The sequence below is a fragment of the Haliotis rufescens genome, unplaced genomic scaffold (genome assembly GCF_023055435.1).
Source record: "Haliotis rufescens isolate VD_foot unplaced genomic scaffold, xgHalRufe1.0.p SCAF_10, whole genome shotgun sequence".
NCBI classification, from domain to species: domain Eukaryota; kingdom Metazoa; phylum Mollusca; class Gastropoda; order Lepetellida; family Haliotidae; genus Haliotis; species Haliotis rufescens.
In genome coordinates this window covers 32,917,862-33,062,040 of record NW_025963780.1, presented here as the reverse complement: position 1 = coordinate 33,062,040, position 144,179 = coordinate 32,917,862, and the positions used below count along the sequence as shown (strand labels likewise).

Genomic DNA, 144,179 nt, shown 5'->3' with positions numbered 1-144,179 from the left:
TACTATTGACTGTATCGTGACGTTAGTCGTGTATAACAGTCGATGTTTATAATCTTCTTTTATTCATAGGAGATTATGTGAGGTTTCCTGTTTAACTTGGAATGTTAACCTGTTCTCGATAAAGGTCACCAGGGACAACATTGATTAATTTCTTTATATATAGTTTTTATACAGTTTAACGAACGAAGAGATCAACATGATTAATTTTCAAACTCAATGTATTCCAGCATTCGCTGTTTGTTATTTTTGAAGTAATCTATTGTAGTGGCGTCGGGTTTCAGAATTGATTACCACGTGACGTGAAGGTTTTTTTAGATACTGGAATATGATTATCCTTTACTTTTAGAAAGGTAATACGGTACGAGTTGAAGAGTAGAATCGCAATATATGAGTCAGCTATTAGAGAGAGGGTTTAATCAGCTAACATCAAAGTGAGGTCAGTTTTGTGTTCTTCTAGATGTCCGTTAATTACATCTTGATTACCAAATTATCATCGTCGGTATGTTTCTGTATTACAGTTTACGTTGATGCCACACCCTGTTGCTGTGTGAAGCTTACTTTGATGCCACACCCTGTTGCTGTGTGAAGCTTACTTTGATGCCACACCCTGTTGCTGTGTGAAGCTTACTTTGATGCCACACCCTGTTTCTGTATTACAGTTTACGTTGATGCCACACCCTGTTGCTGTGTGAAGCTTACTTTGATGCCACACTCTGTTGCTATGTGACAGTTTACTTTGATGCCACACCCTGTTGCTGTGTGAAGCTTACTTTGATGCCACACTCCGTTGCTGTGTGAAGCTTACTTTGATGCCACACTCTGTTGCTGTGTGACAGTTTACTTTGATGCCACACTCTGTTGCTGTGTGAAGCAGCTAACGTTGATGAATGAACATGTTGCATGTTCATGTTGATGTCATATCCTACCGCAGTTTACATGGATGTCCCACAATGTTGCTTTCTTTGAAAGTTTACTTTGATGTCATACCTTGTTACTGTGTGGTAGTTCATGTTGATGTCATACCTTGTTACTGTGTGGTAGTTCACGTTGATGTCACACCTTGTTGCTGTGTGATAGTTCACGTTGATGTCACACCTTGTTGCTGAGTGAGAGTTCACGTTGATGTCATACCTTGTTGCTGTGTGGTAGTTCATGTTGATGTCATACCTTGTTGCTGTGTGATAGTTCTTGTTGATGTCATACCTTGTTGCTGTGTGATAGTTCACGTTGATGTCATACCTTGTTGCTGTGTGGTAGTTCACGTTGATGTCATACCTTGTTGCTGTGTGAGAGTTCACGTTGATGTCATACCTTGTTGCTGTGTGATAGTTCACGTTGATGTCATACCTTGTTGCTGTGGGAGTGTTCACGTTGATGTCACACCTTATTACTGTGTGATAGTTCACGTTGATGTCATACATTGTTGCTGTGTGATAGTTCGCGTTGATGTCACACCTTGTTGCTGTGTGATAGTTCACGTTGATGTCACACCTTGTTACCGTGTGAGTGTTCACGTTGATGTCATACCTTGTTGCTGTGTGATATTTCACGTTGATGTCACACCATGTTGCTGTGTGATAGTTCACGTTGATGTCACACCTTGTTGCTGTGTGATAGTTCACGTTGATGTCATACCTTGTTGCTGTGTGATAGTTCACGTTGATGTCATACCTTGTTGCTGTGTGATAGTTCACGTTGATGTCACACCTTGTTGCTGTGTAATAGTTCACGTTGAAGTCATTCCTTGTTGCTGTGTGGTAGTTCACGTTGATGTCATACCTTGTTGCTGTGTGATAGTTCACGTTGATGTCATACCTTGTTACTGTGTGATAGTTCACGTTGATGTAACACCTTGTTGCTTTGTCATAGTTCACGTTGATGTCACACCTTGTTGCCGTGTGATAGTTCACGTTGATGTCAAACCTCGTTGCTGTCTGATATATCACGTTGATGTCATACCTTGTTGCTGTGTGATAGTTACCTTGTTGCTGTGTAATAGTTCACGTTGATGTCGAAACCTTGTTGCTGTGTGAAAATTTACGTTGATGTCATACCATGTTGCTGTGTGATAGTTTACGTTGATGTCACACCTTGTTGCTGTGTAATAGTTCACGTTTATGTCACACCTTGTTGCTGTGTGAGAGTTCACGTTGACGTCATACCTTGTTGCTGTGTGATAGTTCACGTTGATGCCATACCTTGTTACTGTGTGATAGTTCACGTTGATGTCATACCTTGTTGCTGTTTGATAGTTCTCGTTGATGTCATACCTCGTAGCTGTGTGATAGTTCACGTTGATGTCATACCCTGTTGCTGTGTGATAGTTCATGTTGATGTCATACCTTGTTGTTGTGTGATAGTTCACGTTGATGTCATACCCTGTTGCTGTGTGATAGTTCAAGTTGATGTTATACCTTGTTGCTGTTTGATAGTTCACGTTGATTGCATACCTTGTTGCTGCGTGATAGTTCACGTTGATGTCATACCTTGTTGCTGTGTGATAGTTCACGTTGATGTCACACATTGTTGCCGTGTGACAGTTCACGTTGATGTCATACCTTGTTCCTGTGTGATATTTCACGTTGATGTCACACATTGTTGCTGTGTGATAGTTCACGTTGATGTCACACATTGTTGCCGTGTGACAGTTCACGTTGATGTCATACCTTGTTCCTGTGTGATATTTCACGTTGATGTCACACATTGTTGCTGTGTAATAGTTCACGTTGATGTCATACCTTGTTGCTGTGTGATAGTTCACGTTGATGTCATACCTTGTTGCTGTGTGATAGTTCACGTTGATGTCACACCTTGTTGCTGTGTGATAGTTCACGTTGATGTCACACCTTGTTGCTGTGTGATATTTCACGTTGATGTCACACCTCTTTGCTGTGTGATATTTCACGTTGATGTCACACATTGTTGCTGTGTAATAGTTCACGTTGATGTCATACTTTGTTGCTGTGTGATAGTTCACGTTGATGTCACACCTTGTTGCTGTGTGATAGTTCATGTTGATGTCATACATTGTTGCTGTGTGATAGTTCACGTTGATGTCACACCTTGTTGCTGTGTTGTAGTTCACGTTACTGTCACACCTTGTTGCTGTGTGAAGCTTACTTTGATGCCACACCCTGTTGCTGTGTGAAGCTTACTTTGATGCCACACCCTGTTGCTGTGTGAAGCTTACTTTGATGCCACACCCTGTTTCTGTATTACAGTTTACGTTGATGTCACACCTTGTTGCTGTGTGATAGTTCACGTTGACGTCATACCTTGTTGCTATGTGATAATTCACGTTGATATCATACCTTGTTGGTGTTTGATAATTAACGTTGATGTCACACCTTGTTGCTGTGTGGTAGTTCACGTTGATGTCACACCTTGTTGCTGTGTGGTAGTTCACGTTGATGTCCCACCATGTTGTTGTAATGTCACACCGTGTTGCTGCGGAGACAGTTTATGTTGATGTCACACCTTGTTGCTGTGTGGTAGTTCACGTTGATGTCACACCTTGTTGCTGTGTGGTGGTTCACGTTGATGTCCCACCTTGTTGTTGTAATGTCACACCGTGTTGCTGCGGAGACAGTTTATGTTGATGTCACACCTTGTTGCTGTGTGGTAGTTCACGTTGATGTCACACCTTGTTGCTGTGTGGTAGTTCACGTTGATGTCACACCTTGTTGCTGTGTGGTAGTTCACGTTGATGTCACACCTTGTTGCTGCGGAGACAGTTTATGTTGATGTCATATCATGTTGCTACGCATGACAGTGTACATTAATGTCACACCATGTTGCTGTATGAAAGTTTAAGGTGATGTCACACAGTGTTGCTGTGTATAACTGCTTAAGTTGGTGTCATATCATGTCGCTACGCGTGGCAGTTTATGTTGATGTCCCACCCTATTGCACAGTATAACAGTGTACGTTGATGTTAACTCATGTTGCTGTGTAACAGTGTACGTTGATGTTAACTCATGTTGCTGTGTAACAGTTTACGTTGATGTTAACTCATGTTGCTGTGTAACAGTGTACTTTGATGTTAACTCATGTTGCTGTGTAACAGTGTACGGTGATGTTAACTCATGTTGCTGTGTAACAGTGTACGTTGATGTTAACTCATGTTGATGTGTGATAGTAAACGTTGATGTTAACTCATGTTGCTGCTGTGTGACAGTGTACTTTGATGTTAACTCACGTTGCTATGTGATAGATAACGTTGATGTTAACTTACGTAAGTGTGTAACAGTGCACGTTTATGTTAACTCACATTGCTGTGTGATAGAAAACGTTGATGTTAACTCACGTTGCTGTGTAACAGTGTACGTTGATGTTAACTCACGTTTCAGTGTGATAGTTAACGTTGATGTTAACTCATGTTGCTGTGTAACAGTGTACTTTCATGTTAACTCATGTTGTTGTGTAAAAATTTACGTTGATGACCCGCCCTCTTGCACTGTATAACAGTTTACTTTGATGTTAACTCATGTTGCTGTGTAACAGTGTACTTTGATGGTATCTAATGTTGTTGGGTGACAGTGTACTTTGATGTTAACTCATGTTGCTGTGTGACAGTGTACTTTGATGTTAACTCATGTTGCTGTGTGATAGTTAACGTTGATGTTTACTCACGTTGCTATGTGAAAGTTAACGTTGATGTTAACTCACGTTGCAGTGTAACAGTGTACTTTGATGTTAACTCATGTTGCTGTGTAACAATTTACGTTGATGACCCGCCCTCTTGCACTGTATAACAGTATAACACAGTATACTTTGATGTTAACTCATGTTGCTGCTGTGTAACAGTGTACTTTGATGTTAACTCACGTTGCTATGTGATAGTTAACGTTGATGTTAACTCACGTTGCTGTGTAACAGTGTACGTTGATCTTAACTCAAGTTTCTGTGTGATAGTTAACGTTGATGTTAACTCACGTTGCTGTGTAACAGTGTACATTGATGTTAACTCATGTTGCTGTGTAACAGTTTACGTTGATGTTAACTCACGTTGCTGTGTAACAGTTTACGTTGATGACCCGCCCTCTTGCACTTTATAGCAGTGTACGTTGATGTTAACTCATGTTGCTGTGTAACAGTTAACGTTGATGTCCCACTCTAATGCACTGTATAGCAGTGTACGTTGATGTTAACTCATGTTGCTGTGTAACAGTTAACGTTGATGTCCCACTCTAATGCACTGTATAGCAGTGTACGTTGATGCTAACTCATGTTGCTGTGTAACAGTTAACGTTGATGTCCCACTCTAATGCACTGTATAGCAGTGTACGTTGATGTTAACTCATGTTACTGCGTAACAGATTATGTTGATGTTAACTCATGTTGCTGTGTAACAGTGTACGTTGATGTTAACTCATGTTGCTGTGTAACAGTTTACGTTGATGTTTACTCATGTTGCTGTGTAACAGTTAACGTTGATGTCACACCCTAATGCACTGTATAGCAGTGTACGTTGATGTTAACTCATGTCGCTGTGTAACAGTTAACGTTGATATCCCACCCTAATGCACTGTATAGCAGTGTAAGTTGATGTTAACTCATGTTGCTGCTGTGTAACAGTTAACGTTGATGTCCCACCCTTATGCATTGTATAGCAGTGTACGTTGATGTTAACTCATGTTGCTGTGTAACAGATTACGTTGATGTTAATTCATGTTGCTGTGTAACAGTGTACTTTGATGTTAATTCATGTTGCTGTGTAACAGTGTACGTTGATGTTAACTCATGTTGCTGTGTAACAGTTAACGTTGATGCCCCACCCTAATGCACTGTATAGCAGTGTACGTTGATGTTAACTCATGTTGCTGTGTAACAGTGTACGTTGAAGTTAACTCATGTTACTGCGTAACATATTATGTTCATGTTAACTCACGTTGCTGTGTAACAGTGTACGTTGATGTTAACTCATGTTGCTGTGTAACAGATTATGTTGATGTTAACTCATGTTGCTGTGTAACAGATTATGTTGATGTTAACTCATGTTGCTGTGTAACAGGGTACGTTGATGTTAACTCATGTTGCTGTGTGATAGTTTACCTTGATGTTCAACACTGTTGCACTGTATAACAGTTTACGTTGATGTCACACCATGTTATATCATGATGTGTTGATTTCATGTTACTGTATTCATTACTTCTTTATTCCACAGGAAGTTCACTTTAAAGATTCTTCCCCACATTCGTATTCAGAGTCTGGCGGTCTGGATGTAATGAAAGCATACAGAGTGACGCCATGTTTTCACAACTGTTCCAGCCAGACAGGGAGGCAAATCTACATAAATGTACCGATACTTTTTGTCCAATGTAATTAAATTGTATTGTTTTCGTTGAGATAGTTATTGCATGCCATACATGTAAAAGAACATCAGATTCCTTCACATTACTTGACTGATTAACTATAGTAATATGAAGAATCAGCTGTTCATAACTTCTTTCGAGTAGTATATTTGAGAAAAACAAAACACATTAGCACTTTAGGTTTGGAAATCTCATATTTGACAAAAAAATGTCACTATGTGACAAAGTGTATGGCAGTACAATGGACGTTTCAGGAATGTCGTTGGTATAGTTACATAATTTTGCATGTACGTCTTGTGAATAGTAGCAAATACAGAGGTAGGTCCTGTTCATCAGAGAGACATAACGTGATCGACCCATGGAGCAGGATGCAGAAACGTGTCGATCTGGAACACCTTCCCTTGGCACTGAACACCTTCCAACACTGACAGCAGTGGTGTGTTGACCTGTCTTTCAACTGCATTGACAACAAACTAACGGTAAACTGTTCCTAACGGTAAACTCCCGGTTCGGAGATCGCCCCATGCTGAATTCTAAGCAAATTGTCCTTTCTATGCCCCTGTGACTAGTAGCTGCTGCAACACAAATAACCGTTCCTCAGAGAAACCTCGCGGGTGTCGTTGACACGTCTTTGAACTGCCGATGGTGCTATTTGTTTAGGCTAGGTTATGGCGCTTTTCTCCTTGTAAATGTATTATTGCATGTGATGTACATGTTTCTTGTAGAGTGGGGTTAAGTAGAAATGATCCCCAGTGATCATGCCGCGACATCCGCCATCAAAGAAACAGTGGTTTCTGTTTACAGGCAGGTGGTGCTGGTTAATGTTCAGACGAATCTCGAGCCTTGGCGGAAATTGCCGACCTCAAAATACCACGTGACATTTCCCTTATTTTTAAGCGTCACCTTTCGAGGTTTTGAGACTACATAAAATACATTTCATTTGGTATTTGGAAGTCGATAATTTCCGGTAAAGTTTGAAAATAAACTATGAACCCAAAACCATCTGCTTCAAATCGGAGGAAAGTAGTGAGCGATTTTGGGTTTGTAGTCGCTTTAGTGGGTATTTCAGGCGGGCAGGGGGCTCTTTGTGGGAGCAAAGGCTAAGCCGACGCAAGTTTTAAACAGGTATCATTTGGTGAAATCTCAAACATGGATGTCTGGTGCGCACTTGCCAAGGGTCTGGGAAACGAAGAACGCAGATCCTTATAACGAATTAGTCGTAGAAAATACGAGACCGTGTTTCGTGTCCCATACTGGTGTATCGATAACCCAGCAGTTGAATGGTTTGAATACGTTCACTTGTCAGGAAATGTCTGACACTTGACTGATACGGTTTGTTTATTTGTTTGTTTGTTTGTTTGGTGTTTAACGTAGATGTCAGTAAATAATCGAGTCTGGTCTCGACAATGCAGTGATTGATCTCATGAGCATCGATCAACCCATATATGTTGCTAGGGCTCTGCCCTCTTACCCCGCCTCGACGGAGGATTGAATAGTGCATTCAAGTGACACCTCGTTAGATGCGATTCTGACATCACCAAATTATCAGGGTCACAGCAAGGCTCTAACGTTAGACGTGGAATTGATCTTATATGGCTGTTTTTGTATTTTTTTAAATTTCACATATGTGAAATAAAAGGAAATTATCCTTGTGTGTATTATTCAAGGATGTCATTAACATATTAATTTATAACAATAAACAATATCCACCCGGAATGCCTACGAGACAACATGTATGTATAGCAGTAAAATGAATATAGATCAACTTATAACAACCATACCAAAATAGACGGTGTGTACATTGTAATTAGAAGCAAGATTTACTTTTAAACAATTGGAATACCAATCTGACTGTGGGTTTAACAAGCCTATCGTTCCGCATTAGGAACACGGTCTGGTCGACAGGAAACAACATCCCCTAAGCTCGTCTTCGATCACTAGCCCACGTCCCGTTTATGCTGGCCGAGTAAAGTTGGCCGTCATGTTTCTCAGTCAACCTAAGTAAAGCAACTGCAGGATCAGTGAGTCGTGAGCTCAGACTACCCAAGGCAGCAGCCTGAGGCATTTGTCATCATTTGAACAATGTCGTCTCCTTAGTTTATTGTTCTTGTTTTTGTTTGCCACATAACCAAACAAATCATAAGTAATTGCGTATATTGTCCTTGATACTTCAACACGACCGATGTACAACAATCTCTGTAAGACCACGGCATGACAAGTAGACGTCCTTTCATAAGGCCACTGGTGTCGCATCTATTTGCTTATAGTCTCGAATATTCAAAACGGTGGGGATGTGAAAGATTGTATATGTTGTAGATGTTTAGCATAGCCATCACGTATGCCCGTGAAGATAAAGATTCAGTGGCAAGAAGCTCCACAAGACAGTATTGCCAAGAGGGATGACTTCAACTTTCCAATACTCAACCATCCCTTTACGTCGAGTAATATCCCAACCTTTGGTGTTTACATTTCACAAATTCACAAGGTACAATTGAGTATGCTCTTTCTGCCAATATTTCAAAGAACGCCATACTACTCTTGCTAAGAAGTTGTTTGATCTAGGTTACAACATCAAAGCTTTCAAAGGTTGTATAGTGCACGTCCACATTTGACGCATCAGTGACCAAAATGATGTCCGATGCAATTCCCTATTTTGACTTATTTTTTATGTGCACAATTGACTTGCATTTGCATGTGTTTATCAACGTTTCGCGAAACATTGTATTATCGCAATCTGATAGTGATTCATAAACACATGCTCGTGATAAACACGGAGTCGTACAATGGACTTTCTTATAAAACTATAGAATTTTGTTGTTCCTTTTATTTGGAAACTTTTATAGATTCGGGTTGGTATATTTGATATCCAAAGACGTTTGGATGCGATTCTCTATATATTCAAATCAGCACGTACTATGTGACCAATTCTACCTTCTTTTAAAACTTCACACCGAAGACCCGGGTTCGGTTCCCGACAAGGGTACAATGTGTGAAGCCCATTTCTGGTGTCCCCCGCCGTGATATTGGTGGAATATTGAAAAAGAGGCGTAAAAAAATACTCACTCAGTCACTCTTTTAATACTTCTCAAGAGTCAACCTCTTGCATACAGACACAATCGACTGCCTTGCCAACGCATCGTATGTGTTGGAAAAATATTACGTCAAGATATTTCAAGCCGATCGATCAGAGACACATGAACGTAACTTTATATGTATCTCTCGTCAAAAGGATTACACAATGTAATTTTATATTTAATTCTTCACATTATTAGCCATGCAATTGCAGTAGATGGTGCTTTAACATTTATGTTTCGATTATATTGTAAGTCATCCAATTTTAGAGAGTACGATGATGTGTCACTGGATTTTCTTGCCCGTCAGCTGATTGTCTGATTTGTTGAAAGGTCACCGTCGGATGTTGTACGGAGTCAGGCAACAGACATAAACTACTTTTCTGCAAACTATGTGGGTGGCGTTGCTACCGGTGGGGCAGGATACGTTTACGCTTTTCGCGACCACCTGCTGTCATTATTGACTTTTTTCAGTGATCAAATCAAATACTTTTCACCATTGGTTTGTATTTACGCTCAATGAAATCTGTTTCGGCAGATAATCGATTAACAATTTTCTTCGTTGTGTTGATTTTTTTAGATCGATAAAAAGATGTACCTGAAAAAAAAAACGATCAACATAATATAAATTATTTAAAAGCAAAGTCCTTTGTACGATTCAAACTGCATCACGAGCATCTTCGATAATGTCCACATGGACTTGACGGATCATATCATTAACATACTTTGCAATGTTAATATCAAGGTAATACAGTGAGTGAGTATGGTTTTACGCCGCATTTAGCAATATTCCAGCAATATCACGGCAGGGAACACCAGAAATGAGCTTCACACATTTTACCCATGTCGGGAATCGGAACCGGGTCTTCGGCGTGACGAGCGAACGCTTTAACCACTAGGCTACCCGACCGCCCCTCAAACTAATACAGCCAGGGTGCCGGTGTACAAAGCGATCTTAGCGCTAAGGTGATCGTAACTCCCATACCTTAACATAGACAGTCGTATCCCTCAAGTACAACGCCACCCTGAACTACTCGTGCATTTCATTAAACAGATACCTGGTTGGAAATCCCAGTGCGAATAGGTCCCTAGGACCCCATGTACTTCAGGTGACTCAAATGAAGCTTGTCCCACGATAAATAAAGGGATTGTTTTGCCCCAAGTGAAGAAATAACGGACTGCAGTTCCATTATGGTGAAATGAAGCACAAAGTAATTATATTCATTTATTTTGTTTCCATAAATATTTTACATAGTGAAGGCATTATGCACGCTCACCTCCATGAAGCCAGCGATACATTATACCGCTCTGAGATATCTATTGACATATTAGATGAATGGTAACGCTTTTGATCTCGCATGAAACCCTGATAGGTTTCGAGACACACGTGTTGAGGATGCGATACTGGATTATTGTCTAAACTCAGAAACCGATCCATATTCAGCTTCTTTGATAGCTGCTTGGCATTCCTATTCGATCTGAACCATTCGTATCTTTGTTAGGACATTAAATTTTAAGATCACCAGCGGACTTGTGTAATACAAGTTCGGAAACAATATTCTGTTGCAAAAAAGCAGAAACGCTATTGTGAACGCATTCCCAAAGGCTTTTGTTTTGTACTTCTCGAAAAACCATAAAATATGCATAGCTTGGAGGATATTTACATCTGAGGACAGTCGCTTCGTCTAATCAACAGTGCATATGACCATGGAGCTTTATACAATTTTTGACATCTAAAACGATATGTGATCGCAGTTACTTTTTGCCGTCAATGATAAAACAAACAGTTGGTTAAATGGGTAAGATACAGACCAGTATTACTGTTAATTGTCCTGGCGCCAACAAGATATATCACGTGGTGCTTTTTGTTTGTTTGTTTTTGTTGTTTAACGCCGCACACAGCAATATTCCAGCTGTATGACGGCGGTTTGTAAATAAATGATGAGCAATCTGGACTCGGACAATCCAGTGGTTGACTTCATTAACATCGATCCAGGCAACTGGGATACGATGACATGCATCAACCAAGTCAGCGAGCCTGACCACCCCATCCCGATAGTCGCCGCTTACGACAAGCAGGGTCGCCTTTTTGGGCTCAGTCACACAATCAGGATTTTAACTGATCGTTGATAGGACCCTTCCCGATTAAAATTTGTCAAAAATCTGAATCCTGTGATTCGTGGCGGGAAATTCACAAACAATCAGATTTTGTTCAGGAAGTGTCCCGATTTCGCCGTTTCCAGCCGAATTCGTCCCGATTCTCCCGTTCTCAATCCGAATCCGATTTGTATCCTCCGTATGGTAAAAAACGACCGAACGACCGAATCTGCCCCGACAGCGTCCCGTTTCTCCCGGATGCGATCCGATCAGACAGTGACCGGACAATGAACCGACAAAGACGGTTCGCATTCGGCAAGATCTGGATGCAATCTTGACTCAATCGACAAGAAACGGCAAAGAACAATTTATGCCCGTTCATCACGACAGCGTCCCGATCCACAGGACACCGTCCAGACAACACAGGACCCTGTTACGATTTTGATCCGATACAGCAGAATCTGTCACGACATAGTCACGATTGTAATCAGACTAGACAAAATCGGCCGAGTTTCCCGAATGTTACGGGACGCACCATACTGCCCGGAGTGCTTGGCCGACCTCTCTGGACCTTTCCCGATCCATAGGACTTTGTTACGAACGTATACGACTGCGTTCAGACAATGATAGGACATTTCAGATCATTGAGGATAGTAATCCGACTGTTTCACTTTTCGTGCTGTAGCGCTGTCTTATTTCAAATGGGAGCCATAATCGGCCCTGTGTGAACCTGGCCTTACAGCAAGCATTGGTTGTTGAAGACCTATTCTGACCCGGATCTTCACATGTGTGGGACCCAACCCTTTCGCAAACACCTTGTATCATCACTATTTGATGTGATTTGTGTTCATAATATAGTCGGAATTTTGAATACGGAAAGGTTTTTGCGCTTGTATTTTCCTAATCAACCACTGACCATTTTACATAGGCCTAAGTTGTTCATATGTAATACAATACAAGCGATTCTGGTTGAGAATATCGTTTTCCTAAAACTAGCCATAGCTTATATTCTAACAATGCGACGAAATAAGTGTCAAAATACCTAAATATTTGGTTAGCTCGAACGTCACTGATTACACGGCCAAAATTTAGCATGAGAGATTAGTGAGTGAGTGGGTTGGGTTTAACGCCGCTTTTAACAGTATTCCAGCCATATCACGGCGTTGCATGAGAGAATAACTGTACCCAATGACACTACAGTAGAAAAATAATATAAGCAGTTTCGTCTCTCCTTTTTCAAAGTATACATGTATGTAACTGTTTTTCATGCAGTGCTATTTGATCGAAATGTAAGTTCGTGGATATAGTGATCGGGCTTTATACTTCAACGCGTCAGTGATCAATACGTGATGCAGTTGCAGTGCTCGCGGCATGTATTGTGTGTTCTTCTGGAACAAGTCATGTTTGATATATAGTCACATCTGTCATGTACATGTAGGTGGGGAACTACTAGCTCGAATGACTAATGTCACTAGCAGCACGGATGAATGCACATTGTTTGTTTGTCACGACAATAGCTCTTGTATAATGCTTGTCAAACATTCATCTATTATAATATATTATTATATTTTTATAACATTTGAACGTTTATTATCTTTTTCTGCCAAAGTGATACATTAAATCTAAGAATTAATTTTTTTCTGAAAATATATCATCTTCCTTTACAGTGTTTATTACTTAGTTCTCAATGCAGTTTCAACGGACACGGGGGCACGGGTGGCCCAGTCGTCTAAGGCGCCGCGGTTTGTTGTGCAGAATTGCGTCCCTTGGGCACGCCAGAAACCTATGATTGTGGGTTCGAATCCCTGTTCGCCCGAATTGTGTTTCTAGGTTTGTCAGCATCATACCCGTGCTCATGGGTTTCACCGAAGTGGTAAACATCTGAGACCTGCATCACTTCGGGCTTTCTTTCCACATTAAGCTGACACGCCGCGATATAACTGGAATACTGTTAAAAAGCGTCGTTAAACCCAACTCACTCACTCACTTCAACGGACACCCTGTCATTACCACTGTGGGAGAGTTTGTACAAGACTTGACGAATATATTTAGCTGAGCGATAGATCTTGTTTGTGTTTTATCAGCATGATGGATCAAAGCACGCTGATTGGAAATGGTTGCATCAGTTAAACGTAGTGGATGAGATGTGACAATGCATCCACAGGCAGTTTTTGTCCTCATCAGATGTGCATATGGAGAGAGGTGAACTGTGAAACAAATAAAGCTTTAATACACAACCATCAGTTTTACGAATAATACGCTTGTATTAAGGTAGTGCACTTGTCTGCAGGCAACGCCTTCTCACCATAAACAAGTGTGGACTAAACTACGTATTTGCACGGTACACTCATGGGTGGATCCCGGATATAAACTCGAGTTCATTAGATCATGGACCACTGATTAAGTATTAAACCTAATGGTCTCATAACAGCTCTATGCATGAGCGATAGGAGACCACATCTGTCAGTGTCTGGGGCAGGTTACTTCTTGTCATTAACATGGTAATCATCCTGCATGTAATCTTGACATACACACTGGTAAGCCAGCTACCCTCGTCATATTTCAAATAGGGTATTAATAATTTCAGGATAATATATATATTATTTGCGAACGTACAGCACAGAATCCTGGAGCGGCTAGTTCCGTGACATTCATGTGGAAATTTACCTCCAAGGAAATGAAACCCGCAACACAACATAAGTATACCCTCGACAGTTCACTCGTTTGGGTATCGATGCCATGGCGCTCAGAAACGACCTCATGTATAAATATGCACAACAATAAGCAGTTTTTTATTTTTTTACTTTGGAAAACTGCCCGAATCTATTCATTTTCGATATACAAAAGTCAGATATGATTGTCTCGGCCCTGATTGATCGTTAGAGAGTAGACGTGACGCGACTTCCTATGGTGCCTGTTGTGCTCAGATCGTCACGCTATTGAGCTATCGTATGCGAGTAACATATTTGATTATAATGCGATTGCATCCATTCCATCGGCGAATGAAACCGCCTGAGAACAACCAACTGTGGTACGAGAACTTAAACTTACAGAGAGTTGTTTCCCCTGACAGACCCTTAAGTTGCAAAGGTCATGTAGGTCTTCACAAGGTTAATGCAACCTTGCCCTTTAATCCTATGGTACGTACTGCTGGATAGTCAAACTCAATAATAAAGGAAAAACGTCTAACGCTTAAGCTATGATAATTACAAGCACTCATTGTATAGTAACATGCAACGAGGCAACGTGGAAATGGTGCTTTTTCAATGACAATTACAAATATCACGTTTTCACGAACGAATTTAAGTGGAACGTGTTAACCCAGGGGACGCTGTCCATCCGCTTGTCACATAGGCACACACAAAGGAAACGTTGCATTTATTCGCGCGTTAGAACTTAAAGTAAATGTAGCGCATAAAATATGATCCCTCAAACAAACAGAAAAGAAGTCCGATTCGAAGGAATTTCGCAAACGGGTCGTTTTTGTTTAATTACAAAGTAAATCAATCTCAACTAACATGAACTTTGGGCGGATGAATTAAACCCATTCAAATATTTAAAATCCATTGGGGTTAATTACGCCTTAAGTGGCGAAAGTTTCACAAATCATGTGATTTCCTGTACGAAAACCTTCATATTTAGAATTCATCAAGAGGAAAAAAACTGTGACGTAAGCTGAAGGTGAAGCCTGTCCCCGTTATACAGCACCCCAGAATTCAATTTGTAAGGCCCTTGAGGAATTATCCCGCTTCGTTAGTAGACCCCTCGGGATGGAAAGGGAAGCTGATGCCTAAATCGAATTACCAGCGTGGCATGTGATAACAATAACATTGTTATTGAAGACGAGGGTGAATAATTTCTTGTAATAGAGAGGGCGCCCCTGAGGTCGAATAGACAAAAGCCCCCCAATCAATGGTTACAGGTTACAGTTTGCTTTCTGCGACGTCTTCGCGATGTCCAGACTCATTGGTATGAACGTGGACATGGATATATACACATGTATGCGACATGTCGGGTCGAAATGTTGGCGAGTGTCATCATAGTATGTGCTGTCAGTCGTGTAATGTAGAGGAATGTATTCTGTTGTTTTTTTACGAGCGGCCGAAGAGAAGGATTGTTACATGTTTATGCAATAGATCAGTGGTCTAGACGTCCACTCTACCCGAACTCGTATCTGGCGCCATATCACATTGCATCTTACTGAATTAGCATACTGGCGTTTCTCGCGTCTCTGTTGGCATCAGATGTAAATAATGTATGGACACTGTCGTAAAGAATTTGACGTAGTCAGTGAGTCTGCTTTAACGAGTATTTTATCATATTCCAGTGATATCAAGGCGGGGGACACCAAAAATAGGCTTCACATATTGTACCCATGTAGAACATTGAACCCAGACCTTCGGCGTGACGTGCGAACACTTAACCACGAGGCTACTCCTCGCCAAGAGAAAACGTAAAATGCTGTATGCAAGAAGTGTTTAGAAAGTGTTTAGTCAGCAAGATCACAGCTATAGTCATGACATACTAGTCAGCAAGATCACAGCTATAGTCATGACATACTAATCAGCAAGTTCATAGCTATAGTCATGACATACTAGTCAGCAAGATCACAGCTAAAGTCATGACATGTTATTCAGAAGGATCACTACTGAAGCCAGGACATAGTATTCAGCAAGATCACAGCTGTAGTCTGGGCATTGTAGTTAGCAAGACCACTTCTGTAGTCATGGCATGGTAGTCAGCAAAATCACTACTGTAGCCATAACAAGGTAGCCAGCAAGATCACTACTTTAGCCATGACATAGTAGTCAGCAAGATCACTACTGTAGCCATGACGTGGTAACCGGCAAGATCACTGCTGTAGCCGAAACAAAGTAGCCAGCAAGGTCACTACTGTAGCCACGACATGCTAGTCAGCAACATCACTACTGTAGTCATTGCATTCTAGACATCAAGATCCCTACTGTAGTCATGGCAGTGTAGTCAGTAGGACCACTAGTGTAGCCATGACAAAGTAGCCAGCAAGATCACAACTGTAGCCACGATATGCTAGTCAACAAGATCCCTACTGTAGTCATGGCAGTGTAGTCAGTAGGATCACTACTGTAGCCATAACAAAGTAGCCAGCAAGATCACCACTGTAGCCACGACATGCTAGTAAGCAAGATAACTACTGTAGCCACGACATGCTAGTAAGCAAGATAACTACTGTAGCCACGACATGCTAGTCAGCAAGATCACTACCATAGCCACGGCATGCTAGTCAGCACGATCACTACTGTAGTCACGACATGATAGTCAGCAAGATCAGTACTGTAGTCATGGCAGGGTTGTCAGCAGGATCACTACTTTTGTCACAGCATGCTAGTCAGCAAGATCACTAATGTAGCCACGACAGGCTAGTCAGCACGATCACTACTGATGTCACGACATGATAGTTAGCAACATCACTACTGTAGCCATAACAAACTAGTCAGCAGGGTCACTGCTGTAGCCATGACGTGGTAGTCAGCAAGATCACTACTGTAGCCATGACGTGGTAGTCAGCAAGATCACTAATCTAGTCATGATATGGTTGTCAGCAAGATCACTTCTGTAATCACGAAAAAGAAGACAGCACCAACACAGCTGTAACCGCCATATATCAGTCAGCAAGATCATATATGATATGTATCTTCAATATCTGGAGGAAATAAAGAATATCTATCTATCTAATCGAAACTTTTCATTCAGAAAAAAACATCAGCTGTAACCATGACGTGTAGGCCAGCAATAATCATGACATAATCGTCAGCAATAGCAATAGCAATAATCACTAAATAGCATAATAAGTAGATCATGAAATATCATCGGGGTTGCCAATATCACAGATGCACATTGACACTATATTGTCAGCATGACAGTCTCTGAAGTAACGACACTTTATTCAGCAACAGACATCCACATTATTAGGGATTGTGTGTGATATGTGGTTGTGTTGGGGTATGAAATAATATAACACGTGTAGTTCTAGAGTGTGCGATAATGGACGTTGTATCGAGGCGGGAGATAATAGGCGTTGTACTGAGGTGTTCGATAATTGGGTTCGTATGTTGGTGTTTGATAATAGAGTTGTATGCATGATAGTGTTAATGAGTGTTGTATGTAGGTGTGTGGTAATGGAGATGTGCAGGTGTCTTATGTGTATATGTGAATTGCACGGCGTTCTATTTTGAGGTTATACGTAAGTATTGTACAATAGGGGTTGTATTGAGATATGCTAATGGACAAAAGTTTGTGACGATGGACGTATTTCACTACCGTGGTTGTATGAAAGTATGTTAGCAGTGATGTATTATGGAGGTAAGTGATAATTGTGAGTGAGTGAGTGAGTAAGTTGGGTTCAACTCCGCTTTTAACAGTATTCCACTTATATCACGGCAACTATGTCAACTTAATGTGGGAGGAAAGCCCGAAATGATGCAGGGGTACGGTCCTGACAAACCTAGAAACATGACCCGGGCAAACCGAGATTCGAACCCGCAATCATAGGTTTCTGGCGCGTCCAAAGGACGCAACTCTGCACAGCGAAACGCGGCGCCTGAGACGACTAACCCCCTTGTGGTTGTATGAGATGTGTAACAAGTGCCTTAGTGCGGAGGTGCGTGCTGATGGTGGTTGTATTGAAGGGAGTGCGTGTTGTGGAGGTGCGTGCTGATGGTGGTTGTATGGATGGGTGTGCGTGTTGTGGAGGTGTGAGCTGATGGTTGTATGGATGGATGTGCGTGTTGTGGAGGTGCGTGCTGATGGTGGTTGTATGGAAGGGAGTGCGTGTTGTGGAGGTGCGTGCTGATGGTGGTTGTATGGATGGGTGTGCATGTTGTGGAGGTGCGTGCTGATGGTGGTTGTATGGTTTGGCTTGCGTGTTGTGGAGGTGCGTCCTGATGGTGGTTGTATGGATGGGAGTGCGTGTTGTGGGGGTGCGTGCTGATGGTGGTTGTATGGACGGATGTGCGCGTTGTGGTGGTGCATGCTGATGGTTGTATGGATGGATGTGCGTGTTGTGGAGGTGAGTGCTGATGGTGGTTGTATGGATGGGAGTGCGTGTTGTGGGGGTGCGTGCTGATGGTGGTTGTATGGACGGATGTGCGCGTTGTGGTGGTGCATGCTGATGGTGGTATGGATGGATGTGCGTGTTGTGGAGGTGCGTCCTGATGGTGGTTGTATGGATGGGAGTGCGTGTTGTGGGGGTGCGTGCTGATGGTGGTTGTATGGACGGATGTGCGTGTTGTGGAGGTGCGTGCTGATGGTGGTATGGTTGGATGTGCGTGTTGTGGAGGTGAGTGCTGATGGTGGTTGTATGGAAGGGAGTGCGTTTTGTGGAGGTGCGTGCTGATGATGGTTGTATGGATGGGTGTGCGTGTTGTGGAGGTGAGTGCTGATGATGGTTGTATGGATGGGTGTGCGTGTTGTGGAGGTGCGTGCTGATGGTGGTTGTATGGATGGGTGTGCGTGTTGTGGATGTGCGTGTTGATGGTGGTTGTATGGATCGATGGGAGTGCGTGATGGAGGTGAGTGCTGGTGGTGGTTGTATGGAAGGGAGTGCGTGTTGTGGAGGTGCGTGCTGATGGTGGTTGTATGGATGGGTGTGCGTGTTGTGGAGCTGCGTGCTGATGGTGGTTGTATGGATGGGTGTGCGTGTTGTGGGGGTGCGTGCTGATGATGGTTGTATGGATGGGTGTGCGTGTTGTGGAGGTGCGTGCTGATGGTGGTTGTATGGATGGATGTGCGTGTTGTGGAGGTGCGTGCTGACGGTTGTATGGATGGGTGTGCGTGTTGTGGAGGTGCGCGCTGATGGTGGTATGGTTGGATGTGCGTGTTGTGGAGGTGAGTGCTGATGGTGGTTGTATGGAAGGGAGTGCGTTTTGTGGAGGTGCGTGCTGATGATGGTTGTATGGATGGGTGTGCGTGTTGTGGAGGTGCGTGCTGATGATGGTTGTATGGATGGGTGTGCGTGTTGTGGATGTGCGTGCTGATGGTGGTTGTATGGATGGGTGTGCGTGTTGTGGATGTGCGTGTTGATGGTGGTTGTATGGATGGGTGTGCGTGTTGTGGATGTGCGTGCTGATGGTGGTTGTATGGATCGATGGGAGTGCGTGTTGTGGAGGTGAGTGCTGGTGGTGGTTGTATGGAAGGGAGTGCGTGTTGTGGAGGTGCGTGCTGATGGTGGTTGTATGGATGGGTGTGCGTGTTGTGGAGGTGCGTGCTGATGGTGGTTGTATGGATGGATGTGCGTGTTGTTGAGGTGAGTGCTGATTGTGGTTGTATGGACGGGTGTGCGTGTTGTTGAGGTGAGTGCTGATGGTGGTTGTATGGAAGGGAGTGCGTGTTGTGGAGGTGTGTGCTGATGGTGGCTGTATGGATGGATGTGCGTGTTGTGGAGGTGAGTGCTGATGGTGGTTGTATGGATGGGAGTGCCTGTTGTGGATGTGCGTGATGATGATGGTTGTATGGATGGGTGTGCGTGTTGTGGAGGTGCGTGCTGATGGTGGTTGTATGGATGGGTGTGCGTGTTGTGGAGGTGAGTGCTGATGGTGGTTGTATGGATGGGTGTGCGTGTTGTGGAGGTGCGTGCTGATGACGGTTGTATGGATGGGTGTGCGTGTTGTGGAGGTGAGTGCTGATGGTGGTTGTATGGAAGGGAGTGCGTGTTGTGGAGGTGCTTGCTGATGGTGGTTGTATGGATGGGTGTGCGTGTTGTGGGGGTGCGTGCTGATGGTGGTTGTATGGATGGGTGTGCGTGTTGTGGAGGTGCGTGCTGATGGTGGTTATATGGATGGATGTGCGTGTTGTGGAGGTGAGTGCTGATGGTGGTTGTATGGATGGGTGTGCGTGTTGTTGAGGTGCGTGATGATGATGGTTGTATGGATGGGTGTGCGTGTTGTGGAGGTGCGTGCTGATGGTGGTTGTATGGATGGGTGTGCGTGTTGTGGAGGTGCGTGCTGATGGTGGTTGTATGGTTGGGTGTCTGTGTTGTGGAGGTGCGTGCTGATGGTGGTTGTATGGATGGGTGTGCGTGTTGTGGAGGTGAGTGCTGATGGTGGTTGTATGGAAGGGAGTGCGTGTTGTGGAGGTGAGTGCTGATGGTGGTTGTATGGATGGGTGTGCGTGTTGTGGGGGTGCGTGCTGATGATGGTTGTATGGATGGGAGTGCGTGTTGTGGAGGTGCGTGCTGATGGTGGTTGTATGGATGGATGTGCCTGTCGTGGAGGTGCGTGCTGATGGTTGTATGGATGGGTGTGCGTGTTGTGGAGGTGCGTGCTGATGGTGGTTGTATGGATGGGAGTGCGTGTTGTGGGGGTGCGTGCTGATGGTGGTTGTATGGACGGATGTGCGTGTTGTGGAGGTGCGTGCTGATGGTGGTATGGTTGTATGTGCGTGTTGTGGAGGTGCGTGCTGATGGTGGTTGTATGGATGGGTGTGCGTGTTGTGGAGGTGAGTGCTGATGGTAGTTGTATGGAAGGGAGTGCGTTTTGTGGAGGTGCGTGCTGATGATGGTTGTATGGATGGGTGTGCGTGTTGTGGAGGTGCGTGCTGATGATGGTTGTATGGATGGGTGTGCGTGTTGTGGAGGTGCGTGCTGATGGTGGTTGTATGGATGGGTGTGCGCGTTGTGGATGTGCGTGTTGATGGTGGTTGTATGGACGGGTGTGCGTGTTGTGGAGGTGCGTGCTGATGGTGGTTGTATGGATGGATGTGCGTGTTGTGGAGGTGAGTGCTGATGGTGGTTGTATGGATGGGAGTGCCTGTTGTGGATGTGCATGATGATGATGGTTGTATGGATGGGTGTGCGTGTTGTGGAGGTGCGTGCTGATGCTGGTTGTATGGATGGGTGTGCGTGTTGTGGAGGTGAGTGCTGATGGTGGTTGTATGGATGGATGTGCGTGTTGTGGAGGTGCGTGCTGATGATGGTTGTATGGATGGGTGTGCGTGTTGTGGAGGTGAGTGCTGATGGTGGTTGTATGGAAGGGAGTGCGTGTTGTGGAGGTGAGTGCTGATGGTGGTTGTATGGATGGGTGTGCGTGTTGTGGGGGTGCGTGCTGATGATGGTTGTATGGATGGGTGTGCGTGTTGTGGAGGTGCGTGCTGATGGTGGTTGTATGGATGGATGTGCGTGTTGTGGAGGTGCGTGCTGATGGTGGTTGTATGGAAGGATGTGCGTGTTGTGGAGGTGCGTGCTGATGGTTGTATGGTTGGGTGTGCGTGTTGTGGAGGTGCGTGCTGATGGTGGTTGTATGGATGGGTGTGCGTGTTGTGGAGGTGCGTGCTGATGGTGGTTGTATGGATGGGTGTGCGTGTTGTGGAGGTGCGTGCTGATGGTGGTTGTATGGATGGGTGTCTGTGTTGTGGAGGTGCGTGCTGATGGTGGTTGTATGGATGGGTGTGCGTGTTGTGGAGGTGAGTGCTGATGGTGGTTGTATGGAAGGGAGTGCGTGTTGTGGAGGTGAGTGCTGATGGTGGTTGTATGGATGGGTGTGCGTGTTGTGGGGTGCGTGCTGATGATGGTTGTGTGGATGGGAGTGCGTGTTGTGGAGGTGCGTGCTGATGGTGGTTGTATGGATGGGTGTGCGTGTTGTGGAGGTGCGTGCTGATGGTTGTATGGATGGGTGTGCGTGTTGTGGAGGTGCGTGCTGATGGTGGTTGTATGGATAGGTGTGCGTGTTGTGGAGGTGCGTGCTGATGGTGGTTGTATGGATGGGTGTGCGTGTTGTGGAGGTGCGTGCTGATGGTGGTTGTATGGATGGGTGTCTGTGTTGTGGAGGTGCGTGCTGATGGTGGTTGTATGGATGGGTGTGCGTGTTGTGGAGGTGAGTGCTGATGGTGGTTGTATGGAAGGGAGTGCGTGTTGTGGAGGTGAGTGCTGATGGTGGTTGTATGGATGGGTGTGCGTGTTGTGGGGGTGCGTGCTGATGATGGTTGTATGGATGGGAGTGCGTGTTGTGGAGGTGCTTGCTGATGGTGGTTGTATGGATGGATGTACGTGTCGTGGAGGTGCGTGCTGATGGTTGTATGGATGGGTGTGCGTGTTGTGGAGGTGTGTGCTGATGGTGGTTGTATGGTTGGGTGTGCGTGTTGTGGAGGTGCGTGCTGATGGTGGTTGTATGGATGGGTGTGCGTGTTGTGGAGGTGCGTGCTGATGGTGGTTGTATGGATGGCAGTGCGTGTTGTGGAGGTGCGTGCTGATGGTGGTTGTATGGATGGCAGTGCGTGTTGTGGAGGTGCGTGCTGATGGTGGTTGTATTGATGGGTGTGCGTGTTGTTGAGGTGAGTGCTGATGGTGGTTGTATGGAAGGGAGTGCGTGTTGTGGAGGTGAGTGCTGATGGTGGTTGTATGGATGGGTGTGCGTGTTGTGGGGGTGCGTGCTGATGATGGTTGTATGGATGGGAGTGCGTGTTGTGGAGGTGCTTGCTGATGGTGGTTGTATGGATGGATGTACGTGTCGTGGAGGTGCGTGCTGATGGTTGTATGGATGGGTGTGCGTGTTGTGGAGGTGCGTGCTGATGGTGGTTGTATGGTTGGGTGTGCGTGTTGTGGAGGTGCGTGCTGATGATGGTTGTATGGATGGGAGTGCGTGTTGTGGAGGTGCGTGCTGATGGTGGTTGTATGGATGGATGTGCGTGTTGTGGAGGTGCGTGCTGATGGTGGTTGTATGGATAGGTGTGCGTGTTGTGGAGGTGCGTGCTGATGGTGGTTGTATGGATGGGTGTGCGTGTTGTGGAGGTGCGTGCTGATGGTGGTTGTATGGATGGGTGTCTGTGTTGTGGAGGTGCGTGCTGATGGTGGTTGTATGGATGGGTGTGCGTGTTGTGGAGGTGAGTGCTGATGGTGGTTGTATGGAAGGGAGTGCGTGTTGTGGAGGTGAGTGCTGATGGTGGTTGTATGGATGGGTGTGCGTGTTGTGGGGGTGCGTGCTGATGATGGTTGTATGGATGGGAGTGCGTGTTGTGGAGGTGCTTGCTGATGGTGGTTGTATGGATGGATGTACGTGTCGTGGAGGTGCGTGCTGATGGTTGTATGGATGGGTGTGCGTGTTGTGGAGGTGCGTGCTGATGGTGGTTGTATGGTTGGGTGTGCGTGTTGTGGAGGTGCGTGCTGATGGTGGTTGTATGGATGGGTGTGCGTGTTGTGGAGGTGCGTGCTGATGGTGGTTGTATGGATGGCAGTGCGTGTTGTGGAGGTGCGTGCTGATGGTGGTTGTATGGATGGCAGTGCGTGTTGTGGAGGTGCGTGCTGATTGTGGTTGTATTGATGGGTGTGCGTGTTGTTGAGGTGAGTGCTGATGGTGGTTGTATGGAAGGGAGTGCGTGTTGTGGAGGTGAGTGCTGATGGTGGTTGTATGGATGGGTGTGCGTGTTGTGGGGGTGCGTGCTGATGATGGTTGTATGGATGGGAGTGCGTGTTGTGGAGGTGCTTGCTGATGGTGGTTGTATGGATGGATGTACGTGTCGTGGAGGTGCGTGCTGATGGTTGTATGGATGGGTGTGCGTGTTGTGGAGGTGCGTGCTGATGGTGGTTGTATGGTTGGGTGTGCGTGTTGTGGAGGTGCGTGCTGATGGTGGTTGTATGGATGGGTGTGCGTGTTGTGGAGGTGCGTGCTGATGGTGGTTGTATGGATGGCAGTGCGTGTTGTGGAGGTGCGTGCTGATGGTGGTTGTATGGATGGCAGTGCGTGTTGTGGAGGTGCGTGCTGATGGTGGTTGTATTGATGGGTGTGCGTGTTGTGGAGGTGCGTGCTGATGGTGGTTGTATGGAAGGGAGTGCGTGTTCTGGAGGTGCGTGCTGATGGTGGTTGTATAGATGGATGTGCGTGTTGTGGAGGTGCGTGCTGATGGTGGTTGTATGGATGGATGTGCGTGTCGTGGAGGTGCGTGCTGATAATGGTTGTATGGATGGGTGTGCGTGTTCTGGAGGTGCGTGCTGATGGTACTATGGAGGGATGTGCGTGTTGTGGAGGTTCACCCCTAAACCACCAAATGGTAACTGAGTGAGTGAGTTGGCGTTTCAACGCCGCTTTGAACATTATTTCAGTAATATCACGTCGTGTCAGCTTAATGCGGAAACCAAGGCCGACGTGATGCAGGTCTCTGACGTTTACCCCATTGGCGAAGCCCACGAGCACGGGTATGATGCTGATAAACAAGAACGAAATCGGTGTGAACCTACGATCACAGGTTCCTGGCGTGCCAAGGGATGTAACTCTGCATAGCGAATAACACCTGCAAATGGAGGATGGGCTCCTATGTTTTGGCAAGTGTAATGTTGGCAAATAGTGTGAGAAATTACCATACCCAGAACTGACGACACAAGACAAATGTTGAAACAATGATCAACAGTACTGTTGAACTTGATAATTCAGAATATAATCATGTTTCAGTACGGCAACCTTTTAACATTCATGGCTAACGCTGCCTTTCCGAAATGGAGTCTAAGCCCATTTCTACATCTGACAACCTGTTTGTTAACTATCTTAACACGAATATGATCTATTATGCCTGATTAGCCGCACGGTTTCTATGCTCGCAATCAGCCCTGATTGGCGGTGTCCAGCTCGCTACATCAGACCTAGTGTCAGGAACTTGGACGAGAGCACATTTCAGTATCAGCTACTTTGGCGAATCTCTTCCTATGAGTAATATGGATTAGTCTGAATGTATCGGATACTGAATGGCCTCTGGGGCACTTACTGGACGCTGCGGCGGTTTGGGGGGAGGTGGGGGCCTGGGAATCGGACAGAATGGTGATGTGTGTGAGGGGAACCTGTAGGGGTCAGCAAAAGGGGTTAACGTTATTCACTGACCGCCCCATCAGTGCCGGACAATCAATAGGCGAAACACACACAGTATTACTGATATTGACGTTTGTCCACGGATCAGTCAAATATTGACAGCAGGAGTTAGTCTGTACGCTTTGAGAATAATTCTACATGGATTTATACCATATGATGGATGCACCATCCAAGGTTTTGATGAAGTTTTAAAAAGCGCTATTGTCGGTTCGGCATATGAAAGCATACGAACTACATCTTTATCAGATTGTATTGCAACAACAATGAGATGATGTCCTCCTTGAATTCCTGGCGTGTAACGTTTTTGAATAATCGCTTTTCTGCGGTTAATCTAAGAAAGTGTCTATATTAAGACAGTCACTGAGTGAATATTGTTGTGCTCTGTATGGATCAGACAGCGTCACTTTTACTAACCCACAAGGTTTTATAATGTCTGTAAAGAGGTTACAATGATTAATTCTTTAATATTCCAAAATAGGGAACTGCATCGGACATCCTTTTTGTCACCGATGCGTCAAAAATGGAAATGTCCTCCACATGTCTACAATAAAAAATGAAGCTTTCACTGAGGCCCTGAATGTTGTTGCCTTGATCACACAGCTGTTGAGCAAGAGTCGTATGACGTTCTTTAAAAATGTGAGCGTATCCTGCCACGCCGATGGAACCCGTCACAAACACATGCAAAGGCAAGACAGTTGTTCACCTGAACAAAAATAGGAACATATGGTCAAAGTAGGGAATTGCATCGGACGTGTCAAATTGGAACATGACCTCCACATATTTTCCATTTAAACCTTTTGAAAGCTTCACTGAGGCTATGAATGTAAAATACTGTTTGTTTGTTTGTTGTTTAACATCGCACTCAGCAGTATTTCCAGCTATATGACGGCGGTCTGTTAATAATCGAGTCTGGACCAGACAATCCAGTGATTGGCATCATGAGCATCGATCAATGACATGCATCAACAAGTCAGCGAGCCTGACCACCCGATTCCGTTAGTTGCCTCTTACGACAAGCAGAGTCGCTTTTCACAGCAAGCGATGGTTGCTGAAGACCTATTCTACCCCGGGTCTCCAAGGGTCTGTTGTAAAATAACGTTTGAAAAAAAGTGGCTCTTTGAACTTTTCGCGGAAAGAGCATACTCGATTGTACCTCAGAATTTTTGAAATGTAGACACCAATGGCTGGAGCTGCTGGAATACTGCTAGATATAAAGGGAACATTGCCAACTGGAGAGTTGAAGTCATCGTTGAAGTCTTGTTACAAAATATATATTGTTGAGGCGGCGTAAAACCATACTCATTTAAGAGAAAGGCAGTCTTAGTTGCGAGGGAACCACTGAATCAACCTCGAGGAAACAACGTATTCAGTATATGCTTGTATAGAGTGAGTGAGTGAGTTTGGTTTTACGCCGCTTTTAGCAATATTCCAGCAATATCACGGCGGGAGACACCAGAAATGGGCTTCACACATTGTACCCATGTCGGGAATCGAACCCGGGTCTTCGGCGTGACGAGCGAACGCTTTAACCTCTAGGCTACCCAACCGCCCCTTCAACCTCGATTACAATGGGTGGAAAGTGTGATACAAAATCTTGTGACAAACGTTGCTTGATGGGATTCCGAGCTCGGAAATCGCCCATTCCGTTTACTGCATATGAATAGTTTGTCGTAAACACATAATCATTCTTTTGCAAGTCCCAAAATCGAAATGCGCATGGCGACATAATGCTACATTTTTATTTTGAATTTGAACACAATTTACCAGAAGGACTTCTATTTAAAGATGTTATTGGTAAGTGGCGAGTCGATGACGCCGCAATTCGCTGTGCTAAGTTGAGTGCCTTAGGCGGGAAGAATTCTATGATCCTCGGTTCGAACCCACGCTCTGCCGTGGTTATGATACACCATTACGGTGCACGTGAGTTTCATCAAAGAGTAACACATCTAACCTGCATCACTGTGGGCTTTCTGGTATTTCGTGATATAATAGAAATCTTGTTACAAATCCACCTCACTCATTTACATTTTAAATTTAGCAGCATCGAGTAGGCAGAAGCACCCGCAAATTTGAAAATATAGATTTTTCGCCTAATTAACGATTCATGTGAAATAGGTCCATTGGCTTCAGCTGGTATCTCGTTGTCCTTCTGGTGGACGCCGTCGGCGGATAAATATTCACCGTCTCAGACTGTTGCCAAAATGTCTTCCTGTAATGGCACGTTAGCAATAAGATGTCACATTTCAACCATCGTGTTAATCAGAAGCACAACGTATTCTCATATTTAAGTACACTTATTTATACGGCTCGTTGTTGCCCTTACGCCAAAATGGACGTTCCAAATTTGATTTGTTCAACTTTCCGACCTCCAGACATATTTCAGAACAAAGCAACCACAAACTGCCTCGCTTGGGGGTAGAGATGGTCTTAGAAACCCGTCTGGAAATGCTGCACGAAGACGTCGCTGAGGGGAGATGAGGCAGTGCGGTAATACACAGACAGCAACAGCATCCCTCTTTTAATTTGCACAAATAACGTAACGCTAGCCCCGGGGCTGACACACTTTGTCCTCTGATCATCTGCCTACAACAAACCGAGCTCCGTCTACATCCCCAGGACATCCACTGGCTTTAGAGCTTGGCGTGTTAATGATGTCAAGAGTCTTAGCCGCCATTCATGGGACTCTGCAGAATGGTCACTGTCTTTCAACAAGTAGTACCCATATATGGTGTTATTGAAACAGCAGATTCGCCTTCCCTACTCTTCCCCGTCGTACCTAAGACAAAACTAAAACCAAAAGAAAACATGTTGTTACTTGATTAATCAAAACTCCTTTTCAAACTCATAAAGGGTTTGAGACCTTGTTTGACATTAAAAGCCAACGAGAGACCTCATACGGAATGCGTCAAGCAGATTTGGCCACAAACATCTCCACCACAGTTACCGCTTCGGCCATACATAAGACTACAAGAGAGTCGATTAAGAAGAAAAGCTCTTTAACTTGATTTCCTTTAAACCCATGACGATCGCCCCACAACGTTTCTATTAGGAACAAGTGTCCAAGGGCTACTCGATGGAGCGGTGTTGTCCACGTCCCCATTGTCTCTGGTAGAAGCTATCTTCAAATGACGGCGCCCAGAAGAAGCTTAAAGAGTTGAAATAGGACCGATAGGACTTTCAGTTTATTCCACATTCACCTTGAATTATTGTCCAACTGAGGGCTATTGTGCTGGGGTCATTGTTACACCTGAAGGAATACGTCTGTCTTTGTTACAGTGTGTGGAGTGACATTGGCCGGTTATATATTTAATGTCATTTCCTGAATTTCGAGGATATCGGGCATTCGAATAATTAGACAATTTTTTTAACAAAGTTGTTATCCCTAAACTGTGTCTACTTTTGTTATCCGTCAAAATTTTAGTATGTCTATCAAACAATTGGAAATGTATTCGTCTAATTGTATGGGGGATTTGGTTGAAGTTACGCAGACGCTGACAGGGTGGTTAAGGACCAATCCGAGCAAAGCCCGAATTAGCATGTCATGTGTCGGATGGAATCCATTATTCTGGACCTACTGGAAGAAATTATTGTTTGGGATCTACAACTCATCGTGACGTTTCGGCAGCGGAAACCAATGTCCAAAGTACCAGTGATGGCTGAAGCTATAGCATTGCATGTTCCAGTTGGAAAGGTTGTGAACCATAGATCTGAAACTACTACTACTACTACTACTACTACTACTACTACTACTACTTGTGCTGCTGCTTCTGCAACACCATTTATAATACATGTACACCATTCTATTCATGTTAATTGCGCGACAGTATTATTAGTCGGCTGATAGACCAGAGTGCACTCGAACTTCACCTTCAGCTCCCTGGGGAGTAAACACTATCTCTACACTGTCTCTAATACCAGATCGTTTCTCCATCATAGAAAATATTGCCTTGAGATTACACTACCTTTGGTATGAAACAGCTACCAAAATACTATCCTTGGAAGACAGTTAATGCTTAGCTTGACAACATCGATTATAGATCCACGACGTTTGTGAGTCTGTAAGAGTCATACTATGGGTGTTACGACGCAGGGTTTTGGCAAATGGACCCCGTAACTATGCAATCCAGGTTAGAAATACTTGTTCCAGAACCCCCTCCCCTGATAGAATCCGACCCGTAAAGATCCGGGGTAGAATAGGTCTTCAGCAACCCATGCTTGCCGCAAAAGGCGACTATGCTTGTCGTAAGAGGCGGCTAACGGAATCGGATGGTCAGGCTCGCTGACTTGGTTGATGCATGTTATCGATCCCAATTGCGTGGATCGATGCTCATGACATAATCACTGGATTGTGTGGTGGAGACTCGATTATTTACAGACCGCCGTCATACAGCTGGAATAGTGCGGCGTTACACAACAAACCAACCAACTGATAGAATCCACTTCCATGGAGTGTTTATAAAACATCAACACAAGAGAGTAATCAGTCTCGATTATCTGCCAATATCAAATATCTTCGATACCGATTCCATTGGGCGTAAAGATTGAAAGAGCGGTGAATATTGTAGGAATGGATCAGTGAAAATCAGTTGTGACTCCAGTTTTCGAGAATGTCATCACTAGGAATACTTAGTGAGTAAACCTTATATTTACGACAATGCATTTTGACAAGTTCACTTGAAAGAAATACCTGTCCATTGATTATGTGAGTGTGTAAACCATTCGTGACCAACTCGTGTTATTCCGGGACAAGCCGAATAGCGACTCGCGCCTCTCTCGTGGCCATTTTTGCGACCGGGTTCCGTCTTAGCGCAAACGGGCATACCTAAAACAATTGTCAACCTGTTACATAATGGGTCACAAATATTTCTCCATACATTATATATATTTCAGATGCAATTTAAAGCACATCGGAACAGGTGGAACTATACAGTATGATAGAGCACATTTAACTGTGTCTTGGGTATATTTTTAGATGCAAGACATATGTAAAATCAAAAATTATTTCTGAGGGATTCTTTGACGAAGAACTTGAAATCATACGCGCATTTTGATTGGTTTGTCGTATTTTGGCACATAACATTCATCGAGTCTTTTTGCAGGTTACGGAAAGGGGCGAGTGGTGACGGATGGAGTCTTCTTGCAGGTTATATATACGGAAAGGGGCGAGTGGTGATGAATGTGTGTAAACCCGCCCTGGTAATCTAAGGGATGTAACTCTGTCAAAGGAGAAACTTAAAATCAAACTCACACTTGAATTACATGAAAATATATTGATCACAAATCTTCGTTTTCACTGCCTTAATATGTGACAAATCAAGTTACCTAAACGTGTATGTAGTATGTGACAGAATAGATGGGCGATGCTTTTTTTAACCACTTTCAGTGGTGGGCAATCGTTGAAGAAGCGGCCCAAAAATATAACATATATATATATATATATATATATATATATATATATATATATGTGTGTGTGTGTGTGTGTGTGTGTGTGTGTGTGTGTGTGTGTGTGTTTGTGTGTGTGTGTGTGTGTATATATATATATATATATATATATATATATATATATATATATATCACAAAGTGCCTGTGAAGAAATCTTTTTAAAAAAAATATTTTTATCATGCCTGTTGGAAATGTACTTTTCGAAATGAAGCCGTGGGTCAGATGGAAGCGATGCTTTATAGAACACTCTGATAAAGAATAGTCTAAATCTGTCCGCCCAGACCACACAGATCACACAGAGCAGAAATTGTCCAGCACTTTAATTCTATATGATTAATGTGGCAGCAAAACTTGGGAAAAAATCGGTAATAGGTCCTTTTGTTACAATTGGTTGAAAAAGCAACAACTACAATTTCCAAGTTCATGTCATTTTCATCCACTGCGGTGAACCCCTCATTCATCTTCTGGCATCGATTATTTAGACAGAAATCCCATCTCGTTTTTATAGCTGTTCAAATAATTCCTGAATTTAATAAAACCCAAATCACTCCTCGCGAAATGGAGAAAGGGGTATTCTATTTTTAGCTTCTTCAAAATAGTGGGAATAGAAAATCGAATACTTTATTTAAAGAATTACCCCGAATCAATATCGTAATTCAGTTAAAGTGAGATGGGATTAAGTCGAAGAGAATTGAATCGAAGAAAAGAGCGTGAAATGTTTTTTGAAGAACAAAAATCTGGCTTATTGAGAGGAGATTTAAATTAAATGTAAAATCATAAGGATATGGGTATATTGAGTTTTCCAAATTCGCGAGTATTGAATATCTTACATGCTTGGTTATATCCAGGTCCTTCGCGTTTTTATTATCGAAATATTCATACATCCTATCAACATATAGTATCAAACGAATAGAAGCAGTTTGTGAGAACAGCAAGAGGGTCTCGTATGTTGTAGATTACATCAAGTAGTTTTTAGCCATGTTTTCCTACAGCTTTTAAGTCGTGTGCCAAATCACCGCATCAACACACCATACAGTACTTTTTCGCGAACACCTGGTACCATCACTATTTAATTGTGTTTCATAAACACATGCTGATGATGAGGTCGGACTCGTACAATGGACTCTCTAGGAGTTTTCTTGTGATTATGGAAAGGGTTTTGTCGCTTTTATTTACGAGCGCTTCTTTTGTGTATACGTGAACATATCCTGTGTGATTTCCAGGAATGTGATTGGCTGACGCTTTATGTTCATTAAATGGTGAAATGACAAAAAGTATAGTTCACACCCACACCCGGAAAACGTTAGTCCCTAAGCTTTCACTTGCAATTTCTCTTCCATACGAATGCTATCAGCTTAGACCAGTAGACAGAAACGTTACATTTGTGGCGCTGTGCTATGGTACGGTTGCTTTGTTTGTTTTTGATTAACGGCTTACTCAACACTACTAAATCTATTGGTCTGTCAATAATCTAGTCTGGACCATACAATCCACTTCTAAGCTGCTTAGTTGGAACAGCTATATGACGGCGGGCTTATAATGATTGGACCCGTGAAGATCCGGGGTAGAATAGGTCTTCAGCAACCCATGCTTGCTGTAAAAGTCGACCTTGCTTGTCGTAAGAGGTGACTAACGGGATCGGGTGGTCAGGCACGCTGACTTGATTGATGCATGCCATCGATCCCAATTGCGTGGATCATGATGCTCATGATGTCAATCACTGGATTGTCTGGTCCAGACTCGATTATACACAGACCACTGTCATATAGCTGGAATATTGCTGAGTGCGGCGTTACACAAACAAACAAAAGAAAGAATCACACAGATTATGATCTGCTTCATTTTATAAGAAACTCGGGATATCCATGCAAGTCGTATTAAATGACGCCTTTCCTCACAACCGCATACCGGGCTGAAAAAACGATATAACAGAAGTCATTGTAGAACTCGAGTTTTAGTTGAACAGAGTTTTGGAATTTTAAAACGAAGATATTCTTGCTTACACAGCAGATTAAGAACAACACCTCAAAATGCTTGTAAAATAATAACGGCCTGTGTCATTCTACACAATATTGGTATTGATAGAAAAGATATAGAAAATGCTGATCAGGATGCTATTGAGACAAATGATAATGTCAGTGTCCATGTTGCTGAGGTAACAATGTTCGTAAACACTTGTGCCAGCAGTTTTTCAGCTAAATGCTTGGAAGTATTTGAACAAGACTGATAAGAACAATGTGTATTTGACCAAGTTTGTTTGTTTGTTGTTTAACGCCGCACTCAGCAATATTCAAGCTATATGACGGCGGTCTGTAAAATATTCGTGTCTGGACCAGACAATCCAGTGATTAATATCATGAGCATCATGATCCACGCAATTGGAATATTGCTGAGTGCGGTGTTAAACAACAAACAAACAAACAAACAAACAAATCATAGACTAGCGAGAGAGTAGCTTCCCTTTGAAGGGCAGTTACTCTTGTGGACAGACCGATTGATTGCCATGAAAGGCAAGTAGAAACAATTGTTGTTTTGCTTTGCCATTGTAAACGAAACAGATTTTAGTTGGAACTATATTGGCTACTGTCACTGTCCGACTGACACATCACTTACCCTTTGACGTAATAAATATTGATGCGCGCATTCCAGAAAAATTCGCAATGTTTCGGTAATGTTTGTGAGAGAGGGTGTAGTGATTTGTGGCAAACCTGCCAGATTTTATGAGTGCTTCATAATCTGTAGGCTAGGTAGAGCTATCTCCCTGCACGAAATGCCATGTGGTCCAAGATGGAGGATTAAACTATATTGCTCCCAGTCAGTGAGTCTATCTTTAAAGTTACAAGAGTTACCTGTTCATTGAGTGAGTGAGTGAGTTTGGTTTTACGCCGGTTTTAGCAATATTCCAGCAATATCACGGCGGGGGACACCAGCAATGGGCTTCACACATTGTACCCATGTTGGGATTCGAACCCGGGTCTTCGGCGTGACAAGCGAACGCTTTAACCACTAGGCTACCCGACCGCCCCCCTGTTCATTGAAGATAACCCACATAACATGGTGTCAGATTAGGGGATAATCACAGCGTCAACAATGAATGGTGGATTAGCGCATCCTCAATTTAACTGGGAAGCTCAGAATTTAGCATAAGAGTTTCGTCGTTTCGAACAGCATGCCGAACTAATATTTGCAGATCCTCTCGCCGGTAAGAATGGGGAGGTACGAGTAAGCTACCTACTTCTATGGTCTGGAGATCGCGGGAGAGATATTGCAAATACATTTACCTTTGAAGAAGAAGATAGAAAAACAGTTGAAACAGTATCATGATTGTTTTGAACAGTCAGAACGAAATCTAACCCTGTCGTAGCACGTCATCTGAAAGTGTGGAAACATTTGTGACTGATCTGAAATTGCTAGTTCGTGATTGTGAATTTGTAAATTCTGATGAAATGGTCCGAGATGCAATTGTGTTTGGGACAAATTCACGTGAAGTTCGAGAAAAACTGCTGCAGGAAGGTAAAGATTTAGATTTGACAAAGACTATAGACATTTCCCGTTCATATGAACTTTCGAAAGTATGTCAGGAGGAACAGAAAAAGTGGATCACAGTTCTTGTTCACGAAGTAAGAAGAAGGTCAGTTCTTCTAGTTTCCATGGTAACAGTCACAAGGGGAGACAACACTATGACAAGCATGATAAAGGTGACAAACAGCATGGCAGGGAAACAGAACAGTGTGAAAATTGCGGATTCAGACATTTCAGTGGTCGAGGTAAACGTTGCGATACTTGTGATAAATGGAATCATTTCGCAAGTATGTTTAAATCCAGCCAGAGTAAAGGACACTCAAAGAAACGCATTGATTGTGTTGATGAAACACCTAATTCTGACTCAGAATTATTAATTGATACAGTGTCTGATGGAAATGAAGATATGGACCAAGCCTACACTGAACTTTTAATCGGACATCAGAAGATTCCGGTTCGTTTCAAGTTAGATACAGGTTCAAAGGTCAACATCATACCAGCCAGCATATTTAAAACTTAAAGTTTGAAGTACCCCCTGAAGCCAGCTAATGTCAAACTACAAGGTTATGGGGGTGAATACATAAAGGTCAAAGGTCAATGTAACATGAAGGTCTACAACAGAAATTCAAGTATGTCGCTTGTTTTCTTCATTGTCGGTATTAAGGCTCCACCTGTTCTTAGTTTACGAGCTTGTTTGGATCTGAAACGTGTCAAATTAATCCTAGCAGTGTCGACTCTCAGCCTTTGTCGTCAGGTATGACTGAGGAATCTGTATTGAACGAGTTCGCAGAAGTTTTCAAAGGAATAGACAAACTCGAAGGTAAATGTAAATTTCATCTCAAGCCTGATGTAACTCCAGTTATACATGCGCCTCGACGTGTTGCATTTGCCATAAAAGACAAGCTGAAGGTAGAGCTAGATCGCATGGAGGATCTCGGTGTCATTGCCAAGGTCACGAAGAGTACAGACTGGGTCAACTCACTTATTGTAGAGAAACCCAAAACTGGTCAACTACGGATATGCCTCGATCCCAAGGATCTCAATCAAGCCGTCATGAGACCCCACTACAGATGCCGACGTGTGAAGATGTATCTTCACAACTTGCAGGAGCCAAAAATTTCAGAGTTTTGGACGCCAGGTCTGGATAGTGGTCCATACAACTAGATGAAGATTCGTCGCTATTGACAACCTTCAACAGTCCGTTTGGGCGATATCATTTTCTACTCTTACCTTTTGGAATCAACTCATGACAAGATGAATTCCAGCGCAGAATGGACGAGATCTATGAGAATCTAGATGGAGTCAATGTGATCGTCGATGACATTCTCGTACATGGACAGTCAAAGGAGGAAAATGATCGTCATCTGAGAGCGATGTTACAGCGTACCAGTGAGAAATGCATTCGTCTGAACCCAGAGAAAACAGTGATTGGAGTACATGAAGTGAGTTACTTTGGTCACATTCTCTCTGCTGATGGGATCAGAAAGTGGGTCAGAGTTAGAGACTGTACTCGGAAGTAAGTTCGCACTTTGTCTCTCAGAGATAACTTCCCCTCTGCGAGATATATTGAAACACAATAATATGTTTCAATGGGACAGCAATGCGGAGACTGCCTTCAAGAAGATGAAGAATGCTGTAACCAGTACAGATGTCTTGGCCTAGTATGATCCGAAGAAGGAGCTCACTCTTCAAGTGGATGCATCACAAAATGGTTTGGGAGCTGCTGTTCTCCAGGAAGGAAGACCAGTTGCATATGCTTCCAAGTCACTCACCCAGACTGAGCGTAACTATGCTCAAATCGAAAAGGAGATGTTCGCCATCTTGTTTGCCTGTAAGAGATTTTATCAATATCTCTATAGGAGAAAGGCCACAGTTGAGAGCGATCACAAGCCGATTATAATCAGCATGAAGAAGTCACTAGCTGTTGCTCCAAGAGGCTACAAAGGATATTATTGCAGTTACAAAAGTATGATATCACATTGGTTCGTCGTCCAGGAAAGAGTATTCCTCTAGCGGAAACACTGTCTAGAAAGTTTGTGACAAACAGTGATGATGACAATCTCAGTGATGGAGCTGAAATCCAAGTACATATGGTACTCACAACTGTGCCAGTGAGTGATGAAAGGATGTCCGAGGTGAGGATTTCAACACAGCAGGACCCTGTGTTGACAAAGCTGAAGTCAATTGTGAAACAAGGATGGCCAGACAAACGAAGAAACTGCCCTTCATCTATCCAACAGTTCTGGAAGTATCGGGACCAACCAGAAAGAACCACTTAGCCCACGACCGATTCCATCATATCCATGGCAAATTGTGGTGACTGACTTGTTCCAGTTTCAAGGTAAAAACTACTTAGTGGTTTTGGTTTGGTTTGTTGTTTAACGCCGCACTCAGCAATATTCCAGCTTTATGACGGCGGTCTGTAAATAATCCATTCTGGACCAGACAATCCAGTGATTAATATGAGCATCGATCCATGCAAATGGGATCGGTGACATGAATCAACCAAGTCAGCGAGCCTGACCACCCGATCCCGTTAGTCGCCTTTTACGACAAGCATAGTCGCCTTTTACAGCAAGCATGGGTTGCTGTAGACCTATTCTACCCCGGTATCTTCACGGATCACTACTTAGTGGTTGTCGACTTCTACAGTAGATGGTTAGAAGTGGAGAAGCTTTCCAGTACAAAGAGCGTGACAGTGATCGACAAGCTCAAATCCATATTCACTAGACATGGAGTGCCTCAGGAAGTGATATCAGATAATGGCACTCAATATACAGCAGAGGAATTAGTTAACTTCACAAAGTGTTGGGGTTTCAAACATTCAAGGTCTAGTCCTCACTACCCGCAGAGTAACGGTTTGGCTGAGAAAGGTGTGCAGATAGCCAAACGTCTGTTCGACAAAGCACTAGCTGATAACAGAGATCCAAGACTCAGCTTGTTGGAGTACAACAACACTCCAATCGGACATGTTTCGCCTTCCCAGATGTTAATGGGACACTTCCAGTGAAGTATGAACAAATGAAACCTAAAACTGTTGATCCTGAAATCGTACAGAAGCAGATTGCTCAGTCAAAACTTCAACAGAAACCGAACTATGACAAGTCCGCGAAACAACTCTCAAAACTCAATATCAACGAGCCAGTGCGAGTTCAACTTCCAACAGAAACCCTGTGGAAACCAGCCACAGTGATCAGCAAAAGCCAACATGACCAGGATAGGTCATACATCGTTCAGACCAACGATGGTGCTCAATACCGTCGTAATCGTCGACACTTGTTATCAACCAGTGACAAACTCAAACCTGCTGTCAATCTAACTTGTGGAACCAAGCCTGAGACAAGTGAGCATAAAGTAACCAGCACAGCAATCAAGAGAGCAAGTCCATGTGTGAGTTCAAGTCCATCACAGAACTCAACATACATTACCAGGAGTGGTCGATCTTTGAAGCCTAAGGTCATGCTAGACCTATAAACATTTGACATTTATTCAGTTAAATTGATTTGGTCAACATATCTGAGTTCATGTGAGTGAATGGTTAAATTTCCATTGATTTTATTGTCAAGCCAGAAAGTGGATTTCAAGCAAATGTGCTGACTGTTTTATTTCATTGCAGTTTGTATTAATGCTTACGAACATTTAATTTAGCTTTTCTATGTGTAGAACTGTAACGTCTAACTTTAATTTTTGAGAAGGGAGATGTAGTGATTTGTGGCAAACCTGCCAGATTTTATGAGTGCTTCATAAGCTGTATGCTTGGTAGAGTTATCTCCCTGCACGAAATGCCATGTGGTCCAAGATGGAGGATTAAACTAGATTGCTCCCAGTCAGTGAGTCTATCTTTAAAAGTTACAAGACTTACCTGTGATTGAAGATAACCAACATAACTTTACAGAGGGAAATCGATTTTCAAGCACAGAATTAAAGAATGACATTATATGGTAAAGAGGTTATCATGCTTGTGTGTTTGGGGATGATAAATGCAATGTTAATTCCTAATGCAGCATATTTACGATTTCCAAACACACTCGCGTGATAACGTTTATGTCTGTGTGTATCTGAATAATTTTGCCCGAATTACATGTATTTAAAAAAAATGTAAACCTAAAGTGTATTGATATACACTTATGCATGACTAAATATTTGTTTAACGAATGTTTAACGCATGTTATTAATGCACCATGGAACAGAAACATACAAAAGTGAATAATCATGGCATTAAAAGCCGTGTAGATCGACATTTACTTAATTAATCGAATATTCTTTTGATAATAATGTATGTTCTGTCTATCCAACCATGGGGTACCTGTAGGTGTACGTGTGGAGTCAGTTGAGTACGGTATGCCTCAGGTGCTTAGTCATGTGATCGAGTCACGTGTTCAGTATAATTATATGACACATGGATACACCACGGAGAAGATGTAGTCAGAGAAGCCACAAATCCCCAGCCGACAGCCGACATTAAAGGTAGGCCAATCACGCAGCGAAAGCAATATGTATTTTGTCTTGGACTTGTTAATTTGCTTATTGTTGATATGCATGTGTTCAGATTAATGAAAACATATACTATATCAACTATAATATGCTTCCGTGTGTGAATGCGTGTAATACTTGCATATTGGCGCCCCAGTTCTCACAATACTTTATATGAAAGCAAAATTTTGTGTTTAATTAACCTAATCTCTCATGTCAGAGACTGATTTCAAACCGCATGTCTTGGTGATACACAGCCAGTTTCCCAACTCTCATGTATCTACTTTAAAGTTTCGCCCTCGCGATCTAACGTTCTAACATTTCAGGGCATTGACATCATCTTATACACAACATATGCGTTTCTGGACATATTATCTTTCGGTTCCATAGCCTGTACTGTCTTAAAATTGACTTTATTAGCCTTCGAATGTTACGTCTAGTACACACAAACAGGACCGTTTAGCCTATATAAGGAATGTAGCAGTCAGTGGATCTTTCAGTTTGCTGACTTACTGTTGGGAATATCCGTTTTCTTTTAGCAAATAAGGGGATAGTTAGTAACACAAAAATACGATATACAACGCATCAAACACTGACACCGCATCAAACCCCGATGTAGACTGGACACAGTTATGTGCGCACTGATTATATAATCCCTACCGACAGGATTGGGTTGTAGTTCGGCCTGTTGTCTAATAAATGCTGGGCGGCGCCTTTGATCTCGCCTCCAACCATGCATGTAGTGGAAGTAAAAGATGATCAGGATGGCCTGGAAATAAACAAGATTTTTTCTTGTTGCATATCAAGGCACCAATTCATCTATCATTGGGGTTTTGTTATGTATGTGTAGCCCAGTGTATCCACCATTAACTAGAATGTTTCTTATCTAGAAGCCAGGTATTGCCCATACCAAATATTTTTTTGCTTAATTGCGTCAGTGTGGTTTTTCAACACTTGTATAACGCTTGCGTCAGTGTGGTTTATCAACGCTTTTATAACGCTTATTCACGCTTGGTGTGGCAGACTGAAATTGAACATTATGATAACGTCAGCAGGGATAACAGAGGTCATACGACACAACTTTATTTGCTTTTCAGGCCACAGACAGTGGCATATGAAGATCATAATATATATGTTTAAGTTACTTCTTTGATAGGCATGTAGAAGTTGCATTACTAAGTAAGGATAAGATTAATGGATGAACAAATTCTTTAAAACAATTAAGAGCGACGTTTCGGTGTTGGTAAACTTGCTTGATAAAGATGTTAGAACCTACACCGAAACGTCGCGCTTAATTGTAATAAAGAAGTTGTTCATCCATAAATATTATCCTTACTTATGTTTAAGTTACATGGGCAGCAAGCTAGATTATTTACATCAAGACAGTGCAAATATTGTGTTCAATAAAAGAAAACACCCCTTGTTGTACTATTAAACAAACTGTGGAAATATTCGCTATATTGTAATAACATCTAGGTAACAAATAATATCTATTTCTGAAATCAACAGATTCCCGTGGATTCTCTATTACAGAAATCGTTCCGCTTCATTAGTCTTTTGAAAGTACTGTCCCTCCGATACAGTTTCTTGTTAGTGAGGTGGTTGGGCGTTGATTTTCTCAGATGTGGAAGTTGAGGTGAATCAAAGCACGATGTAGATACACAAACGAACATCAGTAACATACTTGATGCCCCGCACGTATGGTAGACATTCTAGTCCCGCGAAAGTCTAGGGCCATCGATGTGCCTTGCGTGCTACACATGCTTGCCCTGTTTTTGAAATCGTATTGTGATATGTTCTGTACAAGAAAACATTGACAGTCCATACTATCTGCACAAGAACACATTGACAGTCCATAGTATCTGTACTGGAAACATTGACGGTCAATATTATCTGTACTGGAAAACATTGACTGTCTATTTTATCTGTACCAGAAAACATTGACAGTCCATACTATCTATACAAGAACACATTGACGGTCCATAGTATCTGTCGAAGAAAACATTGATGGTCTATATCATCTGTACTTGAAAACATTGACGGTTCATATTATCTGTACAAGAAAACATTGACGGTTCATAGTATCTGTCGAAGAAAACATTGACGGTCTATTTTATCTGTGCTGGAAAACATTGACGGTTCATAGTACCTGTAAGAGAAAACATTGACGGTCCATAGTATCTGTACTGAAAAACATTGACGGTCTTTATTATCTGTACTGGAAAACATTGATGGTCCATAGTATCTGTAATAGAAAACATTGACGGTCCATAGTATCTGTACTGAAAAACATTGACGGTTCATATTATCTGTACTGGAAAACATTGACGGACCATAGTATCTGTAATAGAAAACATTGACGGTCCATAGTATCTGTACTGAAAAACATTGACGGTTCATATTATCTGTACAAGAAAACATTGACGGTTCATAGTATCTGTCGAAGAAAACATTGACGGTCTATTTTATCTGTGGTGGAAAACATTGACGGTTCATAATATCTGTAATAGAAAACATTGACGGTCCATAGTATCTGTACTGAAAAACATTGACGGTCTTTATTATCTGTACTGGAAAACATTGACGGTCCATAGTATCTGTACAAGAAAACATTGACGGTTCATAGTATCTGTACAAGAAAACATTGATGGTTCATATTATCTGTACTGAAAAACATTGACGGTTCATAGTATCTGTACAAGAAAACATTGACGGTTCATAGTATCTGTACTGAAAAACATTGACGGTTCATAGTATCTGTACAAGAACACATTGACGGTTCATAGTATCTGTACAAGAAAACATTGACGGTTCATAGTATCTGTCGAAGAAAACATTGACGGTCTATTTTATCTGTGGTGGAAAACATTGACGGTTCATAATATCTGTAATAGAAAACATTGACGGTCCATAGTATCTGTACTGAAAAACATTGACGGTTTATATTATCTGTACTGGAAAACATTGACGGTCCATAGTATCTGTACTGGAAAACATTGACGGTCTTTATTATCTGTGCTGGAAAACATTGACGGTTCATAATATCTGTAATAGAAAACATTGACGGTCCATAGTATCTGTACTGAAAAACATTGACGGTTCATAGTATCTGTACAAGAACACATTGACGGTTCATAGTATCTGTACAAGAAAACATTGACGGTTCATAGTATCTGTCGAAGAAAACATTGACGGTCTTTATTATCTGTGCTGGAAAACATTGACGGTTCATAATATCTGTAATAGAAAACATTGACGGTCCATAGTATCTGTACTGAAAAACATTGACGGTCTTTATTATCTGTACTGGAAAACATTGACGGTCCATAGTATCTGTAATAGAAAACATTGACGGTCCATAGTATCTGTACTGAAAAACATTGTCGGTTCATATTATCTGTACTGGAAAACATTGACGGTCCATAGTATCTGTAATAGAAAACATTGACGGTCCATAGTATCTGTACTGAAAAACATTGACGGTTCATATTATCTGTACTGGAAAACATTGACGGTCCATAGTATCTGTAATAGAAAACATTGACGGTCCATAGTATCTGTACTGAAAAACATTGACAGTTCATATTATCTGTACAAGAAAACATTGACGGTTCATAGTATCTGTCAAAGAAAACATTGACGGTCTAGTTTATCTGTGGTGGAAAACATTGACGGTTCATAATATCTGTAATAGAAAACATCGACGGTCCATAGTATCTGTACTGAAAAACATTGACGGTCTTTATTATCTGTACTGGAAAACATTGACGGTTCATAGTATCTGTACTGGAAAACATTGACGGTCCATAGTATCTGTACTGGAAAACATTGACGGTTCATATTATCTGTACTGGAAAACATTGACGGTTCATATTATCTGTACTGGAAAACATTGACGGTCCATAGTATCTGTACTGGAAAACATTGACGGTTCATATTATCTGTACTAGAAAACATTGACGGTCCATAGTATCTGTAATAGAACACATTGACGGTCCATAGTATCTGTACTGGAAAATATTTACGGTCAATATTATCTGTCCTGGAAAACATTGACCGTCCATAGTATCTGTAATGGAAAACACTGACGGTCTATATTATCTGTACTGGAAAACATTGACGGTCTATATTATCTGTACTGGAAAACATTGACGGTCCATGTTATCTGTACTAGAACACATTGACCGTCCATAGTATCTGTCGAAGAAAACATTGACGGTCTATATTATCTGTACTGGAAAACATTGACGGTTCATATTATCTGTCGAAGAAAACATTGATGGTTCATAGTATCTGTCGAAGAAATAATTGGCGGTCCATAGTATCTGTACAAGAACACATTGACGGTCCATAGAATCTGTCGAAGAAAACATTGTAGGTCTATATTATCTGTACTGGAAAACATTGACGGTTCATAGTATCTGTCGAAGAAAACATTGGCGTCCATAGTATCTGTACAAGAACACATTGACGGTCCATAGTATCTGTACTAGAAAACATTGACGGTCCATATTATCTGTACGAGAAAACATTGACGGTTCATAGTATCTGTCGAAGAAAACATTGGCGGTCCATAGTATCTGTACAAGAACACATTGACGGTCCATAGTATCTGTCGAAGAAAACATTCATGGTCTATATTATCTGTACTGGAAAACATTGACGGTTCATATTATCTGTCGAAAAAAACATTGACGGTTCATAGTATGTGTCGAAGAAAACATTGGCGTCCATAGTATCTGTACAAGAACACATTGACGGTCCATAGTATCTGTACTAGAAAACATTGGCGGTCCATAGTATCTGTACAAGAACACATTGACGGTCCATAGTATCTGTCGAAGAAAACATTCATGGTCTATATTATCTGTACTGGAAAACATTGACGGTCCATAGTATCTGTACAAGAACACATTGACGGTCCATAGTATCTGTACTAGAAAACATTGACGGTCCATATTATCTGTACGAGAAAACATTGACGGTCCATATTATCTTTACTGGAAAACTTTGACTGTCCATATTAACAAAATCCCACAGATTCAGACAATGTAATTTTTACTATCACACACTTTGTTTTTTTATGCTTTTATAAACAACTACTATGATAGTGCTCTCGTCAAAAAACACTGGACGTTGTGATTTACTGTGGATTTCGAGATGATTGTGACATGAAAGTTTGTAATGTACCGAGGTGATGCTTTACGACGGATAAAAATTACACAGACCCGTTACCCCAGTATTAGCACGTTTTAGAGGCACGTCACGTTTACCAACTGATTGAGTCCGGCTTTCGACGTATACCATATGCACTGAGTGGGCTTACCAGAGCTGCTTCTACCGAGTCCCTTCAATGCTTGATTGTAACACAAAAGGTAAGCACCAGTTTCTTTTTGTTGGATATTACAGATTTGTAAATGGTAATAAAAGCCAACAGAATTCGTTCTAGCACACGCAAACGCCTGGGGATAAGCGACAACTATTAGGAAGATACGAGTTGATCCTCGTCTCTGCCTCGTTCAGTCATGGGCGCCATGGGGACTTGAACGTCATCCAAACGCATTGTCATCAAATCTAAACTTAACGAACCATAGAATTAGACCTCGACTCATTGAAAGCAGTTCACTGATGTAAGCTCACACTTTAAGACACGGTACAGGTGTAGCAGGGCGTGGTGTTACACCAAACAGTTGACATCTTCACCGCCTGCTGACGAGGTCTTAACTTTATTGGTCTTGTTAACTTTTTCAATTACATAGATCGATAATTTATTCGACAACTCGGTGTTCCCCTAGCAATAAATTCGCATCTAAATTCACTACTGTTCTACTGTCGGCTAGTCCCAACGGCTAGACTGGACCCTCGTGGAATGGACCATGCCATAAAAGTCCAGCAACCGAACACTAATTAAGACGGTCCGACCTTGTGTTTATGGTCTGGTGAACACAGGTCAATGGCTCCTCATTAACTCAAGATTCACATCTCACTGTTTTGTTTTGTCTCACTATTCATTTGATACATTTGTCAAATTCAACTGAAACCTGGTCCCGTGTTACATGCATGGCACACGCATGTGCAACGAGTGACCCACGCGTGCTCAACGGGTTGCACACGCGTGTTCAACGGGTGTCAACCCGTGCGCAACCCGTTGAGCACCCGTGTCACATGCGTGTTACACGCTTTCTCAACGCGTATTAGGGGAATGAACCTCTAGGCAGTACTGTACATTAATGGTTTACTAGTCATATCTTTTAGAGTATTTGTCAATTGTGTTGAGCTTACAAGCAATAATTGTAATTTGTGGTGACATGTCAAATTAAAACATGAAGTCTCATTTAAAACATGAAGTAAGTACGATAGTAAATAATGATATTCAAATCGCATTAAAATACAATCATACATATGTAACCTTTAGGCCTGTGTTCCACATTTAGAGCCAGGAGGAAAAATGATTAAACAAAGGGAAGAAACTTGCCCTTACTTATATGTAGAGACATCATCTGAATGTGACTATATATGTAAATGTTACGATACTGTACTTATCTTCACGAATTATTAAAAAATGGGCATAAGGTTCACGGAGACGAAGGCTATAGATACAACACCATATTAGATTTTTTAGGTGACAAAAATTATTTGATAATAAATTCAGTTATTGATATCTAAAAACCGATTTGCTACATTTGTAATATAAATTCATTCTTTGGTATCCATAAATGAATTATTGATATCCCATAATGAATAAATAGAAATTATTTGATAATAAATTCAGTTATTGATATCTAAAATCCGATTTGCTACATTTGTAATATAAATTCATTCTTTGGTATCCATAAATGAATTATTGATATCCCATAATGAATAAATAGAAATTATTTGATAATAAATTAAGTTATTGATATCTAAAAACCGATTTGCTATATTAATAAACATTTCATTATAAAAATCAAAGCAAATTTGTGATATAGATTCATTCTTTGGTATCCATAAATGCATTATTGATGTCACATAATGAATAAATAGTACAAAGGCAAATAGAGATAAACTAGTGTCCAAAAGAAACGATACCACCTGTTTGCAACGACATAAAACTAAACAATGCAGAAGTTTAGGATTGGTGTTATGCTTTTGAGAAATCCTTTCACAACATCTGTACAAAAATTTCATTTCAATAAAATCTGTACAACCAATATGACAAGCCTTTAATGATCGGTGGGGTCGAAACATGAACATTTCGTTAGAGCACTGATCACAGAAACAACGGGAAATGTCACACCACACGTCTCAAAGTCAAGTCAGTAGCGGGTATGTCCACCGTGAGCATCAATACATGCCAGAATACGCCTAAGGACTGATGACGTCAAACGTCTGATGACGTTGGGAGTGATGCGTTGCCATTCCTCGAGGAGACATCGTTCCAAGTCCTGGACGTTGACTGGAGGCAGACGGCGACGTCGGATTTGCCGATCGAGGTGGTCCCATAAGTGCTCGATGGGATTCATGTCCGGTGAACATGCGGGCCATGGCAAAACCTGTACGTTGGCGTTGGCAAGGAAGTTCTGTGTCAATCTTGCTGTGTGTGGCCTTGCATTGTCATGTTGGAAAAGGAGTCCACGAGGCTGTTGCTGAATAAAGGGCACCACAACAGGCCGTAGGATGTCATCAAGATAACGCTGTGCATTCAGGTTTCCACGAATTACGACAAGCATCGTTTTGACGTCACCACATATGCCACCCCAAACCATTAACCCTCCACCTCCAAACGGCCGGACCTGTTGGATACAGTTAGGCGCCAAACGTTCACCAAATCGTCGGTATACAAGCTGCCGTCCATCGTTTCTGAAGATGAGGAATCTGCTCTCATCAGAGAACATAACACGTGCCCAGTCCCGCCGTTGCCAACGTCGAACTCGCCTGGCCCAGATCAGTCTGTTGTTCCGGTGTCGAGGCGTCAGGAGCGGTCCGCGGTAGGGATGACGTGGCCGGATACCATACTGCCGTAGTCTCCTGTAGACGGTCTGTCGACTGATCCTGTGTCCCAGTGCTGTAGCCGCCGTGGACGTCGCTGTTACGGTGCGGTTGCTCAGGTGTAATACCCGGATGTAACGATCTTCACGGGGCGTGGTTACTCGTGGTCATCCACTCCTGGGCCTGTCTGACGTCTGACCTGGCTGACGTAACCGCTGCATCAACCTGGTGATAGTGATGCGTGCGCAGCCCAACCTTCTGGCGACGTCGACGTGTGACGCTCCTTGTTGGACCATTCCAACGGCTCTCTCTCTCTCGATGGCTGTCAAACGTGGCATATCTTGTGTTCTTTTTGTTGCTGTGATATCAACGTGTCTGATCAGCCGTTTTATACAGTTTTTCTGCACGAGCAGAACATGCTAGAGAGGGAAATGTCACTTTCACGAAATTTACGTTTTTTCCCGGAAGTGATCACGTGTTTCCAGTATTTTTTATCGACTATGCTGTGTTTGGGATGTGCAATACGAATTGGCATGTTTTCATACTTGACAATTCACTTAGTAAAAAACAATTTTGAAAATAAGTTGGTATCGGTTTTTTTGGACACTAGTTTAGTTAGTAACAAAAATATACGAAATACAACGAATATTTGCACAACTATCACAAAACCATTCGACACTGACACCGCATCAACCCCGCGGTAGACTGGACACAGTTATGTGCGCACTGATTACATAACCCCTACCGACAGGGTGGGGATGGTGGTTCAAAGCGAAACTTACAACCATGTTTGCTGTCTAATAAATGCATGGCGGCGCCTTTTATCTTGCCTCTAGCCATGCATGAAGTAGAAGTAAACGATGATCAGGATGACCTGGAAATAAACAAGATTCTTTCTTGTTGCATATCAAGGCACCAATTCATCGGTCACGGGGTTTTGTTATGTATGACTGTGTGCCCAGTGTATCCACAATTAACTAGAAAGGTTCATATCTACAAAAATGTAGGTGTGTCAGTGTGGTTTATCAACACATGCATAACGTTTATTCAGGCTTGGTGTGGCAGACTGAAATGGAACATTATGACAGACAGACAGACAGACAGACAGACAGACAGTCTATTATAGTCTCACCTCATTACAATGATTTATACATACTTTTAAAATACATTTTTTTTATCTCAAATACATATCATATGTAAAAGTATACAAGTATAAAATGTAACGAGCCACCCTATACAGGGTTACGAGAGACTTTTCATAAAAAGAGCATATTAAAATATAAATAAAAGGTACATAAACTACAACGCATATTAAAGTAAAACCATGAATTAAGAATAAAGGCAATAGTATCTTTTAGATAAAATGTTAAAGCAGGTTTTGGCACTTAAATATATCACATCTTGGGAAGACAGGATAAAACTGGCTTTTCTCGGATCATCGAAATTCTTAAAATCGTCTTCAACTTCGCAACATTTTCTTAAAAGTTCTTCTCTTTCGGTTTCATAGTTAGGACATCTTAGTAATACGTGCTCTTCGTCTTCTATACCATCAGCACAAAATGGACATATTCTTTCATCTAGGGGCGTGTTTGTGTAGCGTCCAGTCTCTACTTTGAGGGGCGCCACCCCACTCCTGAACTTGGCTAAAGCCGACCTGTATCTCCTCGGCATAGGGGTTCGAACATAATACTCCGTTTCGTAACCTTCCTTGAAACTGTTGTATGTTCTTAGCTTATTTCCGCCGATTCCTCTCTTTCCTTCCTGTTGTGAAACCTCATTCCTCCAATTTTCTTTAAATTGCTGCATAGTCTTATCTTGGATGGTATTCACAATGTAATGACTTCCATATACTTTGTCCAGTGGTATAATGTGAGTTAGGCTTGATTCCTGTAACTTCTTGTGTATTCGGAAGGTCCAGTTGGATTTTCGTCTAATTGCCCATTGATGACTACACTTGAATATTTTGTAGTTGAGACGCTGATGGTCCATTCTCCTATGGCGCATGTATAGTCGGGTGACTGACCCCCACTGTCGCACTGTGGTCGGGACCCAGCCAATGTCTCCGGAAACAGCGTTGTTTGGCGCAAAGTTTCTCAACCCTAGGAAGTATCTCATGGGTCGGTTCTGGACAGCTTCTATGCATGACATGTTGTATGTACCCCAAATGTTAGCTCCGTATTCAATCACCGACCACACCGTTGAGTCATAGAGTTTCGTAAAAGTCCCAAACTCCATGCCACCTAAAAGCTTGAATTTCGCTATTAAAAGCCCTAGCGCTCTGCTAGACGAACTTGCTGATGCCTTAGCCATTCTCTTGTAATCTAAGTGCTCTGTGAGTAGTATTCCCAGATATGTATATTTCTCCGTTATTTCCATATATTCATCTCCACACTTGAAAACCTCGGTTGTTCTTTTCACTCTTGCACCACGGAAATGAATAACTTTAGATTTGGAATAGTTCACAGACATATCGTTCTTCAAACACCAACTGTTAAGGCAATTCAACAACATGTTTAGCTCACGTTTAGATTCGGCCAGTAGTACTATGTCATCAGCATAGGCTAAAATACCTACTTTACATTCTCCAGTAGATACACCAATGCCCATATTATTAATTAAAGTCATGAGGTCATTTATGTACAAATTAAACAATATAGGTGAGAGTAGGCAACCTTGTTTTAATCCACTGTCTACGTTGAACCAAGGGGTGTGTCTCCCATTTAGCCGAACACAACACTTTACTTCTTTGTATAGCGACGATATTGCTCCGAACATCTTGCCTTTGATATCAAGTTCCCGGAGTTTCTCCCATAGAATTCCTCTGTTGATAAAATCGTATGCTTTGCGGAAATCTATAAAAGCTGCGTATGTAGACTTGCCCATCGCTTTTCGGGTTTCAATTATAGAGGTAATAGAAGTGACGTTGTCAATCGTTGATCTTCCCTTCCGGAAACCGTTCTGGTTGTCTTCTATTATAGAGTGAGATTCTGCAAAACTAGAGAGCCTATTATTTAAAATACTGCAATAAAGCTTGTAGCTTGCGCTAGTTAGAGTCAGTCCTCTGTAGGAGAGAGGATCTCTCCTGTCCTCTGTCGACGACTTCGGTATCGGGTTTATCACAGCCTTTGTCCACTCAGACGGTATGCAGCCTTTCTCTAAACAAATATTAAACAGATTATACATGTATCTCTCACACTTCTCATTCTTTAATACTTCCATTGGTATATTATCTAAACCTGGCGCCTTACCCTGTTTAGCCTTCACAATTGCGAATTTTATTTCGTCATGAGAAATAGGGTCACTCATGCTGTCTTCTTCGTCAGTTGTAGAATATGTTACACCTCCCTGAGAGATATTTCCATTGCAGTTGAGGATGTCCGAGTATGCCTTGTACCAGGTGTCCATGACCTTGTCCATATCTGTACTCACGGACCCGTCTTCTAGTTTCACCTCCATCGGAATCGTTTTCCTCCTTTCATTACCAATTCCTACCTGCCTCATTTTCCTCCAAAACTCTCCAGGGTCTGATTTACACAGTTCCTCCATATCTTGAAGTGTTTTCTTAACATGCACACGTTTGCGTTTGCATTCTTTAGCGAAAGTTTTTCTTCTTGCAACGTATATACTCTTTAGCTGTTGTTTCCTGGGACCATTAGATTTGCACCATAACCTTTCTGCTTCACAAAGGTTTTTCCACAGATCAGCCAACTCCAAGTTCCACCACTGTTTCTTGTATTTACATTTCTTCCTCACCGAGTAATGCACAACTTTTCTTGACGGAAGATGTTCTTTCATCTCACATAACACAACCTCGGCGAACGATTCGAAAGCCTTATTGATAGAAGTTTGGTTTTTTACTGAACTATCTAAATCCTTAATAACTTGATATAGTTTCTGACCTGACTCTGTTGAGGTAAAGAAGTGCTCCGGAATTTTTGAACAGTCAAATTTCACAGACGTAACTGGAATAACATCATCTTTGGTGACACTCGAGTGCGTTGTACCTACTTCTAGTTTCATAGTCCACTTCAACATAGAGTGATCCAGCTTGAGAATATATGTAGGCTCTATAGATCCTGTGCAGCCTGCTGATGTAGCTAAAACATTTGGTCTAACCACTTCAAAATCTGTGAAGTATTTCAACGATTCATATGCAGTCACGCAGTAATCGAACCACAGAAGTGCCCCTATTTGATACGTATGTGTAATCATTCCTTTTACAATCTCTACCATTAACAATACAATAATTGGCATTAATCAAAAAGTCAATAAAAGCACGACCATGAGCATTAATAACATCATCAACAACATGTCTATCACTGATTGTATCAATACCTTCAACAAAGTCAATCAGGTTTCCACATCGGCTATTAAAATCGCCACATAAAAATGTTGTGCCTTCAGTGTAATAGTTATGCACATTTAATAACAGGGTTTCAAAAAACTCTAAAGCGTCAATGTTTCTTGTTGAGTTTTCTGGAGGCAGGTAGCACACACATGCAGTCAACGCAGTTTCACGGTTATGTTTACCCACCAATCTCAACCATAAAATGCCTTCATATGAATTGTCTAAAATATTCACATTATATTTTTCACATAATTGGTCTATTATTAAAAATCCAACACCGCCCGATCCTCGTTTTGCATTAACATGGCATTTATTTCTATTTTGTCCATACCACTTGTAACCTTCAACTATAATAGTTTTGTTATTTACCAGATGAGTTTCCGCAATACCAACTATGTCCAGGTTATTTTCAATAACACATGTAGATCTCAATCGATGATTCTCGGAGAGTAAGTCAGTATTCCACCCTCCAACATTCCAAAACCCACAGAATACCTATGTGTACCTCTGCTTATTGCGCGTGTCCCTGCTGTTGTCAGCCCGGCTCGGTGATCGCTGATAGGTGCGTGCGGATCGCTGATTGGTCGAAGGGCGTTGGTCACGTGATCTTTGTTGATCAACATTACCACGTGCGTACACGCCTCTCCGGACATCGCTGTTGTTGTTGTTCTCTGTCCTCGCCTGGTTTCCGTCCCGGGGGGACCGCGGGTATATATCCTCGTCTTCTTCCCGGCTCTAGTGACCAGATGTCCTGCCCCCTCTACCCGCTCTGTACAGCTTCAGACCAGACACGCTCAGTCTGCCTCCCCAAACTGTCTCGGCGAGCACCCTCATGTTTGATTCTAAGATGCGTTGTTGTACTGGCTTGTCTGATGTTATGTACACATTATTAAAGTTTCTACTGTTCTTCAGTCTCTTCGTTTTCTCGAGGATCTTATCCTTGTCCCCTGCAGATCGACACTTAGCCACTATCACCCCCGGGTACTTGGAGTGACGAGACACCTTTCTCACAGCTTGAATAACTCTAATGTCCTTTAAATTCAAACCTTCCCGAAGCACACTATTGGCTTTGTTCATCACATTTTCTGTATCTGTTTCGGGTACATTTTGTATAATAATGCTCAGTCTATCGGTACCTGATTTCACAGCATCTGTGTATGTGCGTTTCAATTCATCTATGTCCGATTTCATTCCCGTCGTGTTCACCAAGTGACTGTCTTCTAACTGTTTCAGTTTTTCATTCATCACACTCATTATGGTAGCGTCAGCAGGGATAGTAGAGGTCATAAGACACAACTTTATTTGCTTTTCTGGCCATAGACCGTTGCATATGAAGATCATACATACATGTTTAAGTTACATAGGCAGCAGGCTAGATTATTTACGGCAATACAGTTCAAATATTGTGTTCAATGAAAGAAAACGTTGATATATTTTTAACACACTTATTTTTGTACTATTAAACAAACTGTGGACTTTAAAGACATTTTCGCATATTGTAATAACATCAAGGTAAAACATCATATCATATCAAACATAAGAACATAATAAGGGCGGCCAGTTTTGACTTGTCGTGTGCCTTAAAGTGAGTTTAAACATCTCAAAAGCGATTGACCCTACAATTTTTGGTCATTTATTACTCCAACGTTCTAACTGTCAATCGTCTTAACAGGACCATAACTTTTGTTATATAGCGACTCCCTGTCTCTATGTCTTAAGTTGTTAAGCGGTAACTGCGGTCCACATTTATCAACTTATTCATCTATTGTTGCAAACTTGACTGATTTGTTTACACAATACAAATTCTAATTGATCATGAACTACTGAGGCAGTCAAGCACTTGTATAAGAAATGTAAAAGCAGCCATGTAACATGTAGTCCAAAAAGCTGGCAATTATTTCGCCGCAATAAAACTGAAAAAATGCTGATGTGACTTGACATTTAAACTTACCCACGAACAATACATTTTTCGAGAGAGTGCAGCACAATTTTATTAAAGTTTTATTTACAATTTGATTAACTATAATAATATGAATATTAAAATTTATTCATGCCCAGTTAACAAGTAATCAGTGAGATAGTATATAAATACTGGGAACGCTGAACAACTTCATTGTAAATAGACAAATGCACCTGTGAATGGCTTGGTGGCCGTAGCCTTGTTTATATCCAGGTCTTTAATACCGAGTGAAACAAAGACGAGGTGCCAGCCTACACTGGAAATGCCGAATGCTGCATGTCCAGCCACCATCAACACCTCTAGTGATCTTTTCGCGATCCCGAGCCTTGCGCATAACCATTGTCATGACCTGGTTGAGTGACCTCCTTCCATCCACGTGAAAGGATTACCCACAGAGAAAGAAAGGATTACAATCCTAAAGATATCCTATCCACATGGTACAAGAAAACATTGATGCAGAGCATCAAAGTTCCCCGCCATATGTGATGCCTCACAAACGCATAATTATGATGTTACTGAAAGGCATGAAGGAGCATAATTATATTAACCACAAAGAACACAACGTTGTTGTGGAAACAAATATTATATATTTTGAGTATTGGGCAATACAGTTGATAAATTTGCATAGGGTAGGTCTATTTAAAAATAGTTTCTTGTTTAACGCCGCACTCAGCAGTATTGCAGCCATATGACGGCGGGCTGTAAATAATCGAGTCTGGACCAGATAATCCAGTGATTGACACCAAGAGCATCGAACTACGCAATTGGAATGTGATGTTATGCATCGACCAAATCGGCGAGCCTGACTACCCAATCCTGTTCGTCGCCTCTTATGGCAAGCATGGGTTGCTGAAGAAGACCTATTCTAACCTGGGTCTTTATTTAAAAAGTAGATCTAAGGAAATGAAAGCAATTTCTGGCACAAATGTAAACATGTGGAAATAGTATAAAAACTGCAAACAACATTGGCAGATGCACATACTAAAATAATAGATCACATTCTTTTTACACTTGGCATTTGGTTATAATAATGTAAATGAAAATACTAAGGGCTCCAAAAAAAAAGTCATACTAGATGAGGTCTTTTTGTCACAACCACAGATGCACATACTCAAAATATTATCACGTAGTTGGAGAACATTTCAATACCGGGACTAATCAATAACAGAGATTCCTCGTCTCTTGTTTTATGTTTTTTGGTCAGTTTCTTTTTTGTATTTCTTTCTTTCAAAGAATAGTAATTTTGATCAAATTGAATCACCAGGAGCAGTGTACCACATACCATGCAATTGTGGACAAGCTTACATAGGAGAAACATCAAGGCCCCTCAAAACCCGAATTAAAGAACATCAAAGCTCAGTCTCCAAAGATGACTCTAAATCAGCTCTATCAGACTACATCCGTGACAACCCAAGCCACAGCATCCAGTGGAAGAGAGTCACAACCCTCGCCACCAACCTCTAAGATCAGGAAACTACAAGAAGCCATCAACATCAAAAGACTTCAGCCCTCAATCAACCGTGACCAAGGCTATTACATACCCCCGGCGTACCATCAACTCATCAAAGACCCCAATCAGCCATAATCCCGTTGTTTATATTACTGGCTTCATCCTTTGTTTATGGCACTGACTTCACCGATGATTGTCATCACTACCCTTGTGTGTACATAACAGGCTTCTCTACTCCAGTATAACAATATCTACTCTACTGTATAAACATTGCCTCCTACTTGTATGTATACTTGGAAACCACACTCTGTAAATTACTTGCTTGATAACGGTGTTAGAACCTACACCAAAACGTCGCTCTTAATTGTAATAAAGAAGTTGTTCATCCATAAATTCTTATCCTTACTTACTACACGCCATCCGAGGCATCAAACGGCACAAAAAAAGCCCCAATATAAACAACTCAACTAACCCCACCCAAAAGGCCAACAACCTAGCCAAACACTTCTCTAAAGTTAGTAGCAGCAGTATCTTCAGTAAGAAATTCCAAGATAAACTAAATAAAGAAATAAAATTCTCCAAAGAAATCAGACAAGACAACCTAGAAATAAATCAACCTTACACCATAGAAGAACTAAATCACGTACTAAACAATAGAAAAAAAGGAACAGCCCCTGGCCTAGACCTCACCTCTTACCAAATAATCAAACACTTACCTACCAAACTACTCCAAACTTTACTTAAACTATACAACCTAGTTTACCTAAACGGACAGGTCCCATCCTCATGGAAGGAAGCTCTAGTAATCCCAATACCTAAACCAAATAAACCAGCAGATCAGGCAAACTCCTATAGGCCCATATCCCTAACCTCAAATCTCTGCAAAATAATGGAACTTATGACTAAAAATAGGCTACAGCACTACCTAGACCAAAACAACATCATAAACCCCGACCAAAGCGGCTTCACTCCTGGCCGATCAACTCTCGAAAACCTTGCCCGACTAGAACAGGATATAAAAACAGGACAGCTAAACAAGCAATACACCATAGGCATATTCCTCGACTTCTCTAAAGCTTTCGATATGGTATGGCACCACGGGCTAATACAAAAACTAAAAACAATAGGACTAAAAGGCCAAATAATAAACTTCATCCAAGATTTCCTAAACAATCGCAAAATTACCGTGGGTATAGACCATACGCTATCGGACCAGTGTCCCCTAGAAAATGGCACTCCCCAGGGCAGCATTCTCAGCCCAACCCTCTTCAATATAATGATAAATGATCTATTCGAGGGCTTATCCCCTAAACTAAACACTTCAAAATTCGCGGATGATGGAGCCCTATGGATCCGCACTAAAAGCATTAAAATGGCAGAAAACTTAATCCAAAAATCTCTAAATAAAATACAACAATGGGCAGACAAATGGGGCTTCTCCCTTAACGCAGATAAAACAACAGGAGTAGTATTCAAACATAAAAACATGAAACCTGCCTACCCAATCCTCCAGCTAAACAACCAAACAATCAAATTCCAAAAACAAACCAAATTCTTAGGACTTATTTTCGATCAACACCTCACCTGGGAGGCTCACGTCCAAAACCTAAAAACTAGATGCAGCAAAGACCTGAACACATTAAGATGTCTCACCGGCTCCAACTGGGGAGCCTCCAAAGATACCCTCCTCTCACTATATACAACACTAATTAGATCAAAACTAGACTACGGCTGCGCCATATACAATACCCTAAACAACTCTCTATCTAAAAAACTTGACTCAATACAATACCAAGCCCTTAAACTAATTACACGCACCCAACATGGCACCTCCTACACCTCACTTCAGGCCCTTACAGGAGAAATGCCACTAAATCTACGCAGGGAACATCTAAGCCTTAATTTCTGGGCCGCGTCCTCAACAAACCCTCTCATCCAAAACCTAATTAACCAAAACATTAGCCCAAGAAACGAAGCTCTAGCTCGCAAACACCCCTTACTCACCCCAATATCCCAAAGAATAACTAACTACCTCAATGAACACCAAACTCAAAATCTTAAACAAAACTGCAAAAAATCAAATATCTTCACCCCTAAACTCAAAATACCCCAAATAGACACAACGCTAACTAACCAAATAAATAAACAAACCGACCCAAACATAGCTAAAACCACCACACTTTCATACATACACGAAAATTGGCCAAATTGGTGTCACATATACACTGACGGATCTTCAGACCCGATCTCCAACCACACAGGTTTCGGAGTCCATACCACACAACCAGTTATATCCACACAATCTTACCGACTCCCTAACAACCAATCTATATTCACGGCCGAACTTATGGGCATGGCCTCAGCCCTGCATAACCAACAATAAAAAAACAACAACAAAATCCTAATTCTCACTGACTCGCTTAGTGGGCTACAAGCCCTCCAAAACAAAAATACCCAAAAACGACCTAAATTAATAAACCAAATACTTAAAAGCTCCAACGACCTAACAAAAGCAGGCAAACAAATAACCTTCTTGTGGATCCCCGCCCACGTAGGAATTTACGGCAACGAAAGCGCCGATAAAGCAGCTAAATTATCTCTCAAAATACCAGAAATAAGCCTAAACCTACCCATCTCAAAATCAGAAATTAAAAGTGTAAACAAACAAAAAATAACCAAAAAATGGCATAATCAATATCAAAACTCAAATAGCCAAATCCAAAAAGTGCTCAGAAAACCACTAGCCAAACCTAAAATCCTACACCCCTCTAAAAAAAATTGACAGATTAATTACAAAACTCCAAACAGGACACACGAACCTAAATAACCACCTAAAACAACTTAAACGACACACCACAGGCAACTGCCCCCACTGCAAACAACCCGAAACCACAGAACACGCACTCATCCACTGCACCCACTACCAAACACACAGAACCACACTACAAACCAACCTCAATCTAAATACGGTTCCTACTCTAGATGAAATACTAAACCCTCAAAATAAACTAGAAAACTTCAAGGCCCTAGGCGTATTCCTAATCAAAACAGGCCTAATCAAGCGCATCTAAAAACTGATTAATCTACCAATCCAAAATCCAATAAACATACATACACCCACCTCACCCGGCTCCCTTAGTTCCCTCCTCCACCCACCTCGGCATTTATTCCAAATTTTAAAATTTTAAAAAATCGATATAAGCAACCCGTAAAAGCCCCCTCTTGTGTTGCACACACCACTTTCACCCTTCTCGGAATACACTAAATGGTCTGGCCAGGCCCGTGTGCGAAATACGCTGCAGTCGGAAAGCGCACGTTAAATCTTCTATATCACTCAGTCAGTACTACAGCCTTGATGCTAATTCGCAGACACAATATTCCGATTTGTCTATGACTTTGCTACCAAACGTTTCACATGTGGCTATGTGCGGTGCACTGATTAAAAAAAATCGGTGGACTGGGTTAATTCAAATTACGGAACATAACAATTCAAAACAATCAAAAGTGTGTTATGAAGAATGTGGAATTCAGCCATATTGAGATGTCGTCGTTGTTCATGAATAAGCATATTCAGAACATATTTTATATTATGCTGTTATTTACGGTCTCCGGAGTACAGTTCTTGTTTGTTTACACCGTGAAAATCAGAAAATTAGTCCTTGAGGAAAAAAGGACATCGGATTACACATGAATGGTTTAATAATGTCAGCTAATGACCAGAAATGGTCAGGTGCATCTATTAACTTAATTAAGACGATTCTGAAGTATCTCTTATTGCTGGAAAAGAATAGCATCAACATTCCACGCACATGATTTGTATGTTTTGTTTCCGTAAATGCGTGGCTTGAAATTTCAAATAAACCAACATGTCGACAAACATGCTACAAAATCAACGTTCCCCGTATACTTAGAAGAATAAGCACTCACAGCCAATTTCCTCTAATAGTAAACTATCACCTTTGGCATCCCCAACAATACTCACCATGGTCATTGGGCAAATGTAAAAATCACAAACCCTAACGAGATTCTGTCTACATGGTCACACCCGGTGATTGTGAAGATCTCAAATTCTATCAACAGTGAGACAACATGTTCATATTCATTTCCAATATCCTCTTAGAGTAAGTGATAAATGTTAGAGTCCCACACACAACTTTCTCTTAATAATTCTTCCAAAATACCAGACAGAAAGTGGGTTGTGGGGAAATGCACATGGGACATATTCTTACGTGACAAAATAAGACATAAGTAGTGGTGACTGTTCTATCATAATTGTACTGTCTAAAGCATAAATTTGGCGAACGAAAAACGTTATTTTTGCAGTCACCTGGAATGACTCACGTGGGCAAAACTTAAAACGAATATGTCCGCAATCCACAAACAATCACTTCATGATCATTAATGGCGAACATTTACCAACTCGCGACAATCGTGTCAACTCGAGGTTCCCCTAGCAATAAACTCGCTTCTAAATTCACTACTGTTCTACTGTCGGGTAGCCACAATGGCTAGACTGGACCCCCGTGGAATGGTTCCTGCCATAAAAGTCCAGCAACCGAACATTAATTAAGACGGTTATCTCCCAAAACCCCTACATCCCATTTCCCCTACAACCCAGTTCCCCTACAATTAGTTAAAACAACTTTTACCTGTCTGGCATTATGAACTCACCTAAAGGAGAGATTAAGGTCTGGAGTAGAGGTAGTAGAAATGAAAGGGGTAGAGCTTTAGGGGATTAGGGGACTTAAAGGAAAGTTTAAAAAGAAGAAGAATTAATGTAAGTGTAATGAAAGATGCATGTATGATGAGAAGACAATATTTAAAAATTACAAAAATAACAACAGGAAGAAACAATTATTACACTGAGAAACTGAGATGAGACGATTTACAGTTGAGATGGCTAGGTTTAGTATATAGATACTTGAAACTGACTAACATGACATCAACATGGCTGGTCTTCGCAATGTTGAGTTTGTTATGTCACAGAGAGGAAAGCCCCAAGTCCCATTTGATGGTTATCTTCACACTAAGAACTCACGACAGTAGGAACCGTGATGAGGAATGCTACAGAGCATAACCATGCCCCTGAGGATAGCCAGAAGGTCCGGTTTATGAGCACCCCTACTCCCCCAGAACAAGATCCAGGACACGTGGGTTGACGCAATGGACAACACACCAGATGTACCAAGAGCTGTCGCCTTCAACGACTACATCGTCACTACCTGGGTCGACCACGGAGCACGATTCCCTCTACCACTGTGGAACCATCACGGTACAACAGGTCCCATGACGAACAACAACCTGGAAGGCTTTCATAACCAACTCAACCGAGGTCTCCCTCACCGACATCCTAACATCTACCGATTTGTGGCGGTAGTCAGGAAGGTGGAACAGAGGCAGGAAGAGAGTGTACAGAGAGGTGGAGAACCGTCTCTGCCGCCTGAAGGACGAGTTGAATAGAGAGGTGAAATCCTCAATGCAGTTCCCAGATGCGGTTGGCCATCTCCTCAGGCCGGGATAAAGAGTGAATTGAACATTTGAGATGAAATTTATCATAATGTATTATGAATTTCGAAAAATGAACATTTTGTTATAATGTATCATGAATTTTGAAAAATGAACATTTTATTATAATGTATTATGAATTTTGAATAATATCGTTATCGTAATTAAATGTTTATCTCAATCTATTCGTGTTTCTTGGGTTGTTTCATTGTATGAGATAGGTAACAGACTAGGGATTAGCATAGCCATGGACCGTGAACTTTGTTGTCTTAAGCTGTAGGGGAAATGGGATGTAGGGGTTTTGGGAGGTTACCATTAAGACGGGCCGACCTTGTGTTTATGGTCTGGTGAACATAGGTCAATGTCCGCTCATTAACTCAAGATTCACATCTCACTGTTTTTATTTATCTCACTATTCATTTGATATATTTTCCAACTTCAACTGAAACCCGGTCCCGTGTTACACTCATGGCACACGCGTGTGCAACGACTGAACAACGCGTGCTCAACGGGTTGCACACGCGCTGCACTCGCGTGTTCAACGGGTGCTCAACCCGTGTGCAACCCGTTGAGCACCCGTGTCACATGCGTGTTACACGCGTTCTCAACGCGTGTTAGGGGAATGAACGTTTAGGCAGTAGTGTAGGTACCCTATCAGGGGGGACAATTATTTTACGACACTTCAACCCCACTACAGCCACTAACAATCTCAGTTATGAATTCATTCTACCAAATTAAAAAGAAATGTAATAGAGGTCGTTATTTTTTCAAGCTTTGGCCTTCGTTCCTCTATTTCAGTGTGCTTGGAGTAATATTCACTATAACATATACATATATCTCCCTGGCAACGAGTAACGCACTTAACATAATATTGATATGAATTAATTTGTAGGAATTATTACTTTTGTAAAAAAAAATATATGTTTCTACCTCATATAGTATGCTTTCAATAATCGACCTGTCAGCGTGACGTAATGGACTCTGCTTGTAGTAGAGATTTCTGATGATCATAGAAAAAAAAGGTTTTGTTGCTTTACCTTAAAAATGAAATGATCCAAAACCAACCTTTACAAACATTGCTACAAAGGAATATCCCCATTATCACTTAAGACTTTTTTTACTGTCTCTGTTCCTTACGGATTTTTAGCCATGCTACATTGTTATTTTTAAATAACTGTATCATTTGTAGTTGTGAAATGTAGACAAAAAAGGCGGGAGCTAAATATTCATATAAGTTGAAAGTTTAATATTGGAAAGTTAAAGTTATCGCTCTTTTCTTGTCTTGTTGATACGTTATCTTCACTATGAATCTGTATCTATATCTATAGATCTTAATATAAGAAAACACAGATGGGTCGGTTTCGCTGGTCTTTATATTTGACCATTTTGAACGATATCAGAAGCTGAAGATAAACTTCTTAGTCAAATTCCTGTGACTTGATTTTGCCCATCCGAGCAGGAATTCCGATCCATATGCATAACAAAACAGACCAGCAAGGAGAGGAGCACAATTGGTATCCTACTGTTTTCCTGAATATCCTGTCCCCAACTTTCACATAAATGATATCCAGAAAGTCGGCACAAAAATTACTGTATCTAACCGAAGAAAAGTACAGATGATTGGTTGGTTGGTTTGTTGTTTAACGCCGCACTCAGCAATATTCCAGCTATATGACGGCGGTCTGTAAAATAATCGAGTCTGTACCAGACAATCCAGTGATTGACATCATCAGCATCGATCCACGCAATTGGGATCGATGACATGTATCTACCAAGTCAGCGAGCCTGACCACCCGATCCCGTTTGTCGCCTTTTACGACAAGCATAGTCGCCTTTGCATGGGTTGCTGAAGACCTATTCTACCCCGGATCTTTACGGGTCAGTACAGATAAAATTCGTTTGTTGTCGACATAGTGTGGTCACTTTTATTTACCTTAGATATTCGTTATACAGTTAGTCTATTAAAACGTTTGCACTTGTGCCTGTATTTTCAGTCATGTGTAAGAACAATTAATTCCATCTGAAGTTCATAAATATACATGAAAATGAAATGAGAAATATAACCAAAATTGTAAGAAAAATTCTATCTGAAGCTCATAAATATACATGAACATGAGATGAGAAATATAACAAAAATGTATAATTAATTCGATGGTAGATAATGCACTGTCATGAAGCGGTGTTCATGATTTTCATTTAAATTAGTGTATCTTGAATGCTGTGTTAGGTTTTGACTATGATTGACTGAAAAACTGTTAGAAAACTTGGCGTTGGTGTGTTTCACATAATTCAGTGGCTTGGCATCTAGATTATATACACCAACTAATAAAAATGATTGTTTTTGTCGGTTGGCTAGCTATATCTGAATAAAGCGACAAAACCTTTTCCATATCCAATAGCAAACTCTGCATAAAGCAAAGTCGATTGTATAATCCCGACTTTATCATAAGCATGTGTTTATGAACCACTATCAAATAGTAATAATACTAGGTGTTAATGAAAAGGTGAGCGTATCCTGCTCCACCGGTGGCAAAATCACAAACACATGCAAAGGTACAGCTTAGGTTAGATCTTTTAATATTTTAACATCATGCGCTGGGACAAATATATATTTAATTTCATTATTATGGACTGAAGGCCTTGTTAATAAATAGACATGTCTGCGTTTGTTTTCCATTATTGATCTTTGATTGATATTGATTGAGCGCGAATCCCAGACCGGCGTCATTTGAAGCTGACATGCATTCACTCATTGAGTGGCGTACATTATACACAATATTGTTCAGTCAATCATATTTGTCTTCACAGGACATAGCTCTATCATCATCGGTGCAGCAGTGAACTCACGGTTCACAGTAAGTATTCGATACAAGTGAATGATTTGTTTGTTTCTTTGTTAGTAATTTTGTTCACATTTTCATTGGCCACGTTTGTTCACCTGAAGCTCTGATGCTACCAGCCACAAGATTGTTTGCAAGCCGTATATATGTTTTGTTTGTTTGTTGTTTAACGCCACACTACGTAATATTCCAACTCAAGGACAGCGGTCTATAAATAATCGAGGTTGAACCAGAGAATCCACTGACTGCCACCATGAGCATCGAACTATGCAATTAGGATACAGTGACATGCATCAGCCAAGTCTGCAAGCCTGCCCACCCGTTCCCGTTAGTCGCTCCTTACAAAAAGCATCTTTTTAGTCGCCTCTTATGACAAGCATGGGTTGCTGAAGACCAGTTCTATGCCGGATCTTTTCGGGTCTACAGAATGAAAGTATTCGTGTGAAATAACTACGTTTACCATCAATTGTTTGTGACATAACTGTTCATTACTAAGCAGTGTCAGATACACACATGGTAACAATACACTGCTTTAGAAATGTCAACTTCTCAGACGAACAAGTCCCGTGATTTAGAGCTTGAGGAGTGATATTTTGGTGATTGGAATATCTAACCTATTGCTGCTATAGGTTGTACTTTTAGACGGGGAATACTAATTTCAGTAGTTTGAAACAATAGATAAACTGTTATTGACGTAAACGTATGTTTCCGAATAATTTATATACCATTACAGTTATGACAGGTAGGCTTGTAAATAACCCAGACTGGGACAGGCAGATATAATTTGGAAATACTAGCAGTCGAATAGTTAGAACATGATGACTCACTGTCAGATACAATTAGTCTCTTCTTACAACAAGCATTGGGCCTTCCACAACCACGTCCCTTGTCTTCTTTAGAATGGTGTCATAAACATTATCGAACAGTTGACATTAAGTTAATCTGTATTGAAATTTGAACAGTTTGCAAACCGTAATTGTTACTTTGACAGATATGTTACGTGAAAAATGGCGTCATCACCTGGATTATGTCGTCACGCTTCTTGGATTTGGAATCGGCTCCGGGTCATTCGTGAAATTCCCCTACCTGTGCATAAGAAATGGAGGAGGTACTTTGCTTACGTGCATTCTATTACTAAGATCAAGTGAAATTCGCATCATAGCAGTTTGGGTTGTATGATCCCCTGAGAGCTGAGAATGATTCTTGAGTGGACATTGATCCAGTGACCGGGGCAGCAATGGCGTTTTGAGCCCCTGTGTGTTGTGTGGAAATATCTGCAATATAAATGACGTAGTAGCAGCAGCAACATTAGAAGTAGTAGTAGTAGTATTTGTAGAAACTATTTTGTTTTGTTTGTTGTTTAACGCCGCACTCAGCAATATTCCAGCTACATGACGGCTAAGAGGAGGTTACTATTTTGTACTTTTCTTCAATTGCCGTTCACTCACAGTTTAACCAGTGTTTGTTATTTGCCTAAATGAGTCACAAATTAAACAGTAATCACCATGAGTTGTTTGATTACTTAGAAGTTGACAGATGACAAAGTAGACACAATTGATGGACAACAACTATTATGGATAACACAATTTATGGAAAACAGCTTGACAGCGGTATAAGGATCTATACCGAACCGTCGCCATTGCAGTATTAAAGAAGTTGTTATCCATTAATTATGTCTACTTTATAATCACCATGAGTTATCATCTGATTATTTTCTTGATTCAAGGGTCATTCTTGATACCGTTTGTCCTGTTTACCTTTATGGGTACTGTGCCTGTTGTGTTTCTGGAGATGGTGATTGGACAATTTTCTGAAAGGGGGCCAGTTGAAGTTTGGAATTTGTGCCCAGCATTTAAAGGTAGGAAGACACTCTGGGGCAAAAGCAGCATTCCAAGGTATGTAAGCTAATGGTTATTGGATTTTTGCGTCAGGAAGGTTGCATCACTTCTTTTTTTAAGTGATATGAGACATTATTGTAAATATATATGTTTAATGAAAGTTCATTTCGTTTATTTTCAGAGTTCAAATCTGAGAAATTGTATTATATGATATTTTTAGATTGATACTAATGAATATACAAGGGCAATACGTGTTATATATAAATTCAAAATTATATAATCTTCTCTCCTTGGTACTTAAGGTAATAGGTTTCATATCTTAAATGTGTGTTTATGACAACATTCAACACTCCGAGAATGATAGATGTGATCTGCAGTATGTTCGGTATGTAAGATTTCATATCCCCACACGACGTTTTTTTCTTTTTAAATGTGAGATAAGACAGGCACGTGCCCGCTCCACTTTTGTAGTCTACCTGGGTTCCAACACCTACACAGTGCTTGACCAGTCCAGTGTCACTAGAACATCACAAAATATTCCACAGGTTTCTATAACGCTGGTCATCCTTCCATGCCTTTCCGAAGTTTAAAGATAATACGAGCTTCTAAATATAATGACTTCTTCACCACTGCTTACACTAAATAGTACTACATTCCTGACAACAAATCATCGGCCAAATACATTGCGACGAACTTCAACTGAATCTCAACAGAAACAATGTAACACAGTTACAATCCTTGTTTAACAATAAAATACGCTGCCATATAACAGTACATACTAGTATATACGTCGTTAAACATTTTCTCGCGTGACAAATACGTGTCGCCATACAGCTTTGTGTCAACAGTGCAGCAATATGACATAATATAGCTTTATTTGAGAGACCAGTTTTGACAATAAATATTTATTGAGTACATTGACTTTGGGTCTGGCACGGATGTCGTCAAAGCTGATGGTCGCGTATGAGTGAGTGAGTAAAATTTAATGTCACATCGTCATTATTTCAGCTATATCGTGACGAAACAGTTATAATAATTATATCAAGTGCTCGCGTATAAACCCGCAGAACGTTTCAACACGAATTTACTCATGGCCAAAAACGAATTTGTCTCTCTATCCATTGACACTTGTGTCATAATTCAAACTATACTTTGAAAAAAGAAGGGGATAATGAAATGTAACTGTTATGATCGGTTGTCAGAAGAAAGATCAGCTTGGAATATCACTGCCAGCGATTGACCGGTTTCGGAACCAAATCCTAACACCCCAACACACCCGAAACGTGGACCATGCAATTCCTCCATGCACGTGGGAGAGGATTCATTCTTGATTTTGACCTTTTAGTGAACGGTCGTCAATGGCTCTGATCCATTACTGTTGTTGATGTTCATTATCCACAGTAACACCTATGCTTTCTCTGACCAGATTGGGGGGCACGGTTGGCCCAGTCGTCTAAGGCGCCGCGATTCGCTGTGCAGAGTTGCGTCCCTTTGGCACGCCAGAAACCTATGATTGTGGGTTCGAATCCCGGTTCTTCCCAATAATGTTTCTAGGTTTGTCAGCACCATACCCGTGCTCGTTGGTTTCACCGAAGTGGCAAACGTCTGAGACCTGCATCACTTCGGGCTTTCCTCCCACATTAAGCTGACACGCCGCGATATAACTGGAATACTGTTAAAAGCGGCGTTAAACCCAACTCACTCACTCACCCTGACCAGATTGGGAATTCGGCGTCTACAATTTGTTATACACCTAAGGGCACTGTCATGATTCATGTCATGTCTAATTTGTTCTCATCGCAATATGCTTGAAATGTTACCGAGTTGGCGTTTCACAATAATTCACTTACACAGGCGTAGGCGTGGGCACAGTCATAGGGACGTGGATTCACACAACATACTTCACTGTCATCTTTAGTTGGTTCGTGTACTACTTCTACGTGTCGTTCTCCAACCCCCTACCTTGGGCCCACTGTGGCAATGAGTGGAACACTCCCTCCTGTATCTCACAGCATGCTGATGTCAACACAACGACAGGGCTCAACATGACGGAAGACGTTACCATCTACACCGTGGCCAACCACACTGCAGACTTCAATGGTACAGTTGCTGGAATGACAGCGGCGGAGGAGTTCTGGAGGTATGCGTTAGTTGCGACTGTAGCGTCAACGTGTACGACTGTGTCAAATTGTGTGAGAGTGAGAGTGCGTGTGAGAGAGAATCAGTATCCAAGACAGCTGCCATATTGGGTATACAATTAATATGAGTATACTATTTCTACAGTATTCATAAATGTGAATGCATCTCTACATCGACGTATCTAAACAATATGTGTTTGTTTAAATACCCACAAATCCAATATGTATGCTTTGCTAATTATGCTTAAGGGAGTAACTTGTTTGCCCTTTGACAGCTTGTTGCAATAAGTTCTGTAGCTTTATTGTTTTCTTTGTCCTGCTTTAAGAGTGGTCCTGGATTTCAGGAAAGGGGTAAACATCAGACATGCATCGCTTCGGGCTTTCCGCAAACATCACACAAAAATAAACATATAAATGAAAAACTGTTTTTCAAAACATCGTTGAACCAAAACGTTTTCATCATATTTACGTGAAGTTTGATGGTGGATAAAAAAACCCAATAACATCAGCCTCAAAGATTTTGTGAATTTAGAGAAAATGTCGAAAATGCAATAGCACTTAGTGTAGATAAAGTGAAGCGCGTATGAATCAGAGTGACGTTTTAAAAAAGGTGTGGTTTGTTTTGTAGCCATGACTAAAAAATATTTAATGTCTTGTAATTTATTAAGCTAACAACTTCTTCAACACAGCATTTCTATTATAGAGTATAAAAATAGTGTGTCCAAATTACAGAAATGAACTAATATAAATGGAATAATTAGTGGAAATAAAAGCTCACAAATCTAAAATACATAATCATAAGAAATATCTACTGAATGTCGAGAGCATGTCATAAGCTTGCATGTCTTAATCAATCCCCATCTAATATTGATGATACCAGGTGTCCGCGAAAGGTGGGCGTAACCTGCCCAACAGATGGCACCCGTCACAAAGACGGACAAAACGCACGTCAATTGTTCACCTGAAAATTTGTAAATGTCTCCACATCTCGCCCATAGAACGTTTTGAAAACTCTACTGAGGACTTGAATGTTATAACCCTGATCAAACAACTTTTGAGCAAGAGTCCTATGACGCTCTTTGAAATCTTTGTAGAAAGAGCCACCTTGTAACAAGACACCGGCTGTCCTTGTCTTGAAATGATATATATATATATGATATCAAAGTAGTCAAATCAGTCTGAGTATCGTGAAATTGAAAACAAGAAAACAGCGTTGCTCATGTCTGTCACAAACAGATAAATAGATGACAATTGTCCGCCATATTGACATTTATTTGGACTCCATCTTGGATTGTCAAGTGGTTAAAACTTTGTCTCAGTTTACACACCAAAAGTATTACTGATGCACAATTTTGAACGACGCATTTGAACAGTTAGGGGTGGTATATATGTAAGGATCGGATGGTTTCTTCAAGAGTTCTTCACTGTTTGGCCAGCAGTTCGAAATTGACCATACAGAAGGGATCGACCTACATAGCCAAACTTCACATAATTTGAAAGCTCTGTACGAGATGAATTGATCTGATTTATGTATTTATGACCATTTATGAACAAATGGGCTTCAAATATTTCTGGGGAAACATCTGGACGAATAAACTTGTTTCATAAATATCACTTTGTTTGTATTATTTACATGCCTTTGCATGTGTTTGTGACGGTCGCGACCGGTGATGCAGAGTACGCTCACCTTTTGCCAACACCTTGACTCATAATACTGATTCATAAACACATGCTCATGATACAGTCGGAATAGTGCAAACGAGCTCTTGTGGCTACAAAGGAAAACAATAGTTGATTTTTTTCAAACTTGTATTATACAGTTCAATGCCAGAATAATATAGTTCATGAAAAGCCCCCTCAGAAATATATTGTCACCCCACAGTATAAACTACAGTGGTCGCATCCTGGAATTTGTTTGGCATTTGAGTGCATTTGAGGATGGTATACTATCACTGAGGTATCTTCCATGCGGTACCCAATCCAAGTAATGTCCATCACAGTGGTCGAATAGTTGTCTTGGTGGATCAAATGACGATTCATACTGAATGAAAATGAAAAACAATGTTACAAGAAATCACTTACAAACAAGTTGTGACAAGTTGTAGAAATCATAGTGACATTTGGCCCACATAAGAATGACAGTCTGACTAGATATTATGCCCTGAATAATTGAGGATGGTCAGAATTAATCTGCAATTATTAGATGCAATGATAGGCGTATAATACGTCATTAAATATATTACTGTGTTCACATACTCATTATGAGTATCCCAAAACTTTACAATCAGAAACATGTATCATGAAAATTTTTTACTTCACCAAATCAGTTGATTGCTGACCACATCATTATTTTGCTATTTTCGACCCGTGAATATCGGGTTAGAATAGGTAGATGTTTAAGATGTTCATCACTGGATTGTCTGGTTCAGACTCGATTAAGTACAGACCGCCGTAATGTAGCTGGAATATTGCCGAGTGCGGCGTTCAATAACAAACAATCAACCCAGGTTGGTCATAGATATTCCGACTACTTGTCTGGAAACTAAACCACGGGTACGTTTTACGACCACGACATAGATTAGCTGTTTGACTTCCCACCGTCTGTTATCTCGTACAAGTAAAAATGCAGATCGTAACGTCATTGAACTAAAAACAAAATTCCTCTCCACTATGTGAGGGTAAACAAATCTAATTCTTATTGCGATATTCGGTAACTTTGACAACAACTGTTCCAATATGCGGTTCGACTACATGTATTTCCCAAATGATGTCATTTGACTTTAATGTCATTACCAAGAAAATGCCAAATAGATTCCTCAGCGGAAGGCTATGTACATTAATCTGGGCTTGTAGAATAAGAGACGTGAAACCCTTTCCATAAAATCTTCTTAAGCAGACTTCATTGTACGAATAGGACTGTATCATAGGGCATGCATTTCACCAAACTGAAAGTATTGGAAATACGTAAAGGATTGTAAAGGTTTCTGGGAATTTCAACAGATGGCGGAAGCGGATGCTTCTCAATTTGCATGTGTTCGCATTCACGTTTGTAGTTTATTATCAACATCTTTCCACATTCAGTAATAAATTTTATTTTTAGATTTCAGGTTCTGCAAATAACAGATGGCTTAGAAACCATTGGGACTATAAGACTGCCTCTACTTGTGTGCTTGGCTTTCACCTGCTCATTGATATTCCTTTGTGTATTTCGAGGAATTAAAGTAACTGGGAAGGTAGGCCTAGCATAAAGCGCGGGCTTTTAATCATTACATAGAAACTTCGAGTTCGATTCCCATCATGACCAAAACGAGTGAAGCCCAATTCCTGTATTTCCAGGCTAGACATTGCTGGAATGTTCCTAGTGTGGCGTAAACAAGAACACACGAATTGACCCTTAAACGCACACGCACACGCACACGCACACGCATACACACACACACACTCTGTTCTGGAGCACTGAACGTCACTCGTCATTCTGTAAACCTAGAAAAATGTTAAGTCCCACCTGCTCAGGACGCAAATATATGACATGGAAACCAGAGTAATTTTGTGTCGATAAACAAGAACAACAATCATGACAGTTTAGAAAGTGATATCTATAATATTGGTTGACATTTCATTTCATGTGTATTAATGGCAACATTTGCACGAGACATAAATATGTTGCTAAAATGACTGCTATGGCTCCATGTCTTTGATTCACAATAGTGTATACGCCACATGTCCAGGTGACTGACTAAACCCTACCCCTCATGTCTGTGTTTGCTTCACAGCTTGTGTACGTGACGGTTGCAATACCTTGCATTCTTGTGACCATCTTCCTCATCCGGGGATGTCTGCTGCCGGGATCAGCAGATGGAATATATTTCTATATCGTTCCAAACTTTGAAATCCTGTCAAGACCTCAGGTAAGAAACATCAAATACATGCACTTACCGATGCCACTGGACCTAACGGAGTGTCAGGAGTATTCATGAGTCTGTAAGGAGTATTAATACCTTTGTCTCTGTCAGGAGCATTCTAGTTCAGTGAGTGACATGTTATCATGTTGCATATAAGTCGGAAATTATGAATCGAAGGCAAGGAAAGGAAGAGTCGGTTTCTGAGGAGAAAACACTTCAGTTGAGGAGCGTAGTCCTACCAAGAAGTAACCTTCGAACTTGCATGCTGTAGTTTTGACCCACCATCTATAGTAGTCATGAGGTTTGGAGAACAATTGGTGATCTTATGGTCACTGGCTCTGTATTCCATGAGAATGTATTGAAGTTAATTACCCTAATCAAGAGGCTCTAGGTGGATAGTATTTGTATCAGGGTATCAAAACAGGGTGATTAAATCGTTCCACCTAGTCAATGAATTAATCACGATGTAGGTTTCTTCTGCTCTTATCTGTATATAGCAAACTATCCATGTCCTTAAAAAAAATTGGATTCAAACTCTCGTCCATGATTGTATGGAGATGCCGTGGACAGCCAATTTGACAAAACAAGAAGCGACTAACGAGATCGGGTGGTCAGGCTTGCTGTCTTGGTTGATGCATGCCATCGTATTCCAATTGCGTTGATTGATGCTCATGATGTCAATCATTGATTGTCTGGTTCAGACTTGATTATTTACAGACTGCTGTCATATTGCTAGAATATTGCTGTAAGTGAGTGAGGCGTTAAACAACAAACAATGTGACAAAATCCCCTGGAAAGCAATGTGTCTACCACGGTAAGGGCAACATGGTCTGGTATAGCAAAATATAAGACTTGTATGCCTGTGATGTCGGGTCAGTGGGATGTGAAGAAACGTCCTAACTGTCTGGGAAGAAACGTTTACGCCACTGGCGTTCCGCGGGTCCTTTCTGAGTGTGGTTGCAGTCACGAAGTGATAACATCAGGAAAACAATGTCTTCCAGCTGCGTGGTGGAACTTTTTCGACCACGTGCATCTCGCTCGGTACCTGAATCAAACGTCTGGTATCGATCATATTTGATGGCTGACAGCAAAGATGTTTGAACGTGACGTTGTAGACCCAGTTTCACGCACGCCTATGCATCTTCGGTCGTCAACCGACGTCACTGACGTTGAGGGGTCATACGGGCATTCAGTTATTGTAATCCTTTGTAGCAAATGTTGTGCTCTCTGATATATTGTCTCACAATTATGTCTATAGAGGTAACCCAAGCATTATGTACCGGGATATTTAAATCTTTATTTGTTGGACGATATTTTTCAAAACTTGATCCTTAGCAAACTTTGATTAGTGTAGTATCTGATTCGACAATACTCAGGGTCTTATCAATTGGGGCTTCCTGGCAGAAAAGTTCATCAGTATGGGTGCATCTGCAGTATCTTGAACAAGACGTTCCTATATTTGTGGTTATGGAATTGTTTGTTATGTGGTTGGGTGGAGGAACATTCAGGGTAAGAGTAGAATTGTATATATGCAAGTTATATGTTAGTAGTTTGTTTACAGTCTACTTCAGGAGAAAGTAATAGGTACTTTGAAATGTAAGCAGTTTCATCTGTCGTACTTTAAATGGTTTTATATTCTTATGATTATGGTAAGACTTTTGTCGCATTTAATTACATTGAAGTAAGATTTCAATGCTTCCTTCATTGTGATTGTTTCACTAATTTTGTCAAGTATATATTTTGTTAAATATTTTATTTTTTTATAGTCTCTTCTCATTATTACAACGGAGCCTGGGGCACGAGTGACCTAGTCGCCTAAGGCGCCGCGATTCGCTGTGCAGAGCTCGCCACAAACCCATGATTGTTGGTTCGAATCCCTGTTCGCCCTTATTATGTTTCTAGGTTATTCAGCACCATACCTGTGCTCGTGAGTTTAACCGAAGTTGTAAACAACTGAGGCCTGCATCACTTCGGACTTTCCTCTCACATTAAGCTGACACGTCGTGATATAACTGGAATAATGTTAAAAGCAGCATTACACCCAACTGACTCACTGCAACGGAGCTTCATAGGAGTTTCCAAGCTTGCTGATTGGCAGCTGAACATACTGTAATAGTTCATCAAACCAGGCGCGCCTTTTACACTTGTGTATCTGTCAGGGGAGTCCATACTTGCCTCTCTGTAGGATATTCTTACTTCCAGCTCTGTCATGCATGGTCCTACATGCATCTGAGTCAGGGGTACTCAACCTTGCATTTGTCAGACGTATTCATACCCGTATCTTTTTCATGTGAAGGCGACAAACGTCCCACTCCTTTTGTGGAATCAAGAGGAGTACAATGTCATTTTAGAATATTTCATCTGACTGCCACCTATCATGTTGTATTTTAATGGAAAAACAATGTGATATTATTATAAGGAATACACACGTTCTTTGACCCGCAGGTGTGGATTGAAGGATGTAATTTCGCTCTTTATTCTCTTGGTCTCGGCATGGGGTCCATCGTGACTTTGTCCAGTCACAGTAAATTTCGAAACAACTGTTTCAGGTAAGGCGAGAGGAATGACCATTAATATGTATGTCATGTGTGACTATCTGGTTTAAGACTGAAAACATCTAACTAATGTTTAATTTCAACTGATTAATTTCTGTAAACTATATTTGATTTCTTAACACGTCTGTATTGTCTATGAATCGTCTCTACCATCAGCTGCAGAGAGCAATATTTCCATAAAGACAATTTCAAAATGTTAGCTTATGAGACAACTGTTTTAGAAGTATTAATGTTAGAATAGAGTACTGATATTATTAGACATTTGCATATGTACACGTTTTTGATGGATATAAGTGATAATAAGTCAGTAAAGAGCTGTAGTGTTGAAAGAAAATACCATTATCAGACAGCTGTGTTTGTGGTGGTGCCATTTAATACACGTTTCTTGATTTAGATTACTCTATGCCACATAATAGGTATAGGTAAGACTCTAATAATTTGAGGGGCGACGGGGTTGCCTTGTGGCTGAAGCGTTCGCACATCATGCCGAAGACCCAGGTTCGATTCCCTATATTGGCACCATTTCTGGTATCTCCCACCGTGATATTGCTGGAATATTGCTAAAAACGGCAAAAAAACAACATATTCACGCACTCACTCTAATGACATTGTCGCTAGCAACATTGTCTGTTGATAATATTTGTTACTTCATTTTTCTTCGAGTCTAGAGATTCCATAATTGTCTGCATTGGAGACATGCTAGTTACACTTCTCATTGGATTTGCCTTCTTTGCCATCATCGGCCATGTTGCCTACCAGAGAGGGGTAACTGTGGAAGCATTTGAATCTTCAGGTAGATATCAAGTCAGTGCTTTCGTGTGTTCCTATCGTGAGTGAGTAAGTTGGGTTTAACGCCACTTTCAACAGTATTCAAGTTATATCAAGGCGGGTCAGCTTAATTTGGGAGGAAAGCCCGAAGTGATGAAGGTTTCGGACGTTTACCACTTCGGTGAAACCCACGAGCACAGGTATGGTATGGTGCTGACAAACCAAGAAAAATAATCGGGGCGAACCGGGATTCGAACCCTCAATCATAGGTTTCTGGCGTGCCCAAGGGACGCAACTCTGCACAGCGAATCGCGGCGCCTTAGACGACTGGGCCCCCCGTGCCCCTCTATGTTATGATGACATCTGAAAGGTAGTGGTATATATTAAGGGGATCTACAATATTTCTTTTAAACATTATCTGATGTTAATGTTCCTGTTAAAAAATGTAATTCACAATAAGGACCAGAATCAAGTGTTCTTCATTTCAGGATTCAATCTTGCCTTTATCGTCTTTCCGCAAGTTTTGAATTACCTCCCCTTGCCGCAGTTGTGGTCTGCCTTGACGTTTCTGACGCTGATCACCCTTGAACTTGATACTCTGGTAAATACAGATTTAATAGTTTGTGTGACTGACGTCATGGGGGTAATTAACATATAGCCAGAGCAGAGTTAACCCTGCCCCCAACAATAAGTCGAGATTTAAGACGTCCTTCTAAACCACATGCTTCTCATAACATAATCGATTACACTTCCGGAGATATTGATGTTTTCAATACCGTGAGTGACCATGCTGGGTGTATTTTGCCACACTTTGTACGTATCAATGTCTCTACATACATTTAAAACAATTTTAGTTAATTTTGCATGTTTTCGTATTGCTGGAATTTGTTTAGATCTGCACATGATTTTTCATTGCGCTGTACAAAAATATATTTGTTTGAAGAAAGAAATACATACCTGAAAGTTGACCTGAAAAGTATCGGTAAGTTTCATAAGTCTTCTAGGACTTAATGTATAAATGTGTTCCAGGTTCCGCCGATTGAGAACGTAGTGGCAGCTTTAAGAGACCGGTTTCCACAGCTATCACGACGGCGCTGGCTTGTCATCGCTGTATTACTTTCAACCAACTTCGCCTTTGGTCTCAACTACATAACACAGGTGACAGTCGTTCTGCAACATAGGCGCAGCTTGTATTTCTGAATCGTGGCTTATATAATTAGGCTGGCGAACTAGCATTTCCACGTTGCTTGTCAACTTCATGAAAACGTGAATGCCATTAGAATGCATCAAGGCAGGGGCGCATTGGTTGACATTAAAGTTGACAAAATTCTATCACTGTCCTCAATGTCTAAAGGCGACAACTTTTGCGTGAAAAAAGTACAACAAACATTAAAAAACACGCCCATTGAGAGTGTTTTCAGTTTGCCAAACATCTCATATTATGACTTCTAGGGCGGGATGTACGTGTTGACTCTCGTGGACTGGTTCGCCTACTTCCCGTCGAATGTCCTCTTCTCTACACTTGAATGCATCGTGGTTGGATGGTGCTATGGTAAACATTTGATACTACAGATGCATCACTTATACAATGGACTGTCAACCATTTGCTTCGTGTGCTAGTGTAACACACAGCAAGTCCAAATATTTGCTATGCAATTGTTTCACCCAGAATATAAGGCATCATAGTTGGGAGCGATTAATGCACGTATGAAAGATGACATGAAAAGTGACATGTTCAGTCAAATTGTTTCCTTTCTCCCTGCTGGTTCAGTAACGATATCTTGCAGAAAGTACGTGTGGCATGGATGTGTTTCAGTCAGTATGTTTGTATATTGCTGTAACACTGATCATCTGCATATCAATAAATCACTGCAACCCATTCCATTTAAGGTACGGACAGACTACAACGCGACATCAAGTCGATGTGGGGGAAGTCTATCCCGCGGATTATGATGATAGCCATCAAATGTGTGTGTCCGATGTTGTTGGTGGTAGGTGATTAACCATATTTGTAAAAGTATAGAACCTACGGTCTTATGATTTAACAGTATTCCAGTTACATCACGGCGTGGCAGCTTAATGTGGGAGGAAAGCCCGAAGTGATGCAGGTCTCCGACGTTTACCACTTCGGTGAAACCCACGAGCACGGGTATGGAGCTGACAAACCTAGAAACATAATCGGGGCGAACCGGGATTCGAACCCACAATTATAGGTTTCTGGCGTGCCCAAGGGACGCAACTCTGCACAGCGAATCGCGGCGCCTTAGACAACTGGGCCACCCGTGCCCCCCTTAGGATATATTATCATGACCGACAAGACGCAGGAAATTTAGCACAGGCACAGGCACAAATATGGCTAAACACTCAAACATGAAAGGTATTTCAGTTGGAAGTCGTATTATGGCACGGATGTGTAGTGTGGGAGTAAAAGCCTAATTGGTGCAGACGTTCACCATGAGACAGGGCATGGTGCTGATAAACCTGGAATCATATTCCAATAAGATGCAGCGGAACTACTGCAACACAAATATAAACACTACGAAGAGGACATGTTTCTTCAAACATCGACTTGAGCTGGGAACCCACTTAGCCAAACCTGAAAAATATGCGTGTCTCTACTTTAGCTAATGTATTTGGTCAAGTAAAAATGTTTGGCTTTTTGAGAATGTAAACTACATTGGAAATGACATATGGCCGAAAGATTGACTAGCAACTTTTATTTATTTTTATCTAACTTACATGTACTATATAATGCCCAGCGTCTGTAAGCAAAAGCTACCACCGATGCCCTCTACTATCAAAAGATGTCAACATTCTGGCAATTGTTTTGGTTGAGTATAAATATGTGGTATTTACTTCAAAACGTGCCTCGTGACCAAGAAAGAAGTAACTCTTGTCAATGTTTAAGAAAATACGGTTCAAATTAATGGTACTGTTTTACGGCACATATGCATGTGTTTTAAATAGATTTTTCATTTAACTTAAGCATTTATCCATGACATAAGCTTATGACATAAAAACATGTATGTCATACCCCAATGACATAAGTATGCAAATTAGATATGCAAATTAGATAACCGGAAGAGCGAGCAGTTTGATTTGAAACTATATATTATAAGTGAAGTTACACCAGAGATATAATCAGATTACACAGAATCGTTGTTGTTACTGTTTTTAAAGTTTCAATTATTCTGCAAAAGTCTGTTCAAGTATTTTGTTTAAAATAATTCGAGGAACTTTTTTTCTCAGCGAATTGTTTATTTTGGTTTACATGGCTATGGAAAACATGTATCACTACGCACGATCTATACGTTAGATTTCGACAAGTTGCTGATGTTCATGTTAAATGCAATTATTCCTTAATTTGGAAGCAAAAATGTGAAAATGATAAATAGAATTCATCACTCGTGTTTTTTAATATGGGAAATATCAACCTCGTCCCGTTAATCGGTATTTGCCTCGCCAAAGGCTCGGCAAATACCGATTAACTAAGACTCGGTTGATATTTCCCATATTAAAAAACACTCGTGATGAATCCTCTATGTAATGATTTTCAGCATAAAAACGTAATTTATAAATAACCAAAACAGCTCTAAGGTCACAGTATCACTTTATGTTTATGACTAATTATCGTTTCATGTACAAGATAACCATTAGGACTCGGAGATTATAGTTGAAATATTGCTGAGTGCGGCGTTAAACAACAAACAAAAAACAAAAGATCTCATAGATTCATGATCAGTTCTTCATTTTTATCTTACCATGCCATTCTCTACAACAGTGTGTTTTCTGCTACTCCCTGTATTCCTACCGCCCTCCCAAGTATGGAGACTATGACTACCCTCCATGGGCCACAGGAATCGGATGGATGGTGTCTCTGGCTTCTATTCTGCCCTTTCCGGCTGTCTTTGTGTGGAGAGTATGGCGGTCACATGGAAATACCGTTAAAGAGGTTGCTGCTCATCTAAATCTCTTTATCCTTTAAGAACTTCTTTTAGTTTCGCATCAACGTTCTCTTTATGTCGAGCAATATTTCAGAGTTCCAGTGTCTTTATTTCACAACTTTTGAGGTACGATCGGACCTGCTCTTTCTACGGAGATTACAAAGACCGTCATACGACTCTTCCTCAAACGTTGCTTGCTCAGAGTTAATTCAAAGCCTCAGTAAAGGTCTCCAAAATGTTTTATAGTGGACATTCATGTAAATGACATTTCCAAGTAAGTCGCATCAGTTCCAAATGACAAAGTGTACAAAGTGTTACTCAATGGCGCCCTGAACTTATGTTTCAGAAATTCCTGACATCGTTGGAACCAAACAAGAACTGGCGTGAAGCATCTGGTCGTGACACACAGGAGGACTTTGCTCATCCCATGACTAATTTGGAGGAACAATTGTAAGAGAATTCAGTGTTAGATTAGTTGGGTCAGAGCACTTGTTATTTATTGAAACGTATTTTATTCACAAGGAAAAGGATTGGGTACAAGTTTTCACAACACAGGTCGCCCTCTCCTAAGATATTTACATGATTTCCGGGTCACGTAATCCCAGATAAAAAATGTTGTACAGCTTACGCCATGTGCGTTGTGTCAAAGCACTTCAGTTAGTGCATGGCATTTAAATATGAATATTAGTTCTTTTGAAAATGATATTGACGCCATACTTACGCAGACAAGAGTGAGTGAGTATAGTGTTACGCTGCTTTTCGCAATATTCCAGCAATATCACAGCGAGGAACACCAGAAATGGGCTTCACACATTGTACCCATGTCGGGAATTGAACCGGGGTCTTCGGCGTGACGAGCGAACGCTTTAACCACTAGGCTACCCGACCGCCCCCGCAGACAAGAGGATGACGGAAAATAAGGAATTGATGGTGATTATAGGAATAGATATTTTTTACATGTCTCGTTAATTTCGTTTTACCTTTCTGCGGGAGCTATTCAGATGTTTAATTCTAAATGAATATATTACAATGAATCAATCGCTATTTCACAAGTAAGATAATAGTAGTGTTGTAAAATATAGTTTGTAAATTGTTTTAATGTTAAAACATAAAGTTACAAAGATATGCGTTGTTAATAGTGTTGTCACGACTGATGACGACAGCTGTATTTAAAAATACAATTTTCAGTAATCTATGTTAGGATGATTACAGATGTTTGATGTTTGGAGTTAACACCTGTGAATAGGCCGAAAATATTTTTTTGGTGAAATTCTCAGTGTTTACAATTATTTTGTTTTTCTATTTTATTTTTCATTTTAATCTCTGTATGAATCATTATTGTTATTAATTTAATATTTAGGCTGGGTCTTGTAACATTTTTAGCTGGCTTTTAAATAAAGAAATACTTTGGTTCTTGTGGGTTTTTTGTCATTTGCAAGATGAAAACAATTGATTGTCCTCAAGGTGATTTTGATATGGAATGGTCATCTTTCTTTACGAGCAGGTGAAGAAATTGAAATCTGCACAGGTGAACTACGAAATTATATTTACAACCATAAACTTTCCTCAAAATATGTCATCAACACAGGCATATTTAAAATATTATGAACAACATTTGTTTCAAGTTAATTCTTGATTTACATCTTAAACCATGTTTTTGACTACAGTGCGATTACCTCCCTTACATAATGACCGCCGTCATATAGCTGGAATATTGCTGAGTGCGGCGTTAAACTACAAACCAAACCAAACCAAAAACATAATGAGTTTGATGAACAATGTCTTGTAAAGGTAAACAAACAGTAGGTCAAGCCGCATTTCACTTGTGCTGATCGGGGGGGGGGGGGGGGGGGGGGGTTGATTCCCCACATGGGTACAATTTGTGAAGCCCATTTCTGGTGTCCCCGCCGTGATATTGCTTGAATAATGCTGAAAGCGGCGTAAAACTATACTCACTCTCATAATGGCGGAAAACATTCTCAGAAATGTCACGCATTTCTGGGTTAAAATGAAACTAAAACTCAACATCTAACAAATGTTAAGAACTGCTAGACCAATAAGTGATATGCTACAAACAATTGTTTTAATAAAATAGAAATGAGTGTATGACCCACAAAAGTTTCAGAAAACTATTACAAATAGAAAAAAAAATTTATTAGGAATATAATGCCAACACCGCACATTAGGAAGCAAATGTAATACTCATTCGGATCCATTTTTCGTTCACTAATTCCACATTTACAGTTGTCTGGCCAAGACTCGTTTATTTACATACCGCCGCATACCCGTGAAGATCATGGGTAGAACAGGTCTTCAGCAACCCATGCTTGCCGTAAAAGGCGACTATGCTTGTCGTAAAAGGCGACTAACGGGATCGGGTGGTCAGGCTCGCTGACTTGGTTGATACATGTCATCGTATCCCCATACTCACGCTCATGATGTCAATCACTGGATTGTCTTGTCCAGACTCGATTACTTTCAGATTCACTTCAAACGTATTTTTACATCTTAGGATGTTAAAAACTTATTATCTTGAAATTTCAATATAGTATCTTGAAATTTCAACTTAGTATCTTGAAATTTCAAGATAGTATCGAAAAAATTTAAAAAACAAATGGCCCTAAAAGGCTTCCGTAAGATTGTGACATTGTGGTATATTATGGATGATCGATGACTCACCACACATCACAAAACGGAGGAATGAAGTAGGCATGAAAAAGTTACAAGATGCTTCTGACGCCTAATCAGAAGCGTTCCAAGTTCGATATTGAGAATGTTCACGGCTGATTTTGTTGTGCGATTTATAACTGGTCTTGAGTTCACCAGACAATATTTATCGTCATTATTGCTGAAATATTACTGAGAACGATGTTAAGCAACAACAACAAGAAGCAAAGAAATCTGAACAACGCTTTTAGTGTGTCAATGGTATGGCGAGTGGCAAATTAATATCATAGTCACACATGTTCTATATGTCTCTGGTTACAAAAAAATAAATTGTAGTCACTGAGAGAATTTCAACGTGACCATGGTCAGCAGTTCATTTTAGTGAGAGGAAAACAGCCTTCGCACCAACCTCCTCTCCAAAGTAACCATTGTACATATTATTTTCAAAGAAGCAGAGGGGGCACGGGTGGCCCAGTCGTCTAAGGCGCCGCGATTCGCTGTGCAGAGTTGCGTCCCTTGGGCATGCCAGAAACCTATGATTTTTGGGTTCGAATCCCGGTTCGCCCCAATTATGTTTCTAGGTTTGTCAGCACCATACATGTGCTCGTGGGTTTCAGCGAAGTAGTAAACGTCTTAGACCTGCATCACTTCGGGCTTTCCTCTCACATTAAGCTGACACGCCGTGATATAACTGGAATAATGTTAAAAGCGGCGTTAAACCCAACTCACTCAAAGAAGCAGAGGAAGTTAAAAAATAACTTAGTGAAATAGTAGTAGAAGCATTCATAAAATACTCTCATAACAGTTGATAGGAAAAGAGTGCTTGTTGTCAGTTTAATATCAAATGTGTCTACCACATGCATAAGCTCAACTTTAAATATATCCTTTATATGTTCAAATGATTTGTTCTTGTGTCAGGAACTACGTATATGCAGCTTATTATCACATTATCCTAAAGGTAAATAGTCCCCGAACGTGACTTCATTGTCAAGGGCTATAGTTGAGTGATTGAGTGAGTGAGTGAGGTTTTACACCGCTTTAAGTAATATTCCTGCAATATCACGCGGGCGACACCATACATGCTGTAACCACTAGGCTACCCAACCACCCTTATATAGTTGATTGTGAAATAAGAACATAAGCTTTATGATAACCATCCGTGTCTTCGGGTGAAGTTAATGGTGATCAAATACATATAATATCTAAAACAGTGGGGTAACACTCTGTAGTGAGTGAGTTAAAATTTAACGTCGCGTCGGCATAATTTCAGCCTTATAACGACAAGTAACACGTTCATCTTCAGTTCAAATATTGTCTTTGAGAAGGTATTTGGGAGTCGTTGTTGCATAAACTTCCCGATGATTAAATTAAATTAAATGATTAGTTCCAGGGTGTTCTCATTAACTGTATCTGCAAACGACGAAGAAAGTTCCCAGTGTGTGTCGGGTTCCAGCGACTTCTTTAATTTCTGGAAACAGAAACAAAATAAAATGTATTATTCCCAGGCTGTCCAAGTACAATCTCTAACATTCGGACTTCATAAAATCATGACAATCATATACTATTGGTGATCCAATTGTACTATTGTCATTGAAGAGGAGTTGAACATGTTAACATTCAATCTGGACATTTTTGTCATTAACAAGGTTGCAACGTACATAAAGCGCACAATAACGTTACCTCTCCGACTGTATTTCCCTCTGTTTTGTACACTGTCCAGATGAAGACAACAGGCAGAGGTAAGACTGAAGCAAATGATATCATCCATCCAAGTCCTGTGGCCCAGGCGGGGTAGATGTAGTCTCCGTATTTCGGGGGTCGGTACGAGTACAGGGAATAGCAGAAGATGATCTGTAAGGAGGGTGGTACCGGGATGAAGAAACAATTGTTGTGATGTACTGTGCACTTTGATTCGAGGTTAAAATGCAACAGATGAAATTCAAATATTATTGTTTAGATATACAATGCATATACGAGGGTTGAATGTTACATTCTGAGCCTAAATAGAAAAACGAGCTGAAGACATTAAATATTTCTATTTTTCAACTTAGTCCCCTTCAACATCGATACGTTTTTACGTAATCCGGTTTCGTTGAAGTCTTTCTCTTGAACTTTCGTCATGTTTGAGACAGATGGAAGTCTGACGGGGCCTGATCTGGAGAAAACAGTGGGTACGGAATTGTAGTCATGGCAGTGACTGATTTATGCAGTGACACTTTGTCCTTGTGAAAGAGCACACCTTTTCCCAGCTTCCGTAGTTTAATGTCATAATTTCATACCGTCATTGCCTCCAACGGCATCATAATATGTTTCGTTTGTCCTCTGGCCTTTAGGAAGAAAATCCACCATGATGACACCCTTGGCCTCCAAGAACGTTAATGTCATTACCTTTCCAACCGATGGGACAGTTTTTACCTTCTCTGTTGGTGGTTATATCAAATGATTCCCCTGTATTGTTTGTTATTTTGACTAGGTGAGTGAGTGAGTATGGTTTTACGCCGCTTTTAGCAGTATTCCAGCAATATCACGGCGGGGGACACCAGAAAGGGGCTTCACACATTGTACCCATGTCGGGAATCGAACCCGGGTCTTCGGCGTGAGGAGCGAACACTTTAACCACTAGGCTACCCGACCGCCCCTATTTTGACTAGGACATGGTGAACCTTGGTTTCACTCATAGTCACAAATTCTTGAAGGAATCTCACTGGATCAGCTGCAAGCTAAGTATGATCATCACAAGACATGTTGTGCCTGGTGCGTTTTGGATCAAATGTTAGAAGCGCCGGAACCCAACGTCGCTGCCCTGGTGTTTATGGCAGCATGGGAAGGGGCACCCTTGCCTGTTGTAATGCCCTCATATATTCATGGATAGATTTTAGTTTAGTGTTAAGTATGAGTAAAACTTCTACGTCAGAGAATATCCGACAATACTGATTCCATTGGGCGTAAAGAGCAAAATAACGGTGACAAGTGTATGATTTTTGGTTTGGTTTGGTTTGTTGTTTAACGCCGCACTCAGTAATATTCCAGCTAAATGACATCGCTGGCACCTTTATATCAACACTATGATGTGAGACCGCTGTGGACATTTTACTACACTCCTGTCGCCTATACCAATATTCATGTGTCACACCTCTGTACATTCGAAACATGATATGCCACAAAACTATCTTCTATGTGCAAAACAGGGAACATATTAACATTTGCACGGTACATCGATATCACCAATATAGAGACATGCATAGCTGTCACACACCACTATTCCCTCTATCCAAGCATAGAGTCACCTTAATACCTTTATGGGCATGCTACATCGCTGTCAACTGTTACACCTCTGTCACTTATTTACGAAAAGGTACATGCTACACATCTGTCATAAAAATGTAGCAAAGCTGTGATCAGTGTATCAATCTTTGCATGGTACATCTGTGTCTCCTATTATATATGTACATCTGTCACCTTTGAGTGAGTGAGTGCGTATGGGTTTACGCTGCTTTTAGCAATATTCCAGCTAAATCATGGCGGGGGACACCAGAAATGGTCTTCACACATTGTACCCATGTCGGGAATCGAGCCTGGGTCTTCAGCGTGATGAGCGAACGCTTCAACCACTAGACTACCCGACCGCCCCCTGTCACCTATGAACCAACACTGTCACCGTTATAGCAAACCTTTATACCAGCATGGACCACTGTTACCTACCAAGAGGAGTCCTGGGCTGACAAATTTCATGCAGAAGGTCAGGACCCAAGGAACAGTCTTCCCCCACATTAAGTTAATGACCTTCTCCATTCTGTGTGTGCCTACAACAAACAAACAACTCGCTATTCCTTGAGGGATTCAGGTGTACATCCTCTTGACCTGCAATGCTTTCCCAATGAATGTAAATGCAAATCAACAAACATTTAATGCTGATAGAGGACGATGCTGAGGTCAACTCTTGATGTTTCCAGTCAGGAACATTAACAAAATAACAGATTGTGAATACGCTGAAACAAAATCTACCATGACATATCTGAGAGTTGGCCTTCCTTTGCATCACAGTCTAGATATATTTATTATTAATCTGTAATTTGTTTCTCCTCACGACATGGCTGAAATATTGTCGATGTGACTTTAAATGTTTAACTCACTCGCTCACACTCAACTGAGAGTTGTCTTCCTTTGTACCAAGTGGCACATGCATATCCTAAATTCAGAACTACACGGATTTCGCGACAACGTATTCCCATAAAACTGCACCACTATGGTTGTAGTCAGAGATAGTCCAATGAGATCAGGCGGTCAGCTGCGACATAACTGTCTTATTCAATTAGCTCCTAGGACACGTATTGGATAGTGTAGTTTGAAGTTATTTTGTTCATGCTATCCCTCTTTTCGAGGATTGCCTGTCTCCCGTTTGAAACAAGATGCTTACCATAGATCCAGCTGACAACGAAGCATTCCAACATGCCAAAAACTGCTACTGAGGGGAAGAACGCATACCAGTCCACCAGTGTAAGCATGTACATGCCCCCCTGCCGTGATACAGTTTCAACATTATGACAGCAAGAAAAATGTAACTTATAGGTACCGCGAACAAGCATGAAGTAAACCAGCAAGACAAGTTAGTAATGTTCTAAACGAGGCCTCGCATAGAGGGTAAAGGATATATAGTTATAACTACTCATGCGAACCAGGGGTGGTCGTGTAGCCTAGTGGTTAAAGCGTTCGCTCGTCACGCCGAAGACCCGGGTTCGATTCCCGACATTGGTACAATGTGTGAAGCCCAATTCTGGTGTCCCCCGCCGTGATATTGCTGGAATATTGCTAAAAGCGGCGTAAAACCATACTCACTCACTCACTCACTCATGCGAACCAACTCAAATCAGTGTAAAGTTCTGAGCTCTATATGTCACAGTCCATCTGTGCAGCACTTCACTACAATGTTATTGCAAAGACAGAATGTCAGAAGTTTGAAACATACTTGTTATATCTACGTACAAGACCTACATTATGCTTAAGTGTGCGTGTGTAAATGTGCATTTTTTTATTGTATGACATTTAATATCAAATGAACTTTTTCCACCCAATGAACTCGTTCACTCAACCCCAAAAAGCATACACAAGTACAATTGGAACATTTGATTGATGCGTAATGTCTCCTGTTCCTGAAACCAAACCATTATCGAAAACATATTTCACCATACACGTGGTAAGTATATGTGGTGTCGGCATGTGGTGTCAACAGAAACAGATTCCATTGGTCGCAAAAGGGTTGGTTGGTTGTTTTGTTGTTTAACGCCACACTCAGCAATATGCCAGCTAATATCATGAGCATCGATCCACGCAATTGGGATCGATGACATGCATCAACCAAGTCAGCGAGCCTGACCACCCGATCCCGTTAGTCGCCTTTTACGACAAGCATAGTCGCCTTTTATGGCAAGAATGGGTTGCTGAAGACCTATTCTACCCCGGACCTTAACGGGTCTGGGGTATAGGAAAGACATTAATTATTTTGTGATATTTTGCGATATTCACCTGTGACGTGTAAAGTAGGCCGAGGAGGCAGCAAGGGACCAGGACAATGATGATAACCAACCAACGTCGGCGTGCTAGGCTGGGGAAGTGATCTGACACTGCTGTTACTGCGATTTCAAAGCATGGTACCTGTTCAGAAATAGTATTCCAACATGTCACCACAATTTTGTCTGATCCCTTATATCTAATCATTTGGTAGTATTCTAAATATAGCAGCTTATATGTTATCATTTATCTAATTTTGACTCCAAACATAAAATATATTCGTAATGAAAAAGGAAAACAAACACCTACACCATATCCTTGGATTTTCATCAGAGATTCTCCTTCCATGAGGTGCCCATGCCTTTCTCGTATATTATGTCAAGGAAGAAGTAAATCAAGGTCCTTTTTGAACTACGATAAATACTAGGTGGAAAAATTGGTATGAACATTGTCGGCCTTGATCAAATGCCTGAGAACAATATTTTTTTAGTTTTCTTATACATCGAGTTTTGATTTTCTGGAATGAGCAACCAAACACGAATGGCTAAAATGATCAAAAACATGCAGTTTTTGTCCATTTCACCAGACACTCTATCCATGAGCAAGTACTGCTTCAGCTACTGCTTTGGAAAAAGACTTGCTTATATTCAAGTATTTTAAGAAAGCTTTCTGAAACCTCTAAAATCAGCCTTCTAGCACACTTAGCCTCATATTAACATGCAAGAGAAATGCAAACGTCTAATTCCCATTGCCATTCATACCATTGTCTAAACATTTTGCAATTTTTTTAAACTAAGTTGGATTATCGCGAAAGTACATGTTACCAGAGAGTCCATTCCGAGTGTTATCAACATCAAAAAGGTCAAGGCAGACCACAACTGAGGCAAGGGGAGGGAAGCCACGGCTTCTGGGTATACGATGAATCCAAGGTTGTATCCTGGACAAATTAAAACACAGGTTTAATTATCAAAAGATAATTGATAAGAATACACAAATGACTACTTTCTGTAAGCGTTACAATTAAGAAAATGTCGAACTGATATAATATGCAGTTGTAATGTTCCATTTACTGCATATAATGTTATCGTGTATGAACCCACTTGCAATAACTTACGAAGACAAAAGCATCCATTTGATGGCCAATAACATCGAGCGAAACACACGCAGAAACTTGCAGTGCTTGCTTTAGTGGCTATAAGTGATCATACATCTTCATCTTTATCAGTTACGTTACCACCAGCTGAAGTTACCACCAGCTGAAGTCCGTTAAGTTCTTCTTTCTCCTTTTCACTGTCATTGATGACGAGTTAAAATTCAACTTTATATCTATATATATAATTGAGTCGTTAATACTAAGTTACAGTCATTGGCACATTTTGGGTAAATGCGTGGATCAATATATTTAAAAGCAAGATCAATCCATAAAATGACCAGTGTGTGTGTAACATCCACGCAAATACCTGAGGTTTGGAACGCGTCCACAGTCACACCCCGCAGGTAAGCGACGTGACCCATGATGGCGAAGAAGGCAAACCCAGCGTATACAGATGTCAATGCAACGGCGCCAACCATAAGTACAGCATCCCTACAAGAGTAGCATTACACATAAGCGTTGTATCATACTCCATGTTTTATAGAGTAGATTGATCTGTTGAATGTCTGAAATTCGGTTAAGTCAGTGTGTGATGTCATTGGTGGAATGCACAAACTGGAGAGGTGGACACAGAATTAGAATAAGCCCAGTCTGCCCAAGATAGCTGTCATTTCAAATCTGCTTGTCCTACCTGAAAAGTTTGTAGTTTATCCAACTGACAAGGCCTCAAATAACATAACAATTATATGTACACATGAATCGCAATGCTAAGGAATAAGCTGTCTCAATGATCTGCCGAAACAGATAGCACTGGGCGTGAAAGGACACATATAGAGCCAGTATTTAAACTGAGGTAGAAATCTGCCGAAAAAGGCAACAGTACTAACTTTTGACTTGACTATAAAACTTGGCAACAATCCTTTCCTGTTTTGTACTGGATTCCAAATCCCCATAAACATCCATACAAAGAGAGACATATTGCTCGGTCCAGCAAATGTACCGCCAAATCCCTGTCACAAAGAATAATCGTAAGCCTTATTACAGTCAAGAAAGGACTTTCTTTATGTTCACAGAATTTTCGAAACAAGCGGAATTAATATCATGTGGAGTTTCAAAAACAGAAAGGATTTCTTGATTTTTTGCCAGTTTCAGCAAAGACCCATACAATCTGCACGGTTCGCCAGCAGGATTTACCCCATCCCTTCAGCTGCTGGCGATTATACTCAATTTTAGCCATCAATAAATATTCACAAATATACTGCGATTGACATTATGGTAGGAAAGACATACTTTGAAAGACATGGTCTCAGTACTTTCACAGTACTTCATCCCCGTGGAATGAGTGAGTGACATAACATTTAATGTCACATCGGCAATATTTCAGCCATATCATGACGAGAGAAGTTTCATATTTATATTACATGTAGACTGTGAGCCAAAGGAAGGCCAACTCTCAGATAAGACATGGTAGATTTTGTGTTTGCGTAGTCACAAAGTTATGTTTGATATTCACACAATCTGTTATTTTGTTAAGTTCCCTTACTGGAAAAATATGAAGTCAACGCAAAAAAACAACCAGTGGAGCCATGCAATTTGATGACCTCAGCATCGTCTTCTCTCGGCATTAAATGTTTCATGATTTTCATTTACATTCAAAACCTGTCAACGATGTAGAGTACAATAACTAGAATATCACAGAATCGATCCAAAACTAGTTGAGAACATCTTTAACAATACATTATCACCACCAATTTATATATACTTATATATACTCATGTGTATGTCTACTATAGCCGATACCCCATCGTCTTTAAATGACCTCTTCAAATCGTGTGCTCTTTGTTATTCTTACTGTACATTTGGCTTCATACAATTATCTGTATGCTACTTGTTATCTATTTGATGCATGTTGTGGTCAATGTTAATATGCTGCTTATCACAACATGTCAAGCGTGGCAGTTTTCACTACAGCTTGAGTAGATTGTTTAGACCCCACTTCCCTCCCTTGAAACGACTTTTAACAAGTTGAGAGCCTTCAGGCACTTTGCCTTTAGATATTTGATGTGTGGTAAGAATGTCAGATCACGGTAAATACTGAAGCCATCTAAAAATAAATCTGGATCCTTTTATATTTATATATTTACAACAAAAGTTTTGAACTTAGAAAACGTGAAGCAAATTTCGTTTGCCCATATCTTAATTTTGTTAAGACAGAGCTGTAGCAGTCTTTCTGTTGTATCATGTCCCCCGCCAGTATGACATGTTCGGTTGTGTGCAAGGCATTAGCACCTGTAGAGTATGTTAGCTGGACCCACTGCGCGGAGGTAGACTGGTTCGGGTGCCACTTGTAAATTGGGTTTTCACAATAACTCACAATATACCTTGTCAACGTTCTTTTGTCATCATCATCATCATCATTTATTGTATTCTGGCCATAGGCCCATATACATACAATAACATTATATATATACAATTTTGTACATGTACAAGTATAAACATGCAGACTTATATGCACAGAGATGTGCACGTGTACAATTTTGTGAAAAATAAGTCACATCACAACACAAGAAAAAGAGATTAAAGCATTTGATTAATAAAGGCAAATAACCTAAAGAATAATTAAACATCATTTGTACAAAGACGGTTGCGAAGTCGTAAACCATAATTAATGTATAGAATAGTATTCTTTTGTCAAGTGGTATACATCTCAATTAAGAAACCATGCTAACGGTTCTCAGACAAGCCTACATTGGTCTTTTTGTAGAATTTGTAAACGGTTTCCGTGTTAGGCTCAAATACGTGTAGGATTCGTTTCCGGAGCATAATTCCAGTTTCTAGCCAAGGAAACATTCTTTAAAAATCTATGTGCCGAGGTTGGTGAAGAAATAATGTAGGTTTTCAAAATCTGCTCCGGAAACGAGCACTAGTGCCATTTTCAGTCTATGTGATCAAAGTCGTTGCCATGGAAATTTCGAACAATATTTTTTTTATAAAATCCCAAACTATAAAAAGGCACCAGTTGACCACTAGACGTACACTACTGCCCAGACGTTCATTCCCCTTTAACGCGTGTCGCAACCCTGTGAACCCCGTAGGTCACTCGTGTGGAACCTTTCTGCCACGCGAATGACGCCCGTGCGCAACGCGTTTTCAAATGTTTTCAAGTTTTGATATCCTGACGAGAAGCATTTACTTAATGAGAGTTGGTTATATCATGGAAGATGCATTTGCGGGAGATGGCTCTCCTAATTGGCGTACCACAGGAAGAGATCAGTAGTCGTGCGAGCGGGGTTGTGTATAAGATCTCTGTTGCATAATGACGATCAGGAGAGGTAAAAATTGGGCTTTGACTGCTTCGTTAAAAGGGATAAAGTAGTACTGTTTCACAAGACTGTCAATATATCTTCTACTCGATCCTTCAAGTCTTTGATAAGCAGAAAGAAGTTCGGGGAACATAAACACATTACACTTTTTTACGGGACGTCGTACAAAGAATACCAGTAAAAAGTTGTTATCCATAAAAAGTGTCATGTATTCGTACTCGATCCTTCATTTTGGCATTTACAATGTGTATTCTTTTCAACGTACATTAATAGTTTACAATCATGTGATTTAGAGTACTTGTCAATTGTGTTGAGCTTACAGGCAATCATTGTAAAGCTTATGTTCCACATCCCCAAAATAGCTAGAAGGAAAAACAATTAAATTAGAGAAGAAGTGTCCAATTACATACATGCAGGGACATCATCTGAATATATTTATGTATGTAAATGTTACAAAACCTATCAACACAAACTATTACAAAATGAGTCTTACATTGTAAGTCATGGAGACAAAGGAAAAAGATTTAATTCCACAAGGAACAACGTATGTGGTCATTATTGTTTCATTTTTATCGAGAAGGATATCCTGAAAAACAGCACACATTGAGTAACAAACATTTATCAAGTAGAGTAGGAGATGTGCAAATAAATATATATCTACTTATATGCCGGAACGAATTGACAAAACACTATAACGAATGTAATACACACAAGTTGTGATAAATATAAGAAAATTCAATTGTTGATATTATAAAATACATTACTTGATATAATAAATTCATTTACTGATATCTAAACAATCTATTTTGCGATATCAATAAATAGTTCATTTGATAAAATCAAATAAATTTATTCTTTGGAACCAAAATAGGAATTACTGATATCAGTAAATACGGCAAAAGTAGTAAAACCACGGTGGCCTATATGTTGCTCCTCTTGGTCCCGTAAAGATCCAGGAAAGAATTGGTCTTCAGCAACCCATTCTTGCCATAAAAGGCGACTATGCTTGTCGTAAAAGGCGACTAACGGGATTGGGTGGTCAGGTTCGCTGACTTGATTGATGCATGTCATCGATCCCAATTGCGTGGATCGATGCTCATGATATTATTCACTGGATTGTCTGGTCCAGACTCGATTATTTACAGACCGCCGTCATAGAGCTGGAATATTGCTGAGTGCCCCCAGTAAGCTATATACTGACATACACTACTGTGAATAAATCAGTAAACACAATCTGGAGAAATGACCTACCTGAAGCAATTGTTGTTTAATTCATTGTGTCCTGCCATTGTTGGTAGACATCCAAACGCAATTCCGAGTGTGAGCAAGGCGTAGTTACAAGCCTCAATCCAAATCTGCAAATTGAATTTGTACTGGATAACACCAATTAAATTGAATTCAAACATTAAACATTCTCTAACCTTAGTTTGCTTTCATTGTTTGTTTGTTTGTTTGTTGTTAAACGTCCCACTCAGCAATATTCAAGCTTTATGACGGCGGTCTGTATATAATCGAGTCTGGACCAGACAATTCAGTGAATGATATATACCATGAGGATTGATCCAGGCAATTGGGATTTTGATGACACGCTCAGCGAGCCGGACCACCCGATCCCGTTAGTCGCCTCTTATGGGTTGTTCTAACTATTCAAACTCCGATCTTCCCGGGTCAGTTAGTTTACAATGCGACAAGAGAAGCCAATAAGATGCATTCGACATAAATAATACCAGACACGTGAAGATCCGGAGTAGTATAGGTCTTCAGCAAACCATGCTTGCCGTAAATGGCGACTATGCTTGTCGTAAGAGGCGACTAACGGGATCGGGTGGTCAGGCTTGCTGACTTGGTTGATGCATGTCATCGTATCCCAATTGCGCGGATCCAAGATCATGATGTCAGTCACTGGAAACATGGTCCAGACTCGATTATTTACAGACCGCCGTCATATAGCTGGAATATTGCTGAGTGCGGTGTTAAACAACAAGCAAAAACATAATACTAAGGCGTGTTTGGATAAGTACTGGAAATTAATAAATGTCATTATGCCTTATAGCCGCTCAGGTCTCCAGTCGGCAATACTCGTCCTCTTTGACGCTAAATTTGGCATTAAACAAAAAGTATATAAACTTGATCTCTCTCTCTCTCGTTAAGATAGCTAAACATAACCAACATCAGGATCACTCTTGACCTTCAAGACCTTCAAAGGTCGTATTTAAATCTTCGCCCCATAATGAAATCGTTACCTTATTTTTTTTAATACTCACCTTTGGATCCAGCAGCCTCTCAAACTTGGGGTATATGTAGTAATATATCCCGTCTGCTGATCCCGGGAGTAGACAGCCCCGGATAAGGAAGACAGTGATGAGTATGTAAGGAACGCTCACGGTGACGTATACTACCTATTGCCATGGAAACACAGAAAAAATGTCGTTGAAACTAGGAGTACGGAATTGGTAAAGACAAACACGGATGACAATCAGTGCACTACGAGGATTCAAAACCTCGATCAGAATTCCTCTTTCGACCGAGTAAATGCCTCTGCCCTTAGAATAAGACATAGAGAATACTAAACAACCTCCCGTATTATACCAATTTTATCGGAAAAGTGAATAGTTTCTGTATCTGACGAGCGAAAGTTCAACCACTAAAAATCTAATTTATCAAATTTATTCTACCAATATTAAATTATTTTTATAGAGAACTTAGTAATTAAAATCCATGGCACAATTCTATTTCTTTAAAAAAAACACATATCATTAAATCAATACTGACATTTGTAAAAAGAGCCTTCAAAGATGATGATTGGAAATATTTATCGCTAGTGAATGCATTATTGACACGTATTAATGTAATACCATACAAACTACCTTTAGAATTCAGGGGTCCATTCCACAAAGCTATCATAGCGCTAAAGTTATCGTAGTCCCATGCTGTAACATAGACTTACGACTCTCGTTGCGCAACGATCGCCTTGTGGAACAGGATCCCGCATCACAAAGTTTACAATCACGTCAAAATACCCCATGCCGTAGTTTCTGAAATTTTGTTGCAATTTGCACGGGCCAAACAGTGCCATGTGAGCTCCTCTCAGTGATCTATCATCCATATACGCAATGTCGTTGAATAAGCCCAGGGATGTTAGGAGTTTACAATATTTGTGAGTGAAACTTGTTCCCGCTGTGCATAAGAATGCACTTTTGTATGCCACAATGTCTCATGCAGCTGTATGTTTATTAAACGGGCGGGTCTCTTTACGGGCGAGTAATAAAGCCTGATGTCCAATCGTACCCCATGTGGTACATAGCGATACTACACGAGTATCTGGCAGACATTTAAAACCTTAACTAGAAAGGTACGCGTGCAGTAATCTGTTCTTTCGCTATTGTGTCATCGAATCGATGCACATTTTGTCCATTTGCATGATGGCAGTGTTGCATAACAGAATGATCATGCGTGACGCCATCCAGCTAATTGCTTACTACTTATACTTAGAGAGCCCCTCCTATTCCGCCTTATCTGTGGATTATCTGTGCAAAGATGATAATGTTAACTAGATAAGTTCAAAGAAAAATATATTAACACTCTTATACCATACATGTTTTGACATTGACGTTGATCAATTACAGTCAAAAAATGTCAAAATCTGACCTTTGGTAATTACGTAAGAGTAGCCAAATATCGATCTTGAATTCGATCTTACACGTAAGTGGGATACCAGTTATCTCAAATGGGCTTCTCAAACACAGGTGTGTGGGGAATAAAAGGTTTCTCAAACGGCTAATCCCCAGCTTGATACATAGCACCCTTTAATTTTCTCTGTGTTGCGTGGATTAGTTAAGAAGGGTATGGTTGCCCTCACCTTTCCTGAGACCTTGATCCCTTGAAAGAGACATAAGAACGCCAGGACGTATGTGATAACGAGACATCCAAATATAGGCCACCGGATACCACCGAGATGTTCCAGACCGTCGGTAATCTGTAAAACCTTTAATCTGTTCAACATAGAGGTAATTCGTGGGTTAAGAAAATACTAATTGATGATGTAGAGAACGCTCACTGTAATGTTCGCCACGTGTTGCCATGGAAACACAAAGCGGAACTTGTGTTGAAGCTAGGAGTGCGGATATGGTAGTGACAAACAACGGATTATAATCGGGGCACTACTGGATTTGAACCCGCGATGTGTGTGACGTCTCGAATGAGCAGAAGTGCAGCTTGAATATATTTTGAAACAAAATTGTGTCAATTATATGCCGTACATAACGGATGCTTTGGTTAGCTAGCGACAAAATGTTTGCAAAGTGGTGTATTCATCAAATGTGCCACAACACAGTCACACCTTGCTCTGCACCCACTATCAGACTTACAACTACATCCCATGACTCAGATGCTTGTAGTAGTGTAGTCCACAAAGGCTCATAGCCATGTGCTACTAATATCCCCCATCCCCACTGGTGTGGAAAGGTCTGTTTCGGGCTCCAGACTTCGTCCCCAACAGTGGTCAGCTTGAAATGCAGCGCTTTTGACGTGCAGGTACAAAGCCGCCAACGTACGAGGAGATTGAAGTTTCCCATGTCTGGTCAAAACCAGTAATTGCTAGAATAACTTGAAGTCAACAGGCTTTCTTTGGTTGCAAGGACATGAACAGCCAAATATCTGATTTGTCTGCCTGTTCCAACAGCTACCCAGCGGTGACACACTTCTATTCGGTCAAACATTGGAAGGGCCAGAACAATTACATTTAGTATCAACTGTTTCAATCACAATCATGACCCTGTCTTAGACAGTCACCATTTGACATGTGCAAAATGAGTCTTGTGTCAATTTCTTCATCTGCAGATCATTGACAAAATTTGACCTTGTGTTTGCACAGAACCTGTTTGCTGTAAGTGCTTATAATTTGTTTATCCCGAAATGAAATAACTTGTTTATTGGTGGCCCGATATCTGAAAAGACCCGTGAACATCCGTGATAGAATAGGTCTTCAGCAACCCATGCTTGCCGTAAAAGGCGACCATGCTTGTCGTAAGAGGCGACTAACGGGATCGGGTGGTCTGACTCGCTGACTTGATTGAAGGATGTCATCGATCCCAAATGCGTGGATTGATGTTCATGATATCGATCACTGGATTGTCTAGTCCAGACTCGATTATTTACAGACCGCCGTTATATGCTGGAATATTGCTGTGTGCGGCGTAAAACAACAAACCAACCAATATCTGAAAAGAGAAGGAGTGTCATTAATTGCAACTGTGCCAAGTTCCATGTGGTTTTTTTTATGACAAAGTGCACAATTGGACCTATATCTGTCCTGAAACGGCTGCACTGTTACGAATTTACGGAACCAATGTCCTTTGTTCAAGTTGTGGTTAATCTCACCAGAGTGTCTTATGATTTTACTGTTTGAGATCATCTGAAGATCACATCATGACTGTTAATAGACGTCTATGAAATCTTTCTAAAATCACTTTCTATACATAGCATCCAGATTGCGTATCACAAAAAAGCGTTATTCAGGCTTACTTCCAGAATTCTTCAGCCGATGTCATCGCCGTCACATGCATGGTCCCATTAGTAAAGAAAGAGGTGTTATGAATGATCTTCGCTGCATTGGTCATGGCAACAGAATCATGTGTAACGTTAGCATCGTCGACGTTGTTGTGAGATATGCACGATGGCGTGTTCCATGGGTTGTCACAGCGAGTCCAGGGAATGATGGGAGAGAAGGAATAATAGAAGTAGTAGAGGAACCAGGCAAACAGGGCGGAATAGTAGGTGCTGTAGAATACGCTGATCAGGACGGATCCCATTGCCATACCTGGATAACATGCATCGTATTGAGTGAGTGAGTGAGTATGGTTTTACGCCGCTTTTAGCAATATTCCATGAATATCACGTCGGGGGACACCAGAAATGGGCTTCACACATTGTACCCATGTCGGGAATCGAACCCGGGTCTTCGGCGTGACGAGCGAACGCTTTAACCACTAGGCTACCCGACCGCCCCGCATCGTATTGAGAGTTATGCACACTGGCCAGTATCTTTTATAATATACTTCTCAGAGATAGAAATATGTTGTGAATAAAAGTGACACAACTATTTCCATAATCATAAGAAACCTCTGCTAAAAGCAATGTCGATTGTACAATTCCGACTTTATCAGGGCCCCGTTCCACAAAGCCATCGTAGCGCTAAGATGATCGTAACTCCCATACTTTATCATGGGCTTACGACAGTCGTAGCGCTATGATCGCTTTGTGGAACGATGCCCAGGAGCATGAGTGAGTGAGTGAGTGAGTAGCAAAATTCCAGCAATATCACGACGGGGGACATACATTTTTGTGGAAAGTTCTTTGTCACTCTCAGTCTATATGGACAGATCTTAATGTGAAACAGATGATGTGGTTCACTGGTTGCTTATATTTTTTTATTCAGGTAGGTAAAATACGGTAACGATAAGGTGAAACCTTCTTTTGACTTTGCCAATCCGAGCACATGTACCGATTCATATACATGAAGAAACAGATCAACAAGAAGGGCAGCACAGTTTTACACAGATGTTATCACTGAGGAAGTTCAGCATTTCAAAGTTCAGCATTTCGAAAATATAGTGACAAAGCCCTTTCCTTATCCAACAGCAATCTCGGCATAAGGCAGAGTCGAGAGTACGATTCCGTCTATGTCATGAGCATGTGTTTATGAATCACAATCAAATAGTAATGATACCAGGTGTTCGCGAAATCCTTCCCCACCTGTGGTACCCGTCACAAAAACATGCACAGGTAAGTCAATTATTCACCTGAAAAAACACGGGAACATATGATTTAAATCAAAATAGGGAATTGCATCGGACATAATTTTGGTCACTGAGGCGTCAAATTTGGAAATGTCCACATGTCCTCCATAAACCTTTTTGAAAGCTTTACTTGAATGGCCTTGAATGTTGTAACCTTGATCAAACAACTATTGAGCAAGAGTCGTATGACACTCTTTGAAATCTTGGTAGAAAGAGCATCTAAAACAGTGTGTAATATAAACACCAAAGGCTGCAGCTTCTAGAATATTGCTCGGCATGAAGGAAAATGCTATCGGAAAGTGAGTGAGTTAAAATATATAGTCTCATCGGCAATATTTCAGCCATATCGTGACTATCAAGAGTTAAACATGATATATTTAGACAATATAACAAGCTGCAACGAAGGACAGTAGACCTATCACAGAGTGAGTGAGTGAGTGACTATGGTTTAACGCCGCTTTTAACAGTATTCTAGTTATATCGCGGCGTGTCAGCTTAATGTGGGAGGAAAGGCCGAAGTGATGCAGGTCCCCGACGTTTACGACTTCGGTGAAACCCACGAGCACGGGTATGGTGCTGACAAACCTAGAAAGTTAATGTGGTCACACCGGGATTCGAAACCACAACCGTAGGATTCTGGCGTGCCCAATGGACGTAACTCTGCACAGCGAATCGCACCCGTACCCCAAATTATCACAGAAAAATATCTAGAACTTGTATGTAATTATACAAAGGATAGCACTCTCCATAATAATATATGATGAAACACGGCTATTGATCGCCAGCAACTGAAGTAGATCACCATACTAGGTACCGAGGGGATCTCTGCTTTTTGCACGGTTCCCCAGCAGGATTTACATCATCCCTTCAGCCGTCGGTGATTGGTCTTAATTTTAGCCATCAATAAAAACTAACAAAAATACTACGATTAACAACGCGGTAGGCCTGAATTTACTTTGAATGATGTGGAACTTACGTACCCTCTCAGAGGGACAATGACTTTATAGTACTTTAATCCCCGTTGATGGTTCAGCCATTAACAATCTCAGTTGCTATCAATCAAACTTTTTCAAACACCTCTATTTCTTTAAAAAAAAATATGATTAAACGAGAATTAATACTACTAAAAGGATCCTTAATATTTAATGATTTATATTTATCTCTTGTGATGGTTGTCAAATTATGCTGTAAACCCCAACAGATTGACAGAATGTTGACGTGACATGACATGACGACGCTCAAACCAGAAGGGTTTGTTTGAGACACAGTAGGATAATATGGTTCAGCACCTCAGCTCCCCATCCGCAACCGAATGTCAACAAGAACGATGTCACAGTGGAAGCCAGCCTAAAACATCAGGGATACAGAGATGTTATACTCCAGAAAATATAGACTTGAAAGGCTATGAGATCAATAAGAATATGTGCAAGGCTGGTTCGGCCCATAACACTGTTCCCAAGAAACACAGAATATGTGCCAGGCTGGTTCGGCCCATAACACTGTTCCCAAGAAACTCAGAACTCAGGGTGTCTCTATCTCCAGATTGGCCTATGAGCCCCGCTTTTTGGCATAAGACTCTTTTTAAAATTGAGCATACAATTCTTTTGATCACCAATTCCAGTGTGAAATCAAAAAAATTCATTAATAATATATTTTTCAAAAGTCATGTAGTCTATGCTAGGGCATTACGTGACCAGCGGATTGATAGAATCGGGACAATTCTACCACATAACGTCAATGTAAAGTAAGGGTCAAAGTGGTGTAGGGGCGGTCGGGTAGCCTAGTGATTAAAGCGTTCGCTCGTCACGCCGAAGACCCGGGTTCGATTCCCGACATGGGTACAATGTGTGAAGCCCATTTCTGGTGTCCCCCGCCGTGATATTGCTGGAATATTGCTTAAAGCGGCGTAAAACCATACTCACTCACTCACTCAAAGTGGTGTACTGAGGACACTTTCCATTCTACTCCAGTCTCCAAGGGGGAAAGTCATCCCTCTTGTCATACAGTCTTGTGGGGAGTTTTTGGTCACTCTCAATCTTTATGCATAGATCTTAATATGAAACAGATGAGACGGTCCCACTGGTCTCCTTTATTTCTAGACCCGTGAAGATCCGGGGTAGCATAGGTCTTCAGCAACCCATGCTTGCCGTTAAAGGTGACTATGCTTGTCGTAAGAGGCGACTAACGGGGATCGGGTGGTCACTCTCGCTGACTTGGTTGATGCATGTCATCAATCCCATTGGTCATGATATTAATCACAGACTCGATTGTTTACAGATCGGCTGGAATATTGCTGAGTGTTGCGTTAAACATCAAACCAATTGCAACCAACCTTTATTTCTAGTTTAGGTGGGTAAATCAGTTGAAGGGAATTGGCTATTTAATTGTTATTCAACGATATCAGATCATCGTTATACCTGAAGCTTAAGTTAAACTTCTTGGCAAAATTACCTTGTTTTGACTTTGCCAATCCGAGCAGAAATTCCGATCCATATGCATAAATAAACAGATCAGCAAGAAGGGGATCACAATTGGTGCCCATGGGAATGCCGACTTCTTGCCTAAATGTCGTAACTGCATGTATATGTTATCAATGAGGAAGTCCAGCATTTCACATACCGTTTTCTTGGTAAACGTCAGATGGCATTTGCTGTCATTTTTGACAAATTATCCTGAACCTCTGAATATATATATATAGGTGACTGTAAATGTGGTTACGAAGTTTTGGAAAAAAGCCCCATTGAGGAATGAAGTTTTTCCTTTAAGATTGTCATGTGGGATACTGGGATACTGGTGTTTTGACAGAACTGACCTTGATTATTTTTTTGAGATTGCAAAAGTCAAGCAGATCCTTTGAGTTTTTGAGAATCCACATGGTATTAATTCCACTTGTTTCAAATACTTGACCCTCCGTTGGCACCCATCACAAACACATGTAAGGCAAATCAATTGGTCACCTCAACACACACAGGATCATATGGTACAAGTTACTATATGGAATTAGATATCATTTGTGTCACTAACGCATCTGGAAATGTCCTCAGCATATCTACCGTTAAAGTTGTAGAAAGTTTCATCTGGGCCTTGAATCAAATAAATTTTGAGAAAGAGTAAGTTGACGCTCTATCAAATCTTCGAAGAAAGAGTACGCACGATTGCACCTCAGAAGTTGTGAAATGTAGACACCAAAGGCTGGAGCTCCTAAAATATTGCTCGACATGTGAAGGGGAAGTTGACTATTGGAAAATTGAAGTCACTCCTCTCGTCATACATAAAAATCAATCAAATAAGCCGGTTTCGCTAGGTCCTTTTACTTCTAGTAAATAAGTGGAAGGGACTTTGCAAGTTGACCATTATTGAACGATATCAGATCATCGATATATCTGAAGCTCAAATTAAACTTGCTCGTCAAATTCACGTGATTTACTGTTGCCAATAAGAGCAGATATACCGGTTCACACCACACAGCAAGAAGAGGGTCACACCCAGATAGCATTCAGACGTTGGCCCAACGTTGGCAGTGTCGCGGTCGGATTTTATACGTTGGCCCAACGTTGTTACAACGTTAGGTCGCATTTCGGAAATTATTTCCAAGGGGCGCTACTCGTAATTGACAGCTTCACAGAGAGGGCGCTGCGTTTTTTGCGCCTCTCAACGAGCAGACGACGAGACACAAGCACACGTTCGATCATCGGAATACTGTTTTCCTCGAATATATAGAGGTAAGTGTTTAATCAGTATCTAATATGATGTACAAACAGTACCCGAGAATAAAACAACCATTGTTCATTCACAAATATCAACACGAGTAATTATTTTCCAGAAATTGAAAACACCACAAACTTCATGACCCGAAGCCACATAGGAATATAGGTCACTCTGATTGCTTGCAAACATATAGCTTACTATTACTAGCATACCCCCAAAAAAGTCGCGCTTGTCCGTATCATAAAGTTTGTCGTGATCGTGAGGACAAGTTAGTGCAAAAATGTGCACCGTGTCGCGTAAGTTCAGATGGAAAGAGTTCAGAGTGAATCTAACTTGCAGAATGTATTGCTTGCTACCTGATGTCTTAACTACCTTGGTACAAACATTTCAGGCTGCCTGGGAGGTATAGTGAGGAATAAAACAGACGTAATCCAACGTTGGCCATCAACGTTGGGCCAATGTTGGCTATCAACGTTGGCCCAACGTCATTTTGACCGGCGGCCCAACGTTGGGCCAACGTTGGCTGAACATCGTTGGCACAACGTTGGGTCAACGTTGGCCCAACGTTGGCAAAGAAACGTTGGCCCAACGTTGGGTCAAAGTTGGACCAACGATGTTCGGCCAACGTTGGCCCAACGTTGGGCCGCCGGTCAAAATGACGTTGGGCCAACGTTGATAGCCAACGTTGGCCCAACGTAAGTGATAACGTTGGCCCAACGTTGGCCCAACGTCTGACTGCTATCTGGGCAGTTGGTGCCCTTGGGGATGCCTACTGCTTGCCCAAATATCTTGTCCCCAAATTTCACATATATGTGTGTCTAACATTAACTAAACACATGTACAGTACCTTTAAACGGTGGACACAGGTTCCAGGCGTTGATTGGTCCACTCTGAGAGAACTGACCAATCACAGTCTCCAGAAACACACAGGGTACTGTGCCGATGATCAAGAATACCATGAGCGGTATCAAGAATGCTCCTTCAAGACAATATATATTACAGTCATAACAGTCCAACAATTTACATCATTCAATCGAGGTTTCTCATATGAATGCAAACATATATATATACATACATAACCCATGCTCGTTAAGAATTCTTTTACAAACAAATGGGACAATACCTTCAAATACTTACATCAATCAGCCAAGAAACTTACATGGATATATTACAGATTGGTGCACGGTTATTCGACAATGTGTCATATACCACAGACTTTATACCAACCTCCGCCGTTTCTCACACACAGGTACGGAAACCTCCACATGCATCCCACCCCAATTGAGTAGCCAAGAAGTGTCATCATGTAATCCACGTGGGAACCCCATTTCTCGTTCTTCATTTCTGTTGGAAATAGGAAATGTAAAGTCATGTAATTATCATCAATGTTGTGAGTGAGTTAAATTTTAAGTCACATCGGCAATATTTCAGCCATATCGTGACTATCAATAGTTAAACATAAAACATATATTGAAACTTGTATAAAAACCTGTCAACGAAGGACAGTAAAATTACTAGATTCATCACAGAAAAAGATATAAAACTAGTACGGAATTATAAAAGAGAATAGCACTATACATAACGATACAAGACAAAAACAGGCTATAGATCACGAAGTGGAAGGGGGATATAGGAATAGGTGCCGTCCGTCCGTCCGTCCGTCACATTTCGTTTCCGGAGCAGATCTTGAAAACCGTACCATATTTCTTCACCAAACGTGGCACATAGATAGCTCTAGTGGTGAACTGGTGCCTTTTGATAGTTTGGGAATAAAAAAAAAATGTTTTGAGTTTCCATGGCAACGAATCTGTTTTAGACTGAAAATGGCGGTAGTCCTCGTTTCCAGAGCAGATCTTGAAAACCGTACCATATTTCTTCACCAAACTTGGCACATAGATAGATCTACTGGTGAACTGGTGCCTTTTGATAGTTTGGGATTTTAAAAAAAATATATTTTTCGAGTTTCCATGGCAACGACTTTGATTTAGACTGAAAATGGCGGTAGTCCTCGTTTCCGGAGCAGATCTTGAAAACTGTAGTATATTTCTTCACCATACTTGGCACATAGATAGGTCTAGTGATGAAATGGTGCCTTTTGATAGTATGGGATTTAAAAAAAATAATATTTTTCGAGTTTCAATGGCAACCAAACTTGGCACATAATGTCATCTCACAGTATTGAATACATTTCCTTTTTTTGTTGGTAAGTTCTGCATTGATTGAGTGTATGTTCCTCCAAAAGTGTCATGGACTTTGGCTGGAATTTTGCTGAGTGCGGCTTGAAACAACAAACACCACATGTTTCTACTACCTGCGCATGTGGATACCATTTTGAGGATCCTACACATTATTTCTTTTCATGTCATAACTATTGCCATCTTCGTAATAATATGCACTACTACATGTGTTTTGAACATATTTATTTCAAAATATAATGGATTTGCAAACAATCTGATTGTCTATGTAAATGTTAATCAAACACACACAAAAGTATAAATTACTATAAAGTACTAGTTCAATACTATCTGATAAGCAATAATGTAAATATTCAATTGTAAGTAGATAATTGAAGTATAAAACCATATTGATTACAGATACCAGATTCTGACATAAATGTATGTATTGATGAATTATTTCAATGTTTCCCTGTACATAGTTTTCAACATTACCATATAAAGCTGTCTTGTATCATATTCATGTGTATAACAATAATATATTATTTCTAATGATTGCGTAATTTGGACACTCAAACATAATGTAATGAATGTTATAGGTCTCCAGCAACTCAATACTTGCCGCAACAGGCGACTATGCTTGTCTAAAGAGTTGACTAACGGGATTAGGTGGTCAGGCTCGGTGACTTGGTTGATGCATGTCATTGATCCCAATTGCGTGGATCGATGCTGATGATGTCAATCACTGGATTGTCTGGTCCAGACTCGATTATTTACAGAACGCCGTCATACAGCTGGAATACTGCTGAGTGCGGCGTCAAACAAACAAACCAAACCAAATCATAAAAAGCGCCACAAGTGCGGGATGGGTCATTTGAAATTAACAAGTTTTATGTTAACTTAAATCACCACAACCTGATCTGAGTCATGAAAGGTTATGACTTTGATTCAGTGAAAATGGAAATGCTAAAAACGTCTACCGATAACGACCAAGCCATTGTAGAATCTGTTCACATGTTTTTGTATGTAAAAGATGTTTTTACAATTAAAATCAATCTAATAATTGTTTGTACGTGTGATATGCCAGCATGTCGAGGTATATGTGAACAAGCTTGTACATGTGTGTTGACATTGAGTTCATTTTGCTAATAAGCTGTTGATAGCGTGGCAAGGTAATAAACATCAACGGTGCGGCAGGCTTTGATCATGTGTTCTGTAGAAGAGATGATGTCACTTGTTTTATGTTTATTTAGAATTAACTACATCCCATGATGCAACCAAGGCAGCCCTTGAGATTGTTAGACAATTTGCCTAGACACAAACAGTTACTGATATCTCCCTTGTAGCACACTACGTGTCAGACGAGGACTTTGACCACTCTGTGCAGATGCATATCAATGCATAAAGAACGTAGGGTAGATCATTCAATAATGGCACGCAAGTCAAAGTTGGGTTTCACTCTATTTGGAAACAGACGATAGATCCAATACTGTTTAACTTTATAACCGTAATTATGATTGATTTAAACTATGCGAGACCAATATTTGACAGATTTGCCTGTTATTGTTAATCTTCATTAAGTTTATTTTTTAACATGATGGGATAAATGATAAAAATTATGGTCATGATTTTAGCCATGAATATTTGAATTGAGATCAGAACAAACAGGGATAGTCACCCAAAAATGTGAGAGTTTCTAGGGGAGGGTTATGCAATAATGGACAATAAAAAATATAAAGTGCTTTGCATTTTCTTTTCAGGGATTGTGGTGTCAAAAATGAAAGAACGTACCGGTAATACATGATCGGTCCCTTCAATGTATTATTCATAGTTTTTAGTTGATGGTTCAGGTTGTGCTTTTCAGCTGAATTTCTTATCAGTGTTAATGTTGGACTACCAATTAATGGTAGATATTAAATATCCATAATAACTAAGATAAATACTTCTACAGTCTCATCCTTATTTGTCAAAATTTGAATTTCAACATAGCTTCCAAAAATGAATGAATGAATTTGGTGAGAATTTCTATTGTCTGAAATCCTAATGTACTTTCTTTTTTATTTGGTGTGGTAGGGTAGCCTAGTGGGTAAAGCGTTCTTTTAAACTCCAGGCTCGATTCACCACATGGGTACAATGCTTGAAGCCCATTGCTGGAATATTGCTAACAAGCCGCATAAAACTAAACCAACTCACTGGCTCATTATGGTGTATTTTGAGATCACTCACATGACCTGTGTGATTGAAAGTTTGGATTATTATGTATAGTTCTGTTTTTATGTATAATGTTACTTAGTTTTGCAATGTCTTGTTTACCCTTCCATATATTTCATGTGATGCAAACATTCGAGCGAAATTCAGGTGAGCCTTGTGGCTCTACAGGTATTGTTTAAGAAGACCGGATACATTTTTGTATTTTCTGTACACTTTTCTGTTTGCAATGGCTTATTTACATGTTCAAAGATTGGTTGATTATCAGTTGCAAGAAAAATTGTCAATACCTTACTGTTCGAGAAAACAACTTTTTACCCTTTGTAAATATATGAGTGCTTCTTATTTTTTTAATAACAAGTTTCTAAAGATGTTATAAATTGTTTCGAGTACCTGGATTTCACAATCTGACACCAGCTACATTTATGAAGATCCTGCTCAGCCATGTCAGACAAGGGACTCGCCGGATCAGAACAAGCAGCAGATTCACCTCAGAAAGTGATAATTCTGAATGAATAATGCCACATCAGTGTGACTGAGGGTGGTTTTATTACGACACTAATCAAGTCTGGATGAATTTATGCCACAGCACTGTGACAATATTTGAAGAATAAATGTCTGAAGGCCCTGGACTTAGTGAAATTTGTCTCAAACTCTAAGTGGGGATGACATCAGAAAACCTTCCGTCAACTATATAGAGCTCTTATCCGCTCCAAACTAGATTATAGCTTCATCATTTATGGTGGAGCTTGTAAAAGCAATATAAAAATTCTAGATTCTATTCACCATCAAGGCCTGAGGCTTTGCCTTAGAACCTTCCGAACTTCGTCGATACAAAGTCCGTATGTGGAGGCTGATGAGCCGTCCGTTAAACAATGTCGCATTAAATTATCTTTGCAATATATATCTAAATTTCGTTCTTTGAAATCCAATCCAGCTTATGATTGTGTTTTTAATCCTCCATACGAAAATCTCTATCAAATAAAATTCTCTCTTATTCCACCTAAGAATACAATCTCATATCTCTGCTGCGCAAATAAATCTTGGAAACATTGACCCCACTCAGCTTTTCTCTTCCCCACCATGGCAGTTTGTGAAGCCAAAGGCTGACCTAGCATTAACAAAATTGGAGAAATCTGACACATATCAACTAAATTATCAACAACAATGTAATGAATAACGAAGCACATATGATACTTACAAATCTATATTTACAGATGGATCCAAAGATGTTGACACTGTTGCCAGCGCCACTGTCATTGGATCGAGGACTATCTCATCTCGATTACCAGATAACTGTTCTATTTTTACAGCAGAAGCAAATGCTATTTTAACGGCACTTAAATACATCAACAGCCAATCTAAACATAAACAGTATATATTTTTTCAGATTCTCTTTCTTGCCTCAAGGATATGAAAAACATGTCATCTACGCATCCACTTGTAACTGAAATTGTTGAATTGTTAAATGATCATGCAACTGGCCAATGCAACATCATTTTCTGTTGGTTACCCAGCCATTTTGGAATAACTGGCAACACAATGGCCAATGCCGATGCAAAAGCAGCACTCAACAAATCTCTGACGCCACTTCGTATACCATACACCGATATCTAAACTCTGATCAGATGTTACATCCGAGATATGATGCAAAAGAAGCTTGACACCCAAGAAGGTATCAATAAATTACATGAAATTAAACCAACTATCGGTTACACCTACTTGGGCTGTCAGTCCACATTTGAAAAGGGCATGCGACAATGTCGTATTGGCCTTTCGAGATATACATATGAGTATTTATTAAAAGGCGAGGATCCTCCGTTTTGTATCCCTTGTGATGAAAGCATCACGGTCAGGCATGTCCCAGGCATGTCCTGCTTGACTGTATTGATTTTTCCATCACAAGGGATAAATATTTCAGTGTTAAAACATTTAAGGACCTTTTTAATGATGTTAATTCTTATTAAATATTATGTTTTTCATAAGAAATCGAACTTGCTCATAGATTTCGGTGTGCTTAATGTATTAATCTTTAAACTGGTAGTGCTAATTAATAATTTAGATTGTTAGTGGCTTGAAGTAGCGTACAATTGTCCCCCTAAGAGGGTATGTAAGTCCCACATCATTAGAAGTATTTTTATGCATGCCAGACTTTTAAACGTAATAATTTCATCATTTAAATATAAGGCTTAACTGGTAAACTATCGCCAGTGACTGAGGGATGATATAAATCCTGCCGGGGTCTATGCAGGAAACAAAGGCACTCTAAGTCCCAATGGTCCCTTGTATGGTGATCTCCCTTTAGTTTCTGACGATCTCTAGCCCATGTTTATATTATGCAGTTCATTAATACTCACTGCTTTTATATATTCTCAACTAGTTTTAAATCGAATCTGTGATATTCTAGTTATTGTACTGTCCATCGTTGACAGCTTTTTATTTAGTCTAAATATACTGAACCGCGAAAGAAACGTTACCTTAAGTAACATTGCATGAAAAGTTGTCATTCAAATATCAGGGCAATTTTTGTTTCTAAAATTTAACATTACCTTGTCCGGAAAAATGAAATTTGATAATTAAAAAACAAAGCAGATGACAATAAAACCGATCGCCCAAACGGCAATGGCCATGGTAACCCGATGCACGTGAATTCTTAGCAAACTGAAATGCACATTTCTTTCCCTATAAAAATCCACCCAGATCGGATGACATTCATTCGTTATTGAATTGCTACCACATGCCGAGATTGACAAGAAATCAGCGACAGAAATCCCTTGGACAATTGCAAGCCTGACAAAACGCCCGGCAAGTAGCCAATGCATTTCATGTCCACGTAAGGACCATACACAGGCTCCAGCAACTGTACCAACACTACAGATGACAGACCATGTAATAGAAGACCAAGGGTCACCACCCGATGTCAAGATCGTCAGATTGTGCGACCGCATCTTCAAAATCGCTTTGTTACTGCTTCGGAAACTGCTCGACACACCATGGGAACACACCAGCGACACATTAGTGTGGACACCGTGCTTCCATGATTGACGAGCAGACACCTCCACTGTCACAGGCCACACTGAGGACCCATTCTGACACCACGTTATCGCCGGGACCGTCTTTAGTGGTCAACATAGCACCAGCATTGGCGCCACCATCAGTGGAAAGGAATCCTCTTCTCAGACGAGAGCCATTACTGTATCTCAACAGCAGATGGCAGAGAGAGAGTCTGGTGACGCCGTGGGGAACGTTATTCGGATGCTTGTGTTGTTGAGAGAGACTTGTGGGGTGGTCCGAGCATCATGGTGTGGGATGGAGTTGGCCTTGCACAGAGGGTCGGCCCTGTGGTCTTCCAGGACATCTGCCCAGGGAGAGGCAATGGTGTCACAGCAGCTCGGTACATTGATCAAGAGTTGAGACCACACGCCATACCTCATTCGGCACGTCGCCACAACCACGAGTTTCAGCATGATAAAGCCTGTGCCCACACTGCGAGAGCAGAAAGAGACTTCCTTCAGCAGAATGGCATCAGAACCATGCAGTGGCCTGCCTTCAGTACCGATTTAAATCCCATTGAGCACCCGTGGGACGAGATTCAAAGACAGCTGAATGACGTCCGACCAAGGCAGACAACTGCAGCTGAACTGCGTCAGGCATTCCTCAGAGTGTGGGCTCAAGTGCCTATGGCCTTCATCAACCGCCTCATCCGTTCAATGTATGGACGTTTCATGGCAGTCATCAATGCACATGGCAGACACACTATATACTGACTTATGATGTCATGTTGTGTTTCACTCAAAGAACATTTGACACTTTATTTTCAACCTTGATGATATGTTTTGCCAAGTTTCATCTTTTTAATATGTCTCAAAGTATGTTTTCAGTGTTTGGACAAATTAGGTTTCTCATGTATCTATCCATGGTGACGTTTCTTTTGCGGTTCAATATATATGTATTATTAATGTACTTACTCCGGCGATATGGCGGAAATACTGCCGATGTAAAGTTAAATCTTAAATCACTCACTCATTGATAAAGCCTACAGTACTACCATGACAGTTTGACATTCAAAAATGATTTATATGATTTTGGTATTTGAGGCCGTTTGCCTTACTGTATGTCACAGTTTTTAAACAGACAGACAATTCTAAGTCCAAGTTGGTTCCACCATTATAATCAGGATCAGAGTCTTTCACAAGGCAGTATTTTGTCTCTCACATTAGGATCATTTAGTATCACGATAAACAGACTGTCAAAAGTTTTAAACGATTTAGTTGATGGGTGGTTATTTGAAGAGGATTTTAACATTTCTTGTCACTGTAAAACATGCACAGTACTGCGAGACAACTGCCACTGCCTCCCAGTAAAATTCATAAATGATAGTTTTTTAACAGCTTCAAATTTTCCAAATCTAAAATTAATCGTATACACATTTGCAGAAAATATACACAGTGCAAGGACCGAGAACTATCTATATCAGGTATTTCAGGTACGCCCATCAAAGTAGTTAAGGAGGCCAAGTTTGGGGGTTTATTTGGACTGAAACCTGTCATTCTTGGCACATATATAATATCTCAAGGAAAAGTGAGTGAAAGCTCTAGACGTACTGAAACATCTCAAGGAAAAGTGCGTGAAAGCTCTAGACGTACTGAAACATCTCAAGGAAAAGTGCGTGAAAGCTCTAGACGTACTGAAACATCTCAAGGAAAAGTGCGTGAAAGCTCTAGACGTACTGAAACATCTCAAGGAAAAGTGCGTGAAAGCTCTAGACGTACTGAAACTTGTTTCAAACTGTAAGAGGTGGGGATCAGACAAACCTCCATAGGTACAGATCACTGATAAATTCAAATTGGATTACGGTGCCATTATGTATGGTGCTGCCTGTTAAAGGAACTTGCAGAAACTAGATTCAATACATCATCAGAGCTTGAGTCTATTGAAGCCTCTCCTGTCTTAAGACATGTGTAGAAGCTGATGAGCCTTCTTTATAACAACGTTGATTAGAACTTGCAATATAATATATCACTAAATGATAATCAAACACGTCAAATCCAGCCTTCGAATGCATTTATAATCCTCCCTAAGAAGAATTATTCCAAAAATAAACCAAAGCGTGTTTCACCTCTAGGCATCAGAACAAACGCTCACTGAACAGCAGCAGATATTAGTATTGTTGATATTGTGGCACCACACCTGTTAATGTCTACACCTCCTTGGCAATCAGTTAAACCAGAGGAAGACCTCAGTCAATGGTAGAGCGTCCGCCCAGAGAGTGGAAAGCCGTAGGCTCAAACCCCGGCCGCGTCATACCAAAAGACGTTAAGTGTCGGAATCTTGCGGTCGACTCTTCGCTTAGAGGAGATTTCTGATGAATGTGGAAAGGCTTTTGTCGATTTTTTTCCAGATTACCAGTCAAAAGCTCAATATTTACTGTTGAAGCCAAGGCTAATTTTACTGTTTTTCTGTCATTTGTTGACATGTATTAAATCATTCTCATCGCGATATGGCTGCAATATTGCCGACGTGATGATATTTTTTAAGTTACTAAAGCACCCCAAGCAATTAAAATGTCGAGCAATTCCATTGATGCTTCTTTGAGTGGCATTTAGAAGTTGGAGTGATGAAGTAAGACGAGTTCTATGGATGAACAACTTCTTTATTACAATTAGTGCGACGTTTCGGTGTAGATCCTAACACCTTTATCAAGCGAGTGATGGATAGGGCTGACTGACTGATATAGAAGATTTAACGTGCGCTTTCCGACTGCTGCGTATTTCGCACACGGGCCTGGCCGGACCATTTAGTGTATTCCGAGAAGGGTGAAAGTGGTGTGTGCAACCCAAGGTTTTTTTTTTAGGGGTTGCTTATATTGATTTTTTGAAATTTTTAAATTGGGAATAAATGCCGAGGTGGGTGGAGGAGGGAACTAAGGGAGCCAGCCGGGTGAGGTGGGTGTTTGTATGTTTATTGGATTTTGGATTGGTAGATTAATTAGTTTTTAGATGCGCTTAATTAGGTCTGTTTTGATTAGGAATACGCCTAGGGCCTTGAAGTTTTCTAGTTTATTTTGAGGGTTTAGTATTTCATCTAGAGTAGGAACCTTATTTAGATTGAGGTTGGTTTGTAGTGTGGTTCTGTGTGTTTGGTAGTGGGTGTAGTGAATGAGTGCGTGTTCTGTGGTTTCGGGTTGTTTGCAGCGGGGGCAGTTGCCTGTGGTGTGTTTTTTAAGTTGTTTTAGGTGGTTATTTAGGTTCGTGTGTCCTGTTTGGAGTTTTGTAATTAATCTGTCAATTTTTTTAGAGGGGTGTAGGATTTTAGGTTTGGCTAGTGGTTTTCTGAGCACCTTTTTGATTTGGCTATTTGAGTTTTGATATTGATTATGCCATTTTTTGGTTATTTTTTGTTTGTTTACACGTTTAATATCTGATTTTGAGATGGCTAGGTTTAGGCTTATTTCTGGTATTTTGAGAGATAATTTAGCTGCTTTATCGGCGCTTTCGTTGCCGTAAATTCCTACGTGGGCGGGTATCCACAAGAAGGTTATTTGTTTGCCTGCTTTTGTTAGGTCGTTGGAGCTCTTAAGTATTTGGTTTATTGATTTAGGTCGTTTTTTGGTATTTTTGTTTTGGAGGGCTTGTAGTCCACTAAGGGAGTCGGTGAGAATTAGGATTTTGTTATTGTTTTTAGATTGTTGGTTATGCAGGGCTGAGGCCATGCCCATAAGTTCGGCCGTGAATATAGATTGGTTGTTAGGGAGTCGGTAAGATTGTGTGGATATAACTGGTTGTGTGGTATGGACTCCGAAGCCTGTGTGGTTGGAGATCGGGTCTGAAGATCCGTCAGTGTAAATGTGACACCAATTTGGCCAATTTTCGTGTATGTATGCAAGTGTGGTGGTTTTAGCTATGTTTGGGTCGGTTTGTTTATTTGTTTGGTTAGCTAGCGTTGTGTCTATTTGGGGTATTTTGAGTTTAGGGGTGAAGATACTTGATTTTTTGCAGTTTTGTATAAGATTTGGAGTTTGGTGTTCATTGAGGTAGTTTGTTATTCTTTGGGATATTGGGGTAAGTAAGGGGTGTTTGCGAGCTAGATCTTGGTTTCTTGGGCTAATGTTTTGGTTAAATAGGTTTTGGATGTGAGGGTTTGTATTGGACGCGGCCCAGAAATTAAGGCTTAGATGTTCCCTGCGTAGATTTAGTGGCATATCTCCTGCAAGGGCCTGAAGTGAGGTGTAGGAGGTGCCATGTTGGGTGCGTGTAATTAGTTTAAGGGCTTGGTATTGTATTGAGTCAAGTTTTTTAGATAGAGAGTTGTTTAGGGTATTGTATATGGCGCAGTCGTAGTCTAGTCTTGATCTAATTAGTGTTGCATATAGTGAGAGGAGGGTATCTTTGGAGGCTCCCCAGTTAGAGCCGGTGAGACATCTTTATGTGTTAAAGTCTTAGCTGCATCTAGTTTTTAGGTTTTGGACGTGAGCCTCCCAGGTGAGGTGTTGATCGAAAATAAGTCCTAAGAATTTGGTTTGTTTTTGGAATTTGATTGTTTGGTTGTTTAGCTGGAGGATTGGGTAGGCAGGTTTCATGTTTTTATGTTTGAATACTACTCCTGTTGTTTTATCTGAGTTAAGGGAGAAGCCCCATTTGTCTGCCCATTGTTGTATTTTATTTAGAGATTTTTTGATTAAGTGTTCTGCCATTTTAATGCATTTAGTGCGGATCCATAGGGCACCGTCATCCGCGAATTTTGAAGTGTTTAGTTTAGGGGATAAGCCCTCGAATAGATCATTTATCATTATATTGAAGAGGGTTGGGCTGAGGATGCTGCCCTGGGGAGTGCCATTATCTAGGGGACACTGGTCCGATAGCGTATGGTCTATACCCACGGTAATTTTGCGATTGTTTAGGAAATCTTGGATGAAGTTTATTATTTGGCCTTTTAGTCCTATTTTTTTTAGTTTTTGTATTAGCCCGTGGTGCCATACCATATCGAAAGCTTTAGAGAAGTTGAGGAATATGCCTATGGTGTATTGCTTGTTTAGCTGTCCTGTTTTTATATCCTGTTCTAGTCGGACAAGGTTATCGAGAGTTGATCGGCCAGGAGTGAAGCCGCTTTGGTCGGGGTTTATGATGTTGTTTTGGTCTAGGTAGTGCTGTAGCCTATTTTTAGTCATAAGTTCCATTATTTTGCAGAGATTTGAGGTTAGGGAGATGGGCCTATAGGAGTTTGCCTGATCTGCTGGTTTATTTGGTTTAGGTATTGGGATTACTAGAGCTTCCTTCCATTAGGATGGGACCTGTCCGTTTAGGTAGACTAGGTTGTATAGTTTAAGTAAAGTTTGGAGTAGTTTGGTAGGTAAGTGTTTGATTATTTTGTAAGAGTTGAGGTCTAGGCCAGGGGCTGTTCCATTTGTTCTATTGTTGAGTACGTGATTTAGTTCTTCTATGGTGTAAGGTTGATTTATTTCTAGATTGTCTTGTCTGTTTTCTTTGGAGAATTTGGTGTCTTTATTTAGTTTATCTTGGAATTTCTTACTGAAGTTACTGTTGCTACTAACTTTAGAGAAGTGTTTGGCTAGGTTGTTGGCCTTTTGGGTGGGGTTAGTTGAGTTGTTTATATTGGGGCTTTTTTTGTGCCGTTTGATGCCTCGGATGGCGTGAATCTATTTCCTCATTCCACCAAGGGACAGTGGGTTTTCCTGGGTTGGATGATTTGAAGGGGATTGCGGATTTGGCTGCGTTGATTATGAAGTTAGTTAGGTTTTGACAGAATGTTTCGGGGTATGTTGTTTCTAAATCGTTACGATTAGCTTCGTTGCATAATTCTTGGAATTGGTCCCAGTTGGCGTTTTTGTACTGAAATTTAGGTTCCTGTTTAGGGGTTTGATTTGGTATTTTTATATTTCCTAGGGTTATATTTATGGGAAAGTGGTCGCTGCCTAGAGGTACTGGGTGGACGTCCCACATCAGACTTTGTGCTAAGTCTGGCGTACATATTGTTAAGTCGATAGCCGACATGGTGTGGTGGATTTTGTCGTATCTAGTTGGTTGGTTATTGTTTAATAGTATTAGGTCATTTTTTCGATCCACTCTGATATTAGTTGTCCATGGTTGTCTAGTTTATCTGCAATGCCCCAGGTAGGATGATGGGCATTGATGTATCCTAGGAAGATGGTTGATTTATTTCCTAATTGGTAAAGGATATCTAGGTCTGTATCTTTAATTGGTTTTAGTGTTGAGTGATAGATGTTAATGATTTTTATATTTTGGTTATTGATGGTGACTTGGATTCCATTAGCTTCGAGACTGGGAGTGTTTACTTTAACTTCCTCGTAGTTAATATCCTCTCTAACGTAGATGATTAGACCTCCTCCTGTTCTGCCTGGGATGGTTTTGGACCTGTCGGTTCTTACTGCGTTATAATTTGGTAGGTGGGATTTAGTTTTATGTGAGAATTTGGTTTCTTGAATACAAGCTACATGGGGACCTTTAGCTATTTTGAATTTAGCTTTAAGTTCAGAACCATGGCCGGCGAGGCCATTGGCATTCCATTGAAAAATGTTTAGGCCTTCCATTGGGAAACTGGGTGGATTTATGTTTGGTTTAGGCTTGGTTTAGGTATTTACTTTAAGAGGTTATTAAGGTTGCTGCTGAAACGGTCGAAAGAGGTGGTGACGAGTTTTAGTTTTATGTGCTACACCAAAGAAGGCTTTGGAGCTGGCTTCTGGATTAGACTGCTTTAACATGTAAGCTAGTAGGAGGACTAAGTTGTTTAGTTTTTTGCTTGCTACGTTTTGGGTGAGTTTTTTTCTATAGCTTTTGGTTCTTGGGGCTGACAAGGTAAGATCGTTATTTCCTCTGAGGATGTGTTCTCGTCATCTTCGGTTAAGTTATCTTTAGTTTGGTCACTATCTTCGGTGGTGGGTTGCATGCTGGGTTTGGGTGAGAGAGTCTGAGTGGTTTCTGTAGTTTCACTGTTGACTTGGTGTTCGGGGGGTGCCTGTAGGTTAGGGCTTACTTACTTACTTACTTTGGAGATTTAACGTTCGCTTTCCGACTGATGCGTATTTCGCACACGGGCCCGGCCAGGCCATTTAATGTGTTTCCGAAAGGGGCGAAAGTGGTCTGTGCAACCCAAGAGGGGGGTTTTAGGGGGTTGCTTATATAGAATTTGGGAATTTTGAGATTTGGAATAGATGCCGATGGGATTGGGGAGGAGAACTAAGGGAGCTGGGTATGGTGGATGTTTGTTTGTTTATGTGATTTTGATTTGGTAGGTTATTGTGTTTTTAGATGCGTTTTATTAGTTCCGTTTTTATTAAGATTACGCCTAAGGCCTTGAAGTTTTCTAGTTTATTTTGTGGGTTTAGTATTGCTTCTAGAGTTAGAGCCTTGTTTAGATTGAGGTTGGTTTGTAATGCGGTTCGATGTGTTAGGTAGTGTGTGCAGTGGATGAGTGCGTGTTCTGGGGTTTCTGGTTGTTTACAGTGTGGGCAGTTACCTGTAGTGTGTTTTTTAAAATTTTTTAGGTGGTTATTTAGGTTGGTGTGTCCTGTTTGGAGTTTAGTGATTACTCTGTCGATTTTTTGGGATGGATGGAGAATTTTTGGTTTGGTTAGTGGTTTGCTGAGCACTTTTTTGATTTGGCTATTTGAGTTTAGATATAGGTTATGCCATTTTTTGTGATTTTTTGCTTGTTTACACTTTTAATTTCTTATTTTGAGATGGGTAAGTTTAAGCTTATTTCTGGGATTTTGAGGGATAGTTTAGCTGCTTTATCGGCGTTTTCATTACCGTATATTCCTACGTGGGCGGGTATCCACAAGAAGGTTATTTGTTTGCCTGCCTTAGTTAGGTCGTTGGAGCTTTTAAGTATTTGATTTATTAATTTAGGTCGTTTTTTGGTATTTTTGTTTTGGAGGGCTTGCAGTCCACTTAGGGAGTCGGTAAGTATTAGGATTTTTTTGTGTTTTTTGGATTCTTGATTATGGAGGGCTGAGGCCATGCCCATTAGTTCTGCCGTGAATATTGATTGGTTGTTTGGGAGTCGGAAGGATTGTGTGGTTTTAGTTGGTTGTGTGGTATGGACTCCGAAACCTGTGTGTTTGGAGGTCGGATCTGAGGATCCGTCCGTGTAAATGTGACACCAATTTGGCCAATTTTCGTGTATGTATGCAAGTGTGGTAGTTTTAGCTATGTTTGGGTCGGTTTGTTTATTTATTTGGCTAGCTAGCGTTGTGTCTATTTTGGGTATTTTAAGTTTAGGGGTGAAGATATTTGATTGTTTGCAGTTTTGTTTAAGATTTTTAATTTGGTGTTCATTGAGGTAGTTTGTTATTCTTTGGGATATTGGGGTAAGTAAGGGGTGTTTACGAGCTAGAGCTTGATTTTTGGGGCTGATGTTTTGGTTTATTAAGTTTTGGATGAGAGGGTTTGATTGGGACGCGGCCCAGAAATTTAAGCTTAGCTGTTCCCTGCGTAGACTTTCTCCTGTTAAGGCCTGAAGTGAGGTGTAGGAGGTGCCATGTTGGGTGCGTGTAATTAGTTTGAGAGCCTGATATTGTATTGAGTGAAGTTTTTTAGATAGAGAGTTGTTTAGGGTGTTGTATATGGCGCAGCCGTAGTCTAGTTTTGATCTAATTAGTGATATGTAGAGAGAGAGGAGGGTATCTTTGGATGCTCCCCAGTTAGAGCCAGTAAGGCATCTTAGGGTGTTTAGGTCTTTACTGCATTTAGTTGATAGGTTTTGGATGTGAGCATCCCAGGTGAGATGTTCATCGAAAATAAGTCCTAAGAATTTGGTTTGTTTTTTAAATTTGATTGTTTGATTGTTTAGCTGGAGGATTGGGGAGGCGGGTTTCATGTTTTTATGTTTGAATACTATTCCTGTTGTTTTTTTCTGAGTTAAGGGAGAAGCCCCATTTGTCAGCCCATTGTTGTATTTTATTTAGAGATTTTTGGAGTAAATTTTGGACCATGTCCATGCTTTTAGTGCGGATCCAGATGGCTTTATCATCCGCGAATTTTGATGTGTTTACTTTAGGGGATAGGCCCTCGAATAGATCGTTTATCATTATATTGAAGAGGGTGGGGCTGAGGATACTGCCCTGTGGAGTACCATTTTCTAGGGGACATTGGTCCGATAGAGTTTGGTCTATGTACACGTTTATTTTACGATTGTACCTATTAGAATAAAAGAACACAAGACCTCAGTACAAAAAAATGACTCAAAATCAGCTATCTCCGACCACACCCAAACCCACCCCGATCACAACATCCAGTGGAACAACATCAAGATCCTGGCCAACAACCAATCAGACTACAAAATCAGGAAACTCCTAGAAGCCATCTACATCAAAAGGATCCAGCCAGCAATGAACAGAGACCAAGGCTATTACATCCCGCCTGCTTACCATCACCTAATTGCTAAATCCCTTTGTCCATCCAATTAATACAGTGGCTTCCATCATCTCCATCAGTCTGCTTGTTTACTCTGCTTGTATACTCTGTGTTCATTAGTCATCCACTGGCTTCCAATTAGCTTAATCACGTCTCTGTGTCCATCAACTAGTCACTGTAACAACTTAGATATCAATAAGTGTATATATACCTATGTTGTTTAGCCCTATCCATCACTCGCTTGATAAGGATCTACACCGAAACGTCGCACTAATTGTAATAAAGAAGTTGTTCATCCATATGAACTCCTCTTACTTAATTCCATTGATGGTTGATGTTAAACTGTGTAATTTCTCACTCACATTCAGTTTGTGAATCTCACATGTATTGCTTCAAATTGTGTTGGAAGGATTGGCGACCCAAAGTGTCACACAACCGCATTCATACCACTGAATGTAACAGAAATCCTGATCTTTGGCCATTCAAAACATCTACTACTCAAGTCATGTATGATAAGACTTGTACAATGAATGTAAGTAACAAGATATAGATCAGTAATCCAATCAAATATTGAGTGGTGTACTTACCCTTGATATTTTTGTCTTGTCTCAAGTGAGACAAATGTTCGTATCATGTGTTTTGCGAGTTGATACGACAAATCGTTAACACATTATACAGTTGTCGCACAGGCAGCTTTGTGCAAATTTGACTGAAACAGGCGTATGAACTCAAGGGAAGGATTTGCTAAGGGGCGTTTTTACGGTTCATGTGTATTTTAAATAAACGCATTTAATTCACTTATTGATAAACGATGCCTAAAAGTAATAAACGATGCATACAATTAATTAATGGAATAAAAATATATATTTTGGCGTATCGAATTAATAAATACGTTTTGGATTGTCAAGATAATTATGTACAAAACAACAGATCACGAACGTCAGCTACAAACCAACTGATCGTTTAAACACCTGGCGACTTAACTTAATGAGTTTATTACCCAAGAAAGGAAATCATACATTCGAATGCACAGATGGACAATCTACTTTAGCATTGCATTTCTGACAGAGAAAAACACATCGGAAAATTACTGAGGCTATGATAGGGGCTACAGTGAAACAGAAAGATGTATTAATACAAAGAAAAGTTCGTTAAGTTTTATAAATATATTACAACGGTTCATGTTAAGGATTGGGTAATTAAAAATTACATAAATTGTGAAATATGGCAATATTATAAACATAACGTCAATACATGCTAAAGGTCAAAATAGTGACTTGTGTCTCTGACAGATATAAGTTAGGCAAACGATTTGAGACGTTAACACATTTACCTGTATCTCTGTACATGGCCATCATCCACACGTACCACGTAAAGTGAGTGAGTGAGTTGGGTTTAACAGTATTACAGTTATACCGCGGCGTGTTAGCATAATGTTAACACGGAAAGCCCGATGTGATGCAGTCTCAGACGTTTACCATTTCGGTGAAACCCATGAGCACGGGTATGGTGCTGACAAACCTAGAAACATAATCGGGGCGAACCGGGATTCGAACCCACAATCATAGGTTTCTGGCGTGCACAAGGGACGCAACTCTGCACAGCGAATCGTGGCGCCTTAGACGCCTGGGCCACCCGTGATCCCCGGACCACGTATATATACCTGACATACAAGCATGTGGTCAGTTATGCTTCTACATGCTACAAGCATGTGGTCAGTTATGCTTCTATATGCTACAGGCATGTGGTCAGTTATACTTCTACATGCTACAAGCATGTGGTCAGTTATACTTCTACATGCTACAGGCATGTGGTCAGTTATACTTCTACATGCTACAGGCATGTGGTCAGTTATACTTCTACATGCTACAAGCATGTGGTCAGTTATACTTCTACATGCTACAGGCATGTGGTCAGTTATACTTCTACATGCTACAAGCATGTGGTCAGTTATACTTCTACATGCTACAAGCATGTGGTCAGTTATGCTTCTACATGCTACAAGCATGTGGTCAGTTATGCTTCTACATGCTACAGGCATGTGGTCAGTTATACTTCTACATGCTACAAGCATGTGGTCAGTTATACTTCTACATGCTACAGGCATGTGGTCAGTTATGCTTCTACATGCTACAAGCATGTGGTCAGTTATACTTCTACATGCTACAAGCATGTGGTCAGTTATACTTCTACATGCTACAGGCATGTGGTCAGTTATGCTTCTACATGCTACAGGCATGTGGTCAGTTATACTTCTTCATGCTAAACTTCATGCTTCCACTCCATGGTAGATGGAGAGCCAGGAGGTGAAACATAATTTATACTTTATCTACTAAAAAAACCAACAATAACAATACAACAACACATTATCCAGATTTATTCTGAAAGTGAGTGAGTGAGTGAGTGAGTATGGTTTTACGCCGCTTTTAGCAATATTCCAGCAATATCACGGCGGGGGACACCAGAAATGGGCTTCACACATTGTACCCATGTCGGGATTCGAACCCGGGTCTTCGGGGTGAGGAGCGAACGCTTTAACCACTAAGCAACCCGACCTCCCCTATTCTGAAAGTGAACCTGGACGTGATTCGTTGCTGCTGAGCGAAGTGAGAAACAGTTGTCTTCCTATTACTGATTCCTGGCAGAAAATTCAAGGCATTGCTGGACATGTTAAGAAATTCATCAAAGTTGGATCTTGTGCTATTCCGTTAGAATGTTATAAGACAGAGCAAGCAGCTCATCTCATGGAAGGAAACTGTTTATCTCGATGACATTGTAAGTCTATGCATGCAGGGAGGATTCTAAGCGCTTCCCTGGTGATAATGCCACCTTTTGTCCAATAGCAAATATGCATTAATAATCGAATCTGGACCTGACGATCCCGTAATTGTTATTTTGAGGAATTTCACGCCCACAGGGTACACGCAATCTTCCAAGTCACCGAGCTTGATTACCCGATCCATTGGGTCGCCCAGCATAGGATGCAGGAAATTTCTTCTAACCCGAAATCTAAACGGTTTACTCACTGTTCACCGGTTTGTCGGGTCCGTGCAGCGCTGTTATACAATGTATAGTGATGATGCGGACTGTCACGTTAAACAGAATTCACTCGCTCTGATGTATTCATGCTTTTAGTTAGTATGATATAACATAAATATATATTAATACGAAAGCATTTAAACATTTGCACATGTATAATGATTACCATATATATTTACAAATTAATGTTACATGAATCCATTTACATCACCACCTGCTTCACATATACACATGGAAATGTATTAAGCATCCCGTGTTGTATCGACCATATGTGTCTAACAGGGTGTCACTCCAGGGATGACAGCATTTCTACAAAACCAACGCTATCGACACTTTGCCTTGCCCTGTCACGAGTGCAGATGTATCAGTTGGAACAGACCCGTGAAGATCCGGGGTAGAATAGGTCTTCAGCAACCCATGCTTGCCGTAAAAAGCGACTATGCTTGTCGTAAGAGGCGACTTACGGGATCGGGTGGTCAGGCTCGCTGACTTGGTTGATGCATGTCATCGTATCGCCATTGCGTGGATTGATGCTCATGATATCAATCACTTGATTGTCTGGTCCAGATTCGATTATTCACAGACCGCCGTCATATAGCTGGAATATTGCTGAGTGCGGCGTTACGCAACAAACAAACAAACAAACAATAGAACATTCTTGGACTCTCGCTGCAGGCAGTGGATCCATCAGTGCTGAATCTGGCAGGTTTAGCGGCTGCACTGCATCGGGAGTGGCAGCAATAATTATCTCTTACCCACGCCAGAATATTAAAAATAAAAGGCTCAAAACTCTTTTCATATCCAAAAGATATATCTGCCAAAAGCCGAGTCGAGTGAAACTCACTGGAGCAATCATTCGTGACCAACTCGTGTTATTCCGGGACAAGCCGAATGGCGACTCGTGCCCCTCTCACGACCATTTTTGCGACCGGGTTCCGTCTTAGCGCGAACAGGCATACCTAAAACAATTGTCAACTCTTTGCGTAATGGTTAATACATATTTCCCCATGTATTATACATATTTCAGATGCAATTTAAAGCACATCTGGACATGCGGAATTATACAGTATGATTGAACACATTTAACTGTGTCTTGGGTATATTTTTAGATGCAAGACATATGTAAAATCAAAAATACTTTCTGAGGGATTCTTTGATGTATAACTTGAAATCATACGGGCATTCTGATTGGTTTGTCGTATTTTCGCACATAACATTCATCGATAGGGGGATGAGTCTTCTTGCAGGTAACGGAAAGGGGCGAGTTGTGACGAATGTGGAGGAATGAGAAGACGTGCAGTGGATGTCATCCGGTCACATAACAATAACACATACATAGTTTAAGGATTTGGATTGTCTTTATGAATATTTTCGGACAGCAGAGGTCATTAATAAACAATTATACAACTTTCCAGATCCATGTTGTAGTTCACATTTTGACTCAATCACAATACTGTCGAAACATGACCTGTCCATATATATGTTTTATTCATGTATGGGAGGCCATAGGCCCATGTAATTTCAGTTATATATAGTAACACATAATTGAGGCAATTTACATTGAAAAAAATACTTTGGGTACAATATTAGGTCTTTGAACATAATAATATATCTTCCTTCACATGTCTGATATACAGTGATTTTGGCTATTTAAGAGATTGCTAAAGAAGGTATTACTACATGGATTGTTATAAAATCTTACAGGAATATACTTTTGTCTTAATGATGCATAAAACCCGCAGACAAAAACAAAATGGGCTTCGTCCTCATTAGAGCCATTGTTACAAAGCCGACTAAAGCGTTGTGAATAAACAATATCCTCTCATCTGTCCCAGATTACTCCATATAGGCAATTCACTTAATCTTAACAGGCACAACATACGTCTATGGTCTCTATGAAAGCTGTAACTTAATATTCCATATCCAATAATATCTTAACTTGTGAATAATACCTTAATTTACAAGATTCATAAATTTTCATCTGGATACTCTGTTTGTTACAATCCATTAAACGCTGTCTAAACTGTTGCAAGAAACAATTAACATCATCAATATTCTGCTCGTGCCACACATAACCAAATCCATTAATGTCGAGTAAATTTTTAACATGTGTTGCCCAAGTAGGTGAGGTGAGGTGAAATTGGGTTTAACGTCGCGTCCAAGATTATTGCACTTATATAGCGACGTGCATGCATGTGTATGTGTGGCTGCTTGTACTAGTCCGGACTGATGCCGATTTATAGTGCTAGCTCACTGAGATACCATGCCGCAGTTTAACATGAATACCCCACTCAGACACAGTATACTGACTCCGAGCCGACCAGTCCTTGTTTTAGCCCCTTCATGCCGAGCGCCAGACAGGGTAACAACAAGTACAATCTTTTAACGTCTTTTTGTATGACGCGGCCCGGGATCGAACCCTGGACCTTCCGCTCTCCGGGCGGACGCTCTACCACAAGACCACGGAGGCGATCGTCGCCCAAGTAGGTTTACAGCAGTATTTAACACACTTCATAAGATAAGGCACATGCAAACCACATCTTCGACATTCAGCCAATACTGCTGTGCTTGATACACATTTACCAACTCCTAAAACAAATTTACAAAAAAATAGTAGGAACAGTTTCGACAATTTGGCTAGCTTGGCAAGCCCAGATCTCCGCACCATAAAGATGAATGGGCTTTATCTTAATATCAAACAATTATTTAAATTAAATGTTAACCGGCATATTTTCAAAGTGAAACGGCAATTTTTTAATAGCGAACAAAGCCTTATAAGCTTTAATCTTGAGGGTATCAGCGCATTTCGTCCAAGACAATCTATTTAAAAACAGAACACCCAGATAACTATAGTAGGTACTAACATTGATATGTTTATCATTCAAAAACCATCGTTCATTATACCTTAAAGTGCTACCTCTTCTGAAAACCAAAATTTCGGTTTTAGACGTGTTAATTTCAAGTCCCCACATTTTACCAAAATTGGAGAATATCTCAAGTTTCCTTTGCAGACCTTTTACAGTGTCATCAAATATACACAATGCATCGTAAAAGTAATGTGTCTATGAACATCTCTCCAAAAAACATTCCTCGCAAATCACTACTTTCTACCATAGACTGTAATTCAAGGATAAACATCGTGAACAGAAACGGACTCAACACACAGCCCTGTCGAACGCCGCTCAGTGATTCGAAATAATCTGAAAGAGAGTTATTTGATGTCCTGACAGGACACTGAGTATAGATCCTTCAAAACCACCAATAATCGACCGTGTGTTCCATTGTTTCATTATTGAATACCATTATTATTATTGAATAGCTTTCGGTTGTTCGAATCGAACGCTTTTCGGAGATCATCAAACAAACAAAATCTTCCACGACGTTTAGAGAGATATTTTTGTGCTTCACACTGTAATGTAAATATATTATCAATTGTACTGTATCCGCTTCGAAAACGACCTGACCTTCAGGAATTGTGTCATAAACTTCCGCAAAATTCTTGAGTCCTTCATTTAAAACTGTTGTCTTCAACTTTCCCAATACATCGATCAGCGTTATTCCTCTATAATTATTGAAATTATTTATATTATCGATTTCATACTTATGCAGAAGAAATGCTATACCATTTGCCCACTCGTAAGGGAATACAGCGCTATGCATAATCTTATTAAAAACTATAGTTAAGTATGGCATGATTGAAGTTCTGCAACATTTCACCATTTCAGGAAGAATTCCGATTTACCCAGTTTCAAGTAATGTATAGCTGATGATACTTTTTCTTCAGTTATATCAGCATTTAGGAGATTATTCATAACATCATCATTACAGTAACTGCACTCAAATAATATCATGGCTGTTCATAAACATTTTCTGCCTCGTCCAGATTGTCCCCATCCACAGGTATATCAGTTAAATGAAACACATGCTGGAAATATTCGGTCCACTGCATATTGCTAATACCTGGTGAATACAGAAGGTGAAGAAATAATATTGTTGACACGTCTCAAAAAGGATGTACCATTCTTGCTATCATTGACCAAATCATTTATACCAACTTCCTTATGCTCCAATCTCTTTTGTCTACACAGTTCTCTATATTTATTCTTAATTACAAACTATGCCTTTAAAAGTTCCTTATTTCCCGATATTCTGAATAAATCGAGTTTATTAAACTTTTGTCTTTTTAATTCCATACACTCATCATCGTACCAATTCTTACTATCCTTAGTCCGGTAAACATGAATATACTTCTTCTCTAGACTCACAAATGTGAAATACATCAACTAAAGTTTCTATCGCAGACTCTATTTTCAGTGGAGCCTGGTCTCTGTTACTGTCAAATACATAAGGTGATAACATATCAGCTACAGACTGACGAAAAGTTTCAATAACAGCGTCCTTCCAAACATATCTTGGTGTACCTGACAATGTATTATTATCCTCGTTTTCTGCCCCGTTCTCCGTTGTACTATGGTCAGTATGTACTTGCAATGACATACAAATTGGAAGATGATCAGACTTAGACCGTGTACATACAGTAAAGTCGATAGCTCTGGTAAATAAGTCACTTAACATTAAACAACCAACTTGCTCCGTCTCCTTTAAAACAAGTATTTGTCACAGAAGTGACGAAATGTCCCCCGCCTGTATATACACCATAGTACCAAATATGAAGAAAATCCAGCGATTACTTCTTGAGATATCGCGGCAACACCGTTTTCCAACTCCAAAAGCAGATTTACCTGCTGTGACCTTGAAAATGGGGTCAAGGTCACCAAAACCGACTGGTGTCTGCGGAGTCTGTATATACACCATAGTTCCAAATATGAAAACAATCCAGTGTTTAGTTCTTGAGATATCGAGGCAACACCGTTTTCCAACTCCAAAAGCAGATTTGCCTGCTGTGACCTTGAAAATGGGGTCAAGGTCACCAAAACCGACTGGTGTCTGCGGTGTCTGTATATACACCATAGTTCCAAATATGAAGACAATCCAGCGATTACTTCTTGAGATATCGCGGCAACACCGTTTTAAAACTCAAAAAGCAGATTTGCCTGCTGTGACCTTGAAAATGGGGTCAAGGTCACCAAAACCGACTGGTGTCTGCGGTGTCTGTATATACACCATAGTTCCAAACATGAAGACAATCCAGTGTTTAGTTCTTGAGATATCGCGGCAACAAACAGGTGGGACGTACGGACGGACGTACGGACGGACGGACGGACGGACGTACGGACGGTCGTGAATACTATATCCCCCGCTTCGCGCTTTCGCGCGGCGGGGGATAACAAATAAAGCTAACCTCAGCATCACTCCAACATCTCCCATTCAACATGTGAATGTTATGAGTTGAACACAAATCAAGGAGTTCCTTTCCATATTCATTGCATATATCATCACTGCTTCGTCTGGGAGTGTCAAAGGAATCGGACACATACTCCATGTCCTTAAAGCTCGGTATATACCAATTCCCATCATGCACAACAAAACCGGACTGATTTCCACACCTGGCGTTAAGATCCCCAACAATATATATATTAACTTACCATTTGGAAAACGATTAGTAATATATAAAAAGCTTCGCTCCAGATACTCTTTACCTTGCAGTGGTCTAACATCTGTTACCAGAGAGGAGCCAGTAAGATGTATATATGTAAATACAATGATGTAATCATACAATTTACTAAGCAAACGTTTCTCAAAAACTACCAATATAATATCAGCGAAATCAAAACAAACATACTTGACACAGCGCTAATATTCAGACCGAACACATACAGCTACCTCCCCTGTTTGTAGTCGCGGATTGTAGTCACTGTAATTGACATAAACACAGTAACCGGAGAACACTGTTGCAATCATGTCTTTCTCACAGTTTCTCCAAATTTCAAGGAAAATAAAAATGTCAAACTGTGAACAAAAATCAATTAGTTCAGCATTATCCAACTTACTCCTTAAACCAAAGTGTCTAATAAATTGACAGTCACTCGCGTCATCATTCACGGATACAGTGTCATCATCGCTGTTGTGTCACGTGAATTCGTGTTGAAATTCTGCTGACTGTCTGCATGAGTAGATCGGGAACCCCGTCGCCGTCCTAATTGTAACACATTATCTTTCTTGACATCACATATGAAACCTTGATCTTCAATAATCAGTTCATCAAAACACAGAACAACTCTACGATTTTCTTCCCTGGCTTTCGTCATCATAGGTCTAAGTTTTTCCCGTTTTTCTCTGACAAATTTCACAAATCATCAGTGATTCACATATTGAAACCCTGAAGTTTCCTTGCAGCTTCTAACATCCGTGTCCTCCCATGATCGTCCGGTATCTTTGCTATGATCTCTTTGTCATTGATGATTCTGTGTGCTCTGTGGATAACAATATGCGGTTCATCAAGGTCCATTTTATCCTCAATGATCTCTCGCACCACATTCTCACAGTCATCCCACGTTTCGCGCTCCGCCACCCCGTGGAAGATAATATTGGATCGTCTACTCTGATTCTCGAGGTGATCAACCTTATCTTTCTTAGTTTCACATGTGTTCTTAGTTTCTCATTTTCCGATTCCAATTTCTCTCATTTTGATTTCACCTCGGCGAGATGAGTCGTAACAAACACAAGAGTTGAGTCAATCTTACCAAGTTTACAACTGAACCCAAACTCGATTTCATGACATCGTCAACCTTATCTGTCAGCTTGCTCAAGGCGTCCATGACTGAATCAAGATTTCCAGACTCACCCTCTGTTGTCAAACGTAACTGGCGAGGATTACCATGGGTAATGGGTCCGTGGTCATCTCTGATCCCTGTAGGTGGCCCAGGACCTGGATTCTGTTCTACCGCGGCTCGTAGTAGCAGCATGGCTATCAGATTCAGTACAGTTAAACGGGTAGTTAGGCCCGCCATTACTAACCTTCTTGGCAGGCGAGACGCAGCAGCACGCCGTCTGATCGAATTTCGTCAGAATCTGTATAATAACAGGTGCAAACATTCCAACACATTCATGGAATTGCTCAACAGATATTCCCATTGCTGCAGTCAGTATAATGTAGGTATAAACTAAGTTAACACAAACCGCATTGAGAGACTTGAAACACCCGCTTTCACCCGTCCGCCATCTTGTTAAAACTAAACCTCAAACATGATCTGTCAGAACTTAATACTTACTGACTTAATAATTTGTGCAATCAAAAAAAAAGAAAACATAACTACCTATTTTTTACATGTATCTAGAACTGTTTATGCATACAGTGATTGGCGAAAGACATTGGCCATTTCACTCATAGATATGGTGTAGAAACATATCCACGGAAATGTACCTTGACATGTTATTAGAAGCTTTCAGTGTTGACGTACGCCTTTAAGATGAAAATAGTTGCCGTATTCTTGTGATCGTGATTAACCCTTCAGGTGTTGACCAGGTAAATTACCGTAGTTTGTTGACATGCATTGACATGTCTTCGTTAAACTTACCAGAATATCAAGTTCAAGTGTGTTCAGCGTAAGAATGGTCCAACCCAGCGAATGACATCATGAGCATCGATCTAGTCTTTACCCGAACTAAAATGTCGCCGTTTTCTGACAAGCTTCATCTGGATTGCCGAATATCAATTCTAACCCGAATCTTCACGGAGCTTCAGCAAGAGCCGTTTGTACCTCAGAGTTGTAAATCTAGACACTTAAGGCTGGACCTCCTGGAATATTGTTCGACATGAAAGAAAAGTTGAAGTCATCCAATTTGTCATACAGTACCGTGGGTTGTTTTTGTACCTCTATATTATTATGCATAGATCCAAATATGAAACTTCTGAGGTTGTTTTACTGGTCGCTTTTATTTCTAGTTTAGGTGGATAAATCAGAAGAGAACTGTCTATTTGACCTTTATAGACCAGTTTTAAGTCATCCATAAACCTGAAATGTAAGTAGAGACGTGGCCAAATTCTATTGTTTTGATTTTGCCAGTCCGAACAGAAATCCTGATTCATATCTATAATGTAACAGATCAGCCTACTTCTTGCCTATCCCTATCACTACGTTTCACTCATGTGTTAACATTGAGGGGGTCAGGAATTCCACAAACTGTTTTCTCAGTGAACTTCAGATGACATTTGCTTTCCTTTTTGACAAATTGTCCTTGATCTTTGAAGTTAGAGATGTAACTGTCTGTGGTCATCATGTTCAGTAACACATGTCCCATAGATCAAGAAGTGACGTTTCCTTTAAGTATGTAGCAGTGGTGTACAAAGTTGAACAATAAGATATGTTGACATATTTGAACTGGGTTCTTTTGAGATTGCACACATTCAAGAGTTTTTTTTGAGAATCCATATGGTATTTATTCCTTTCGTCTCAAATATTTTCTGTGAATATATAGAAATACCCTCATTGTTTGTATTAAGGATAATGGCTAATCATTGATACATGGATTTTTTTGCTTGGCCCAGCAGTTTATCTTATGTCCCTTTATACGGATTTGTGGAGTTTAGGAATCCAGTACGGAAGGGGAATGGACAAGTCCTCAGATTGTAACGTTACAGAACTGATGCGTGTTCTTTTCTACAGATTGCTTCCTCAGTTAACATACTGACCTTACAGAGATACGTGGCATTATTTGATGTATGGCTTCATCCAATTTCATTATTTAGGCATTGTCCAATACACATTGTTAATGGAGGGCAGACCCGTTAAAATTCCGGGGTAGAATAGGTCTTCAGCAACCCATGCTTGCCGTAAAAGGTGACTAGCTTGTCGTAAAAGGCGACTAACGGGATCGGCTGGTCAGGCTCGCTGACTTGCATGTAATCGATCCCAATTGCGTGGGTCGATGCTCATGATATTAATCACTGGATTGTCTGGTTCAGACTCGATTATTTACAGACCGCCGTCATAAAGCTGGAATATTGCTGAGTGCGCCGTTAAACAACAAACCAACCAACAATTGCGTGGGTCGATTCTCATGATATTAATCACTGGATTGTCTGGTCCAGACTCGATTATTTACAGACCGCCGTCATATAGCTGGAATATTGCTGAGTGCGGCGTTAAACAACAAACCAACCAATCATGGAGGGCAGCCAAACGTTGGATTGCAGCTGGTTGGGACAATATAGGCTTACTCCAATTCTGTTTTTGTTTCTTTTTCAATTTGTACATTCAACATGACATACTTAATTTGAAAGACATTCAAAAGGTTAAAATTCTCTGTTGGCCCATTTTTTGGCATATGTTTTGACAGAATCCATGATGAATTTAATTGGTAGCAGACTGCAAACTATATTTTGTGTCATGACTGACGAAGGTGTTATTGTCAGCAATAGTGAATATATATATAAAACGTCAACGCCACAGAATCATCAATCTCGATTATATGCTGAAACAGATTCAATTGGGCAAAATTAGTGGTGAAATGTATGTGAATGGATCACTGACAATCAGTGATGACACCAGGTGTTTGCCAAAGAGGGTAAACATGTCTTGCTCTACCGGTAGTCACCTGTGATTCTATGACCATCAGGTTGGTAGCAGTATGATGATCCTTCCTCAAAGTATAGTGGAATTTACACAATAAACCTGTCAAGCCCACGTTGTGCATTATTATTATTTAACAACTTGGTTTGAAGGTGTTCGTACAGGAGAAAGACACTGTTGGTGGTTCTTGAAATTCGAAACATTGTGGTACTTTGAGAAAAAAATGATTAATGCCTGAGAATGTTACTTAATATTAAAGTCTCATTTCTCTTAAATTTAAATTTTAAATTCAGGAAATGTGTCTTTGTCCAATTTAGTGGAATTTCTGATTTGGCCAAACATTACAATGTAATATTAAGAACTGTAATCTCTAGTCCATATTGTGGACTCACACTGTTTGAAGACCCTATCCAGCTCAATCAGCTTGAGTCCTTTCATTTCTTTCATGCTCCTCCCTTTTGTATCCCTTGTGATGAGGGAATCACGGTTAAGCATGTCCTGCTTGACTGTATTGATTTTGCCATCACAAGGGATCAATATTTCAACGTTTCATCACTCAAGGATCTTTTAAACATAAACTCTCATTTAATTCTTGGATTTTTAAAAGAAATTGAATTGATTGATAAATTTTGATGTAGAAAATTATATATTTTATAAATTGCTAGTATATATTTAAGAACTTAGATTGTTAGTGGCTGTACCCTTGATGGAGGTTGAAGTAGCGTAAAATTATTTTCCCCCAGAGAGGGTGCGTAAGCCTACTTCATTCAAAGTATTTTAAATATACCAGGTTTTTAATCATAGAATATTTGTTTGTTTAAATTTTGGCCAAACTTCTTCATAATCACCAGTAACTGAAGGGATGGTGTAAATTCTGCCAGGGTCCGTGCAGGTAGCAAAGGAACATGTACTGTAAGTCCCCATGGTACCCAGTATGGTGGCCTACATTTAAGTTGCTGGTGATATATAGCACATTTTTACATTGAATTGTATTGTATGAATTGTCAAGTTTTATGGCCATTTACTAGTTTTAAACCTACATCTGTGATAATCTAGTTCTTTTACTGTGCTTTGTCGACGGGTTTGCATTCTAAATTAATGTATTGTATTATTTGTTAGTCACTATATGGCTGAAATATTGCCGATGTGACTTATAACATATCACATGATGTAATTTATTGTTCTTATCATTAATGTAATTATTGTTTCGTTGAGTATGCTTTCTTAAAAGCAGTTGTTGATAAAATCCAATTTATAAAACAAAATACGAGAGAAGATGTTTATGGAGTGCCAAGGATGCCTTTAGAGAGAAATTAATGGTGTGGTAAAATCGTAGATGTCCACAATGACTTTCAAAGCCTGGTTTGCACACGCTCCATGATATTTCAATTAGTGGTTCCCCACCTCTTCCAGAATAGGTGTGATCATAGCGTCAAAAATTGCTATGAAGATTATGATGACTTGCATGTACAAAATGTTCCTGGTACTTGTTGAATGAGAATATATGTACTGCTTTTCTCGGTCGAGCTGCTGAACATCCAAGACATATGTACATGTTCACTCTCAGTGATTTCACAAAGACGCCACTATCACACAGTTTATTGCTTATTTTTTATGGGTTTGAGAAAATTATATCTGGCCATAGGCCATGGGGATGAGTAATCGTTGGAAAGTTGTAACCACACTTTTAATTTTTTTTTATCTTTGTCTTACATGTGTTTAATTATATGCGTACATACGAAATGCATAAATAATTATGAAAATATTTTTTAGAACATTCCTAACTAAATTATTACTCTAAACCTGTTGATATTATTCAGCAATAATCATAACGGAGCCACATCCTGTCCTCGACTGGTTTACCAGCACTAGAGTGCTCTTCGCCTGCAGCCGTTAGGAGGCGAAGGGCAGGATACCAGTCTAGCTCTATTCGGCCTATTTTCCCAACAGCATTTCCCTGCGGTGAGGCGGATCTGTCTGTCGAGAGAGGCTGAGAAACTGCCGATGTGACGTTAAATTTTAACTCACTCACTCACTAAGAAAGACGACAAAGGAAACAGAAATACCACACAGCAATTACATATACGTCATCAGTGTAAGGAAGACACATAGGGTTAAAATGAAAAGTCAATATCTGGTGTGTCCGCCATTGGCAGCAACACAGGCAATGCAACGTCTTCCCATTGATCGATTAAGTCTGCGAATAATGTTCTGGGGCATTCCTTTCTTGACGTAGTGTATCTTCAAGTTCGCTCAGGTTCTGTACTTGCGGACGACGTGAGAGGCGCTGACCCAGGTAAACCCATAGATGTTCAATTAGCGATAGATCGGGTGACAGGGCTGACCATGAAAGCAGAGGCACATTATTGTTTGCTAGGTACTGTTTTGAAACACGTGCTGTGTGCGCTCTTGCATTATTTTGCTGGAAGGTGTGCATATCCTGGTGCTGATGAAAGAATGGGATGACGTGATTTGCCAATATGTTGTTCCTGTAGTAAAGGGCATTAACTCTTCCACGACAAACATGGAGCTCGGTTCGATGGTTATGACTGATGCCGCCCCACACCATATATATATATATATATATATATATATATATATATATATATATATATATATATATATATATATGTGTGTGTGTGTGTGTGCGCTTTATGACAGTGTAGGTACATGTATTAAAAGATATGTGTGCCACACTAATGTGTCGCTGTGGTGTGTCCCCGTGGTCTGTCGAGCAGTTTCTGTAGCAGTAAAGCGATCGTGAAGATGCTGTCGCACAATCTAAAGATCCTGACGTCGGGTAGTTACCCCTTGTCTTCCACTACGTGGTCGGTCATCTGTAGCGTTGGTGGTCTGGTACCGTTGCTGGAGCCTGTATATGGTCCTTACGTGGACTTGAAATGCATTGGCTACATGCCGGGCGGTTTGTCCAGCTTGCAATCATACAAGGGCTTGGTGTCGCTGATTTCTTGTCAATCTTGGCATGTCGAAGCATTTCAATAACGAATGAATATTATTCGATGTGGGTGGAATTTTATAGGGCAAGAAATGGGAGAACGCATGCGCATTTCAATTTGCACGGAACTCACGTGCATCGGTACACCATGGCCGTTGCCGTGATGTGTTTGGGCGATCGGTTTTATTGTCATGCTTTGTTTTTTATAATCAAATTTCATTTTTCCGGACAGGGTAATGTTAAATTTAGTAACTTTGACAACAATTACCCAGATATTTAAATGACAACTTTTCATGCAATGTTTCTTGGGGTGACGTTTCTTTCGCGGTTCAGTATATATACAGTTTTGAAACACGGGCTATAGGCCACCAGTAACCAAAGCTGGGCCACCTCGCTGGGGATCATGGGGTCTTACAGTACCTCTGCTTCCTGCATGATACCCCAGCAGGATTTACGTCATCACTTTAGCCACTGGTGGGCCATACACGCATTTCTAATTTATCAAAACAATTGTTTGTAACATATCCCTTATTGGTCTAGCAGTTCTTAAAATTTGTTAGATGTTCTGTTATAGGTTCAATTTAACCCAGAAATGCGTGACATTTCTGAGAATGTTTTCCGCAATTATGATAGTGAGTATGGTTTTACGCTGCTTTCAGCTTTATTCGAACAAGACCGCGTCATACCAAAAGACGTTAAAAGATGGTACTTGTTGTTACCCTGTCTGGCGCTCGGCATTTAGGGGCTAAAACAAGGACTGGTCGGCTCGGAGTCAGTATACTGTGTCTGAGTGGGGTATTCATGTTAAAACTGCGGCATGGTATCTCAGTGAGCTAGCACTATAAATCGGCATCAGTCCGGACTAGTACAAGCAGCCACACACACACACGTACATGCACGTCGCTATATAAGTGCAATAATCTGGGACGCGACGTTAAACCCCATTTCACCTCACCTCACCTTATTCGAACAATATCACGGCGGGGGACATGGGCTTCACACATTGAACTCTCGTGGGGAATCGAACCCAGGTCTTCGGCGTAACGAGCGAATGCTTTAACCACTAGGTTACCCCACCACCCCAGCAATAATGAGAGAGAAAGAGTGCCCACATGCCAGATCGGCACAAGTGAAATGCGGCTTGACCAACTGTTTACCTTTACTGTGGAAAGACATTGGTCATCATGCTCATTGTGTAAGGGAGGTAATCGCACTGTAGTCAAAAACATGGTTTAAGATGTAAATCAAGAATTAACTTGAAACAAATATTGTTCATATTATTCTAAATGTGCCTGTGTTGATAAAATATTTTGAGGAAATTATATAACTGTAAATATAATTTCGAAGTTCACCGGTGCAGATTTCATTCTCTTCACCTGCTCGTTATGATAGATGACTAACGGGTTGGGGGTGGGGAAAACGTGGTTGTCAGGATGTTTTCAGTCCCATCCCAACCGTCAGTTTCCAAGAGATATTGTTAAAACGGATGTAAAAGAAAACTATAACAAATAATAAAAGTCAATTGAAATCTTTACTTGTTGTTCTTATTAATAATGACAGTTACAATTTCAATATGTACATGAACTAACTGCAAGTCGTTCTCTATTTTAAACGCTTGTCAGTTTTGACAGTTAGATTCTAGATAATTAATTTCTACAAATTCTATTTAATCTACTCGAAAAAGAATAATTACTATGCGCAAAGGCAGAGCCAATAATGCTGCACGGTAATTGTTATTAAAAAAACTGTAAACAAGTCCATGGAATCATTATAAAATTTCTAAAAACTCGCTGGACCAAAAACTACAACTTACGTTGAGTCTGTTATTTCTGCAACTGATTTGGAACGAGATTATATTCGTGGTGACGTCACTTCCGGAAATACATGTAGCAGAAGACGCCAAAAGTTAGAGCGAGAAGAATGCGATTAAACACCAAATATACGACGTGACATTATCTAGGATTGATGTAATCTACTCAATAACATGTCCAGGAAGGTGTTTACGTAAGTATTTTGGAATAAATATATTTACTTTAGTGGATTTAGAGCATGAAACTATTCCGGAATAAACTACCCAACTTTTGATGACGTAAGCACCAGTAGATCGCGGGACTATTTGAGCCGATCACTGGAGCTAACTATAACTGTTAAATATTACTATGAAACATTTAATTGATCTAATACGTACAATGTACATAGTTTTTACACACAAGACGTGTATGTAATAATAAATAATCATATATTTAATAACTATTAAAACTTCAAACGATCGCGGGAACGTGGACGAAAACCGAAGGTCTTGATCGTTTTCGACCGAGCCTGACTATTACAATAGCCCCTTTTTTAAAAGAAGACTCGTCCCGAGTTAACATTTTTTTAACATGGTATTATACATTGCATTTCAAGAAGCAAAAAAAAATTCATCCTGTTAATATTTATACCACTATAAATATTCATGTTTGGTTTTTTTCTTGCAGCTAGCCCTTACAACTGCAGTTAAAGAACAGGGTTTGTTGTGCAAGAATAACAATAATTCAACTTATTACATGTTATATTACATCATTTACATTCAATTATAACTTCTTACCTTGTTGATTATCAATGGACACCGTTATAATACTTACTTCAAAGAAATGGAAATCCAAGAATTAATATCCTTAGATATGAAAACACATTCTTATTATTATAATAAGGTAATTCTTCACCAAGAAATATGTCAGTGAAGCACAATTATCAGTCTGTGAAACACACAATATTTGGTTCTTGAAAACACAGTTCAGTTTCTTCACACACAGTTCTTGAATAGAATGTTCTGTCCTTTTCCAGGATATGGGTCTGGCTGTTTTCCACATGAATCAATGAACACAAGAATACATCTCAAAGAAATCAAGAGAGAAAACATAAGATGATCAATGAAAGAAAAGATAAGAGCCTTCATAAAAAGAAATTATAAGAAAAAAAAGAAGAAAACTTCCTCTCCAAGACACATTATTATGCCGGCTGACTGCCACTGCCATGTGCCATACCTCGGATGAAGGCGTCAGCAGCGCGACGCTGGTCAAGCTGCTGCTGAAATCGCCTACCCTCGGCAGACTGTAGCACGGCCATTGCCTCCCAGCCCTTGGCGATAAATTCATCAAGCTGGGGCCTGTTTGTGGGAATTTCCAGGCAGGTAGGCCAGTGTGCCCCATGGCGAGCGGCAAGAGCCTGCTGCATCACAGTATTGCGCTCTCTAAGAGCTGCAATTTCCATCTGCAGATCGGACACAGATGGCATATTTGGAAGTGAACATTTGCGAAGAACCGAATCAATTTCTTTCTTAGGTTCTGTGACAGTCTGTGACGTTTGGACAGACAGGGCAGAGCAAGAGGAAGATGCTTTCGCTGATTTCCCCTTCTTACCCGCCCTCTTGCCCCGGGGACGCCATGTCTGCCAGGACAAACAGTAAACCCCAGGGTCAACGAAATTTTCATTTCGTTCCACTTCAACAGTCACATCTGTGCAAAGCTTATCAACCTGAGCGGTAATAACATTTGAATTGAAATGCTTGTGCGCAATATGGTACTTTAAACCTTTAGTGAAGAACGACAATCAAGACACTTCTTTACAGGGCAAGCAAATGATTTATGCACCCTGTGATGCGTTCGCGCCCAATGTTCTTCAAAGTCACGTCGCGATGCAAATGTCTTAGTGTCAAGGCAGGCAGGCAGTCCATATTTGGTATGAATTTGATAAATTTCATTCCTGGCGCCCCCTCCATCACCTCTGGATGCACCGATCCCCATTGCTTGATCTCCTCTTCATCAACATCCAGGGTGAGAATGTCAGCCATCCTTCTGACTGCAAATAAGGAGTAAGTAACGCCTGCATGAGATATGTTGTAACTTCAACAGTGCTTATCACTTTTCTATATTCTAGATACATCCTAGGAATCATGATCCATCATCAGCTTCCTCAGTGAGAACTAGAGTGAATCCCATACCAACCAACCATATTCAGTAAATAGTTTAGAAAGCTTACATCAAGCCCAAATTTTAAATCTTTACCACTTAAAAGATATGTTGTTTAACATTCAACTTTCGTGCCAGACATTCCCTAGATCACATTTTGATCTGTTGCATCCACAATGCAACCGTAATATTCATATCTTCATGAAACTAAAGTATAAAGGGCTCTGACAATATGTAGGAAAACAAGTGAAATATAATTGTTTTCAGATTCATTTGGAATAACAGTACACTAACAGTATGTGAGAATTACTGAGAAGTTGGAGGATCATCTCCCTCATAGGGCAGAAGTCTGTCAACATTGACAACCCGAGGTGAGTTATTTGAACCATCCTGTATACGGTAAGTCACATCATCAATCTGTTTGATGACCACCCATCCCTTCTTCCAGCGAGTAATGAACTTCCTGCTGGACGGGAGGTTCTTCCCAGGATTATATAACCACACTGGTTGTCCAACCTTTAGTCGAAACTCTTTAGTTCCCACATCGTACCTTTTCTTCCGGATTTCGGAAGAATGCTTAAGGCTACGGCGGGCAGACTCAAAGGCATATTCAAACCTCTCCCTGAGTTTCTCAACATACTCGTCATGCTTCTGAGCATTTTCATTTGGGTTTCCGGTAATAAGTTGGATTGGTAACCGGATTTCCCTACCCAATGTAAGTTCATTTGGCGTAAAACCAGTAGACTCATGTCTAGAAGATCTGTAAGCTGCCAGGGAAGGTGCTTGTCCCATGATTTTGGTTTCCCATCTGCATATATGCAGAGCATGGCACCCAAGGTACGGTTAAAACGCTCAACCTGGCCATTGGCTTGCGGTCGAAGAGCTGTTGTCCTTGTTTTCACAATGCCAAGCAACTTACAGAATTCTTGGAAGAGAGTAGCCTCATATTGTCTGCCCTGGTCACTGTGTATTAGTGCAGGTGTACCAAAGCGACAAATCCACTCTTCCACTATCTTCTTGGCTACTGTTTTAGCCTCAATGTTTGGCATGGCGTAGGCCTCAGTCCACTTTGTAAAGACATCTGTATCCACCAAAATGAACTTGTTACCAGACTGTGTACGATCGAGTGGCCCCATAATGTCAGTAGTAAGTCGCTCCATAGGTGAGCCAGTTACATACTGCTTCATAGGTGCTCTCTGCTTCGAGGGTCTTTTCCGAGCAGCACACTTGTCACATTTGGTACAATGTTGTCTAATGTCTCTTTTCATGTCAATCCAATAATAAGACTGTTGGATTTTTTGGAGAGTTTTCTGCACCCCTAGGTGACCTCCTAAAAGAGAATCATGATTATGGGTGAGGATCAGGCGACGTTTACAAGTTGGCATGACAATCTGCCAGTGCAATCGTCTGCCATCTTTGTTCTCCCACCTCCTATGGAGTACCCCTTGTCTTATAGACAACCGATCATATTGTCCCCACAGAGCCTTACAAGCACTTGAGGTGGCGGACACCTCTTTCCACTGTGGTTTGACATTATTAGCTCTGGCCTCGTAGATGAGTGCAATATCATCATCAGCCAACTGAAGATTTTTCATTTCATCTGGAGACAATTGTTCATAATGAACGGCAGTTTGGATCATACTCCCAGTCTTTGCCGACTTGGACCTAGTCACTACACCACAAATGCTTGGAGATGAATCCGGGCCGGCGCATTGTTTGCTGCAAGGTCCATCTTCTCGTTTGCATTGAGGACATGGTACACAAGGTCGGCGACTTAGGGCGTCTGCATTCCAATGAATGCGCCCAGGTCTATGAACTTCATTTAAGTCATAATTGCTCAGTTCTTGTAACCACCTGGCCATCTGATTTACAGGTTTCTTAATCCGCTTGGCCCAAACCACAGCAGAATTATCGGTTCTAATAATGACAGGCCGTCCAAATACATAGGGATGCCAGTACTGGCAAGCAGTCACTACTGCAAGAAGTTCACGTCAATTAACACAGTAGTTCCTCTCTGCTGCGGAGAGAGTCTTACTGAGGTATCCCCAAACTACTTCACGACCTTCTTGCATTTGTGTCAAAACTGCGCCTAGTCCTTTACCTGAAGCATCAGAGTCAATGATAATTTTGCCTTCTGTTTGAGGAAAACCAAGAATCGGAGCGGAAGTAAGTGCGACCTTTAAGCTCATAAAAGCTTTGTCTGCTTCACTACTCCATTGGAACTCTACTAGTTCACTAGTCAGTCTTGTTAATGGTTTTGCAATCTTCGAAAAGTTTTCAACAAATCGCCTGTAGTAGTTTGCTAAACCTAAAAACCTCAAAACATCTTTGCGACATTTTGGTGTAGGCCATCCTTTTACAGCTTCTATTTTTTCAGGTTGTGTGTTGACACCATCTGCTGAAATCACATGCCCTAAAAAGTTCACTTTTGTCTGAAATAAGTGACATTTTTTAGGCTTCAGCTTCAACCCAGCTGCGGTAAGTCGGTCCAAGACCATTTTGAATCGTTCAAGGCATTGCTCAAAGTCTGTCCCAAAGACAATTATGTCATCAAGAAAACAGAGGCAGTCTTCCCATTGAAGACCTCTGAGCACTGTCTCCATCAAACGCTCAAAAACACTTGGTGCATTGCACAGACCGAATGGCATAACTGTCCACTCATATAACCCAGATCTTGTGACAAATGCGGCCTTTTCACGATCTTTAGGGTCCATCTCTACCTGCCAATACCCTGCTTGTAAGTCCATTGTGCAGAACAGTTTTGCACCACCTAGACTATCACTACAGTCTTCTATTCTCGGTAGAGGGTATGAATCTTTTTTGCTTGAAAGATTCAACAAACGATAGTCACAACAAAATCTGTAACGGCCATCACTACGCTGCACTAATACAGTTGGTGAAGCCCAAGGACTAGTAGAGGGTGTGATTACACCTTGCTCTAACATCCGAGCAACTTCTTTTTGCTCTGCTTCACGTTTTGCAAGTGCCTGGCGTCTAGGGGCCTGCTTGATTGGTTTAGCATCACCTGTATTGATAGTGTGCTTGACCAAACCAGTGCGCCCCAAATCATCGTCATTCTTAGCAAAAGTATTTTTATAAGAAGAAAGGACATCTTCCAATTTCTCCTTTTGAGATACATTAAGATTAGATTTACTTCTGTCAAAGAGATCTTTAAGATACTCAGGAATTACTGCACTTTGGACATTAAGTTTTGCAATTTTTTTTGACCTTTTTGTTTGAAGGCAAAGTAACACTTTGACATTGAGCCAAAATCCTACCAGAGGTAAGAGTAATTGGGTTATCTGTCACATTAATGACTTTAACATAAGCTGCTCTAGCCCTGTTGACAACACCATTACCCATGAGAAGACCACTTTGAACTAAAATCTCCTTACATGGCTCCAAAAGAACATTCTTAGTGTTCTGTTGATTATCAGGTAAGGACAGTTTAACATAAGACACTGACTGCGGTGGGACCAAGGTATCATCAGCTACACTACTGCCTAGAAGTTCATTCCCCTTACACGCATGGGCAACGCGTTACGCAACCAGTGTGCATCGGGTTGGTCACGCGTGTGATACCCGTGTGCAACGCGTTGCACACGGGTGTGCACCCCGTCCGCCACTCGTGTGCAACGCGTGACACACTCATTAGAGGGGGAACAAACTTTTGACCAAAGGAGGACCCGTCTTAAGCTGAACCTGGAGGTGGTAACAAGGAGAGAAAATTTTGTTATCCTGACGAAAAATGATAATACACATGTATTTGCTAATGTCTCCTTTCTTTATGTGATTTTGTGGGAATAACATGAATACTGTTGTGTTTAAATAGATCTGTCTTGTTTTATACGACCATTGCTTCTAAATCCGATGGTGTTAAGAGAATACATGGTCCTGGAACATGTTATTGCAATTGAAATGCTTTCATTGTGATTTGACATTAACCGTCTGTAGTACGACTTTCAGTGATAATATGTATGAGGTATCTTCTACTTGATCCTTGATACATCATTTTGGCATTCACAATATATAGTAATTCAACGTACAAAGGAGCACTGATCTAAAGCAATTCCGCGGGAGTAGTTGTTACCTGTGCATTACTGTATTTTCCCAGTGAGTACCCGGATGATATAGCAGAAATCTAGACTTGTTCGCGACCTGTGCTCGCCATTCGTAAGCGCATTTTTATTGAAAGTAGAAGGACGTATGGTCACATTGATCAACAAAAATGAAATACAGTTTTGGAAATGTAGGTATATTTGTGGGGAGCATCGGTAATGGTGATGCAGTTTTGGTAAGTCACTTGCTTGGTAATTGTGCGATCTTTGTGTACACTATTTTGACTTGCAACACAAAGTAAATATTTCATCTGAACATTGCTTATTTTACCGTGTGTATATGTTTACATTCAAAATGTAAACATATTTCACTAAGGAAAATTATTAAACACCTAAATATTCAGTTTATTTTACAAACTAACTGAAAGATATGTCCATCTTTATTAATATGATAACGAATTCCAAATATTTGTTTATGTTTAATATCATCACCAAGTACAGTTCTGTATTGTTGGGCTTCTTTTCTTAGCATAATTAATATATTGTGATGTGTTTAAGCTCTTTTGATCGTCTTTATCATTTTTAGTCTGTCGGTTAAATAAATGAATGGATTTTTCAGTAAATTTTTAAAATGACTGAAATATTTAGATATTTAATAAATTGCCCGAGTGAATCATATTTTACACATTGACTGTAACATATACACGCTTACAAAAGAAAATACTTGTGAAAACAACGTCTATCGCGCATCGAAAAACTTCCCAACCAAACGGAAAGGAACAAGAATGATTCTGTTCAAAGCTGCAGCGAATGAATGAAAACAAAATGCAAATATAATTATAACAACCTACCAAAGTTATAATGTATCCGGGAATATCAAAATAAAGGAACAATATCCATTGCGTCTGCAGCTGTACAAAAATACTTATTCGATGCCAAATGTCTATGTGAGAATCAAATACTTTAATAATAATTATTTGGAAACAATATTTGGAATATATATGAAATATATTAAAATATTTAAATATATCGTTTTCAACGTTATTCAAATGTATCGAATATTATAACCCGTGTTTGTTTCTTAACTGATCACTTAGTTTGTTTCAATTGTTTCACATAGCTGCCAAGTTAGCTGACAAAGCCCACGTGACAACTATTTTTATAATGTCCTCGGTTCTTAAAAACATACATTGAGTTAGATAACAATGAACAACCAGTCAGTGTATTATCGGTTACCCTTTGAACAAAGTATGTTGTTTTTACATCTGTACTTCACGCCATGATATGAGTGTATTGCCTAGGTTTAGTAAACCTACCTTCACATGTAAACACTTACTTTTGACATATCCACTGTGCAAGATAACAGTAATTAATCAATCAACGTATTTCCTGTTGATCCTTTGATGTCTGGGAATGATCAGTTGATTTACAAAAAAAGTAAAGCAACTGACCATACATCTCTTGCTGGGCTGCCACGTGCGTATCACATAACTCACATTCCACCTCACTTCAAACCTGGATTTAGATTGAATAATTACCCCAGGTACAAGAAAGACCAAATTTGAACCTTTATAATCTCTGAGTGGTGCTACAACTAAGTATACATGTTATAAATTCATTAACTGAGCAGCAAGTGAATTACGACAAATACACAAGTGTAGGGTTATACCAGAAAATGTGGATGAGAACAAGGGAGTGGTAATTGTATCATCCACGCAATCCGAAATCCGCAAATGGTTTCACTCAGGGATACTTTTTTATTATTAAACTGTAACCATCAGGGGTATTTCCAAATAACGACATCCGATGAGCTTTCGCCGTTATTTGTCTGTTTGTTTAGGCTGAAGAAATTAATTACCATGCGCCCTTTGTTGAAATCTTCATAGATCACGGGTAACCAATCAGTTTTCAAAAATGCGTAAGCTTATTTAGCTGTCCTTGCAGACTGGTAGCCCAGTCTCTTGTCACGCTCGGTTGCGTTAACGAGCAAATTGACTCACGGCAGCTAGAAAGCCCAAGCGGAAATCCAAAGGTCGTATTACCTGAAGAATCAACCTTCATTTGCGAAATATCTACTGCTCTCAAAATTAAAGTCAGAACTTTCTAACCAAGGATTACCAGTTGAAACAGGTCGATGGCTGAACATTCCCAGGGAAGACAGCCAGTGTCCACTCTGTGAATCTATCACTATGGGAGATGAATTGCATTATTTATTCCAATGTGAAGCTTTTCACCAACGGCGATATGAACTCTTAAATAAGCAATATCTTAAGTTTCCAAACATTTAAGAAAATTATGACCACTAACAGTGTAAGAAATCTAAAAGGCCTATCTAAATTCCTTAACAATGTGTACAATACAATTGGTAAATTGTATTAGTATCCACGTATCCTATTTTTATTATTTTTGTTAAATTGTACATAATAAAAATTGTAGATAATTGTATGTCATGTTATTCTAAGAATAAATGAGTTTGAGTTTGAGTCCGACACCCGAGAAGAAGCCAGAGATTAGTGCCCCTTTTTGAATAGTTTACAATCATGTGTTTAAGGGTTAGCTGTGTTGGCTTAAACGTATTTTTATTTCAAAAGAAATCTGGATCGGTAAACAAGCAAAACTTGCTTATGTAATACCACTCCAGGTAACAACTTAACAACAGCTGGATATATATAAGAGAGTGATGAACATAAACATACAAAATGCACAAATGAAATACACGAAGCCAATACACTGAAGCAAGTGGTGTCTGTGAAATAAGGTAATGCATAAAATTAAGCTACTCAAACCTTTTGCTTTTGACAATGATGTCGTGAACTGATTTAAGAAGAGTCATGTTTGTAGAACTGCTTAACTACTGCCACGTAATATCATT

At 40.6% G+C, this 144,179-nt stretch overlaps 3 protein-coding genes across 3 annotated transcripts; 1 reads left to right on the top strand and 2 right to left on the bottom strand.

Moving 5' to 3' along the window:
* Window positions 1-63,806: 63,806 nt before the first annotated feature.
* Window positions 63,807-78,668, top strand: LOC124131122 (sodium- and chloride-dependent glycine transporter 1-like). Its single transcript, XM_046494214.2, has 13 exons — window positions 63,807-63,924; window positions 64,543-64,674; window positions 66,509-66,794; window positions 69,893-70,025; window positions 70,566-70,700; window positions 73,140-73,243; window positions 73,918-74,042; window positions 74,506-74,618; window positions 75,047-75,175; window positions 75,470-75,569; window positions 75,908-76,008; window positions 77,799-77,969; window positions 78,308-78,668. Exons 1-13 carry the CDS (start codon window positions 63,810-63,812, stop codon window positions 78,413-78,415), a joined length of 1,752 nt encoding a protein of 583 aa, XP_046350170.2. The 5' UTR covers window positions 63,807-63,809; the 3' UTR covers window positions 78,416-78,668.
* Window positions 78,669-81,289: 2,621 nt separating this feature from the next.
* LOC124131121 (sodium- and chloride-dependent GABA transporter 3-like) lies at window positions 81,290-95,540 on the bottom strand. Its single transcript, XM_048391832.1, has 10 exons — window positions 94,412-95,540; window positions 92,817-92,951; window positions 91,804-91,907; window positions 87,597-87,721; window positions 86,961-87,073; window positions 86,152-86,280; window positions 85,046-85,145; window positions 84,331-84,431; window positions 82,309-82,479; window positions 81,290-82,096 (listed from the first exon to the last, which is right to left on the bottom strand). Exons 1-10 carry the CDS (start codon window positions 94,553-94,555, stop codon window positions 82,001-82,003), a joined length of 1,218 nt encoding a protein of 405 aa, XP_048247789.1. The 5' UTR covers window positions 94,556-95,540; the 3' UTR covers window positions 81,290-82,000.
* Window positions 95,541-95,731: 191 nt separating this feature from the next.
* Window positions 95,732-121,025, bottom strand: LOC125376956 (sodium- and chloride-dependent glycine transporter 1-like). Its single transcript, XM_048389618.1, has 4 exons — window positions 120,858-121,025; window positions 102,285-102,401; window positions 101,905-102,036; window positions 95,732-96,370 (listed from the first exon to the last, which is right to left on the bottom strand). Exons 2-4 carry the CDS (start codon window positions 102,397-102,399, stop codon window positions 96,072-96,074), a joined length of 546 nt encoding a protein of 181 aa, XP_048245575.1. The 5' UTR covers window positions 102,400-102,401; window positions 120,858-121,025; the 3' UTR covers window positions 95,732-96,071.
* Between the last annotated feature and the right edge of the window lie 23,154 nt (window positions 121,026-144,179).

Coding starts and splice junctions, on each gene's coding strand:
- LOC124131122 (XM_046494214.2), top strand. CDS start 63,810: ATGTTACGTGAAAAATGGCGTCATCACCTGGATTATGTCGTCACGCTT. Junction 66,795..69,892: donor GCGGCGGAGGAGTTCTGGAG/GTATGCGTTAGT, acceptor TTTTATTTTTAG/ATTTCAGGTTCTGCAAATAA. Junction 70,026..70,565: donor GAATTAAAGTAACTGGGAAG/GTAGGCCTAGCA, acceptor TTTGCTTCACAG/CTTGTGTACGTGACGGTTGC.
- LOC124131121 (XM_048391832.1), bottom strand. CDS start 94,555: ATGTTGAACAGATTAAAGGTTTTACAGATTACCGACGGTCTGGAACAT. Junction 87,722..91,803: donor TTAAACAACAATTGCTTCAG/GTAGGTCATTTC, acceptor CTACTCTTGTAG/GGATGCTGTACTTATGGTTG. Junction 82,097..82,308: donor AGGGAAATACAGTCGGAGAG/GTAACGTTATTG, acceptor TTCTGTTTCCAG/AAATTAAAGAAGTCGCTGGA.
- LOC125376956 (XM_048389618.1), bottom strand. CDS start 102,399: ATGAAGAACGAGAAATGGGGTTCCCACGTGGATTACATGATGACACTT. Junction 102,037..102,284: donor GTGTGTGAGAAACGGCGGAG/GTTGGTATAAAG, acceptor ATTGTCTTGAAG/GAGCATTCTTGATACCGCTC. Junction 96,371..101,904: donor CCTGTGTCCACCGTTTAAAG/GTACTGTACATG, acceptor CATGTTATCCAG/GTATGGCAATGGGATCCGTC.